At 41.2% G+C, this 143,435-nt stretch overlaps 9 protein-coding genes and 2 long non-coding RNA genes across 23 annotated transcripts in view; 4 read left to right on the top strand and 7 right to left on the bottom strand.

The window, feature by feature from the left end:
* The window catches only part of tead3b (TEA domain family member 3 b), a 33,381-nt gene extending 974 nt beyond the window's left edge, over positions 1-32,407 (bottom strand). The window contains exons 1-17 of one of the 12 annotated variants that reach the window (XM_030091806.1): positions 32,216-32,407; positions 31,684-31,884; positions 30,950-31,001; positions 17,204-17,458; positions 8,869-8,933; positions 7,860-7,922; positions 7,655-7,717; positions 5,255-5,266; positions 4,311-4,436; positions 4,145-4,188; positions 3,903-3,959; positions 3,432-3,496; positions 3,216-3,358; positions 2,946-3,119; positions 2,682-2,825; positions 2,432-2,584; positions 1-1,248 (exon numbers count right to left, since the gene is read on the bottom strand). The exon at positions 1-1,248 is cut by the window's left edge and continues 974 nt beyond it. In XM_030091806.1, the coding sequence (XP_029947666.1) occupies positions 1,135-1,248; positions 2,432-2,584; positions 2,682-2,825; positions 2,946-3,119; positions 3,216-3,358; positions 3,432-3,496; positions 3,903-3,959; positions 4,145-4,188; positions 4,311-4,436; positions 5,255-5,266; positions 7,655-7,717; positions 7,860-7,922; positions 8,869-8,933; positions 17,204-17,327 (1,347 nt within the window). In that variant the 5' untranslated portion in view covers positions 17,328-17,458; positions 30,950-31,001; positions 31,684-31,884; positions 32,216-32,407 and the 3' untranslated portion in view covers positions 1-1,134. Of the gene's footprint in view, positions 1,249-2,431; positions 2,585-2,681; positions 2,826-2,945; positions 3,120-3,215; positions 3,359-3,431; positions 3,497-3,902; positions 3,960-4,144; positions 4,189-4,310; positions 4,437-5,254; positions 5,267-7,654; positions 7,718-7,859; positions 7,923-8,868; positions 8,934-17,203; positions 17,459-30,949; positions 31,002-31,683; positions 31,885-32,215 lie in introns of those variants that run through there. The other 11 variants (XM_030091805.1, XM_030091808.1, XM_030091810.1 and 8 more) reach the window with 11 other exon arrangements.
* Positions 32,408-35,537: 3,130 nt separating this feature from the next.
* Positions 35,538-45,611, bottom strand: LOC115388968 (tubby-related protein 1-like). Its single transcript, XM_030092304.1, has 13 exons — positions 45,417-45,611; positions 42,967-43,099; positions 42,747-42,857; positions 42,515-42,643; positions 39,768-39,893; positions 39,229-39,375; positions 39,072-39,154; positions 38,775-38,939; positions 38,528-38,640; positions 38,284-38,392; positions 38,082-38,180; positions 36,881-37,052; positions 35,538-36,399 (listed from the first exon to the last, which is right to left on the bottom strand). Exons 1-13 carry the CDS (start codon positions 45,429-45,431, stop codon positions 36,266-36,268), a joined length of 1,536 nt encoding a protein of 511 aa, XP_029948164.1. The 5' UTR covers positions 45,432-45,611; the 3' UTR covers positions 35,538-36,265.
* Positions 45,612-53,289: 7,678 nt separating this feature from the next.
* On the top strand, positions 53,290-60,190 carry LOC115388970 (uncharacterized). Its single transcript, XR_003931540.1, has 3 exons — positions 53,290-53,493; positions 53,990-54,013; positions 58,775-60,190. It is a non-coding gene; the product is annotated as an uncharacterized LOC115388970 (long non-coding RNA).
* A 434-nt stretch (positions 60,191-60,624) lies between these two features.
* On the bottom strand, positions 60,625-62,025 carry LOC115388967 (adenosine receptor A1-like). Its single transcript, XM_030092303.1, has 2 exons — positions 61,616-62,025; positions 60,625-61,440 (listed from the first exon to the last, which is right to left on the bottom strand). The coding sequence occupies exons 1-2, from the start codon at positions 61,963-61,965 to the stop codon at positions 60,789-60,791; spliced, it is 1,002 nt and encodes a 333-aa protein (XP_029948163.1). The 5' UTR covers positions 61,966-62,025; the 3' UTR covers positions 60,625-60,788.
* Positions 62,026-69,223: 7,198 nt separating this feature from the next.
* LOC115388688 (adenosine receptor A1) lies at positions 69,224-71,532 on the top strand. Its single transcript, XM_030091932.1, has 2 exons — positions 69,224-69,844; positions 70,854-71,532. The coding sequence occupies exons 1-2, from the start codon at positions 69,489-69,491 to the stop codon at positions 71,488-71,490; spliced, it is 993 nt and encodes a 330-aa protein (XP_029947792.1). The 5' UTR covers positions 69,224-69,488; the 3' UTR covers positions 71,491-71,532.
* Positions 71,533-75,066: 3,534 nt separating this feature from the next.
* rplp2 (ribosomal protein, large P2) lies at positions 75,067-77,504 on the top strand. The gene is made up of 5 exons (XM_030091724.1): positions 75,067-75,186; positions 76,645-76,768; positions 76,849-76,897; positions 77,031-77,129; positions 77,373-77,504. Exons 2-5 carry the CDS (start codon positions 76,646-76,648, stop codon positions 77,447-77,449), a joined length of 348 nt encoding a protein of 115 aa, XP_029947584.1. The 5' UTR covers positions 75,067-75,186; position 76,645; the 3' UTR covers positions 77,450-77,504.
* Positions 77,505-79,913: 2,409 nt separating this feature from the next.
* Positions 79,914-85,468, bottom strand: LOC115387870 (uncharacterized). Its single transcript, XM_030090742.1, has 6 exons — positions 85,178-85,468; positions 83,622-84,215; positions 83,368-83,478; positions 83,073-83,134; positions 81,521-81,781; positions 79,914-81,187 (listed from the first exon to the last, which is right to left on the bottom strand). Exons 2-6 carry the CDS (start codon positions 84,205-84,207, stop codon positions 81,149-81,151), a joined length of 1,059 nt encoding a protein of 352 aa, XP_029946602.1. The 5' UTR covers positions 84,208-84,215; positions 85,178-85,468; the 3' UTR covers positions 79,914-81,148.
* Positions 85,469-95,318: 9,850 nt separating this feature from the next.
* LOC115387867 (potassium voltage-gated channel subfamily A member 10-like) lies at positions 95,319-97,083 on the bottom strand. Its single transcript, XM_030090736.1, has one exon. It carries the CDS (start codon positions 97,009-97,011, stop codon positions 95,320-95,322), a length of 1,692 nt encoding a protein of 563 aa, XP_029946596.1. The 5' UTR covers positions 97,012-97,083; the 3' UTR covers position 95,319.
* Positions 97,084-112,119: 15,036 nt separating this feature from the next.
* LOC115387871 (uncharacterized) lies at positions 112,120-122,260 on the top strand. Its single transcript, XR_003931436.1, has 3 exons — positions 112,120-112,606; positions 120,867-120,873; positions 122,249-122,260. It is a non-coding gene; the product is annotated as an uncharacterized LOC115387871 (long non-coding RNA).
* Positions 115,479-118,844, bottom strand: LOC115387869 (potassium voltage-gated channel subfamily A member 2). Of its 2 annotated transcripts, XM_030090738.1 has the most exons (3): positions 118,633-118,844; positions 118,479-118,572; positions 115,479-117,507 (listed from the first exon to the last, which is right to left on the bottom strand). In XM_030090738.1, the coding sequence occupies exon 3, from the start codon at positions 117,368-117,370 to the stop codon at positions 115,874-115,876; it is 1,497 nt and encodes a 498-aa protein (XP_029946598.1). In that variant the 5' UTR covers positions 117,371-117,507; positions 118,479-118,572; positions 118,633-118,844; the 3' UTR covers positions 115,479-115,873. The 2 variants fall into 2 exon arrangements, with proteins under 2 accessions (XP_029946598.1, XP_029946601.1); XM_030090741.1 differs by lacking the exon at positions 118,633-118,844 and having other exon boundaries at positions 118,479-118,592.
* Positions 122,261-130,527: 8,267 nt separating the features above from the next.
* On the bottom strand, positions 130,528-132,355 carry LOC115387868 (potassium voltage-gated channel subfamily A member 3-like). Its single transcript, XM_030090737.1, has one exon. The coding sequence runs from the start codon at positions 132,209-132,211 to the stop codon at positions 130,658-130,660; it is 1,554 nt and encodes a 517-aa protein (XP_029946597.1). The 5' UTR covers positions 132,212-132,355; the 3' UTR covers positions 130,528-130,657.
* Between the last annotated feature and the right edge of the window lie 11,080 nt (positions 132,356-143,435).

Below are 143,435 nucleotides of genomic sequence, written 5' to 3'. Positions count from 1 at the left end.
TAACACATATTCCTTTAGCATCTGCTGACTCACAGTACAGAAACATTTTTTTTTTTTATTTCAATTACGCTACATACCTCAAGGCAGAAAAGAAGCATTGCTGTCGCTGCACGCCACTTCTTGATCTTTTAAGTGCAACAGAGCACACGTCTTCAAACAGAAGTATTGGGATCTCAAAAGTAAGGCAAAGCCCCGGATTCATGTCAGGATAGCAACGGTACAAGGCATCCTTAGTGTCAAGTTATTTATAGATAGATGCTTGTAAGACCTGATTTCTTTATTTTTTTTTTTAAAAAAAGAAGTGTTATAAAAAATATATATATAAAAACAAGAACCGTAATAACACGGTGACATGTCTAACCTTCTCCCTCTAAACTTGGGACGATTTTATGTAAAACAGGCTACATTAAAATTAGTCGTCACATCCCATTTCTCTGTGTGACCCTCCCCCCCAAAAAAACGCCTCAAAAGATGATAATCTGAGATGTTTTTTTCAATTTTTCTTAAAAACAAAGTACACCTGTATGACTATTGACTATTTTATGTTCAGTTAAAAACAAGAGGTAGTAAAAAAAAAAAAAAAAAAAGGCAATCCAAAGTGGCAGGCAATGATAAAATCTTTGGAGAGAAGGCACTTGCTTTCCAAACAAATCCTAATGCAACAACACCACTTGGCTCTGGTTTTCCCCTTCCATGGTCCTATTCTCTCTACAGTTTCAATCTTATGTACAGCTCAGAGTGTTCCCTCCTCGGATACTAGAGAAGTCTGTCCAACAAACTCAAACACATTCTCATTCCCTCAGTAAAACATTTCACGCGCCATCGATTACCCACTTCATCTAAAGCATGTTTCAACACATGGAAACGGCTAGTCATCCGCAATTCTTCAAAACGCTGTGGCACGATGGCACATTGAGATTCACTTGCATACTTTTATTTAAAGCATTAAATGTGTCCATGTTAGCTCAGTCGGACTAGCGTTGTTTTGATCCTTGTTATTTTTTTGTCTTTTTTAGTAGGTGTTTGTTTTTTTTGTTGTTGTTTTTGTTTTTTTCCTGGATGGTTGAGCTGGTCGGAGAGCGATTGTGTGACGCTTTTTTGTCTGGCTTTTCCAAAACCTCCCTGAAGAGCCGTTTAGTCCTTTACAAGTTTGTAGACGTGATACTGAGCTCCGTGTTCACTCGTGGAAACCTCAAAAACGAAAGCTATACAGAGCAGGGTCTCCTGGGTGTCACGGTTTGTCACCACCTGCGGAGCAAAGCAGAAAAATGACAGTGAGTGACGAGAAGAGCAGCTGACGTTACATCAGGTAGCTGAATTATTTTTCCACGCATATTTTATTGAAATTGTTTATGCTCTCCCGAACAGACCTCAACCTGTTCCCCCAAACAAAACGAATTTATGAAGTAACAACGAGAAGAAGCAGGAACAAATCTATCAATGCAGACTTCAGCACAGAGCTCTTAAAAAGATAAGCTGATGTTATAGGAACACAGGCTCACCACATCTTTCATATTGCTGTCAGGACTGAGTTAGTTCAAGATTAGGGGTTTCGCCTAACAGTCCATAAAAAAACATTTTTTGATATTTGAAGAAGAAAAAGTTTAATTTTTATGGAAAAACTTTTTTCTGGCATGGAGCTGGATGTGCAGATTAATATAATAGCTTGTATACGGAATGTAAAGCTGAACCCATTCGTGAGTTTGCTCATAACCACACAGACCATGCACACAGATCCAGCCTGTGAGTTTGTTAAAATTCCTCACTGAAGCACATTTCAAGCTCATAATGAACACAAAATGCATGGTTTTCGAAAATGAGTTTTCCTGTGGTTGATACCAGGACTGCTGTCTTGGAAGGATCGTGGTCGTGTATGATTAAGACAACCAAGAGCAGGAAAGTACGATGCAAGTTTCCTCTGGTCAGGAAGTGGGTTGAATAGTCATAAACGCAGAGCTTAGTTCAGATCTCACTGAGGTGGTCTTCAGTAATGCAGGAGATCAATGCTTTAGCAGGGGCATAAATACACCCTTTAATAGTTTGGGAAGATGGGATCCACTGTGAGGGAAGGCAACTTTGTTTGCAGCACATATTTTGGCAACAAAAAAAAAACTCAACAGGCAAACGTGAACGTTGCTACAAAAGCAGACTAACGGGAAAAAGAATGTGTGCTGAAAACAGCTCGTCTCTGCACTCTGGGGAAATACTTCTGCTTCAGACATCTCTTGAAACTTCTTGAAACTGAAATATTTGTTCCTTTTTTCTTTTGTAAAAGAACATGAACTGCATACATATGAAATGTGTTCTATAAATAGACATATTATTATAACTTAAAGGAGCCATCATCACATATGACTTCTACATACTGCTACAGTAGTACTGACAGCTACACAAAAAAGTATTTTCTCAGCAGACTGTGACGGTGTTTTACCTGTAGGATAGTGAAATTTTCGAGAACACTGTTCATCATGTATTTTTCAGGCAAGTGTTTGAGTTTGTGGATGAAATTGATCATGTATTCACACATTGGAGAGCGGTGGATCCTGTAAACACACTTTCCTCCCTCCATACGTGCGTACTCCGTCTGTAACACGCACACACACACACAACCCAACAGTCAGAACAACCTGAGTCAATTGCAATTAAAAAAAATTGTGGATTGACTGAATCGCTGCTCTTGCCTCGACTTTCTCGACCACTTGCTTGCCAAACGAGCAGACTTTGGTGGAGACGGTGATGGTCATGTTCTCGATGCTGCTGTACTGGCTGCTGACGCCGTAGAATGAACCCGGGCCGTCCGGCATGCCGCTGCTGTTCAGGTCAGCCTGCACAGTCCATAGACGCACACCAATGGTTAAAGCATGAACTTAAAGGCATTAAAAACAGCATAATTCCACAGGAAAGTAAAAAATCATACACTGCATTACTAATAGAAGACAACCCACCCAGAACTTCACGAGGAAGAAGGCATTCTGGGGTCCTTTCTCGTAAAGCTCTTTGAGGCCGCCCTTCTTCTCAGGGAACTTGTCGTATATCTGCCGGATGTCCACAGCTTCCAGGAGCGGATCACTATAGGAGGGGTTGGTCTGTCCAATGTGGACAAACAAGTGTTTGCTGTACTGCAGTGGAGAAAATCAGAAGAGAGAGAATTATTTTCGAGAAGAGGAGAGCTGGAGGTTTCTCTGATGTGTCAAATCCCACTCGCTTCGGCTCACATTGTCTGGATCTCTCTGGACCTCCATGAAGGCCGAGTACTCCAGCATCCGCAGCTTCGAGGAGGCGATGGTGCGATCCTGCCACACCGGCACTGCGGTGGCAGTGGGCGGCGCAGGAGGGGGTCCCAGCGTCTCATAACCTGCTGCAGTAAGCAAACAAACAATAAGGCAAATAAACCACGGCATTGTTTCGCTTCTCGGTGTACGTCCACCTACTTGGTATGGATGGCTGTACGGGCCCTGGTAGGCCTGGGTATGGGGGATGTGCAAAAGGTTTGATACTGAAAGACAACAAATAAATAAGATGAAGACATCTGTGTCAGACGTTTGTGGCACAAGGTTTCTACTATGCTCATCTTTTTTTCTTTTCTTGTGCACAGGTGTTAGTGTCAAAGTTTCAGCATGTGTTGCTGCACCAGCTAGGCGTAAGTCCACCTGCGTTGTTGCTTCATAATGAAGCAAAGCAGCAACAGTATATTTCATATTCAAATGGATTGTTTTGGTGAATCCTCCAACGTTGAGAGAAATCCTCATGTTCTCAACCGGATGCGAGGCACTTTTGTTTTGTTTTTTTGTTTTGGCCTGGTGGTGGTTTACATCAGTGCATGAAACACAGTTGAGTACAGCGTGAAAACGAGTTAGTGCTGCTTCGTGCTCACAGCTGGACTCCAGCTAGGGAGAACTTACGCATGGCTGGTGCGGCCAAGCCCAGGAGTCCTTCCTGGGTTGAGATCTAGAACCAGCCTGGTGTGCAAAAATGTGATTTGTTAAACATTCCCTGGAGTATTCATACAGAGACCGCACCTCTACACTAATTCACTCTGTATCGCTCACTCCTTCACATCAATATATAAATGTACAACCGCTCATCTGAGCTTCTGAGGCTACGCCACAGAGATCTGGCGGGTTCACTCGAAGGTTTTACTCACTCCTGAGAAGGTCCAGGCTGTCCTGTGACTGAACCGTGCCAGAACTAGAGAGTCAGAAAAAAGAAAAAGATTCAAGACATTTTCTAGACTGTAAACAAAACAGAAAAAAAAAAAACCAAAAACATGAATGTGTTTAAAATTCCAATAAAACTATCGAGGGCCTCACTCTGACTGGCTGGTATGGGGCAGGAGGCAATGGAGGAAGAGGATTCTTCATCATACTCGGGGAGACGATCTGTGCTGACGACAGTGCTGCCATGTTCTGCAGGGCTTTGTCTTTAGATGCCTGATCCTAGTTTGACAGAGGAGAAATGAGCCGAGTCAACCACAAGGTGGCAATATAGCCTAAAAGAAAATCTGCTTCTGTATGTGATCCGAAACTTCTGTGGAATTAATGATGTGATTTACATTTGATCATGAGCATACCTCAATACATGTAAAGCAAAAATCAAACTATGTGGTAAGAGTGGGACGTTGGTGTCATGATGTTTGCATGGAAGAGCAGTTTTATAAAGAACAAAGCAGAAATGAGGACAGACAAGAGGCAGTGCTACAGCTTTGATAAACTAAGGCTCAGTGAGTTATCGGGAGCACCACAGGAAGAACAAATTAAAGTTGTGCAAACTCCGAGCAAAAATAAATAAATACATAAAATAAAAAGTTTAAATTTGATCAACCTTAAAATGTGCCGAACTTCTATGTGTGGAGATTTCATTTTGAGTTTTATTGCACTATTTATTTGTTTTTCATAAACAGAGGCAATTCTAATCCATTAATGTGTGACTTTTCAATCAAAGAAGAGATGCCTCAGAAGTGACAGCCCGAATCAAAGAACGACACCTGATGCAAAGCAAGCAAGACTTGGACTTTTGGCAAAGGCTGAGGGGAGATTAACTCAGGCAGGGTGTGCAGCAGCAGCAGCAGCGGCGGCAGCAGCATTGTCTTCACAGCGCGTCTGTTTCCTAAAGCATTGCTACATTGCAGGACAGCAACATGGGGGAGGTGGGATATGCCATGCCAGCAGAGGGCCATAGCAAAGGGACAGTGCACTGACGCTGCCAAACAAAAGGGGGAGGAGGGAAGCATATTGCACAAGTCAGATTCACTTACCAAATTCATCGCCTGAATCAAAAAAGAGAAAAACCATTAGTATTGTGCAGCTCTAAATCATGTGGTGAGACTCTAAATTTTTGTGGGCACAAAAATATGAAGGGCATTTTAAAACCCAGGCTGACAATCCATTTCTATATAATACCCTGGGTGACAGTTTGCTCTGGTAGAAGAGTTATGAAGTTCAGTGAGGACTGAAGGGAAACACAAGACAGCTTCTTTATTTTATTGGACAGCAGTAAAATGCTGTAAAAAGACTCCAATAAAGCAAAAAATATTAGATGAACGTCTGCTTTCTCGATTCAGCCCATCCACTCAGCAGAATGAGAATCTGAAGGAAGTCAGATCCTCGGAGGTTCGCTGCTGCACAAGCCCTCAGCGTATTACGTCAGATGTGCAGCTGGTCCTCCTTCGCATGCGGCGTCCATCTCAGCTGCTACACTTTTTAACTTGATGTTTGTTCAGCTGATGTCGTAAAATAGCTTCAGCTCAGGAAGTACACCATCTGCACATCAGACTGCGGCTCTTTCCACCGACAACAAGTAAGATACGTGCATTTCATAACAGCCAGAGACGATAAAAAAAAGGGCTGCAGGTAAAACTACATTCAGTATTAGAAACAATAGATTTTTTGGATCAGGTCCCGTTTGTCCTCTAATTGCAAAGTCACTGGTTTGATTCCTGTCTGTCCACGTGTTCCACATGCCCTTGGGCAACGTGAGTTGCTTCCAGTAGTGGATCAGTACTTTGCACTGCACCTTGAATACAACTATGGAAACCTGTTATGGTTGAAACCATTTATAATTTGCGAGACAGGTTTATGAAGAACAATACTGATGACAGGGTTGCCAGCAGCAAAGTCACCAAATAATCAAACTATGTGAACTCATGACGTCCGGAATGTTGACAGGACATTACGAGAACTTTACTAAAACTAAAGTGCAACACGTAGGTTTGAAAATATGAACATAACCAAATAAAAAAGACAAGTGAATCAAGGATTATATAATCATGTCTGCATAAAAGGTGATGTGTTTGGATTCATAATAAAAGTCCCTATGCCACATCAGGCAAAAAAGAAATGAGCATATGTGCACTAAAGGAATCCATGTCAGTGCAGTGATGTTGATGGAGTCATTTGTAGAGTTTCCTTTTAAATTTTCTATATTAGGCATAATGTGCAGCTGAGTCCACAAGATGTCAAAAGGAAAGAGTCTACATGTTTTGAAATCTCAGCATTAATGTCACACTGGTGAACTAAAAAAACAGTCTCACTTTAAACACTCTTAAAAACATATTCAATCAGGTTATGCTTTGTGTTGGAAACAAACTTGTACAAAGATTTTTTAAAAAAAAGTGTTTTGATACTGATGCATTTATGTCAAATTTAGGGTGTTACAGTAGTCATCATTGGCCAAACTGCACAACATACCCTACTGGATCATGTCACCTTTAATAGATTTTTTAAATATCCTTAGTGAATAAAATGACTGCAGTGGATTTTGCGTCCCAAAGAGCAATGGTTCCCAACCTTCTTTCCCTGGAAAGCTGTGGACTCCTTCTCCGAATTGGTTTTAAAGACCTCTACCAAGGCCAAAAGGGCTGCAGCCTTCTTAATAAAGGAATAAAAAAATCCCAGATATTATAGAAATGGTCTTTTCTTAAGGTTTTCTTTGACATGTGTAACATCTAAGAACTGAAATGTGGTCCTGCATCCAAGGTTGGGAACCACTGCCTGAGGCGATTAATCTGCATTATGGGGTTAAACTGAGTTGAAGTTAGCACTACAGGATGTGTCGGTATCTTTAGTATTCAGCGGGATCTGCATGACTAACACATAGATGTGAACAATAAAAAAGCATGACAACATCAGAGGGAACTACAAGACAGGTCAGCATGAGTCTCATGATGACGACAGTCAAAGACGGAGTGGAGGAGCTCAAGATATCAGAGTCAGAGGAGTTTTAGGGGAAGAAATAGTCACAGAGGGGGACAGTGTGCTGCAGAGGCATGGCGAGCAAAAGATTAATACAAAGCTGGCACCAAGCAGCTAAACAATCGCTCACTGGGCTTAACGATTCCGTTTGTGTAACACTCATACCATGGAGAGGGTAGAGAGCTCCAAACTGCACCTCAATTTTAGAAATTAGATTACACCTGAACTTGAAGCACCTGTAACCTGCAGCGTGGGTTAAAAAGCCGTGGTGGTGGTCTGCATGCACAGCAAGGAAGCAAGAACTGACTACTGTTTCAGCAGAACTAACTCCTCTTTTCTAAATCACATACGTTGCAACAACTTACTGCAGAAGCAAGGACCCGATGTTCACGTTCACAAATTAGCCGGTTAGTGCAAAAGCCAAGCATTTACCAGCCCAGCCGAGGCCGCGGTGAAGCGCATACCTTTAGCTTTGACTGGATCTCGCGAGATTTTCTCCGGGCGAGAACCTGCAAGTGGCTAGAAACCTGCACAGAAGAATAGCCAAGAGGAGGGAAGAGGAAAAGGAGACAGGGAGAGAAAAGACAGGGGAAGAAAGGGAGAAGCCGTAACCAAAGAGGAAAGAGACGCCCAGTCCGTGGTGCCGGGAGGCCGGGTGGCGGCACCTACCTTTATACCGGCCTGGTATTCACGAACTTTCTTCCGTGCTAACACCTGTATGTGACTAGACACCTAAAGGGGTGTGAAACAGTTTTTCAGCATAAAAGACAAACCATGCACTCAACCTCTCGCATGCTCCACACACACACACGCACACACACACACACACCCACACCCACCCACACATCCATACCGGTCCAGAGGTCTGCTGTCTTTACAGCAAAACATATTAATAGATCTCCACAGCTAACACAAACACTAAAGTTGCTTTAAAGGACAAGGATGATTTATTGTCGGAGTTAGGCATTAAAAAAAAAAAAGATTACCAATATAACTAAATTTACTAATACAAAGTTGATATTTAATACTCTGAAGTTCTCTCAACTTGCACATGAATTCACCAAAACCCAAAGAGGCCTAAAAGCAGCCAATAATTGTTACTTGTTGGCATGAATACACTCATTTATTTGGCATGTTCCCTTCTAGAGAGCTGCTTTACTCAGGAAAAGACCAAAACATGATTCTTTGTGAAAAGGAAACGGGCCAAATTTCAGGATGTTAAATTGTATGTTAAAATCAATTTGAGGTGATGTTGTTCAAATCATTTACTTTATTATTATTTTTCCTCAATAACAACAAATTCCAATAACAGACCAAAACTAACAAGCCGTACGTTTACAGCTGAGATAAATAATGAAATTAAATTATAAAAGCAATACAGATTTAGCTGTGTTCAAATTTCTTAAAGAACTGAAAACTAATTACTACTTAAATCTTTTGCACACAGTTGTGAAGATTAAAACTCTACATGAAGCTGAGAGCTTTTTTTTGTTGTTGTTGACGATGAAACCAAACTTATCCTTCAAACTAACTTGCTTGAAATTACACATTTTGCAAGGAACTACACAACCCATGACAACACTGTAGTTTTGGCCTGAATAGTTCATTACAGATAGAATTGTCAGTAACTTCATGCATATTTGAGGGGATGCAGATATTGCTGTTCACAGACGTTTACCTGTTTTCGTGTGCGGGTTTTGCCTGTCCTCAGCTTGATGTACCGTGCTATCAATTCATTGCGACCTGTAACAAGAAGCAGATTATACAGGAAAAAGTCAGGAAAGTTGTAGATTTCTATGGTAATGCTGGGAACTGGACAGGAGGTGGCACTCTTGTTATTTCTCTAAATCAGACGTCAAGTCGAAAGAAAAAGTGTGGCCTTCACCAAAGCTCATTTAAAGTCTCTCATCAGGAGTCAGAGGTCGCTCGATAACCTCTAGGTCCTTCTCAAACCAGGTATTGATTTTTTTTTTTTTTTAACCCCACAGTTTCTATTAGCTCATTTCACACCTGTGTGAAGTCTGCTCACATCGTCTTGTATCCTAATTACAGAGCGCTTAGAAAACAAGCATGTTTTTCAAGACATAACATCTACACTCGACATTCTGCACAAACAGGTTGTGCAGAGAACAAGACCGCTCGCCTGGGTTCCTGCTCAGCGCTCCACATTTAACCCACGCTTCATTTTTGCCATCGTGCAAAAAATCCGCCTCTCAGTGTATAAGAAGTGCAAAAAGCATCATTATGCGGTCTCCGGGGAGAGATTGGTCCATCGGTCTTTTTCAGCTCCGGTTCCTGCCAAGTCACGCTTACTGCTGGTCGCTGTGGCGAAACGCTGGGCCAAAGGGAGAGGTTGAACCGCGGTATCATTATGAATAATGACCCCAAACTCTTCGAAAACTTGCTGACAGAAAGTTTTAACAGCAAAACTGGTCAAGATGTGTCTCCTTAAACACATGCAGTGCAGACACACACACACACACACACACACACACACACACACACACACACACACACACACACACACACACACACACACACACACACACACACACACACACACACACACACACACACACACACACACACACACACACACACACACACACACACACACACACATATATAGTGAGTTGAAGAGGTTCAACATCTTCTCAGACACATAATGACAGGAGAAACAAGTTGCGTTTTTTTTTTTTTTCAGATGCTCTTTAGCACTTGGCCTCCAGAAGGCCCCTGGTTAGTGCAATTACCATAAAAGTACTGCAGGCCATCTCCAGCCGGCCCGAAGCACTCGCCGTACCCGCCAACCAGTCAGTTCAGGCAATCGGCCAGCAGAGAGGGGCTGAACTGTCTGCCGATACTGCAGTGGCCCCTCCTCCTCCGCCCCGGGCCAAGGATGGACACACCCGCTCCAGCGCCTCCGCATTCCTCGCATTCCTCGAAGCCTGTCACATCTGTGCTAGCCAGTCTGATTGGCCTGAGCCAGCGAACACAGCCGGAGCTCCAGCGAACACATACATGCTCACATGCACTTCCAGCTCCGGGAGAAGCAGGGGTGATCGGGCCGGGGGTGGGGGGTTGTCGTTCGGAGGGGCAAAAGGGGCAGCTGAAAAGGCCAGTAACTCTTGGAGGAAACACAAAGCCATAACTGTCTCTGCCAACAACTGCCACCTGGCAGCAAAGCGGCCCTTTTCCCAAAACAACACCACAGTGTGACCCCGCAGTCAACGGACGGCAGCACCTGCTGCCGGCCGTCCCAGCAGAGGATGGCAGAAAGAGAACAATGCCAGTTCGACCCCCACCCAACTGTCACTCTCAATCTCTTCAGCTCCAGACGAGGGGGGAGGGAGGGAGGGGGCACGCGGCACTGCCCCAACCGCATACTTCTGGAGTGATTTTCCCAGATATTTCATTGAAAATTACAGCGCTGGTGTGAACAGGGCGCAACAGGTTTGACATCAGAAAATAGAGATCTGGAGCCAGAGCGATTTTCAGGACTTTCAGCCTGACTAAATCAGAAAATGTTTTCAATTTAAATTATTGAGAATATGAAGTTTAAAAAAAACGAACAGCAATTTTTTTTTTTAAATTCACCGTGGTGTGGAGCAAAATGATATAGCGTGGTGTAATTGAATTAAATTGTGGTGGAATTTATTCAAAGACAGTGAAGTTATTTGGGAAAACTTTGATTTTTTTTTTTAAAGAAAATATCTGGTTCTTATTGAGATTTTTTTTTTCATTTAAGAAATTCAATTTGATCTTGAGCACATCAAAAGATTATTTAAAAAAACCAACAGTGAACAGAAGAAATCCAGTAGCAGTGCATCCTGATTGTTATTAGAGAAGCCGATTTAAGTATCAGTGAGAATCTTCATGATGAGATGTGAATGTAGACTCTGAGATAAAACCATCCAGTGTCACAGAATTTTTATTTTAAGATTATTTCAGTATGTGGATGCAGCAGATCAGAGTATGTTTGGGTAATTGAGAAATTCAGATAAGCAGAGCAGCTGTTACACGCAGCAAAACTACACAACTGACTTTTTTTTCCCCTTTAGATTGATTTCAAGCACTGTGAATTGCCTTGTTGCTGAAATGTGCAACACAAATGAAGTTGCTTTGGTTAAGGGGGTATCAAGTGGGATTTTGGAGAGGATATGAACCATCTCACAACAGATGTGTCAACACCGACAGTTCACACAGGAATACAGTGTTAATTCACCGTGAACAGAAAAAAGAGAAGTAAAACAGATGCGGTCCACACACATGTACCAGCATACACACACATAACACTGCAAATCAAATCATTTGCTAAAGGGAACTGAGAAACGGCTCATGTCAGTTTAAGGTTTAGTTAGGCTGTTAAGCAGAGATCAGAGAAATTCATCAGTACATGGCAAAGAGGTGCATATGCAGAAAAATGTAAAGGGCTGTTTATACATCGAGAAAACTTGCAACTTTATGTATGGAGCACAGTTTGAGAAGAGCACAATTCAAAATTTTGATCTTCTGCTCATAAGATTTTTTTTTGTCTTTTCTGAATTTTTATTTGCAGGATTCTGAATTATCTTGCAAAATGGCCACAAAAGATATTCAACCTGATTTATTTGTAGTAGGAGAGGCTGATGAGGGGATGATGTTAAATACCAGCATCACAACACATTTATGTTGAGGATTTAAATCCAACAATCTTGACTAAACATCGTCCTCTAATTTAAAACGGTAACATGCTTACTGACATGTAACTAGACCATAATATGAAAATGTTTCAACCTGAATCAGGACAGGATTCATTCACTTTAAAGAAAGTTTTTTAAGATACAGGAAACTGGCAAAAGAACTGAGTCAGTAAGTCCCAAATCCTTCATCCAACATTTCACATCAGCATTTATAAATCACAGTTTTCGATGCATTTTCCATTTTAATTTAATCCCAAAACCAAACAAAGTGGTTAACTGAACAGGGTCCTCAATTACAGTGATAAAGAGTGTAATTTTTCTGTAGAAAATATTCTGATCTAGCAGCAAACATCAGGTAATTGTTAAACTATGACAGAAAAATGCCAGTGATTTTAAAGCTGCGTGGTATGCAGACACACGCTTTCCAGCTAATTGGTACAGCTGCCTGCTCTTTCATTACTAAACAACCCAGTAGGACTGGTTATATCGGCTGATAACCTTGTTGATTCAAACTGCAGCAGAGCAAAAAGAAACAAAAAAAAAAACAAAAAAAAACTGACAATCAGTCTGTTGTCGGTCTGCAGCCAACATCTGCTCAGACTCAACATGTCCGAGCGGCTCAAAGAGACAGTGGGTCCGCACAGCAGGAGGCCATGACAGGTGCATCCAAACAGACGTTTTTTTTTTTAAACAATTGCAAGCGGCCTCATTGTCCTCCGTGTCTAATTCCCCCTCACACTCGCTCGTTCCATCTCTTTAGCCTGTCTCCAACTGCTCACGACTCCCTCGCTGATTGCTCAACACCCACTCAGATCGCTGCAGGCTGCCATTCTTAACCTCTTCCCCGACAGGACACGCCTATCTTTTTTCTTTTACTACATGACCACTGGAATTTTCCACTTCTACGCTAAGATAGTGAGCAAAAAGGTAATCTCCCGTCGCCGCGCTTAACTCCCTCTCCCTCACGCTTCCCTCGCTCCATCTCTCAGCTGAACACTTTCTACACCCTTTTTCCCTCTTCCCTCCTCCCTTCTCATAACATTGAGGTAATCCTAAATTGCTAACATACTGCTCGGCCATGACTGAAAACATTCCTAACATCTCAGCGAGGGGGCTGACAGGGAAGCACCGGGCCTGCTCAGTCATCATCGCCGGCTGCTCGGCCCACACTTCCTATACCTTCACACACACACACACACTTTCCCTCCGCGCACAGGAATCGAACCTGCTTCTTATTCAATGCAGTCTGTAAAGGTCAGAGCACTCACAAAACGCCTTCTAGCATCTAAATCTGACTCTTTTTTTTTTTTTTGTGCATACCCAGAGTGCTTTGCAATAGTGACAGCTGCAGGGCTGAGAGGGGAAAAAAGGTGTGTGTTCAGGGTTTGACACACCTGCGGAGGCCAGAAAACGCAGGCGAGCAACATGTCAGCACAACCCCGAAGGAAAAACAAGACAGGCAACATTTTTTTCGTCAATCTTTTTCAGATACTTCCTCTGAACGTAGAGTACAAAAAGTTCCAACTATTAAACTATTATTTCGGGTATTTTTTTGTTGTTGTTTTTTTGTTTTTGTTTTTTTTTCAATTGATTTGTTTTCCTGCTTATCCAGAAATTTCAAATATCTTTTCAGCTGAAATTTTGTAGGCTATTCCAGAGATTCATGGCGGGAAATCAGAAAAATTCTTTTACTAATATACCAACTGACAGATGCCATTATCCTGTCAAGAATCACATGTCCCATTGTTTTTAGCATAGTTTAGCCACTATAAATTAAATCCAAAGACACAAAAGAAGGAATGCTCAATTATTAACACAATTTATTTACTCTTATTTAATTCATACATAATAAAAAAGTAGACACAATTACTGAAGGTGTTTTTTCAGATAATCTGTGCCTGTTTGATCATCAAGCCCAGCAAATGATCACTCTCTAGCATAATTAAAGAAATGCTTAACTTCAAATAATGACACATTTTACTGGGTTTCTGAGTGTATTTTGCGACGCTGGACCGATCCATCCTCAACTGTTTGATTTCACGCATTCCTGCAGTCTTGAGCTGCTGTAGCCTTATAAAACTGATCACATCACTGTGAAATGACTACATATTATTGCTTATTTCCTTCCATGAAAGCTTAAATTTGTTTAATCAAACTATCGGGAGAAAACTACATTAAAGACACATCTTTCACAAAGTTCAGTCATGTACTGTTACTAGACGACGGTCCCATTTCAGGGCTCTGACGGTGAAAACAGACTTTCAGCAGCTGCTTTTATTTTCACATAGCAGTTTTTTTAAACATCACAAGTTTTACACAGATAAATCTTGAACCAAGGTATAAACAACTGAATAAATGCTTTTGGTTGCAGATTTAGTAAATTGCATGTGGCAAAAGTTTAAACAGTTGTGCGTACACACTTTAAATCCTGGAGTGTTGTTTAATTTTAAGTGATGCTCCAAAAGATTAAATCAGCTTTACGCTACAGCTAAAGCACTTATTGCACAGATATCAGAGCAGCACATGAACACGTCAGAGACTGACCTATAATGATATGACGCACTATTTATGTAAAATGTTTCTGATACACAGCAACACGGAGACATAGCCTCACTGTAACCACGGCCATTACAAGATACAGTTGTGCTTGTTGGACTGTTCACATTCTGCGGTAATTATTACCATATGTGACTTATTAAAGTTGAGTGTTACACTTCTTTGAACTTTTTGTCACCCCTGAGCAATGCGTATGACTGGAAATGCTACTGGGAAGTCTAGACAGACTTGTGAAGCAGAGAACACACATGTATAAAGCCAGCCGTCCACTCGCCAATGGAAATTTGCAAAGGTTTCCCACCAGCTGAAAAAAAAAAAAAAAAAAAAAAAAAAAAGAAAAAGAAAAAAGAGAGAGATCCTGGCAGAAAAAGTGGAAATCCCATTGGTTGGGATGACTTGCCTGTTTTTGGAGGCCACTGGGAGTCTGAGACTGCAAGGTAGACAGTATTACATACAGTGCAATCGTTAACATTCCCCCAAGCCCACGTCAGGGCAGCTTTTGGATGTCTGAGGTAATCACCTTGTGAGAAGGCTTCTTCTGGGGCATGCCTCGGCTCTGCCAGCGGGGCCTCAAATGACTTATTGTAAATGGAGAGGGTGTTTAGTGCCCTCGAAAAAAGCCGGCCTCTAAAAGGGGTCCTGACAGTTTGTTGCTAAGGGGGCAGGTTTGTGCTCGGTCTGCCTCTTTTGTTGACGTTCTCATGACAAACGCGAGGAGTCCGGGACGCAACACTGCCCCGCTAAAGAGGACTCAGATGTTATTTAGGCAAATTTGAGTCTGGTTTTAAAACACCTATTGTTAAAGCGTGTAATCCAGAGTCAAATTAAAAGCCTGTTGTAAACCACATGCAGTCAGTTTTCCAAGTTTAGAATATCAGATGACAAATAAAAACTATGTTTTATGTTTAAAATAACTTTGTCCTTGCAGCAGAGCACCATTAGTTGAAAATAAATCAATGTTTCTGTTAATATAAAGCATATCAAATATATCAGTATGTGATTCTGAAAAACAAAAGAAAGAAACTGAGATCAGTATCAAAACCTTTAAATGGTCCAAGCAGGAATCCACACAGCCATGATATTCAATGTACAAAGACATAAAATGCCAGGAATGTTTGCAAAATGAAATAAATAAATAAATAAATAAGTAACTTTACTGACTTTACTTTGGCTCTATTTAAACAAAAGCCAATTCTAGAGTAATTGTTCGTTCAATAACTTGTTCAGTTACTTTGCTTATTAAATCAGGTTTGGAGTCACGACAGAAGCTGCAGCAGCAGCTGAGCCATCTCAGGTATGCGCTCGTCCTCCAAAATTCAAAAGTGAGGCCGAGATTCCTTTTTGAGTGAATCACGATGAAAGAATCCCGCCTGACGTCATAAGTCGAAAAGCCGCCCCCCCCAAAAAAAGATTGAAGCATTTCAAAAACAAACACACAGGAGTCAGTCTGAGACGCCGGTGGCCGCGACTGATGGTTTTATGTTCACACTGAAGCAGGGACATGATGGACACCGACTGAAGGGCAGGAAGAGAGAGAGCTGAGTTACAATGTCGGACCGGGCACAATTTCAGAAAACGAGAGAGGTTTGCTGAGGGCAAAACCAAAAAAGGTCAACATTTACTGGTGGACAAGAGGGGCAGAGGAGCCCAGACCACACTCTTCTCCGGAGGAATTGTCAGGAATTGTTTCACTCTGGTTAAAGCACTTTTGTTGCAGAAAATAAGATAATTTACAGAAAGAAATTCTTGATTCTTGCACAACAAATGAGTAGGAAGTAACTTAATATTTCTTTAACTGATATTTCTCTTGATTAATGTGGTTTAAATGCTGGGACAACTCAACCAGACTCTTTGTGCTTCCATTTATACATTTGTTGTGGAATTTCCTTCCCTGTTGGTAAACCACAAAAACGTAAATACCAGGCCTAATTAAAATAGGACTGTCTCAACACTTGGACCGGGAAAGTGAGATCAATACAATAAAAGTCAAGTGTGTTCAATTTCCTCCACCTGGACGTCAATGATTCTGCCGGACGGACTGCCAACACATCCATCTGGACTTTTCCAGGACGTTTGAGGATTCAACACCTGCACTTTAATGAACGCACCGCAGGATACAGCGTAACTGTTCTCAAACCATATGGACGTCTAAAACCTTACACAGAACGGCGTGCCGATGTGATGTTTTCCTTCCCGAGCCTCGCTTCCCGCTGTGCTAATTATCGTTCATTTAACCGAGAGATCCAGCATCAAACGCAACACTTCTCAAGGAACCGGCTCCGACCAGCCGCCTGCAGGTAGAACTCTCGCAGCGATACCGGTGTGGGGAGGAAGAGGCGAATGACGCTCGGAGATGCTTTAAAAAAAAAAAAAAAAAAAAAAAATGCACAGAGAGCAGGTTTTGCAACTGCGAGCCTCACGAGGGAAGAGAGGAGGTCGTAAAACAGTGGGTATAAAAATCTGACTGTGAAGAAAAACACTGAAGGGAGAAAAAAAAAAAAGTCAGGTGTAAATCAAGGGGAGAGGAGCCGAGCTGCTCTCAGGGCAGCAATAACCAGCTCCGAGAGGAGCGCTGGTGCGACTGGAAGAACCTGCCCCTGGGTCACAGCGCGGCAGGTACAGACTTGTTAAAGAGAGCTCTGTGCGGAAAGAAAACATTCACCTCTGTGTCGAAGAGGTGACAAGAGGGAGAGGAGCATTTTTGTTTTTCTCTCGGTCTGAGGAACGGACGGTTTTTCCTCGTTTTTTCCCGCCGACGTTCACCCTGCTACTCACCGTACATCTTGCCCTCGTCCGACAGAATGATCTTCCTCCTGCCGCAGGGGGGGTAGATGGCGAGGGCCTCCTGGAAGCTCTGCTCGATATCCGGGCTCCACACGCCCTCGGCGTCGCCGTCCATGGTCTTGTCCTCGTTGTCCCCGTCCAGCCCATCCTCTGGGCTACCGTTGGCGCTCCACTCGTTGGACGCAATGGTGGCGGCTCCCCCTGGGCCCGACCCCGAGCCCCAATGTCAAAGGATCCGGAGGAGATCTGTGGGATCAAGTCACAAAAAAGGGTTTTAGTTTCATTTTTAGTACTTGGAAAATGTTATTAATCATCATCGCTGTTGCTATACACACAAGCCTGGTATCATTAGCAACATTGTATTTTCTTATCATCCTGAAATGCTGTTACAACAATGAGACCAACAGATTTCTGCTCACGTTGATCCAAAGACTGGCTTTCTGAGTCGTAAACTTTGTATTTCTGACTCGCTTAATTGACGGCCTTCAGCCAGAATAAACCAGTTGGGTAAGTCAGGAAGTTCATAGCTGAGCAAGCATAGGTGTCTCTTTGCAAAGTTTGCCTTTATTGAAACTACACATGATGCTAACAGAATTTAAACAGCTCAAAGGGGCTGTAAAACCATCACACAATCAGAACTATGTATTTGATTTGCTCCAACATATAATTACGAGCTATAAATTGTCTTGATAACATATCATTTTTGGGATATTCGTGTGTGAAGGCAATCAGCCAAGAAAAAAAAAAAATCTTCTATATATGTGTGTGTGTGTGAGTTTGTGTGCTATGTGTCTGTGTGTGTTAGAGGAGTGTGTGTCTGGTATCCATTGTGTTGCACAGACAGGAAACAACTTTTCTTGCATTCGTTGGTCTACACTAATACATTTGGACTTGTGGTCTGAGAGACATGAGCGAACTTAGAGGAGAGTTCTGATGAAACTTCATGCGAGTTCACTGCATTAGTAGAATTATCCTCTTTCAAGTTATTTTCCTTTCTTAGAGATTTAGATCTGTAATCATATGCATTGCTGCAGGCGTTGAGGCGAGTGAGTTCATGCACCACAAATGAAGAGATTCATCGTTCGTCTATACGGCGCTGCTTTCTGTGACATTTTCTTTATTGCCACCATTAAATTAGCATGAATAAACAACGCAAACTGTAATTATTACTATAATTTCCTTGATTTTATGTCTCCAAAATGGCCAAATGAATTCAAGATATTCCATAAAATGAAGTTTAAAGAGCTCACTAATCAGCGCCGGCCTCAAAGAATTCTTGTGGTCTGGGAACTGTGTCCCGATGTGGTCGGCTCATGGCTGACTGCAGGCACACATCTTAAGTATTTTTCAAGCTGCCTCTTCAGCATTGTATTGTTTCTCGAAATGGAAGTGCATGAGGTAACCACGATCCTCCCAGGATGCTTGTGTTTCTGCTCTAGCATTTCTGCAGATACTGACCAAAAAAAGTAAAAACGCACAAACGAAATTAAAAAAAAAAAAAAAAAAAAAAAAAAAAAAAACCCTCACCAAAATTGAAAGTTCTTGTGGCAAATTAGAATGATCAAATTATATTGACATTAACAGTTTATATGACAAAATGTAAAAAGCATGGATCCTTTTCTCTTTTTGGTTTTTTATTATCGTCATAAGCCAAGATTTGTTCTTTTGTGAGGTTTAGTCGGGTCACAAAGTCAGAACAATAAGAGTCGAACTTCAATGACATAAAAATCAAAGTTTGTGTTTGTTACAGAAGTGAAAAGCTAAATAACACAAGTCTTATGTGGAATTTTTTTCATTTGGCCAATGCACTAATGCTGAGCTGTGAGCTACTTATATTAATTTAAATATACTGATATTCATAATTGCTTCTCACATAGGTTTTAATTGTGCAACACAGTTCTTTGCTATGAAATGATACTCAGTTTCAAACTCTAAAAACAAGAAGTTATCAGTGTGTAACATTTATTTAAATAATATTTTAAAGATAAAGTTGAGAGTTGGATTGAAATCCTGACCCATGAACTTTGAAAGATTGAGCCTTCAGAAGAAAAAGGAGAAAATTACTAAAACTCATGTTTTCGACACCTCCTCAGGCTCATAATGATGATTCATTATCGTATCATTACACCAAGTCTAAACATTTGATGTAGTCATTAAGAGAGTATTCAATTCTGTATCCCAAAGACAATAGAGTGAAAAGAGAAGAACCAGACAAAGAAAACATTCAGTGTTCTTCAGTCTTTCATGTGTTGCTTGGTCCTCAAACAAAATAAGCACCATCAGCTTCAATTGATTTTCCAGTGTCACTCAGGAGGGACACGTGGTCGAATTGATTAAAGGCTGACTAAGTTATAAGTACATGTCAAAGAAAAAAAAAAAAAAAAAAAGACACTTCGTTCGTCAGTTTCCAGCTTTTAAAAGTGATAGCATACAATGTGTCGAACTGACTGCATCTGAATATTTAGTCAGCGGTGGTGAACTCCTAAAACTTAACACTTCTGTCTCATCCTGAGGATTCCTAAAAATATCATTTTACCAAATCTGAGCCATCAACATATAGAATAGAATAGATAATAATTCATTAACCCCAGGGGAAAATTCCTGTAACCGAGTATCTTCATCAAAGAAAAACAGTAAAGTGAAATGAAAAGCAATTTCTTTTCATGAAAACTAAACTAGAGAAACAACAGATACCCTTCAGAACTAAACTGTCCTCTGGCAATATATAAAATGAGGATGTCCCTCAATCCTAAATGACACCAAATTTATTTCCACTGCCAACATGAAAACTTACAGGTTTAGTTTTTTTTTTTTAACCATAAAACTTCAAATTGAATTTCTACATTTTGAGTCAGGACTGCAAAAAACCCTTCAGAAAAAAGAAAACAACAAATAGATCTTGTTCTTGATTCCCCATGAATCTTATCCTGATGATTTCCATTGTGTTTTTACAATAAATCTTAACACTTTTATCCAGTCAGAAAAACATTTTTGACCTTAAAGTAACACAGTACACTAAAAACACTCATTTCAAAAGAAACTGTTTTATCAGTTCCATGATTTGCATTTGGATAAGTATTGCCTTTTAAAATTGAATTTTTATTTAAAAAATACAAAAGAGATTACATAATTCAGACTTGCATTAAAAAAATTCAGATAAAAAGAAAATATGAAGACAGTAAGTCTGTCAGATTGATGTGAAAAACAAGTATTTTCAGAGTGAATTGAGAAGCAATTTCTGTAAGAAAAGTACATTTCTGAAATAAACTGAAAAGCTGTTTAGTCTTTTGAAGATCTCTAAACCTATGGATATCTTATTTGATGTATTTTTCTCCAGTTTAACACAGCCCAAAACTGACCCACCTCGATAAGTTTTCATTTGTACCGTTAGATTCAAACCAGCTTGGAGCTTTGATGAAAACTGAAGTTCTGAACCCAGAAAGTTTCACTCCTTCAGAAAACATAGAAATAAACTCGTCACCACTGAACTGTCATCTTCAGTTGATTCTTCATCGTATCATCAACACTAATCTGATCAGTCAACAAGTTGTTTTCACCAAGACACCAAGTACATTCACAAACGTTTACTCCTCTTCCTTCTGATGAGTTTTTAGCATTTAGTGTCACGCAGTCGTTTTTACCGCTGCAGTTACACGACACCCACAAACTGGTAAAACGCAGAGCCGGAGGATTAGTGACGCTTCCCTCCCCGTCATCGTTTAACAGGAATTCTAAAAGATCAAAGGCGAGCAGTGCAGCGCCGCCGCACTATTCCCGCAGTGATATCTCACAACACGCAACGTGCAGCATTAAATCTCCGGACGTCACTGAACCCAAACGAGAGTTTGACAAATATCCACGAGTCGGGGGGCCGCTAATTTTAGCCCGGAGGGCACCGGTTATGGCGGACCCTTTGCTGCAGGGTCACGGTGTTAAAACTCAACACTGAAATGGAGCGCTCATCAGCAGCTCAAATGATCCAGCCCAGCCTCCGCAGATCATACGGCTGGATTGCTCCCAATGAGTGCAACTACAAACGACTGCAGTTAAATCACAGTCTGCGCTGCCGGCTCGAGTCCGCATCCAGATCGGCATCTCAGAGATGATCACACAAGGAGAAGTAACCCGAAACTCGAACTGATGAAGTCCGGACATGAGTAGTGAAATCTGGATTTTAAAACTGTTTTTTACGGTCGTTTATCATAAAAGGGGTTATACTGACAAAACTTTGTTTTCACATGTGTTTTGAACCATTAGAAAGCAAGTTCAGATCGGAGTCGTAAACGTGTTAAAAGAAAAAAAAACACTATTATAACATCTGCAGAGTCTGGATTTCATTCAGTGAAAGGCTCACAGTTCAACAATCGGTTGTTTATCATCCTGCACGACGAACAAGTGGCAAACCTTCACATTAGGAAGAGTCACACAAACAAAAGTGAGCTTTCATTTTGAAAAATAAAATTTAAATTAACGCAAAAGTAAACTGAATTGAAAGCTGTTATAGATTTACTGTGACACGAGATCTGTTCAGTATAGTTTTGCAACAGTTGTTTTCTTTTTCTAAAAAGAAGCAGAGACATCAACACTGAACCACGTCGGTCTCTGCATCTTGTACAACAGCGGACCGTTATGTGATCGGCTGTAAAAACGTCTTTCAAGCGTCAGAGAGTTTATGGTCAATGACTCGCGCAGGTGCTGTGGGGTAACAGCTCCAGCGAAGCCGGGGCAGTAATCAAAGGCTGATGGCACAGCGAGGGAGTCAGAGGAGGGAGGGAGGGAGGGAGGGAGAGGAGGGAGAGGAGGGAGAGGAGGCCCTATTGTTTATCTCCAATTATAGCAGAGAAAACACCGCAAACCTCCCCTGCACTGCGAGCTGCGAAGAGCAGCAAACAGCGCGCGGCGTCACAACAGATGGGACGACCTCGGCGGAGCTCCGAGTGCCCACAGGAGCGTGTTGGAGCGAGGTGCTGCAAAAAGAGAGGCTCTTCACCCGGAGAGGGGCCTGAATTCCAGACATGTCCTTATTAAGAAAGGGCTGCGAGTGCTCACTGTTTCTCCTCCTGCCTCCCTTGTGTCAACCCAACGCCCTCCTCCCTCCCTCCTCGACCTCCCCCCCCCTCAACCTCCACTGAGCGCTCTGAACGTCTCTACCCAAATAAGGACAGGAGACCAGGGGATGCGTGTATGGGAGGAGTGGGTGCTGGGCTGGTTGGTCGGAGAGCAAAGGGGAGGGTGTGTGTGTGTGTGTGTGTGTGTGTGCGTGTGTTGGAAGGGGTGTGCGTGGGGGAGGAGAGGGGCAGCGGGGGTGGGGGCGGCGGGGGTGTTGTCCAATTTAGGCGTCCACTTTGGAGTCTGGAAAACAGTGGGATTGTTCCAGCTGGAATGCAACATCAGCAGTGAACAGGCTCCCGCTTCGTGACGCTCGGGGCTCAGACTAGAGGGACGGCATTGTCAGCGCAGCGGCGTTTCGCTGCATCCTCGAGTGGAGTCACAGGATTCAAGTCAGGACAATAATCACCAAGCTCGGCGCAACAGTTTTGCGAACTAGTTTCAAAAAACTCGCAGGCAAATTCATTTGGGGGGGGGATTCAGCCGTGATTCATCGGCAGCAAGTCGCTCAGGGGAAAAGAAGCTGTAATTAACAGGCCGGTCGTATCAGAGGAGACGATACGGACTCATCACGGTGTCCCTCTGAGCCCATCCGGCTGAGAAACTTCCACGACGCAGCAATGAGTCAAAGAGCAAAATAATAGACAGATCGAGACACACGCACATGAACCGTGAGAGAAAAGTCACAAACAGCAAAACAAAACAAGAAACGAAACCCTGAGAGACGGACTGAAGGAGTGTCAAGTGAAGAGGTTTCATCTCCAGCCCAACAAGACTCCAGATGCGGCTTTCTGATCATGACAGTTTGCTGCTTTTGGATCGTAAAGTCATATTAAAAGAGGAGATTTAGGGTGGGTTTGTTTGAGTAACAATTAACTTAAAAATTAAGTTGCCATCCAAACTATTGAAGCGAGTTCATGCGCTGCAATGCTTCCCCCCCCCCCCGACCATCTGCTGCACGCGATGCTGAACGGGCCTAAGTGGCATCTTCACTGACAGCCGTGGTGTTTTTGGCCAGAATATCTGAGCAGACATGAGGCTGACAGCTTGACAGTTGTGTATGAGGCTGGCGAGTCTCGGTCGACCTCCAAACACACTGAGGCGGTTTGATGGTTTGACTCGAGTGGAAAAGCAGCGGAGATGAAAGACGTTTGAAAAGGACCAAACAGGATGTGACGGGAGTCAAAAGTGCAGTTTTACTGCAAGGTGATATCAATGCGTGCAATTGGGAGATTTCTGGACTCTTTAATAGGATCTCTGCAGGTTGCTGTATGATAAAACAACCGCTGCTTTATTCAGATACAGGCAATCAGACAAGTCCGTGACTGTGGACTTCATGAAATTCAGTCATCAGAAGCAAACAGAACTTTTCATCTCTGTGTCAGAAATAAGAAAAATGTTTAGTAGCTTCACTTGCAGGGCAAAATAAAGATGAATGCTAATGCACAGACAAGAAGAAAGTTGAAAAGAGCTTTAGGGGCATCACCTTGTCCTTCAGTAACCTGTGATTCTTTTCCAAATTAATCATTCTTTCTTTTTTCAAATAATGAAGAAATGCTGATGATCTATTGAGGGCATCAGGCTTTGTTTTCTCTCATGTTAACTGACAGGGTTATACATTTATTTCCTTATTTTACTACCCATCATTCATTTATTTTTTTAATAACAGTTATATTCATAGTGGTATCAGAACTGAAACATAAAAAAATAGAATGTATCGCAGTTTAAATGTCATTTTATTAAAATTTATAGTCCAAAAATTACTTTGTGATAATGAAAGTTTCACATTTCCTTGAGAAACTATCAGAACATTATATTTTATTGCATTTATCAAACTCTCTGATGCCTACAACAAGCACAACATGAATATTTATTTCAATAGCAATATGAAAAGTTTGTCTTCACAAAGTGACGCTTGTCTGCTTTATTTCTGTGCTGCAGCAACTGATTTCGCAATTCTTAATTCAAAAAATATTTTACTTCCTTTCTTGATTTCATTATGCTCAAACACAACACTGCAGAGATTTGCCTTCGGTAATCAAATCAGTCAACATGAAAGACAACCCTCTCATTTTCCCGTCATTGTTTGAAATATAAATAGATCAGTGACGGAAAAAAAAAAAATTAGTTGACTCAAAATCTGCTTGAAGCTCCCAACAAGCTTCATCCGAGGTCTTTTAGGCTGTTGCCAAATGAGCTGGTTTAATGACTATCTTGACTGAATTACACACTGCGCTCTCATTTAGCAGAAAAATCGAGGACACACCTCCTCTCCCGCTTTCTGGGAGTCAGGCCATGGGTCTCTGGGACCAACATGCTACAGAATTCCAATGTGCAACAGGAATGTAAATAACGCTGCGGAGCTATGCGCCTTGCACATTCATTGAAACAGCACCATTCATGCACCAGAATCTGTCTTCCCATGTTCTCCCGAACAGGAGCCATCACATTGCAGCCTGTTTTGTTCCCCAGCAATCAGCTTATCTCTACCCCGGCTTCATCCTACCAACCCACCGAGGTTTTTCCCCGTCTTCTCCCTTGACGGGACCGTGTGCGGTGAAATTCCTGTAATTCTACTGAGTCACTCTCAGGCTGCTGGGTCACATGGAGGAAAGCTGTCAATACACAGCCTGAACCAGGACACAGATCTCTTCACAAGCATTTGTTTAATGTGACACCGAGTGAAGGAAATCCCTTTTAAACACCGACAGGCAGAAGCATAAACCGACTCTCGCTGCTTCAGTAACTAACCGGCTAAAACACTAATTAGACAAAGGAAAAGTTGAGCAATTTTCATATCTAACCTTTGAACCCTCAGTTCATCTTCCACTGAGCATGAGGTCGTCTTGGTACCCTCAGATGGACCAAAGCAGATGGGTTTCCACTTAAAATTCAAAGACCGCAGAGAAGCGAGACCCTGACGGAAGATTACTCCGTCATGTCCGATTTTTATGGTCTAACAGCAACAACTCCTCTCCAGTTTAGCGGTGGGAAAAGAACATCCGGCTTACCAGCAGACGCTTAAGACCAAACAGGATGGATCATAGAAATACATTTTAGCAGAGACTAAACATCCCCCCCCATGAGAACCATGAGAGCCCACGGAGCAGCATTACCGCCACAAAGGCTCAGTATGTGTCCAGTAGGTTACTTTTAAGTTTTTATGCATCTGCGGTGCAACACTCGGAGAAACTTCCACTTTAATGGCGTCATTATGGTCTCGAACCGATGCATAAACAACCTTTTTGATGTAAGTCGTAAAAGAGGCCGAACCAGAAGGCGGCACAACAGTCGCGTCCGTGCGCTTTCCCGGGTCAGATCGGGCTGGATGTCGGAGCACAAATCATCCGTCTGCCGTTTAGCACAGCGGGAGTGCAAGCAGGAGCACCTGGTGCACAGGAGTGAAGCGCAAGAAGATACAAACACACACACATACACACACACGTCTGGTTTATAATGGTACTTAGTAGAAGCCTGTCTTTTTCCCGCACCTTGAACCAAACCAGCGCACCATAAAATAAGTGCTAATCCTCTCAGTTTAACTCTTTGTAGGAAACTTTGAATGCTACTTAAGTGAAAACATAAAAAGTAGAAGTTTAAAAATCTCACTGGACTTCGGTTACAGGGGTCTTTAATCCAGGGTATACAGTGTATGTGTTCACTGTAAACACTCAGCTATGTCTCAATTCTTCGTATATTTCACATATTCTCAAATCAGGTGAGCTGATTTAGGAGGAAAACCTGCATTCCTGAAACAAAAAGGCAAACAATGGTTGGGCGATTATGATAAGTGTAAAGCAGAAGCGTTTTCACTAATTCTAGAAATCTTACACAGAGAACACCGACAGCACAACTGTTTAATCCTGTATTATGTGCTTGTCTTCAAACTACTACTGCTAGTTTTGAAAGAATGTAAAGATTGGGATGGATTAAACTTTCCTCTTCAAGTAGAAACTTTCAACATCCTCAAGGTATGAAAGTGAAAAGAAGCTGTTTAAGGGATTTCTTTAATCTGTCAACTCTGTTCAACATTATCTCTTCAAACAGATTTCTGTTGCTTCTTCAATTTCCCTTTCACTCACAGCTGGTGGTTCCTGTTCAAGACTTTACAGCAACAGATATTTTTCTTTTGGTCTCAATCTCTCTTCTCTTTTCTGTCCGGCTCCATTGTTTCTGACAAAAATCTTATTTTGTACATCCAGTAAATCCGTAATGTCTGTAAATACAAACTGAAATGAAATTCAGCTTAAAGGGCCGGTCCACTGCACAATAAAAATGATCTGAATCAAGAAAAGGCACAGATGCATGTGCATTTTTTCAATTCATCTAAAATTTTTGAATTTTGTAAAAAAAAAAAAAAACCAACAAAAGATAAAAGATGTTGGTTTGAATTGTGTCTGCAGCACGACCCCAACATCACTGGAGAGATGATTCAAGGCGTCCCAAAAGAGAGGTCGCATCTCAGTGAAATTAAAATTCCTCACTTACATTCACTCATCTCAAATTACTGAAGTTACAGTTCAGGTTTAACAGAGAACGTGAATTTTCAGAAGGTAAACTAGCAATGAAGCAAAAAATGAACATTTCCCAAAATACTGTGCAGGACTACTTAGTTGATGAACTCTTCTCTTCAGTATATGAGCAAAGAATAGAGTTGTCTCTCCAAGTAAAAAGAATTTATACTGAATAATTTTCGTCACTTGGGGAAATTCAGTGATAAATTACACAACGATAAAGAATGAAATCCTCCACGGCTCGATGCTCCTCATCACAGTGACTCGGTTGTATTTGACGCAGATTGTTAACAGACACTGTTTAAATCTATCTCCTTCAAGCCCTGTGGGGTTTGCTTGTTTCTATACGGCACCAAACAGTCCAAATGTATGGCCCTCCATCTGTTCACAACCCAGCACACTACAAGATCTGTTCCTGTTTGTAAAAAATACTGCCTTTGTTTAGGTGCTGTAAGCCCTGGGACACTTGTTGGCAGAGAACGGGCCCCCGCTGGCAGCCGAAAGCCCCCCTGCTCAGCCGGGAGTTAAACACGCCTCGGCCAGACTCGGAGTTCGTACACAGTGACAAATCGCAGCCCCAAAACTCCTCCACGTGAGAACTGCGCTTCTTGCTGAAGGTTGAAGGGCGCGCACAGATGTCGAGTCAGAGCTGGCTGTCTCAGTGAGACCCCTCCACACACACACACACACACAGACGCGCACACACGCACACACTTGACAGGGGAAACAACAGGTCTTGGCGGCAGAAGGAGCAGCTGCTCTCTAAGGTCAGATTACAGATAAAGAAAACATTTTAGGTTCAGGGCCAGGAAAGCTGCTCTGTGACGAGAGCGAGGAGCACTGCCTCATTGCTGCGGACGCAGACACACATTTACAGCAAATGTCAGGCTGCGACGCCGCCGCTGCTTCGTTCAGGGGATAAATCTAAGGTGATGAGCTGGCAGGAAAGCCGGACCGTCTGCAGGGTATTTACTGCCGACACCGCCGATTTCCTCAGACTCATGACAGCACGAGCCCCATCTCCCAAAAAATAAAAAAAAAATGTCAGCGTTGCCACCCTCTCCTTCTTCTTCTTCTTCCTTCTGTGTCTGTGTTTGGCCCTAATAAATTCTCTCCAGCTCCTCCAATAACTTCCTCCTACTTCCTATCTGGCACGGCGCTCAGGAAACAATCAGAGCTGAGAGTGAGAGGAGGGCCGGACAGCCAGCAGCTCACACGGCAAGAGAGAAAGAGAGAGAGAGAACGCCAGGCCAACACATGAACACACTCACGCCATATGCACCCCAAGTCAAACATTTACAGTTTGATACCAGCTGCATGCCCAAGAAAAACAATAGCGCTCGGAATAATGTCTCACAGGCAAGAATCAACATCCAGCTTCCTCGTGAAAATGGACCGAAGAAGGTCAAACGTGCGTTCCTCAAATATTTACACCCAAAAAAAAATCAAGACAAGCGACTCTTATTTATTGCATTCTTCTAAATAAATGGTTACATTGTGGAAACGGGCGATCCCGCCGTGAGGTTAGAGAGGAAGAGTGTCTTTCAGAAAGAGTCGACCAGGGATTGGAGCAGATGAGTATCGCACACGGGGACGGAGGCACAGCATGAACACAACATAAGGCCCGATTCATTCATTCATTGCTCTATTTTCAACAGTGGACGCTGCTGGCTACGTGATCTACTTTGAAATGTCACACTTTCACGGAATTAAGCCTTAATCCAGCCGAGGAAGGAAAGACTGACACAAAGTGGGATAAGAGTGCCAGAGCACTTTTTTTTTTTTTTTTTTACAGCCTGAATCAGCATTTTAATCGGAAATTTTCCAGGGAACGTAGCGGAGAAGCCATTCTAGCCTGAATTGGTCATTTTGTGGTGGGGAGAGCGGTTTGAAGCCATAATCTGCGAAACCTTTAAGACATGCATAACTTTGCAGCAGAATGCGCCAGCCAATAAATCATCTAACCGTACAAATCGCAGCGCGAGACATTGAAAGCAGAAATGGCTTTGATCGGGTTCGTACACAAGATACTTTCAACCAGGAAAAAAACTGCAATAAGTCAGAAAATGCAGACTCGGAGATTAAACTGGTTCCACTGGTGCATTTTCGATGTACACGCAAAAACCCCGAAGATCCTCAAAATGAGTTGGACACCTGTGTTGTTTTATATTACCGGCAACCAAATTGAATAACTGAGGAAGGAGATCATCTCCCCCCCCCCCCCCCCCCCCCAACCCCAAAACTCTGAGAGCAGCGGGATTAAAGGAGTTTCACATGAGTGCCCTTGGGTCACTGGAGCTCCAATGCGGCACACAGGCCACACACACACACACACACACACACGCACATGCATGTATGAAGCTGCAGACAGGCCCAGAGAAGGGGGACAAGCTGCCCGTTATCTGTCCCAGAGTCTGCAGAAACCCTCACAGAAGCTCCCATTCTGAGCTCCTCGTCTTTGGAGGACATTTATGTGGAACATCACTCCCAACAGTTGGTCGCCAGAGAAAGAACAACTAAAACGTTTAGCGACTTGGGGACAGCTGACACAAAGAGAACACTGTTCTGAGGCCACTCCCAGACTCCTCCTCTGAGTGGTCCGAACAGGAGGCCAGCGAGCTTATCTGCTCAAACCTCACGGTTTGGAGGGTATGTAAACATGCGCAGTGCATTAAAGTGAATACAATGTTGATAAGTTGAGGAGAGAGCTGTGTTTCAAATGCGTAATTTGTCACTTCATGGTTGTATACTGCACTTCTACATTTACATTTCCACCACCTAATGTGATGTCCGTCAACAACACGACTCCAGGCAGCAGGCTTTTCTCCAGCGCCGACTGCACCGTTCCTGAGCGCATCTGGCTTGACAGCGGTGTAGGTGCGCACCATTTGGACCAGCACTTCTGGAGACGGTGTTAAGAAGCCACCTATGTCTGCACAAATGGGCAAATGAGCTCATGAGCTCATTAGCTGGTCTTCTGTGGGTTTAGCACAAACGAGTGAAGCCGCCGCTGACAAACGGTCAACAGACCTGCATCCAAAGTAAACACCCGACTGGACGGCGCACGCAGACGATGCACTTCAGTGCTGGAATGAGCTGAAAACCAGAGATCGTTTGAAATACCTTAAAAGTGTGTCTACAGAAAACAAAAAGAAAACAGACACTTTATGGGGATAAAACTAATCCAAGCGTTCCAAGTTGCTATGCTTTATCTTAGCATCATCTCTGCAGAGCACTGACTGCGAAACTTTAAACAACAAAATGCATTTTACATTGAGCGGTCTGACGCACTCATGCTGCATAAAAACAATGAAGGGGAATCTTGTCGAAGCAGCAGAAAGCTTAATCCTTTCCAGATTTACCCATCAGCATTGAAATCTATTATTAGGCATCTTGGCGTGTCTCGTTTACCAAGGGCACATTGTTTGGTTGCTCTGGTGGGTTGTTTCATTTCAGAACATCATTTCCACATGTTAATAGAAAGTGCTTTACCAAGAGGCCCGAGCGGTACATTCTGCCTCTCAACTGTGACCCCAAATGACCAAAAGGGACTTCATAAAAACAAAGATGCGAGGCCAACGTTATGTGATCGTCCTCTTTATCAGAGTTACGCAAAAAACATGGTGGCCCAAAGAGAAGGAGCGGTGAAGCCAATATGTTTGGAAATTCACGGCTAAAGTGTAAAAACTGTGTTGCTTGCAGAGGTAGATTTCCTCACAGGCTTAAAGAAAAAGTTTAAGAAATACAATAAGGATTTGAAGTCATTGCATTAAAAAAAGCATCCAGTAAAAGACGGGTTAGTCTGCTTCCTCTGACCAACTTGACAGACTGCATTCTGCTGTTCAGTCAAACCTGTTGACTGTCAGTGATTTAGCTCCGCAGCTCATATGACTGCACAGATTTACGGTGAAGGAGGTGCTAACATGCACTTTTTTCCCCCCCCTCTTACTTTTTTATAATTGGCTGCAACATGTGGGCCCTCTTTTGTCCCCTCTTTTCCACCAGGCTCTGGGCTGTATAGCCAGACACAGGCTGAGAGCAGGTGGAGGCTGAAGTGGCACTTTTATAATTAAACAATTAGCCCTCAGCATATCCATGCATCTCAGATCCTCACCTATGAATTATGCACTTAGTGGGACTTTGCAAAGTATCATCACGTGTCCTGTCTGCTGGCATGGAAGGAAGAAAAACACAGGCAGAATATAAAAAGCATACAGAATATGTAAATAACAGGATAACACTGAGTGAGGTTGAAAGTATCCTGATACTGGTGTGCAAAGACAGATTTGTTGATGTAGTTAGTGCAGCATCCCCATCAGCAATCATTTCTTTCAAACCAACCAGAGCAGCTTGTTTTTATTGTAAAAAAGCACTTTATGCTTGCATAAAAAAGTGCAGCATAACTTAGAATCGACTGCTTGTCCTAATCAGTCCAAACTATGGCGAGCTGTAAATAAACAGCAGCTGTGTTCTTGTTAGTTTTCAGAAATGCAGCATCAAGGTGGAAAAAACATTTGCATTTTGTCGGAAAACTTTTTAGCCTGAGGTAATTCTGTTGAGATGAATTTAAATCGAAAACCTGTTTTGTGTATTTTGTCAAATTCTGTATTTCCTGTTGTGTGAAAGGACTGAAAATGTAATAAAAAAATAAAAATATGTCAAATATTATTTTAGTATTCTTGGTTTATTTGTTTTAAATTAAAAGAAAACAAAAAACGTCCTTGAATGTGAAAGTAAAAAGTGTGATAAATAATGTTCATCAATTTTAAAACTACATGGAGGCAGTTCATTCGGTTTTTTTTAATTCTTTACTGAAGAGGAGGTTCACTAAAAGAGAATGTATCCTACCTTTGAGGATGCAGAGGTCCAAACCAGACTGAAGTTGTGTATTCCTCCAAATCCTTTTTTTTTTTTTTCCTTTCTTTCTTTCTTTCTCTCCGTGTGTGTGTGTGCGTGTGTGCGTGTGAGCGTGTGTGCGTGCAGCTTTTTGCTGTTTGCTCTCTTCTTGGAGGCGCAGAACTGGAAAGAAGCGTCGGATCCAGGTACGAACTGTGCGAGACACAAAGACACAAACATGACTGCCCGACACCGGCCGCCGTCCCGTCCTCTCCTGTCACAAAGAGCGGCTTTTCCCTCGTTCTCAACCCCGCTGCCGGTGGAAACCGAGCCTGTCAGAGAAAATCCCTGCACGCTGGCAAAGTGGCGCACAATAGAGGATCAATCTGCAAATGTTTTCCTCCCTCCCGGCGCGGGGAGCTCCGCGGAAAAATGTAAAAAATGACAATGATCTGAAAACTTCACCGAGACGAGCGGCATGAGAAAACTCCCCAAGAAAAGCGGCTCCTAAAGCAGAAAGAGGGAACATTTGTGGAGCGCTTACCTTTTTTTTTTCTTTTTTTTTTTTTAATTCTGCCAATTCACCCCTTTTCCGTCCCGGTGAGAGCCACCCGGGCAATTTGGTAACTTTGTTATAATTTGGCGCCTCGTTGTTTTCCGTAATATTTCTCAGAGGTTTGACAGTATAAGTGGAATGTTAAGTATGACTTTGGTATGAAATCAACGCACTACACTGGAAAATGAAGGGGGAGGGAAAAAAAAAAGGAGTTTCAAGGAGGAGCCACAGGCGCGCGTCAATCAACAGGCTTTGGGGGGGCAGTGACTTCAGGGCAGGCCCCGCCCCCAAATCTGTGAAAACACACACACACGTATACACACACCACACACACAACCAGTCAGACCGACTTTACGCACTTGAATCCTTGACAAAGTCTACAAATATGCACAAGGAACGCACAACGTTTAGCCTCCAAATATAATATTTAAGACATGAATAAAACGTCTTTATTTTAATTTATTTTATATTTAAATAAGGGGTGGTCTACTTTAATCACGATGAGGTCCACAGTAATCTCATCCTCTCTGCCAGGGGGCCAAAGAGGGATGTTGAGCAAAGAAAATCAAGTTTATTGAATCAAATAGCAGGAATATGATCATTTCTATGTTAGAATACTTGTGGTTGTATGCAGAATGCATAACGACTGCTTTCCTTGCTTTGTAATTATTAGAAATTCTCTCAAGGGCAGCAAAAAATCCATTTTGGTCCCATGCTCTACTTTACATGCTTTCCCATTTTCACTCTTTGTGTGCTCCCCTGTAAAAACCAAGAGAGAAAGTTTGATAATCTCAATGAAAAACGTACTCGTACTTTATTTTAAGTACTGTAGCAATGAATGTTTAGCATGCAAAAGTAAGGTTTGACTGCCAGATTTTATAAAGAAATTTATTTAAACATCTATAAAATATGAAGACTATTATTCAGAATTAGCACATCATGCGTGATCAAATGAGGTAACTATTTAATTAAATAATGGTGGTGTCCACATACACGCGGACTAATGTAAAGTTAACTCTCCTGATGCAGAGAGAAATATCAACAAAAATGTTCTCTGAAACTCAGAAAAACCTAAAAATGATCAACCAAGCTGTCAAAACTGGAGATTCAGCCAATAATGTTGTATATGGATAAGCAAATTAAAAACATTTATGAACATTTATGGAGCTGCAATCAGCTTTCAAGAACATAAATGGATCAGGTGGTGAATTCAGGTAGCTCATTAAAAGAGAAACTGCATATTTTCGAGTCCAAACTTGATTTGATTTTAATCCAACCCACAATGATCATAAACATGTGACAGGAAGGCTAAAGTTTTTTGTTTTTTTTTAACTAAATCATGTTTTCATAAACATCTCATCATCTGACATTGTGAACACTGAGCATTGAACCTGTCACGAAGTACAAACAGAGAAAACACTGAAAATCAGCCTTGGATGAAGAAAAACGAATTCTAGTCATCCAGAAAAAAAAAAAAAAACCTTTTTCACAACCGAACAGAGAACAAGTAAATCTTAAAATCCTCCATTGTCATGAAGATAAATGACTCTCTGAAGTTTGCATGCATTTGCGCTGTGGTTTTAAACCAGTAAACAGCTGCTACACAGTATACGTTTAAATATTTCAGGGTCATTATTTTCCCTCTCATTGTCTTCCCATGCACAGAAACTGGAGCCACATGTTGATGTTTCTCCTTCCCACATTTTTTCTCCCTGAAATTAGATCATGTATTACAAAATATCTTTTTGTTATTATGAATCTGCTCTCACTCCAAATTGGTTTATGTGAATTTTGTAACCAGCGATTCTCCCGCAATGTTTTTCATGTCTTTTCCATCCAACACATCTGAACTTTATGAGTGTTTTCTGTTCTGAAAACTTCATTACCACCGGGTCATTGTAATCAGGTGTGCAGGAGCAGGATTGTGCAGCACTGCCGTAGGAGAGCAAAGTCAACTGACATTATGCTGTTGCATATTCAGACTAGAGTTATGCGGCCTAGATTATTTAGCCTCTTTGTATGCACAGCCATAAATTATTTTCGTAGTTATAAACACTGCACTGGTATTCATCTTACAATTGAATGCCATATATTGATCGTAAACAGATATACTCTCCAAATTCCCATTCATTTCTTGCTGTTTTATTTGCTTTAATGGCTTTGAGTGAGATTGGGAAAAAATCCTCTTTGACAGTTTCTTTTTATGTTTTACTTTTGTATTTTAATTCTCCATTATCTAGTCTATTTTCTAACATCACTTTTTTGTTATTATTATGGTTTGTTTTCTGTACTTTTCACTTGAGCTTCATTAAAATTTATCTTATCCAGTTTTCACTTTCAGAATCACTTTTAGTTGACTTTAGTTGTTTTCTTCTTGTTGACGTGCTGAGACTTATAAATCTGTCACCGATCCGTCAAACATTTTAAAGGGTAGTAACCTGTTTGAAAGGCGCAACACAGTAAATATTCTTTGACTGGAATCATTCAAGAGGAAATCTTGAGACAAACACTCTCGTTTTTCTTTCATTGTGGAGAATTTATTGAATTAAAAGCTTCTGATTGTGTTTGATGAACACTTTTCATCCAGCAACAGCTCCTTCTATTGGTCAACAATATGTTTGCAACATCACAAGATACAGCAAGGTCTTTATTCACCATTCACACACACACACACGCACACACACATTCGAGACAATTTTGAGCACATAGTTGTAAGATGAGGAAGTGCATTCATATTCTGGAATGACAACAGTGATCTTGGCGGTTGTTTGAAGTCACATAACACACAGAGAGACAATGAGGAGGAGAGAGGAGGAGGAGGGGCTCACCTCGCAGCATCTGTCCTGAGGAGCCGCCACCTTCAGGCTCCATTTAACCTGCGAGTTTGGACAACTGCCTGAGCAGGTTCAGGCAGAATACACACCTCTCACTTACTCTTCCAGGCCTTGGGTTCAAACAGGTTTTTCACCCTGAGAGAAGCTCTTCTTGACATGTCAGGCAACAAGTGAAGAAAAGCGTGGGTGTCTCAGAAACCTGCCACTGGAATCTGACTGATTATCTGCCAGCCGCCTCCTCACAGCAGATGATAGAGTCATAAAACATATTTATAACTATCCGGGCACATAGCAGAGACCTTAGGTTAAAGTGTGAAAAGAGGAATCTGTGTGAATATTTCCATATATTACCACTGCAGATTAAGCAACAACTTAAATTGGGTTGTTTTCTGTAGAGCCGTCCCTTAAAAACAAGACGAGGTTGAAAAAAACGTGTGTACACAATGAAAGGTGATCTTAGGGAATTTTAATTTTAATTTTACGTGGAATTTTATCACAACAGGTCTAGAAATGCAGCAAAGGCGTTTAGGAAAATAAAGGACTTTTTTGTTTGTTTTTTTTTACAAAATCAAAAACATGGAGATAGAAAAAACCTAAAAGAGCAGAAATCAGATATATTTATGTGACAGAGGCAGAGAACGTAACATAAAGTGTACACCGAGTCAATACATGATCACTATACAAACACTTCTAAACACTGAACAAGACCTGAAACAGACAGTTCATGGAGTGAGACGTCTGCTGCAAAAAGATGCCACCTTTTCATGTCACTGAGCAGACTTCTTTCATTCTTTTGAATAAAAATGTTATACGTGCCTAATAGAAAAGAGTTTTTATTGTTTAAACTGAGTATTTTGTTTGTATTTCACAGTCACCTTTGACACAACGGACTACTGACAGTTTACACAAAGCTCTACACATCGAGACAACACTGTTTAGCAAAGTCAAAAACAGAGATTAACATCTTTTAATGATGTTAATCATCTTTAAACACCTTCATCACTGAGGTGTGTCACGAAAAGTAATGTGAGTCCTTGGAGAGGGAGGACAGGACTCTCCATCAGAGCGGACCAGAGATATTTTGTAGCTGGGTGGCGGGGGACTCGCACGCCAGCGGTAACAGGTATTCCTTATCGGCACATGTAACAGGACGTACCGGCAAGGCCGAAGACTGATTTGGGACAGCCGGCCGAGGGAAGCTTTGTTATTCACAAGCGATTTTGCCATCGAAGCTGGAGAGCGCGATGGCGAAGGCCTGCACGGCACACATCGGGTAGTTGTAGTCCAGAGTGAAGATGTCGTCAGCTATTCGGCCAAACTGCATCACGATGTAGTCCACTGGGGGGGGGGGGGACACAGGATGGACGTGAATTTAAATGGAAAGGTATTCAGATGTCAACATGTAGTTTCAATACTCCCAACAAGAAACCGCTTGGAAAAGAGTAAACTGACAAAAGAAATCAGAAAGCAATCCCAAATAAAAGTAATTAGGTAAGTCACCCTTGATGTGCTCTGTAATCTGGAGGTCAAGTGTGTTTAAAACACATTAAGCTGTTTATCTGTCTGCAGTTAAGTCGGTCATGTAACACTTCATGTGATCCACAATAAAAATACTCTGGGAGATCAGCGTTTCTGCATCAAGCCCATCAGGATTAAACATTTGATGTAACATAAGCTTTTCATTCAAACTGTCTAAAAATAAAGTTTCGCTTGATATTCATCTGCATGTTCAATTTAATGCATTTATCACTTTAAATCTCATACATGTTAATTTAATGTACAGTTTCCCTCTATAAGAAGACATTCAAAGCGGACTCACAGTCTTGGCTGTGGACGATCTGGAAGTTCTTGATGGAGGCTTGGGTGACCCTGCCGTTGAAGTTCAGCACGTGAGACGCGGTGTCTTCGTTCCACACCGGCGTCTTGTTGCGAAGCTCGATCAGATTTTCCATCCTTCTATTCTGGTGTCTTATCAGCAAGCCGTCACAATCCTGGGAAGAAATGAGTAAACAAAAGTCAAAGGGCGTCAGTAAAGAATAGCGTGGTTTCACAAGCAGAGCGTCAGTCAAGCTGCTGGACGAGCGGAGTTTAACTGTTGGTATTGAGCAACTGCTGTGAAAGAGGTTTATCTTTGTGAGTGATTGAAGAGATAAATTTTAGTGTCTAAAAACTGTTGGAACATCTTGGAAGACAGAAAACGTCTTTTAAATGCACAGTTATGAAGAAATTTACAGGAGGCAACCTTTTGCTCTAACATTTGTAAAATAATTAATGAATCCCCCAAACTAAAATACAAGAAAGTGAATTCCCACTTTTTAATTTTATTTTCTTAACTGAACAATACTGTTGAACTGTGAAGTCATGAAGTTTATACTTTCAGTGCTTTCAAATGTTTTATTTGCAACCAGCTGAGAATCCTTCGGCTCCTTTATGGGAAAGTTGTCTCAGGGTCACTCCAGTTACTTCAGCTTATATTTCTTCCAGGGTTTCATGGTGAATTTTGAGGTCTGCTTTGGATCCTTGTCTTTTTATGAAGTCCAGCTTTATTTCAGTGTCAGTTTCTTACCTGGCAAACAGAATTTAGTTGAAATTCCGTGCAGACTGAAGGTTTTCTTTTTTTTTTTTACTGTCTTGCTCAGCATATGTGGATTTTCTTTTCTTCTTTTGATTGACCAGATGTCAGCTCAACTCCCACAGTTCCACAGTGCCATCATGTCTTAATGACATATCAGACAGTGGGCTGCACACTTTTTTAAAGCTATTAATAACCTTTTCCTGCTCTGAAGGCATCTGTTATCTTCACTTTCAGATCATCTGCGAGTTACTGAGACAATCCAGTTGCTGGCGAGTGTTATCAGAAAATGCTGATGGCAAACATTTAAAGAGTCCCAGCAAGTGAATGAAGTCCTCACACTCTGCTGAGTAGGTGCAGTTTCCCTACATCAGTCACACAAATACAATTCTACTCAAAGCTTCTGAGATGCTGGGTTGAGATGCTGGTGTTGAGTGTATACGCTCACGTTTCTTGGTCGGAGCGGTACTCGCTCGTTGTCTTTGTCCATTCCCGGGATGACGACCGTCATCCTTCTGGGTCCTTTCATGCCCAAAACATTTGTTTCCTGAGGGCAGAAATACAGAAAATAAACATCATCACTCCACGACTGACCTTTGTCTTGGTAAAATACACCTGATAACAGTTTTCACAGCAGTAAAATGACTCACATAGATGATGCCTGCTAACTCTTGTCGAGCGTTGGACAGGTCCGGGAGAGCTCTCTCTGGATTCAGAGCGTTGTCGAACACAGTGAATTTAGTGCCCATTAAATTTGACCTATGCAACGTGGAAACAAGGCAATCCTTTAATTGAGGATATTTACAAAAAGAAACACCAAATAAACCTGAAGCACAGTGATGTCAGCCTGGTATTCGTGTTATTGCGCCCGATTTTTAATAAAGTGCAATATACCTCAGCTTCCCCACAAAGTTTTCTCCGCCTCTCGATAAATCCGTGGCGTCGATGGAGATGAGGTAATTTGAAGTTGCACTTTTCTTTCTTTTCCTTCCAGCTAACAGGAACGTCTGGAGATTAAAAAAAAAAATCCCTGTGTATAAATCCCTAAAACTGTGCACGATATTCAGGTAATATTGAAAGCGTGAAGGAAATCCAGTAGCCAGCGGATGTTATTCAAATGACCAGCCGTGAAACCACAAACCTTCTTCTCATTGTCCAGGTGGAGGTAATACAGCGGGTAGAGGCTCTTGTCCATCCCTCGCTGGTCTCGGGTCACCCGGCACTTGACAGTGACCCCCTGTGGAGCCGGCTCCATCACGAACTTCTCCAAGTTGTCAAACTCGATCTCTGGTGATGGAGCTCGCTCCTGGAGAGGAATAACAAACATCCTGCTGTGCGGTTCACTCTTAATCAAAAGTAATGTTTGCCTTCCGCGTAACACGATCCGGTTAACATGAAACGTATCATTTTGTGGGTGAAATGTTGGAATTTCAGATACCTTCTTTTTCTTCCCTTTTCCCTTCTTCTTCTTGGACTTTTCTTCTTTTTCTGACTCAGAATCATCACTCTCTTCTGCTTTTGCTGAATCAGACAACAGATTTATTATTTATTTGTCAGTAACTGCAAGAAAGAACAAAGTTTTCAGTGAAACGTACCTTTTTTCTTGGTCTTCTTGTCTTTCTCCTTATTTTTCTCCTTGTCGGCGGTCGTTTGAAACATGGACGCAGAGGAAGAGCTGGCTTTCTTCTTGGACTTGGTTGACTTTGTCTCCTCTTCGCTGTCGTCACTCTCAGATTTGGCAGCTGGCCAATGAAGAAACATTAACACTTTTCAGAGTTCAAACACGAGATTTAAAGGTGAGGCTCGTTCAGCGGAATCTACAAACACTGGGCCTCAGCTGAAGCTAAAAGAGACAGAGTTTACTGAAGAGCCGTGATACCGCTCTCTTCTCTGTAGAGACGAATCTTTTGCTTCTTTTAGGATGAATGAGAAGCAACTGGACATTTAGGTTCTCCAGTTTTCTTCCGCCAATCCAAAAGCATTCATTAATGTGGGTTAATTTGTGATTGTAAGTTACCAGTATGTGTGAATGTGAATGTTTGTCTCTGTGTTCACCCTGTAATGGACCAGCGATCCGTCCATAATCCACCCTGCCCAAACATGAGTACAATAGATGGATTAAAGATGTAATCACCTTTCTTTTTGGTTTTGGTGTTTTTGTCTCCATTTATCTGGAACATTGAAGCTGGTTCTTTCTTCTTCTCTTTCTCTTTCTCCTTGGACTTGGACTTTTTTTCTTTCCCATCTGATTCTTTCTCCTCTGAAAAAAGGAGAAACATGCACGGTTGAAAAACAAATCTTATCTGTCCCTGAATGTGGTGTGTGATGTGTGGAGAATGATGTGAGCGCACAAAGGGGAATGCAATGTCAGATAACATTAATCTATTAAAATTTATTGACTAATCTCATGAAATAAACAGAGTAAACTTGAAGAGTGACTGACTTCCAAACTCAGAGAGATTTGGAGCATGAAATGTTGATTTTGCGTGGATCTTAAATCTTGTCAGTGGTCATCGCTATAGAGCCATGCCATTGACTAGTGGCCCTAGACTATCTTTTACAGATTTCCACGATCAGGGAAATGTTAATAATACACAATAGAGAGAAGATCCATATTACAGGCAGGAGTTCATGCTCTTTGTTTAGCCAGGAACCCAAGTTTCACTCCTCAAAGTGCACAGCCTCAACAAAATCGAGGTGGAAGATGTCAAATTCCACTGGAAGTGGTGGCACAAGTCTGTGATTCCTCAGAACCTCGATTACACACACACACACACACACACACACACACACACACACAGCTGTCAACTCTCGCTCTTCAAACCTGCTCAAATCCGTCCCAGCATGCACTCGCAGCCAAACTTGCTGACTAATGACTTTTCAAGTGGGTTGTTCTGTCAGGAGGTTTGTTGCATTGCTGAACTTTAGAGACTGAAAACACTTCATTTAAGATCTCGCATTGACAACGGAGAATTTCACCTGGTCTGAGAATGTGGTCATTTAAACTCTACTTGACAATTCAAAAAAAATCACTGCAAATGCAAAATAAGATCCTGAACTGAAAGAAATGCTCGAGGCAGTGAAGACAAGCGGTGAACACAACATAACCTTTAACGCTCTGCAAGACCAAAAATCGAGTAAAATAAGCTGAAGCAAAATATTCGAGCACTGCACAAGAAAGTTGATTTGATGGCATCACAACATTTAAAACAAAAGCCGTGGCGGGATCATGTGTTCATTTGTGCAGCGTCCGTTGTTGTGCTGGATATTTAAGTTGTGTAGCTGCTCAGCGGTCTTGCGTCTTCCTCATCAAGAGTTTTCATGTAATTAAATTTGTGAATTGATGAGGAGCGTCAACTGCTTTCAGATCAAATTAACAACGACTGAAACAAAATGCTGTTCTCTCATGCTCCATACAGACCTAGGCCTTGTCTTTCTACAGCAGAGATTTCTCAACACTGTGACTTAATGATATTATGAACTGAAGATTTGGGTTATTTTGCGAAGATTTGAGCAAAACAGTTGCATTTTTTTTAAAAGATTATAAATCTATACCCAGCTTTATTCCTGAGATATTCTGCTTCGGTAAAATAACCTTTCACTTCTATTCATGTTCGTAACGATCGATATACCCTGTCATGAACGTCAGATTTCTACTACACGATTATGTACATCTGTATTAAGTGTTTCAGTGAGTTTCTGTTAAACTGTTAGTCAAGGAAATATTTCACAAGTGGGCATTGCTGACTGATAATAAAGTAAAACATGAAAATCAAGTATATAGAAAATCAGAGACCATGACAATATCTATTGTATAAAATAATTCACTATATGCTGCTACCACTGAAATGGACTAGAATAAAGCAAACTAGTGAATAAATAAAATAAAGGCCAATGTTGTTCCCAGAAACAGAGCAATAGTGTTTTTTTGCCTTAAAACAGGAAGCATGGAGCCAAACACACAAGCCAGCACAGGCTTGACTGAAATGACTGACAGCTCTGAAGACTAAATTGCTTTGAGTCAAGAATATTGGGAATCATCCAAGCAAAACAATAACACCAAGACCAGCTCATCTTATGCAGTAATTCCATATTTAAGTGACAATTAAGTCGTTCCGGCTCAACTGAACAGAAGAATAACTTACACAGAAAAATGTGCAACTCTGAGCAGTGAGTGTCTGGATGAAGTATAAATCAAACAGAAGGGCCATCATAAGAGGAGAGAGGCAGTACGTGGAAGTAAAAGACTTACTAAGAGAAAGGTAAACTGTATTATCCAGTGACTGTCTGAGTGTGTGTTACTGTCTGTCCCCCTGTGTTTGCTGTGTGACACACAGTGACCTCTCCTTGGTGCACCCTGCCTTCACCCACCGTCAGCTGGGACTGGTTTCAGCTCCACGTGACCCTAATTTCCTGGAAATAAACCAATTAGCTATTGTCCTTTTAAGCCTCACTCAAGTTGTGGTCACTTGACAAAAGAAAAAAAAAAACCTCAAAGCACGCCATCACGTCTGGTTTTCATTTCAGAAAAGAAATGGTGAAATTCATTGTTTGTTTTTGTTTCTGCAGAGTCCAAACCTTGCTAAATGATGAGTTAGTCAACACAGTCCGAACTGCTTCCATTATGGCCAGTTGTGGCATTATGTAGGATTTGCCTATTCTGATTTTTCATTTACAGTTTCCACAATGAATTACTTAAAGGTGAACTGCTGACTTAACTGCAGCGTCTATGCGAGCTCAACTGCCAAGTCAGTGTTTCCACTCTGTCACTTATACAATGACCTCCTGTAATCCTCTTTACTAGAGTCTGGTCATATAAAATGTTTGTTTTCGGCACAGCTGATGTGTGAAAACAGCTCGTTTTCCTCCTCTTTGTCATACCTTTAGATTTGGATTTCTTCTCTCTGGCAGAGCTCGCAGACGGAGAGCTGTCCTTTGTTGTCTTTTTCTTGGTTTTCTTCTTGGGGGTGTCTTCATCCTCGTCATCATCATCGTCGTCCGTCTCTGAACCTGTAGGAGTGGACAGCATATATTCATTAAATCTTAAAGAGTCCAGTCTCGCTTTACAGCAGGAGTGTTGAAGCTGATATATCGTTTCCCATTATTGACTCACTCTTTTTCTTTTTTGGAGCACTTTTGGCTTTTTTCTTTGGCTCTTTGTCTTTTTCCTTTTCTGGCTCTTCTTTATCTTTATCCGGCTTCTTTTTCTTCACTTTTTTTCCATCTAAAATGTTAAAAGGGAAACAGAGCAGTGATAATTATGCTTGGATCGCGTCAAAAGGAGAACTGTTCGGTCTGTTTTGAAATATTATAGTTTCTTTGGACTTGCTGACTTTGAACAGCAGAGCTGTCGTCTCCGGCTGCGTCTTCATTCTTCTTGGTTTTCACTTTTTTGGGTTTGGCCTCTGTCCCATTCAGCTTGGCCTCGGTTGCACTGTTGGCCTCCTCTTTCTTCTTTTTTGGCTTCTATAGATTTTCTTTTAGGAAGACAAATTAGGTTAAATATTAAAAGTCTTGTTTGGGGGGGAAAAAAAAGGAGTTGAAAGAAAGGACACAAAATGAAAGCACATAAACAAAAAGGAAATCAACTCACCATCACAAATTCAGACGTGAAAGGCAGCAGGGAATGAAAAGGTGAAACAGGAGTAAGATTGTTTAATCACTACATTCGTCTAGTCAATATTATTGAATTTTTCATATAAGAAAATCCAATTTTAATAGCAAATAGAAATATGTCAAAGCTGTCTGTTTCTGTTATCCCAGAGAACATTTAGTCAACTTAAAAACAAAAAATCTAATCAATGATTTATGTTGACAAATTGAAATGTCCTTTTTTATTGACTCCACTTCCTACTTTTTTTTGTGTTATGAATGATTCATAACATGTCATAGTTTGATATGTCACTATGATCAGTGGAGGTAAATGAAAGAGACAGGTTATATTAAAAGAAATCAGTTTTATAACTTTTCAGAGTGCACCGTGTAAATCTGTTCTCTAAAGTTGTAAATAATCCATTTCTATTTTTGATAGCAGTTTTGTAACAGATTTACTCTTACACATAAAAAAAAACAAACATGTTCTGTAACCACTTTATATAAGGTGTCCGATCAGCTCCTGAATGCTGGGAAATTCAGAATAAAAGATCCAAATCAGCAAGTTACCTCAAGTTTACTTTTTATAAATCAGGGTTTAGTTATGTCAATACATCAAGTGTGACAGTCTGTTGCTTTTTACAACAATTAGTTCTGAATTGATGCAATAAGAACCAAAAAGTATCCAAAAAAATGTTTTTTTTTCCACATTTACCCATTATTTTATCTTTTTTTAATTTATTTTCTTTAAAACTAGAAGTATTAAGTATTTGAACACACTTCATCTTCAGTAAATTGGCAATATTCCTCATTTATCATCTTTGAGCGAAGCTACTTTCAGGCTCGTCTAGACACGAGCTAAAAGTGAGTAACTCTATGACCTTCAGTCGTCCTTGATAATGATAACAATCGTGCTCTGACAAAAATGACTGATTTCCACGTCAAATTTTTCACACAAAAAAAGTCTCTTCAAATACTTCTATATTTCCACAACTAACTAAAAGTTAATCCAGTTGTGATTTAGTGAAGGTTTCAGTTATATTTGAATCTGAGCACTCAAATGTTTGCATCGGATGACACGGACCGGCATGTGTCTGAGTCCAAAGTCACAGAGAAGCAGGTCAGTATGATCGCAGCGAGCGGAGACAGTAAATGTAATCCTATTACATGTAGATCCTGCATCGATGAAGTCCTATTTGTGTCTGCAGACAATCCACAACTGAGAGTGATGGCAGCAGCAACACCGGTCAAACTAGATAGTGATTAGACAACAATTCATCCTGTTTGCTGTTATATTGACGCCTAAATCCTAAAACAATATCAGATCTGTCCTCTTTAGTTGAAATTTTTTATACTTCTATCTAGTAACCAATCTTTACTGTGTTCATATTTTATTCTGTCTTTCATGAGTGTGTGAATTGTCAATAAAATCATCATAATATTAGGAATTTACTGAGAGCACATGAATACAATTTCAAAGATCAAAAACCTCAAATTTCTAAGAAACCAGTCCTATTTTTTATGTGTCTGTTGATGGGAGTTTTTCTACACTATTGAGCATAAAAAGTTTTACTGCTGATGTATACTAAAGAAAAGAAACAATAAATTCAATCATCGGGTGCTCAAGACTTTAACTATATTCTGTCTGAATTTGATCTGGAGCACTATCAATCTCTTCTACATATGAAAAACCTGACAGAGGAGATTTCTAAAGCTATAAATTCTTTATCAAGTGTCAGAAATATAAGTAGCTCAATGTTTTGCGGTCTAAAGAGATAATTCCTACACTTGAAGTCACGTTTAAATATTACTATAAATGAATTAAGCTCTAACGTTGGTTGCGTTTTGGCTTTGCAAAATAATTAGCTCATATTTGGGTCGAAGATATGTTTAAATGTTGTCACAAATGAGTAATATTTATTCTCAAATAACATATCAAATACATGTAAAAAAAAAGTGATAGAAAAGTCTCTTAAAACTGAATTGCAACATTGACATGGTAAGTCTAATAATAAATACTACCAAGACTAAAATGTTAAATAAATCTTGCATTAGTATTTTGTGTGATTCTCTAGATCACTTCCTACAAGCCTACATGCCGTCACTAAGCTGATAAATCAACAGAAAAACAGATTTATTTGAACAGATAAGAAAAAAAGCAACTGAAAGTCACACTCCCATCCGTTTTTACCTTCTCTGCCGACATGACGTGGCCTCTGGATTCAGTTCTTCCTTTTTAAAGGTTAGAAAATAAAAAGAGCAGGATTCTCAGGGGAGGTCATGAAAGAGTGCGGAAGCCCTGTACCCACTGTGTCTCCATCAGCAGAAAGTTGTTAATAGGATTTATGTGTAAAGCCATCTGCTGTGCAGGAACACGTCAACGGGAGAAACCAAAGGAAAGCCTCGGGAGGAGGGAGCAGCTCACTTGTTTGTCAATTCTGACCACAACTCAGACCACGAAAGCTAGTTTTTGTTTCTTGGGTAGTGAGGCCCGTTTCAGTTTCAGCACAGCTCAGACAAAATCGTGTTTCCTTCTTTGCTTTCTTAAATCTTTTGTACTGTAAAGACTGTACAGCCACACCTGAGGTTTACCTGGGCCTTCAGCTGAGAGGCAGAACCAGAGACAGATTCCTCATCTGCTTGTGTTCTTGTAAAAAAAAAAAAAAAAAAAAGGGGGGCAAATAATTCGTTGAAACAGTGAGTGTGAATAATAAACCAGTAACTTATTTCAAACGAGGAGCTACAAACAGCCCACTTTTATCTTTAAAGCAAAATGAAAACACCTACATCTACTTAAACTCTTCACATGATACTAAACAAGGCAAAGCATCATTTTTCTGTTTTTACTGAAGAACCTTGGAAAAATAATATAGTGCAATGTTCAAAAAGTATGTCTTTGTTGCTCCTACAATATATTGTTTCGGAATTTGTCTGAAACAAAAACAATAATTTTTCTTAACTCTGCGATGCCTTGGACAAATCTACTGAAAGATGTGATCTTTGACATTAATGTTAATGCCTTCACCAGTTAATGATGAGTGAACAAACTAGAAAAAAAAACCGGAAACCTAATGTTGCCTTTTAATCTCTCTCTTTTCAGAGTCGTCCTGCGGGCCGGACTGAACCATCTGGCCGGTCAGTTTTGTATGTTTGACACATCAATATATAAAAAAAAAAACGTGCTGTTGTGACAAAATAATCTCTGCCTGTGTCACTTGTGTCAAACAGTTGAAGTTTAAAAAAAAGTCTATGGTATTTCAGTATATAGAAAACAGTGCGTACAGTAAATATTTGCTTGAAGAAGTAACTGACCCCAGAAACCCGCCTTTTAAGAATGTGCTCTAACAAGAGCCAACTAGCTTTGTGGAGCAAGGTGTCATTTGTAAATTAACAGGTCACACAGGGTATTGTAATTGGGCCTAAGTAGGTCTGCCTGACAGAAACAAATAAAGCTTCCCCCTCTACTTATTGGTTTAGCACCACTTGGCTGGCAGCGCTGGAAAGAGGGAGCGGTAGAACGGCGATAACCATTCAGAAAACCACAGAGTCTCACGAAGGACTAGCGGAAAGCACGTGCTGGATCACTAATGCTTATTGAGATTTGCAGTGACTGATATTATTGTGCGGCCATGCTGACATGCCGTACCTCTCGTCCGTCCAGGCCTCTTTCGCTGAGCGGCTGTGGAGAGGCATGAATGATGTGGTGAGAGAAGTCACATCCACATTTGAGTCTCTTAAAAATGCGACAAATGAACATCCATCACAAATTTCCAAAATCCACAGTGATGCATGAATGAATTCTGAATAATATTTAAAAATAGTTTTTTAAAATTAGTTAATTTTCCAGAAAATATAATTTCTCATGTCTATATATTGTCGTTTCCCAGTAAGCGTGAGTGCTTCCATCCACTGGCACATGTCCCTAAAGATCCTGAAGACCACTAAGTGGTCACATGGCCCAACTTCTAAGAGGATTTGGAACAATGCATCAGGTCCCCCCACTGACCACCATACAGCCAGGATGCCCTGACCCCTTAACTGGGATTAGTCGAATTAAGAATTCACCATCTATAGTCATTTCTGCAAGAAAAGACAAACGTAGGTTTTGTGTAAGTTCATCGTAAGACGGGAAACTGAAACTGATGCAGGTGGAACAGGTTGTGTGTAATCGCACCTGGACAATATTTCACAAATGTGGATTTTGACAGACAAAAACACCACCATACCAAGAAGGCAAAAATAACATCAGTCTTTTCATTATCAGCTTTCGGAAGAATTCCACTGGTAATCTAATCCACATTTTCAGTGATGGACTCGCTCATTGGACTGCGTTTGACCAGCATGTCGGCGTGAGCACCGAATGGAAAGATGAAGAGTAAAACAGCAAATGGCATTACTCCTCTCCCTCAGCCACTATTAATCAAAAGTTCAAATGAAATGTGTGAACTTTAAAAACACATTGTGATGCCTGCAGTCAGCCACCAGATGCTGCTATACCCCAGGAGACAGAGGCAGCGACGCAGGAAGCAGCTGGGAGGCAGCAGGAAGCAAATGGAGACATTAGAATGCATTTTTGAATGCATAATGAAAAAAAAAAAAATGCAGAAAGTAAATTTGACGTTACAGATTCAGTCAGTTAAAAGCATCTTTGCTGTTCTTGGTTGGACATCGGAAAAGAGGAATCAAACATTATATGAACAATAACAAGAAGCAGCATATAAAGAAGAAGAAGGAAAAAAGGCTTTCTCTGCTTTTAAAGGACCAAACCCTCAGCTGTCCCCATCACACGCTGTCCAGCCTGTTGACTGCTGAAAAGGCCCGGGACTAATGGCTTTGCTGGCATTTCTGCAAATGCTTGACAGAAACATGGCAGTTGGCAGGCGGCCTGAGGAAGGCCAGTGACCTCGAGGGAGCAGCAGAGAAGCCATCGAGATCTTAAAGAGACAGAAACCAGTGTTTTGTTTCTCCTCGACGTGCAGTATCGCCCATCCATTTTCGTGTCAGTTTTGTTTTATTACCGCGAGCAGGAGGGTAAACACTGGCGAAGCGATGAGAAGCAGCGCTGCAGTGTATAGCAGAGCGGCTGTAAAACCAGCTCTTACTATACCAACAACTGTAACAACAAGCCTGAATGAAATGAAAACACATTCATCAAAGTTATGGCAAAATGGGGACCATTCAGAACAGTTGTGCAAACACTCCTCCAGGAAGAATTATGGCAAAAGCATGAAGGTACAGCTTCTATTGGCATTGACCTGTGCTTGAGGAGCGGGTGAGACGGAGATGATATTTTAGTTCGGTCGTGGGTTTACAGCTGGAGCAGCACGCTGCTGAGGACATGAACCTGGTGGAACTGTTTGGCCGAGTGAATCATCAACCCAGAGAGGGCCGATATCTCAGGATGCACAAACAATGAAGACAAAACAGGAAATCCACGGTAAATGTATCCCCGAAGGATCGATTTTCAAAGAAAGGTGGAATGTTAAAAAGAAGACAATGGCAGGAGGTCTCCTCGATTCTTTTGAAGTGGAACTACACCATTTCAGGAGCGAAAATAGTAAACTTGGACTTTTTATTGGGAAAAACTCAGTCATTCACCCTGCAAGCTTCAACACAGTCACAGTTTGCTTTATTTAAATGTTTAAAGATGTACAAGTGCTGTTTGAGTTTGCATATTGGTACAAAAATAAGTTTAAATTAATGTAAAAGCAACAGGTTTCACAAGAAATAAATTATTGCAAGATGCAAATATTACAAAAAAATTTCTCTGTGAAACAAAGAACGTGCTGTTTCACACTTTCAGAATTGATTTCTTAATAACAGCACTGATGTCCTTTCCTTATTTTCTTCAAACCGTAAGACGGACATCAGACTCGAGGCAGGTTACATTAGGAACATCCCTGTAGTCTAACATAAACCCAACAGAGAGAAATAGATAATAACTCACAGAAGCTCTGATACCGACTAACCTGAAAACCGTGTCTTTGAATTGTGGGAGAACATATAAACTGTACATATCTGTCAAGTTCTAGAATCTGTGAGGTGACAGTGCTAGCCACTCCAGCTCCATGCCACTTCCGACAGTAACACAATAACTTTTTTCTGATATCCTGTCACTGACAGAGTCCCTGCTGGAAACAGGAGACAGAAAGCTTGAAACACTTGTAATATTTCTAAGTCTGTCTGTTCATCGCACAGTTTCACACAATCAACCACATTTTACTTTGTAGGACTTCATCTGCTGCCGCAACCGAGTCGAAAATAAAGAGAGTATTTAAAGGCTTCAAAATTTAACTTGACTCTGTTGCCAGTGTAATGAACGATCAAACAACATCAGTGTCTGGAGTCAGATTCACAAACTTATCAAAACGATAGGAGAACTTGGATGTGCCTTTCACTTCCCAACACACGGACTACTGAGTGTGTTTAATGTCTCTTATCAGAATTCTCTGCACACACATAAGTAAAGTACACATTTAGCTTAAGTAGATTATTGAATTTGTATTGGCTCAGAGAAAAAGCCATTTAGCTGCAACTTTGTGCTTCAGTACGTTTCAATCATAATGAAACCATTTAACCCATGTCCATTAAGGTAGACATCTGAGGAATCAAATAACAAATAACTATATTAGTCAGAAAAACATTTGGGGTTTTCAAATGAAAATGCATTTCAAGTGATTACATTTAATAAATGTGTCTCCAAACATCACAGTGGCAACAAACAGTGAGAGACTCACAGGTCAACAAAGGCTGCTGATGATTGCACAATTTGTGGTGAGGCTCAGTTGTGCCTCTGCCTCCAATGACGAAGCGCCATGCTATCTGAAGAGGAAATATGATTTTGGTTTCTTTTGATTATGAAAAATGATCTGAATCATACATAAACAGCATTTGCAGTTCATGCCAGATTTCTTGCATCAACTCTTTGAACCTATATATGGCTTTTTTGTGCTGTTGTTGCAAAAGTTAAGGTCGTAAGTGTCTCTTCACCCGGTCACAAAGTGACATTTTTTTATTTCTGTCTATTAGTATGTCTCATATTCACAAACAAATTACATACCAACACATACATAAGATCTGAGAAATCACCGCATGACAACAGAATGCTTTTACAGTAACTATGAAAAACCTCCATTTCTACTGTGTTTGACCGACAGGGAAAGCAAAATGTTGTCAAAATTAAATTGCTACACATCGGAGTTAAAACAAAAAAGTTTTACAATACATACAGCCAAAACAGTTTAAAGTGTCTAAGAAGTTTGAGAGGGATGAGTGAAAACCAGAGAAACTGTTACTGTCGTGACGTAAACAAAGAAGGTGTATCAAATACCTGAGGATAAGCAGCTTCTAACTCAACTGTGTAGTTACGTCTGGCCATCATAAAATCAATGTGACTTATACACCAGTGTGACTCATATGTTTTTGCCTTCTTCATGTTGCTTTTTTTAAAAATATTTGATCCATCCTGAGGTTTACACAATACTTTTGAAAGTACTGTAAATGCAAAGAAAAAAACCCAATAGGCTTCATAATCTATAAATCCAACATAGTTGTGACAGGGTTTTTTTTTTTAATAAGTGGGGGAAATATCATGCAGCCTCTTGTTTCTTCCCCAATTCTTTACAGCTCATAAATCAGTGTTTAAAAAATTAATATATTATCGGCTTCACAGTGGTTAATAGCCTTGTGGTTGTCGTGATAATGCTGCAGGTTCAAGTCTCTCCCTCTCTGTGTTTTCTCAGAATACTGTGGTAGGAAGCAGTATTCTGAGAAAGCATGCACACACACACACACACACACACACACACACACACACACACACACACACACACACACACACACACACACACACACACACACACACACACACACACAAGGACTGGACTTGGAAGACTCTCTCTCTCTCTCTCTCTCTCTCTCTCTCTCTCTCTCTCTCTCTCTCTCTCTGTGCATGTTTGTGTTTGTTTTCTCAGAATACTGTTTCCTACCACAGTATTAAATCATGCATTTGAGATTAATTGGAGACTCTAAGTTGCCTGAAAGTCGAAAGTGTGAACATGAGCGGCCTGTTTCTGTGCTTCATTGCTGATAAACCAGCGACCTGGTGAGAGTTTACCTTGGCTTCGACTGTCAGATCCAGCCCCCCGGGACCCCAAGATAGATAAAGTAATATAACAGAAAAAAATGGATGATAGTTTTCAAAAATGTTTTTTGATTACAGTGTAAGTTTAAAATATCTAAATTCACATTTTAATGAAATCACCCACGTCTGATATAGAATATATTGACCACTGTAAGTGAAAAGTAACAAGCAAATGCTTTTCTCACATGCATATGTGTGTGTGTGTGTGTGTGTGTGTGTGTGTGTGTGTGTGTGTGCGTGCACTCATACACATTTTACGGCTTGGTTGTATCATCATTACATCTTTATAGTGCATTGATGTAAACAGTTAGTGGTGTGTATCTAGAGGACTGGTGAAGAAGTGCACAATGAGTTCACTGTTCACTTACTTCTTAAGAGGAACGCTTTGGCACGAGATAGTATTTGTGATGTCAATAAATGTGTCACGTGAGTTTATGTTTGCCCATTGTAAAATGGCATTACCCATTGATGTCTCTCTCTGCTCCGGATGACACCTGTACACAGAAGCAAGCAACGCAGCAACCTTTGGCAGATTACCCTTCAAATATGACACTGCTCAAGATAAATAATCCGCATACGTTTTATCTTCTCAGATGTGACCATAATACTCATTTGCATGTGTCCTATAGCTGCCTGCAGTATTCTTCTTTTTAAAATTTGCTTGAACAATGGACGGTTGGAAGAATGGAAAGTATTTAGGAGGAAGCAACAATGATAAGACTATGTTGAGCCACACAGCCAGAAAAAAAAAAAAAAAGGAATAAGGTTTGCGTGAACTGTAACAAAGGCAGAGCTGAGACTCACGACCGCTCGACACACATCTGAAATGGAGGACAGAGAATCCAGGAAATAGTGCTGGAGTTTGCATTTCCTATTTCATGAGTGTGTGTGACAGAGACCAGGCTATCTGGAGCGATCCAAACTATTGTGGATCCCTAACAAATGAACTGATGCCTAAAGGACTGTGCCTGCATGAGCTGAAATTCACCATGGGAGCAGAATAAGAGTCCCGAAAGCAGTGACTGCTCCGAGTCCAAAAGAGTGAGAGAAAGCGAGGGAGAGAGAGAGAGAGAGAGAGAGCAAAAGAGAGAGAGGGTGGCGGGAGAGTGCAAAAAGCTAACACTCCCCTCACAGAGTTGTCCTCGTCGTTTTTCTCAAACAGGCAGTGCTCTTTTGAATCAGTGCCAATGGAGGGTGGTCCAAATCCTTGCAGCTGAAACTTTTACAGGCTTGGAGCTGACGAGCGGAAAGGGAAAGACACAGAGTGAGATTTGTACCAGGAGTTTGCAGCTCCATTGGTCGTCGCTCCCCTCCTTCGGATTGCCTGATTTGCCAACAAAACACTCTGTTTTTGTGTTTTTGTTTTTTTTTTTTCCTATTGCAGAAATTATTCAGGAATACCAGCTAAAAAGTACAGGAAAGAAGACTGCATGAGGAGAAAACGGATTTAAAGAACAAGTATGGAAATAATTGCTTAGAAAACAAAGTTAGTGACGTCACACAGGAAGCTGTCTTGGATATTGCCTGAGGAAAGATACTAATGAGTGTCTTAGGCACTCTGTAGCATTTGAACATTAAAGCCCTTCATTCTATGCAGGACCAAAACATGGGATTACTTGTGTAATTTCAATTTCTCGAGAAAGAACCACACGAACCACCACTTTGGATTTGCCTGCTTATCAACACAGACTGTCACTGTTGGCCTTAATGTTGCTCCAGAGCTCCGTGACACAGTTTGTCACTTGAGGATCCACTGTGGTAAACATCCCAGACCACTCATTCGGTGCGCTGTGTTTACACAGCAAACAGTGATTTCCACTCACGGATAAAATCAAATAAAATCACGTCCTCGTGGGTGCCGGCCGTTGTCTCCGCCGTGCACCGAGTCTGAATAAAAACACAGGCAGGTGCAGAACGACTAAAGACGCTGGGAGTGACTGACGGAAATGGGAACTGTGAGGCATGTACTACCTGGGAATGATGCCAACTGCTGACAAAAGGCTTGACTGCACGGCTCCTATTAGCAGACTTTAACTCGTGTACAATGAAATGTTTCAGGATAATCTGGCGCGCCATTGTTTGGCCAACTGTTGAAATAGCTGTCACACCAATGCCAACACAGCATGTAAGTACTTCTGATTACTTTAAGCAAGTCTTTCTCTTTCTGCTGTTTTTATCCCTGTCAATTGAGACGTCTGTTTGACACATGATCTACAGTTCACACCACTGCATCTCCTCATGTTGGCAGTTTATTCGGTTGATCCAGACTTCACCTCGGGTTTACGCTGATGGATGTTGGGGTTTGGGATTGGGTGCGCGCAATCAAAATTCCATGACTTCATGATTTCTTTTCCTGCCTCCCGTTCTCCGTGCTGTCTTTCCCTTTTGGCAGAGGGGCAAAAGTGGGCAGGGAGAGAGGAGGGCATGGCCCAAAAACTGCTCTCAAGCCCCAGCCCCTGTTCGAGTGGGGTTGCTTGCTGGTACACCACTCAGCCTTTCCCTCATCTTGCAGGCGAAAGAGAGAGATGTGGAAATGTATTGTTGTCTCCTTTCTAACCCGCCTTTTTTTTTTTTTTTTCCCTCCTCTCTCGCCACCACCATGGCCTGCGGGTGAACACTAGCCCGATCTTGACATAAAAACTCAGGTATTTCTTGTTTACGATTCTGCTTTTGGTCTTAATATTCCTATTTCCAGCGTGGTTTCCCTTTATCTGAATCTGCTGCACTTTATTTTTCTCACTTCTTTCAGTGTCTCCCCTCACTTTGTACACGTGTCTGCTTTGCTTGCATACGGTGCTTCGATGTCCAACATTTCTGTTTGACATGAATCCGCTGTTGTTTGAAAAAATGTTTGTTTAATAGGGTGTAATGATAATGACGAAATCGCTCGTACAGAAACACTGCTATGAGAAGTGTGTTTATGTGGCGCTCTGAACTAGAAATAACTCATTGGGCTAAATAAAATGTTTTTTTTCTACGATGGGGTTCGGAGTGACGAAAACAAAATTTTGCTAGAGTCATAGTACGCATACACCGAAACACAAGTCACTTAAACAGATCTGACAAGAAGTGTTTATAGCATCCTGTTACAAACAGGAAATTCTTTGTCATAAAAGGCTATTAGCCCTTTTTATTAAGCTTCTGGGTCTCTGTGTTGCACACATGCCACATAGGTGCATAAAAGCTGCAACTTAAAGCTACAAGAAGCATTTCCCAGCTGTACTGCGGCTACTGTTCGCCTTTTTTTTTTTTCTTTTACCACAAAAATGAAAACCCAGCTTGCATCAGTGTAATAAGGATCTTATTGACCGCATCATTCCTAAAGCTGCTCTTTGATAGACCTGTACAAAAACCAGTATGAACCAGATCCCTCTGCTGTAGGCACTCCTCTGTACATCATATGACTTTACAGGCTCTTGAGTTCAGATGCAGAAGGTTTTGGGTCCATTTTGACTGTATGAGTTACAAAAATCAACAACAGTGTTCAAATCTAACAAACAAACAAATAAAAAAAAGTTGCTAAATTGTAAATTTTTTAACTTTGGCAGTTACATTCCTGTGTGAGTCCAACTTATGATAAGCGTGTTATCATATATACACACGAACATTGGTGTTTTGCGGTTTGCTGGTACAGTCAGATTATCAGTTTTCATTAGCGGGGGTGATAACGGAGATTACCTACTGTACTGTACAGAAAGGGTAAATGAAGAAAAAAGTGGGAGGGAGCAGGGAGGATGGGCATAGAGGAACAAAATGAACTTACTTTCTCCTCCCCCCAAAGTTCTCCTCAGATGAACTTGCTGTGCTGCTCGATGACATGTTGTTTGGAAAGCCATATCCTCCGCTATTTGTGTTTCTCTCCTCCCCACGGTTGGAGTGACTCTGTGCTTACCAGGATCAAAGTCTCCTGGCGATTGTTGCTTTTATCAGGTCACACAGCATACACACATTTGGCTCTTCCTGTTAAACTAAAATGTTTGCTAACCATAAACACCACATAATCCGGCAGCCGACTACTTTTTACAACACTTTCGTTTTTGGCAAAAACTTCAAGAAACCTTAGACTCAGGTAGCACATTTTGCATTGGCTCTAATCTTTGTGGATTTTTAAAAGTGGCAAGAATAAATATCAGCATATACAGTAAGACAGAAGTTTAACTATAACAAAACGTAAAAGGCTGAATGCCGGCATGTTGTATTTCCAGAATTGCTGGTGTCTCGTCAATTCAGTTTTGTTTGTTTGAGGTAACATATGTTTTCCTTTTGGAAGGCATTCAGGGTATTAGAAATTAACTTTGTAGAAAATTAGTAACAATGCACTCTCTAAGATGCCAGTTTGAAACAACTGTATGCTCCTGTTAAAAACTAGCAAATAACTCACAGTCACAGTGATTAACAAGTGTTATTAGAAGCAATGTTGGTAACTTTTTTGCAAAATGTATTAACATTTAAGCAGAAAACTATGCAAAAAAAAAAAGACTTGCAGCCAAGTAGTATTTAATAAAGACTTATGATTGCTCTTTTTGCAGTAAGCAACTCAGATTAAAAGTAAGGTCATATCTAACGCACTAGTTTGTTATGATTATCTCCTTCAGAAGTATTTTCTGTATATAGACTCAATCGACTTCCTTCGATAAAACATGTGAATGAGTGACAAGCGTTCATGTGATTTCAAACGTCACGCGGAAAATGTAAATAACTCTCGACAGATGTTGAGGCAAGTCATTTTTATGGACTGTTCTTCTCGTCTCCTAAAGGTTTCACTGGTCACCTCACAACAGGAGAGGCAGGAGAGCAGCCGTTTCTCTCCAGCAGTGATGAATGATGTCTGGCGGTTCACGGTGTCCAGTACAGATTCCAACAAGTTCAAGATTCCACTTGAAATTTAACTTGAAAAATGGCACTTCTTTAGATCTGGGCAAAAAATAAACTGAAAATAAACTAATCATTTACAGTAATTCCTGGAGGTTAATTAACCAGGACCAGCATGCTTTGCAAATGATAACAGAGAGACCGTACGGACACAGTCTGCTTCAGGAAGACCTTTCTCTGAATGTGCGTACACCTTGTTCACAGAGCGGACACACCGCACTGAGCCTCTGACAGTAAACTACGTCAGCAAACCTTCGTTTCTGATCTCATACCCCCTCCCTGACATGGCATCCTCTCATTGCTTGACTGGCAACGCTCTCCTCCCCCCACCTTCGGCGATGGGTTCTGCCATGCTGCATCCACGACATCACCCACTTTTGTCTCATTGAGAAGCAGCTTGGCAGGCAGACAATGCCCATTTCTTGGCACCAAATATTGGGGAGAGCCGCATAAGAGAACCAGCCTCAGTCCCTCTTTCCCTCACAGTCGTCCCCCGTATTCTGCCGATCACCGTGGACCAGCGCCAGTTTATGATGGGTATTTTTTTCACGCCTTCATTCATTAATTAATCGTTTTCCTCCAGAGCATTTTATTGCAGTTATCTTTAATAAGTTGGGTATTTTCTTTTGAAATGAGCTGCGTTGGACATAATGGATAGCCTTTCATTTGCTGTGTTGACGACCAGAAATCTTTATCGATGAAGCGTTCAGTGAAAGTTATTAATCAAGAGCAAGGTTGCCATTTTCTCACCATCACAGCTTGTGGGTTGATTAGTCATATTACCTCTTCCAGCAGTAGAAAAGAAGAGAGGAAGAAAGAACTGATATCTGTACTTCTTACTGAATATTTGACACATGCGCTTGGCTAAAAAACAGATGTGCATCAGATTGTGCTATTGAAAGGACCTTAAATTAAAATAGTGTCAACAATGCTAATAACATTTTTTTTTTTAATTGAGTGATACCTCCTCTTTTGTAAGTCACCTTACATTAGATTTCTTTAGTCTGCATCCAGCAAGGTTTCAATCTCACTAATTCATTTTTCTAGAAGTAGAAACTCAGCCCCAGATCCACATCAGAGCAAATATTGTTTGTAGTTTGCCACTTTTCTTGTAAGGAAAATGGAACTGATTCATGTTTTCACTCCAGGGTTTGATGGAAGGGTTTGATACCGTTTACTGTCAAATTAATTCAACATCTCAGTTAAGGCCTCTCACTCTCTGATGCCCTTGTGCCTTTTTCGTTCTGCCCCCCGTGAGCATGCCCTGCCACCACAGCCGCAAAGCCTGCCAAAACATTTCAATCACTGTCGACATTAATTGGGCCAAAGAGGAATTCAGAATGTTAATGAACAGACCAGCCGCTTTTCAGCCACCATGGTTCACATGCTAATTTATGCAAAGCGTCCTCGCCTTTGCATGGGTGGACAGTGGTTGTCTACCACAACAGTCTGGGCTCAGACATGTCCGCCAAAGCACGGTTCTGTCTGGACTTGGACGGCTTTGCTCCGCCTGTGTCCCAGACCGGAGCTGGCACGGTAAACAGACTTTGTTTTCAATGGACTTGAAGTGGCTTTCACACTGAGCAAAGAGGGCAATTTCACAAAGTCAGACCCTCTATTTCTCGATTAAAACACCTCAGTCAAGAAGATAACTAACAGCAGATGTACATGTGATAATCGAACATCAGAAATTTTTCAAAATAAGTCACGACTGATCAGATTCTTCTTATTACTCTCAATATAGATTGAAAGAATACCTGTTAAAAGAGCTGCACATGTTTGTAGGGAAAGAGCTAAACATAACCGAGGTGCTGCCCATATTCTGTTCTTCCTGCTTTGGTTTGATTTACCTTCTGGCTGTAGAGATGGATACGTCCAAACTGGGAAAAGACATGATTCAACTTCATCATTTTTAATCTGCTTGTCTGGATTTCTGCACAGAAAGAATCAAGTCAACCTTTACAGTGAAAAAGGAACTAATTTGTGGCACTCTTTCCCTTCATCACGAGCCAGTCTTTCCTGAGATGAAGTGCTTTTTACTTTGCAAGGCCGTACAATCCACTCCTGCTCCTGAAGGGCATTTTCTGTTAACTATTGAGGTCAAAACTGGCATTTCTTTCACTCATTTCCAGCTTATCTGGAACATAGCTGTAGCCTGTCTGTCTTTATTGCCCCTGATCTGGCAAATAAACTGCAAAAATATTTTAAAACTGTTGTGAACCAAGACTGAGTTGAATTGGGATGAATAACTGTGTTTGAGGCGGTTTCTGATCAAAGTGCAGCCAACATTTAGAATAATGTGGTTTCATGATGTGATGAGTGCAGGTTTTAAAAGATGGCTTTGGTTACAGCTAAGAAGATAAAGCATCCCACAAGAAGTAAAATCAGTTGAGATGACGTCAGTAGATGTGGTAACAGCTTATCTTGTACTAAATGCAAATCAAAGTTGTTGTTTTTTTCCTGTATAACTATTTGTACTAAATAAATGAATTCTGAGAAATTAAGTCATTATCTTCTTTGTCTGTGTCCAACAGTTCAGCCAACAGGTTTCCACGACCGCACTGCTGTCACCACTATCTGTCCTTAAGGCTGAGGTAGTAGATTGAATAGTTGTGGGGTTTAAGTCCTCCTTTTGAGATAACTATACAATCTACTGTCTTTCCCGAGGAAACAGGCTAATCTGCTGTGATGCTGAAGCCTTCAAGCACAAAGGGAGCCACGCACCTTCAGACCAGAGATGATCGACCTGTGGAGACACAACAAGGACGCATCTGTTCTACTTGCTCAATTTTGAAGTTAAAAGATGAAGACCACTGTATCTTCTTTTTCTCTCGAAGGATCTGTGCATGAGATTGAGCCTAGCAAGGTGAGGTAGTAGGTTGTATAGTTTGTGGGATGGAGTGAATCCTACTCAGGTGTTAACTATACAGTCTATTACCTTTCTTGAGAGGTACAATGAGTGCTTGGATGATTCTCGCTGATGAAGAAGCCACACTGACGCCACCTTGTGGTTGAAGAATGAAATTAGTTTTGGGATTATCCAGATTTTGAGACCTCTGTACTATAGTTTTTTTGATGCAGATTTTTTTTTTTTTTTAACGAAGAGCAAACACATTTTTGCACTGTATGGTTAAAAAAATAGTTTATAAATGAATGCTAAATTACTTTTTTGGTATAATAAATTTGTAAATACCATCTTTTAACTTCCCCTGTTCCCAAAAATAGCTTCAATTTCTGCCTAAAGACACATGAGGGAACTTGAACTAATTCAATTTGTGAGTTGAGTAAAGCAGACCATCGTTTAGACTTGCAGAAAGTTAGCTGTGGATGGAAAGAACTGGTTTTGAGACACTTCAGTAGAATATGGTGGTTTGTATTCTTGCAAAAACTGCATCCATCAGTGCTGGGTGTAATTTTAGAGGAACACATAGTGCCTACAAATAAGGAACACAGAATCGTAAACTGACCTAAAAAAGAGAAGAGAAAAATCAAATCAGTGGTGAAATGGCACAGTCCATCAAAGTCAACCAAATTATATCTAATCCAATACCTGGCTGGATTTCCTCCAGCTACACTCCAGCATCCTCTCGCTATTTTAAATGCATGTTTTTTAGTCAGATTGATGACTTCATGTTGGCAGCAGTGAAACAGACAGAGAATGTTCTGTTCAACTATCAACAGTAGATGTAACAGAAAGAATGCCAGTTTTTATTCACATCATTGTGGTCTTTAATAGCAAATTAAAGAAAGCATCTTTGAAACAAACATGACAGTATGAGAGAGGTTTGTGTAGAATGGCTTTAAGTTACATCAAAGACAAATGCAACATATCCCGAGTGTGTCTCACAGTGATCAGTAAATGTAAATAAATATGTAACTTAAAAGGTTTTCTCTTGAGTTCCTTGTAACTAAGCCCTTACTTTGTGTCGCTGTAATAATAAATCTCACAATTTCCAATGGTGTGCTTTCTCTCCTTTCAATATAACCAAACAGAAGTTTCGTAAAGACACGTAATCGTATCTCTGCTGCAGTCGGATACAAGATAAAGTTTCAAATAATTATTCCTGCTATTTTCTGGACTGTATCACTAGATGTCCAAATCAATCGTCATTTATTGTACTTATTTTTACTGTACATATTTCCAGTGTTGGAAATTTCACTGAGATTGTAGTTTAGTCAAAACGAACACAGAGAACAGGAACATGACCAGAAACTGGAAAAAGAAACAATGATGTGAAACTTGGTGGAAAAACTAAAGCTTGACAGATAAGTGGAAGTTGTCATTTCCCCTGAGACAGAGTTTCTGCCGTACAGACAGAAATGCAAGCGCCCACGTGTTCAGGACAAGAAACACACTCACACACCATGACAAACCTCTCAGCGCTCGTGGTTTGACGTGTTTACTGTAAGCACATTCATATCATCTTCAAATAAAAAAGTATCTTTCATCATATTTACATGTGATATAATTTACAAACAAATTAATGAACATTAATCCAAACTTGGTCTTTGGGAATAATGCAGCACAGAAATGGAAAAAGTCCTTTCTCAGTCGTCACTCACACTGTTCTCGTTACTGCTCAAATTGTTTTCTGTCGACTGGCTCGTCTGAGAGTTTTGATTATCTGTGGTACAAGAAGCGAAACGTCTCCAGATCTTCATGTAGGCTTCCCTAATTTTTTCTATTTTGAATGCATACACAACCGGGTTAACGGCAGAGTTAGCGTGAGAAAACACGATGCCAGCATAAATAGCTTCTTTTGGTAAGTCTGTCTCCTCATCAAAGTAAGTCATACAGTTCATTATGTGGAGAGGGATCCAGCACACAGCGAACAAAGCCAAGACCAGAGACAGAGACCTGGCCAAATGTTTCTCCTTCTTTAAGTAGGTCTCCGACTGATTTCGAGCACTGTTGCCTGGTTTGCCTCGAAGGTTTCCTCGAATAGTGTAGAAGACACAGATGTACAGGACAGTCATTACCAGCAGTGGTGTTAAGGTACAGAAGAAGAAGTTGAAGTAAACCAGGTACGACATGGGGATAACAGTAATAAACCGGCAGACAATTGTAGAATTGACAGATTGAGATAATGTCTTTTGGTTGTGCCATCCGAACATTGGAGTAAAACTCAGAGGTAGTGCAACAAGCCAACATCCCGCAACCACAAGACGAGAATGTTTCAATGTTATGGTCCTTTTGTACCTATAAAGAAAAGAAGTAATGACAGATGACAGATATTCTAACATAGGTAAAAATACAATATGGGATCTTATTAATATGTGCAGTCTATCAAGAGTTTCACAAGTTGACATAATAATGCAAAAAAAAAATATACATTTGGGCTGTTTGCATGTTAAAAAACTGTAAAAATTCTTACCTCAGAGGGATGTACACCCGCAGGTAGCGGTCAACAGCAATCGCTGTCAGACACAAAACTGAAACCAAGGTCAATAGAATAACCAGGCAGCTGATGAAGAGACAAGAGTGGAATGAAGTCTCGACCCGTCCGTCCACCAACACAGCCATCGGGACGGCCACACAGCCGACGAGAAAGTCTGCCACAGCCAGAGAGACGATCAGACGGAAGGTGGGTTGCCGGATGCTTTTACTGGTCCAAAGAGCCAGAATCACCAGCATGTTCCCCAGACAGCAGCTGACAGCGATGAGCACCTCCACCACCGTGTAAATCACCTCTCCTGCTCCCATCGCGTCTCCTCTCAGAGTCATGTTTGAAGGTGAATGCTGGAGCGGAACAGCACTAGAGTTTCAGTCTCAGAGTGCTCTGCCGTCTATCATTGATTTCAATCTCATGAAACGTTTGAGGAAGTGTACAACACCTTCTTTTTTTTTTCCCCTAAGCTGTTTTGACACCCAATGAACATTTCTTCAAACCTATTTACTGTCATTTTTATTTGCTTTTAGTGAGAAGACAGGAAAGGAAAAGATTTTGACAGGTTCCACTGGGTTATACAGGTCAGCAAACTATAATGACAAATGATAGATGACCACCTTGTAAAAGCTCAAAAGAAACCTCATCAATTTCATTTTCTTTGTCAGGATGACACTTACAGTATGAGCTTATTAGCTGGCAAAACAGTGGAAAATGTTGTTGAAGCAGGGAAAATAGTGATTTAGCAATAATAATCAAGACTACATAAATGAGGCAGCTACTGTGGAATGACCGCAGCAAACAGCTCCAGCAAATGTTTTAATCATTCAGTTTTAAACGTGTTCGTTTAACCCAAATGGCATCAACTTGTACTGTAATTAACAAACTGTTTTTTTTATTATTTGAATTATTACATATAAATAAATCTGCCCATCAACACTGTAAGGCAGAATGATTTTGTGTTTGAGTGATAGACACTTTTGTGTGTGAATGTCTGGTAAATGTTACGGACATGCTAGCATATTATTTACTTTAGTTTAAAAAGAAGAAAAAAAGATAACCTTTTTGTCAAACAACTCTTTTGTCCCCATTTCTTTATATTTTCATTTATTAAATACAATCAATAAAACAATGTTAATTCTCCAGCTGACAACAGAAAATGTCTTTAAATAACCTTTTGTCCCTTAATGGCTAATGTTAGCAACCAGCTAAGGCATACCTCTTTTTATATTTTTTATTTATTTTACTACCTATTGTGGATGTATATTGCCTAAACTCTGTGTTGTGGTGTGGCTAATCTTTAGTGTGTCCGTTTCCTGGAAAAAGAGAAGTTAAACATGAAACCGAACGCTGTGAGAGTGCTTTCAAAACCAAACAATAGCCATTCAGGGACAAAATGCTAAAACATGTTGAAAAGTGTAGAAAAACAAAACCAACTGCAAGCAACAAAATGCAGAGGTTACAGCTTATTAAATCAAAATGTACTCACCTCTTTGAGACCCTTTTGATGAACATTGAGGCACTTGTGGTTTCAAACATATGGCATGTGGGCCAAAACAGGCCTGCCTGAAAATTTATTTCAGCACTAATGATGATATTGGAAAGTGTAAAAGCAAACAGAACATCTGCGATGTGTTTATAGGCAGAGTTGGACAAGTTTATTTTAAAAAACTAATTAATTACAGTTGCTCACTACTTCTTCAAAAAAAGTACCTGAGTTTTTAACCAAGTTACAATATTTTATTTTAATGCTGTTACTCCCATTACTGATCTTGACAATAAAGCTCAATTTGACCTATATATGCAAATGAGCAGCTATGCAAATTAGAAGATGACATCATTTAGAACTTTCCTGACTGAGGAGTTGGTAACAATGTATCAGGTTTTTTTTTTTTTTTTTTGGAACAAAAGCACAATGTATCAGTTTTAAAGCATTTTTTTAAACAAAACACAATGAATTTAATACTCTTTCATTTAATTATCAAGCATTCAATGTAAATATTATCATTATTTCACATTATGCACTTTCATTGAAATCGTTCTGAATATGCAATATGTGTAACACAACTCACTGTTCAATTCTATTCAGTATTATTTATAAAGCTCCAAATATACTACAGTCATTTACAGATATTTTTTCAGATAAAAACCCAACAGTTCCACATGAGCAAGCATAAGTGACTGTGGAACAGGAAAACTCCCTTTATGAGGGTTTGTGTAAATTAATTTCTTTTGACGATGAGCTGGTGTGACCTGTGTTATTTTTGAAATTGTAGAGAGGAAATATTTGTTTTTGTAACTACTCGAATATATTTAAATGTGACCTCTGTGTCTGGTTTCAGGCTTCTTGATTCTCTTCTTGTCTGATTGCAGTCTCTTGCCCTGATGTGCTTCACCTGTGCCTGAATGTTGATTGTCTTCACCTGGTGGCTGTGGTGTATATTAAAGTGGCTCCGAGGTGCTGTGGTTGTTGATTCGCCTTTGTTGGTAGCTCAGTCTCTGTTCTGTGTGTTTGAACTTTCCAGTGCCTCTTTGATTTTTTTTCTTTGTTCTTGAAGCCTTTGTTGTTTCTATCAAGGAATTTCTGTCAAGAATTTTTTTTTTTTGGACATGAAACAAAAAATGAGCACCTGTTAAGTCTGGTATCTTGAATCCTTCTTAACTGAACACAACAGATAATTTGATGATACCTTAAAGAAACCATTTGCCTAAGTGAGAGAATCCATCAATCCTTCAGTTTGACACGTGGCATTTCAATTTGGTGGAAAGGGTTTCTTTTATTTGTATAAATTAGTAGCACACACTTAATGACAATTCATATTGATTGTACATTTGACAAACCGAGTTGTCATATTACAGTAACTTGAGAATACACCACACCTGTTTAATTTTTTTCCAATAAAATCCAGTGTTCTATAGAAATTACATCATTGTCAAAATAGTACTCTCAGTAACTAAAGTATTGTGATGGAAAGGGAGCTAAATATCTTTGTAAAAACACACATTTTAAATGCACATCAGACATTAATTTACTTCTTTTTGTACTTTGTTTATATTCCTTCTTTGATGTCAGTGAATTAGTTTGCATCATTACCCGCATGAAAATACAGAAATTGCTGAAATTCTGAGTTTCTTGTTCTCAAAGATTTTGTACCAAAAATCCTTGTGAAAGAAACACTCGCACAGACAGAAAAACCTGTTTGCAGACTGAAATACACACGAAGAAGAAGTGAAAAGTGATGACTTTCAGACAGTTCTACGTCATTACTATAAGACTGAAAAGGAGGCAAGGAAGGACCTCTTGTCCCTGTGTGTGAGTCACAAGATCAAGAACAGAGGTCATGCCAGAGGCCACACTTAAGTTAAAGTAAACAAAACCACAGACAAGCTGGTGTGCATCATAGGCGGAAGGAGAAAGTTTAACAGGTAGAAAAATGTTCAGTGTTCGTGAATCCCAGACATGACAAATCCAGCAGGGACATTATCTCTTTCCTGGTTGTGTAAAATGCCTTCTGTTACAGGATGCCTCATTCAAATGAATGTTTTGTAAAAGCCTGATATCCATCTAATCATTTAAATATGATGCTCTGAAATGCAGAGATATCCAAATTACTGACGGTACTGGAAAGCTATAGTGTTGAGATTAAGAGATATTGGTCCAGTTAGGTGGCGTGACGGTGATATAACTCTCTCACCTTGGGTTTTCCACAATGACACAGAGTTACCTCAGAAATATGGAATAAAATCATGTGTATTTCAAAGCCTACATGGGGTTGTGAATGTTTAAAATGCCAAATATTAAAAATACAAACGTTTCCTATGAAGTGGGTTAGAGGATGGATGATTCATCCATCTCAATGCCCTCCTTCATGCATCCATTAATTCTTCCTCCCTGTTTGTCTAATATCACGACTATACCACATCACCACCTCTTCTGCTGTATCACAAAACTGACCAAACTTAACTGTCCCGGTTTGATCATTTTTTTTTCTTTTTTTTTTAATCCTGGTCACTTCAAATCAAAATCTTGGCTTCTGCACTTCAACCTCCCATCTCAGTTCATACAAATATCAAAGAATTGTTTTGAGTCCCTCAACACATTTTCATCATGGGGCATCAATGATAGCAGTTTGATTTTACTTGGCATGGAATTAATGAAAAACTGTGATATCAACCATCACTTTGTTGGACTTATGGTCATGATGAATGGAAAAGACTGCTTATTTAATTATTTGTTTGTTTGTATTATTTGTGGGTTTTTAAGTGATCTGTAAAGTTGAATGATCCTCTCTTTTTCAAGAAGACTATAAGTTGTGGCTGTTTGGCATCATTTGTCTGGATTCCTTGCATTTCTGTTCTTTTGACCTTTGTCCTCATTTTTATATATAGCTATATATATATATATATATATATATATATATATATATATATATATATATGTGTATAATGTATGTTAGATAAACTGCATCTCTAATTTGCCAACCAGAGTTACATATAAACTACTCTAAATGTGATGGAATAGTGATGTATGCATTATGGTTATTTAGGTTCCCCCCCCCCCCCCCCCCATTTCTGTAATTCCTGTCCATTTATGATAGAACTAGAAGAAAATAGGAGCTGCTGTGACAATGTGAGCGATCAACAACAAACAAAAACGCATAAAAGAGCAAACAACCCGGATTGATCTCCTGAACATTTCTCACAGTGACTCTGTACATTGCAAAGGTAGAGCTTCCTCCCATGTATTGTCTAACTGCCATCCATTCATCTGTTAATTTAAACTCTCGTCCTTTTGAAATAGTTAGCAAATTTGACGAATTAATACGGACACAATCAGAGACGACGGAGCAGCTGAGTTGGTATGTCAGGGTGAAATTAATTCTGCTTTAATATGGCATGCTCGGTGAAGACGTTGGGAATAATTCCATTAATTGCAACCGGTAATGGAGGCTTCATTGTCATGTAATTATTCTGGCACGTGCACAAGCGGATCTCTGCAGAGCCAAATCAAGTTACATTTTTTAATCAAATTCATTGCTCCTGTTCATAGAAAATGTTTTGCAGTGCAACTGCAGAAAGGGTTATTTATGGCAGTGATTATGATATAGAAAGTATATTGCCAAAAACAGTGTAATAATTGAGTTTGTCAGTTCCCTAAAATTTAGCTAAATGTATTTGTGTCTGTTGAAACAGGTTAGAACAAAGGCTTTTGTCGAAGTAATGCGATGTTTCTCTGGGTGTGCTCCTCAAGTTTCAGAAATGTTTCACCTTTGTGACTGCTGGTGTTGGTCTGCAACAGGAGCTGAGCACTTACACGTCCCTGACGCAATAACTGACCGGCTAATTAACTTATCATCACCTTAGCAAGACATGATTATTATGTGTGTGTGTGTGTGTGTGTGTGTGTGTGTGTGTGTGTGTGTGTGTGTGTGTGTGTGTGTTTTCTGTTCAAAACAAACCCACTGTGGATAAAATCACCAAGAGAAAAGATGGATGGATGGTAAAAGAAAAAAAAAATACAGGTCAGTAGAAACAAACATGAAAACAGCAATGAGCAAAGTACCGGCTCTCTCTGTCAAAGTAATAATAAATGATAGGACCCAATGTGATAGAGGTCTAATAAAGCTGATTTACTGTCTGCTCATAAGCATCTATAGATGCTCTAATGCAAACACTGAAGCCAAATATTAGAGGCAATATCCCACCGGCACGTCCTGAATTATTGCTTTGTTAAGGATCCAGCTGAATACATTTACAAGCTGACATTGAATGTGCTTCCTTAAGCAAATAAAAACCATCTCATTGATTGCTTGCTCAGTAGAACTTGCTACCAAATTCCTTTCATTTTTGATGACATAATTTAATTCAGTTTTTTTTTTTTTTTTAAATAAAGCTTGTATCTTCTGTAGTCAAGCCATATTTCTTTGGGAGAACATTTTGAAAAGACATTACATGGGAAAAATATCCAACTGGCATTAACTTAAAAGTCCTAAGAGTAAAATATTGGGCATTATAAATAAGCTCTCTACTCCGACATTGTTAGATGCTTCACATAACATCCCTGAAGGAGGAACCTTCGGACTCTTGGTTGATTTAAACATGTGGTGTCTCAGTCATAATGCAGAATAGCCAAAATGGCTCCACTGAGGCTAAAAAGAGGCATTATGAAAGTGTTGCAAAAGTTTCTGGAGACCTGAGTCATGCTGACTATGAAAAATTTGAAAACTACTGAGGTGAGATAGAATGAGCAATAAAACAGTGCATGAGGAGGAACGGTCCATGAACAAACAAAGATTACGAAGATACACGCATCATGCTTCAGGCTATTTGACCATTTTGTAACCAAACAAAGACTGATTGAAGCTGCCAGTGCCATCAGAGACATTTGTTCTGTTTTTTGGTTCATATAATCATTCTGTTAAAAAGGACATGAAAACACAAATAATCATCACAGTAAATTTATATATTTATTTCATGTGTTTTATGTAAGGTTTTCTTATTTTCATCTGCTAATGTAATTTTTTACAATTTTTTCTCAGTTTCTTGCCTGTTCATCTACTGAACCCAACCTCAACGGCGGCTCCCAAACAGCTATCACTAAGAAATGCTCAAATTAAGCAGAAGAAGATATTACTGAGATCTTGAGGAAATCATCTTGTAAGAAAAATGTATCAGTTTCAAGAAGCTGTGCTGTAGTGAAGTAATAAATGCTGTGCTGTTGGGCAAAGTGAGAAAGTTCCTGGTTTCAACCTACAGGCCAACGAGATCTTTGTCGACCTTCATGTGGAGTTTGCATGTTATCCACACATCTGTGCGGGTTTTCTCCTGTTGATTTTTCCTATTCCCTTCATACAAATACATGCATTTTAGACTACAGAAACAAGTGGCCAAATGTTTATGTTTGCATACGTGTGTTGAATTGGCCTTGAAGTTTCATGATGTGCAGACTGATTCCAAAATATCAGTACTTCTGATACCATGCATGCCTTTCTCATGCAATATAAATGCCCCACATGTGCCTGAGCTCATATGGTGTTCTAATAATGATTGAAAATTAGTGTCGCAACAACAACATATCCTGAGGAGGGTAAAAGAAACCTCTCATGACAGTCTGAGCGCACCTCACAATCTAACACTGCCTTCTTTGGAGCTGAGAATGAAAGCATGCTGTCTGCCCTGGTGTCCTTTTTAATAGCTGAAGTTCCCATGAAAACAGCAGTAAGTCCTCTTTGTTTAATCCATAGAAAGTAGTCTTCATACTGCTTCCTTCTCTGTTACATATAGTCAATTGTTAGTGAGTGAAATAGGATTTGAAGTAACTTGACATCCCACCAGTTCTCATTTTCTGATTTATATCACATCATAGAAACATTGAATTGATTTGATCGGTAACACTTTAAGTGACGATCGCATCTCAGTGAAAGCTGCCACTTATGACAGACCACACAGCCTCTCAAAAACCACAGACACGTGCACACACACTAAACGTGAGACAACAGTTTCACTGCAGACTGCTGCAGAAATGAAAGTCCCTCCCCCCGGTTTTATGACTCGGTTCTACAGAAGAGAGGGAGTGAGAGAGTAAGGATGCAGGAGAGTGACGATGCTCTGGTACCCAGTCCCTGTGCAGAGCTTCACTAACATGCACAGGACTGATCGTTCAGAGAGCCTTCATGAACACAAGGGGAACTCACTGTGTAAATGTGGCAAAGAGAGGAAATGCTCCTCTCCCAGTCAGATAATGTACAAATCAGAGGATGGTTTTGCTGAAGAAGACCCCAAAGTGGAGAGAAGAAGTTCCAAGTAGTTTATTTTTTTCAGAGCATCCATAAAAAGTAGACTGGACCTGAAGAGAAAAAAGATGTCTTCCTCTCCTGGTATCAAGCCACGGGAGCATGTGGACTTGTTGTACATCTCCATAGAGACAGCCATCGCTCTGGCTTCGGTGATGGGAAACGTTCTGGTGGTGGTGGTGGTGTGTGTGAACCGGGCGCTCCGTGACACCACCTTCTCCTTCATCGTGTCTCTGGCCGTGGCCGACATCGCCGTGGGAGTTCTGGTCATTCCTCTAGCTATTATCATCAGTCTGGGATTCAGCACTCAATTCTACACCTGCCTCTTCCTCTCCTGCCTGCTGCTCATCATCACTCAGAGCTCCATCCTGTCCCTGCTGGCTATAGCCATCGACAGATACCTGCGGGTCAAGATTCCCACCAGGTGAGGAACTATTGTTCAATCACATATTATCACATGAGGTGAGATTAGATTAGTTCATTTAACATTGTAGAAAACTATTTTTTTCATCCTAAGGAGGGAAATTTCCCCCTCAAACTGTCTGCTTACGAAATCAATGCTCAAACTTATGAATAAACATTTAATTTTTAATAGATGAAAGCTGTGTCATTGAAAATGTGTTGTGATTATGTTCCATCAGTGTCATTTTAATCAACGCTTTTGTGTTTACAGCAAAAACAATAAAATATTCATGACACAGAGCATTAGGAAATGGATGTGAGCATCGACTGTGTGTCGTAATTTTAGACTGATCCGGTCGTTTTGAGAAATATACTGATCCAAACCTACCCTGATCCGTGCTTGAGACACAGTAGCTTTTTATTACCTAAGTATTTATAGCTACATCTGTTATACAATTAATTATATTGTTATGGAATAAGTATATCTTCTCACATAATTTTAATTAAGAGGAGTACCTTTTATTTTCACTGATCCTAAATTCAGCACGTTGTTGACTGCCACTCAAGGAAACTCAAACAGAAAAACATCATCTCATCTCATCTCATCACAGCACAAACAACATTAAATTCGTACAGTTGTACCAACTGTGTTTCTCTTTTGCACTTTTTTTACCGTCAGATAGGAGGTTTCAGTGCTGGTATATATATATATATATATATATATATATATATATAGGAGCACCGTATATTGCAGCACAGTTTAATGCAGATCGATGGGCTGGACATCAAAAGCTTTTAAGTAAATTAAAGTGTCACTGTCTGTCTAAATAACTGACATACGCACAGTGTGTTAAAGGATTTGGCCGTCACCCAGACAGGTTTTTGTTCATCAGTTGGACCTGGATGTCAGACGCCAGCACTTGAGAGATACAAAATAATACAAGTTGGCAGAAGTTGCGCTATCATTATTATTATTTGTGTGTGCATTTAGATGGTGAGAAAACCCGTCATTTGTTTTCCCCTGTCCTCAGGTACAGCATCATAGTGACCCAGGGGAGGGCTTATGTGGCTGTGTGTCTGTGCTGGATCCTCTCCTTCCTCACTGGACTGGTCCCGATGATCGGCTGGAATAACCGCGACGCCCAGGGAAACTTCAGTATCTCCAGCGAGATCATCTGCGAGTTCACCACGGTCATGAGGATGGATTACATGGTGTACTTCAACTTCTTCGGCTGGGTGGTGGTGCCGCTGACGATAATGATCGTCCTGTACGGCGAAATCTTCCGGGTTATCCGGCGGCAGCTGAACCGCCGAGCTGAGGCCACGTGCGACGCAGACAGGTATTATCAGAAGGAGCTGAAGCTGGCCAAATCACTGGCCTTGGTGGTCTTCCTCTTTGCCGTGTGCTGGCTGCCGATACACATCATGAACTGCATTAACTTCTTTTGCCCAAAGTGTTACGTTCCCAAGTTCGCCTTGTACACTGGGATCTTCATGTCCCACGTGAACTCGGCCCTCAATCCCATGGTTTATGCGTTCAGGATAAAGCGGTTCCGTGTCACGCTGATCCAAATCACTCGCCGTTGCATGTTATGTAAAGCAGCAGAGCCCACCCCATGTCCCAGCAGCACACCGGCCCTGACTGAAAAAGTGGATGTAAACCTATAAAAAGAGCTGCAGTACCTGTTTGTTCATGGCTTCCTGTAGGAATACATCAACAGCAAACACAGGCTGACACCAAATGTGGAACATCGATCCTCTGAAAGACACAGAAAAACACTGCACTGACTCGTTCCAATGTCTGACCCATCCACGATCTTTTGAGCCATGTCTTAATAAAATGGTGCAACAATAAACAATATGAGTGGAAAATGGAACCCAATAAACTTGAATTGTGTTGCTTTAACACTTGCAGATTCAATAACAGGTCGCACATGAAACGTGATGATCTTCTGCAGGTGGAAACTTGTTGAATAAACTTCAAGTGTTTGGGTTTGTTGAAAGACACTTGAAAAAAAAAGAATAACTCCGTTTAACATAGAAATTGCTATGTTCTTCACTCATCGTTGACAGATTAAAAAGAAAGAAAGACATCATGCCATGAGATGGAGGAACTGATGCCAGTTTACTATGGGTAAAAGCAGGATGCAGGTTTCAGTTCAACACACAGAGACAGTCACACACACTCACACTTACACTCACGAGTCACTCAATCAGCCTCAATTGTTTATTTTGGACTGTGGGGAATAAAAGATGGCACACACAGCGAGAACATGCAAACTCCACATTAAAATGCTCCCTAGCACTGTGGGGCAAGAGTAGATCACTGTGACCCCATGCATGATTATGTGAAAATGTAATTCATTGATCCGAATGGATCATTTCATCTGAATTTAAGAGATGAATTTACTGAACATGAGATCACAGCACAACAGGTTGATTTAAAAATGCTAAGCCAAAGCAGTTGAGTCGGCACAGGAAGATTAATTGCAGTGAGATCGATGGAGAGTACAGTATGTTCTGTGTGTGTTTCAGAAAAACCATCCAATATACCGCGAAGTGAGAGGCTTTGCTAGGAATGCAAATTAATAACAAAGCCACTTCACCAAATGAAGCAAAACTCTGGCACCATCAAAGCAATTCGGCTGTAAGTCTTTATTGGGGGATGCAGGAACTCCAGCAGCTAATTCAGCTGGTTTAAGTCATAATTCAAAAGCTCTGACAGAATGGTGAAAAGGCTGGGGAGCATTTCAGTAAATTACCCATAGAGCATTATGCTGAAGTGATTTATTCCATCTCTAATGCTAAAGCTTTGGCTAAAGCTGCATCAGTTCTGCTTTGTCATCACTTTGACTCCTGCCTGATTTCAGTCCTATAGTGACCACTGCTCGTGGTTGATCAGGCTTGCAATATGCACCTTTTACTACATTGTCACTCAGTATGATTTAAGCATCAGGTTTAGTGTAAAACTGTACGGTGAACTTCCAGACAACCTTTATCTAACCCAGATTTATGAACATGGGAAGCCTTCGTCGTGTATCTGTCTGTCTCCGTGTGCTTCTTAATCATGAAGACATCAATACGTATATTACCATCTGTCACCTTCATCCTCACTGAGGGATTTGAAACTGCTGAGTGTGGCCTAATCCCCGGCTCTTGTCCTAGTGCGCCAAGTGCTGCATAACCAACTTGGCATTTAGAAACCATACGCTGCTGTGGCCAGTGGCCCAAACAAATGCTGCAGGAACATAAAGTATGGCATAGCTGTGGGCAGACAAGCCAAAAGCTTCAATTTTGCACCCGATATCTCATCTTCAGCTCACTTGAAAGACTAATCTTCTGCAAGGTAAGGCTCTTTATATTGATCCAGATACATTTATTGAGTAGAGGTTTTAATTTAAATAAAAACTACTATCTTTGTTGGCAAAGACATCCTCAGGCAAAGGAGAAGATTGAACATTGCAGCATTAAACAACTGCACAATGGCTGAGAGCGACGGAGCCGAAAGCAGCCAAGACCCAGAAGCCCCGCAGGAGGAGCTGGATGATGAACATCAAATCTTACTGCACTTCAGCAAACATGGCGAAGCTCGGCGTGCGATACCGTGGGAGCAGTGGACCTTCAGAGAAAAGGCAAACTACTACATGGACCGCATCTTCCTGGGGTTTCTGGTCACTTTCTTACTCCTGCTGATGGGTGAATGTGGCTATAAAATGTGGTATGTGTCAAACGTGAATAAGATCGGAGAGTTGGTTTGGGCCTCTTTGGTGTCTTTCTTTGACTGGCTCTTCACACAGGAGAGACGTGAAGAGTTGGCTGAGTTGTAACTGGTTAATACAGTCAATCCCTCAACTGGATTATTTCTGTGTTCCATGGTTTTACAAACACGTAGTCAGAAATTCAGAAACCAGTAGTATGTTCAGGATGATATTTCTAATTTTGGAAAAAAAGCAAATAAATATAACCTGAAACAAGTGTCTCAATGGACTGTCAGTCGCACACGACACACAGGAGACGTTGCTCTGTCTGGTTGTCGCCTTTCATTACGTTAATTGAGTGATCAATTAATGGATGATTCACCATTCACTTGAATGCTAGTTGCGCCACATGATGTAATAATCATAACAGAGACAGTTGATACATTTGGCTCTTTTATTATTGAAGAATTGTAACTGTGCATGCCTGAGGTAATTACCCTTGGATTTTCATTCTAGATAGTACCCTTTTCATGGATTTCTTTTTCAGTTCACTTTACATTCACAAGTATAACAAATTGGTATAACTAAGTAGATCTACTCAAAACTCTGTAAAGAGTTGTTATTCTGCTCAACATGTACTGTGAAAATTAGACTTGTTGACTAATTTATTAGTTGATAAAAGAGACGATACAAAATGTAAACTTTCAACCAGCTTATTTCAGCTGATTTGAATCATCAGTCACTCTGTAGGTCAATGCCAGCCACATGAAGCCAGACATTACAGTAAAGCAATAACACTCACAACATTGTGAAATAATAACAAAAGTTAAGCTGTAAAATATTGTTGATTTAAGTGCAGAGATAGTACGCTACATCAACTGAATATGAAATGTTAAAGTACAATATGCTGAAAGGTATTTTATGATTAAATGAAGTTCATTCATGAAACTGCACAAGTCTCAGTCTCGTTTTTTTTATTGCAGCATGTCATCTTGTTTTGCAGTATTTTGCTTTATTTGGCACTTGAACGTGCATGAGCCTGTTTGTGTGTATGTATGTAGAAGTTATGACTGAATCATTTTTTTTCCAAATAAATATATTTTCTGACTTTAGAAACACCAATTCTGACTGACTGTATGCGCCCTTTTTCAAGAATCAACTATTGACATTTAACACATCCCCAGTTGTAGAACCAGTTTTACGATCTACAAGCTACCTGGCTATACTTTGTTGATCAAAGCTTTGACTGTAAAATGTTGAGGAAGGCTACATATAAAAGAAAAGCCCTTTTCAAAAAAAAAAAATCATCTTTTTTTTAAGACATAGATGTCAGTATTTGAATAAGACAGTGTCTGATATTTTATTTTGTGGTCACATTTCCCATGAAGACAAATAAATCCCCAACACGCCCTGTATAACACCCCCACTACCTATATGAAGAAATAAAATCTAATGTGTATGATCTGTCGATGTTTGAAAGGCGTTCGTGTGTGTTTCATTGACAGTAGATTAATAATAGAGTTGGTTTGCTATGACGTCACATGACTGCCATCTAAATGGACCAATGAAATCCACGCGATCAGATTTCTGCAGCTTCCGGTCTCACCCTTCTTCCTCTTCCTGAATACTTAGCGTGACCGACGTTTCGTGTCTCTTTAGACTTAAAGTAAGTCAAAAATAATTTATTTGACTCAATCTTTACTTAGTTATCGTTGATTTTATCGTATTATTTGGGTGACAAACACTTGGTAGTCGTTTTTAAATGGAAACAGATGCGTAGTTTTGGTATTTTAGCTGGGAGGGCAGACGGAGCCGCATGCTCATGTTAGCTGTTAATCACATCCACCCAAATAAGTTAATAATGCCAGAAAGGTCATCCCGAAGGTTTGCAATAGCTTGATGTTAAAACTGTTCAGGTGTTTTTGTCCTTGCGTAATGTGTATCTGACATCGTTTAGTGGAATTGATAAAACGCCTAGCGTTAGCCTAGCTTACAAGCGTGAGCTCACGTTGTTTGTTGCTCACAGTAGTATGGCAGCAATATTTCGTACTCATCGTTTTTGAGTAAATTGCATTTTGTATACAGCATCTCTGTTTTGTCGTTTTGTAAGAGAGGCGCGCGTCTTTGTAGTGAGAAACAAATAAACCGTCTGTATGTCCTAAGGCTGCCACCTAGTGGTGGTTTCTCAGTACTGATGGAAAAATAAACCATGTTTACCCTTTTGAGTTATTAATAGAAAAATAAATAACGATGTCAGAATACAGATTAAATAAGATTCTGTGCAGTAATATCGACAGATGTATTGAACTTGTATAGTTTTAGATGGTAGCTTATTTAATTACTAAACGTCAGACAGCTCTGTGATTTCACATTAAATGATAAGACTGTTTACTCTAATGCTAACCCACCTGCCAGACCAAAATGTAATAAAACTGGACTTCCTGTAAGTAGTTATTACCACTTGTGTATTTTTATCTGGAGAGAACCTTTACAGGGCAAAACCAGTAGCATATATAGCAGAAGTGACTTGGCAGTATTTTCATCAGCTATCCATATTTTCTCTAATTATTAATTTAAGAATATTATATTGAATAATGTCAACAAATGTCATACCAAAATCATTTTCAGATTTTTTTCATCATGACCTATTCAGTATTCATTTAATTGTCTTTATGGAATAAGTTTGATATCTTAGTAGGCACAGATGATTATCGGGCATGCATTGAAAATTACTCAGAAATTAAATAAATTTTACAAGTTACTGGTTCTCTGAATGAGATGCATATACTATTGGATTTCTATGAAAGGTTATAGAGCTTTTGGAATAGGCTTTGGCAGTTTAATGCAGAGACCTTTATTCAAACTTTAGTATATCAGTTTAGTCTGATTGCAAATAAACTTGTTAGTATTGAAGGTACCGGACAAAGTGGAAGTAACCATAACGTGGCCACTTGCCTAATAAAATGAGATGCACTTTAAGAAGAAAAAAAACGGTAAAGTCAGTTCTGTTTGTCACCTGACAGCTTTCATATTGAGATGTCTTCACTCGATAGCTTCACTCTGGCAGACAGCATGACCTTTCACACAGATTGTTCACCTTTTATTTTCTGCTTCCTCTCTGCAGAATGCGTTACGTGGCCGCTTACCTCCTCGCTGCTCTCGGTGGAAACACCAGCCCCACAGCTAAAGACATCAAGGCTATCTTGGACAGCGTAGGAATAGAGGCCGATGACGAACGCTTAAATAAGGTAAACCATTCAGCAAAGTTTAGTTTGAGAAACTAGACCCCCAACCGCCGCACTGACAATACTTTGGCTGCTCTCTACAGGTCATAAGCGAGCTCAGTGGGAAAGACATCAATGAAGTCATGAACTCAGGTATGGCCTTTTCATCTATAATTCCCCTCCTTCTCCGGGGCAGTCAGCTGGATCTAGTTCTACAGTGTTGAGTTCAGCGTAGTAGCGTACATGAAAGTTTGCTGAAAAATGTTTTTCCTTCCTCTTTCTGCAGGCCTCTCCAAGTTAGCCTCTGTACCAGCAGGTGGTGCTGTAGCGGCACCTGCCGCTGCTGGTGGTGGGGCCGCTGGAGCTGGGGCTGCCCCTGCTGCTGGTACGTGGACATTCATACCATTTATAGCATTCTGAGCTCATTTCTTTTTAAAAAAAAGAATAATATAAGAAAGAAAAAAAAAAGATGCCCTCTCTAAACACCGGCTTCCATAAAGCATTGATCATATGTTGCGGTATTTCGGTAGCAATTTAATAATAATTTAATAAATCTGTAAAAGCTTTTAGATTTACAATTATTCAGACTCGAGGCCTCTAAATCTTGATTTGTTTTGTTTTTTTCCAGCGGAAGAGAAAAAGGAGGAGAAGAAAGAGGAATCCGAAGAGTCGGATGAAGACATGGGCTTCGGACTCTTTGATTAATCTTCCTTCTCTGTGTATAAAAAGCAATAAAAATGTAAAAGGTTTACAGAAATCATGTTGTATTTCCTTTATTTGATAGGTTTCAAATATTTTATCTGATTGTAGTTTAGTAAAGGGAAGTAAGAGACGAGGATTCAACTGTTGTGTCGCCTTGTCAGAACAGAAGAGACCAGCAGTGTGCCATCATGAGGCCATCCAGAGTCTGGTGGTCAGCTCACTGAAACCCAGTCCGAGTGAGTCAAACACCCTGTTTGCCACATCATTAGATAGAAAACAGGATTAGAAACTATTGTCCTCAAAGTGACTTTGGGTCATCCTATGTATCTGAAGCCTGAGCTCAGGGCTTGGTGTCTTTTTTTCCAACAGTAGTGAAGCAAACATTTTAAAAAGTTCTTCTTATTGTGCTATGACTAATCACCAGTTGGTTTTGAATTTCTTTTTTCCCCCCTCAACCTGTGGTGAATACCCAGTCCCAGAGCCCATTTTGAGCTCGAAACCGTTGACAGTCTCAGTGAGGTGAGAGCTAACCACTGCAGCTCTGCTCTAGCTGTACAGGTTAAAGGCTTGTGGTAAATATATTGACCCAGAAATGAGGTGTGGCGATAATGTTCCTCAAACAAGAATCTGTTTGACTTTCAGTCTCCTGATCAGCTGTTATTCGCAGTGAAAATGCAGGTTAAGGTGAAAGCAAACACCCCCGTGCTGTTTTTAGTGTTATTGATCACTTGCGCTTTCGTCAATTTGAGCAAAGATGAAGCGATTTAATACACGAATGATGCCTGAGTCACCAGTCAGTCACAACTCGCGTTATGTAACTGAAATTCATTTGTATTTAGTGTTAATTGTGTCACATCTCTTCACTGTCTGGTAATCCCAGTGAGAAATGGGACATTAAACTTTCCATTGCCTTACCTGTTCTACATCCTGTTCGTCAAATTAATTCTCAGCATTGACTTTGGAGTAATGAGGATTAAACTGTTACCTCTGGGTGGATTTTAAAATTGCTTGTATTTCTCAGCTTTATAACAGGCTAACTGAGCTCTGCTGTTTTCTCTGGGGTGTATGTGTCGCATAGCACTGCACTGGATGAACAGACACACACAGAGACACAGGTCTCCTGTGAGTTCATTACCTGTGGTAGGTCCTGTTCCACAGGTGAGCGTCGTCACTGCACGCGATGTGCATGAAACTGACGGGCTGTTGAATCTCTTTTCATCACATACATGGCACCTCATGTGCTGATTAAAAAAAAAAAAAAAGAGAGAGATTTCAGACATCTGTTAACTGAGTACAAGTATTTTAACGTGTACATGGTTCACTACAGAGTATTGTGAGGAACAAACCGCACACTGTTCGCAGCAGTTGCTGCCATGACGTGTTGATTTCACTCTCAGGAATGTGCTCAGGCCCACGCTGCAGGCTGTTGTTTCAGCGCTGCTCAGGGAAGATTAGAGCTGTGGCCTGGTAAAGAACTTGTGAATGCCTTGACTTTTCTTGGTGCCTCACACAACTTTGCAACAGAAAACCAAGCTGAATTTAAATTCTAGGCTGAGAGTGTTAATGCGCCTGTGCGGCACAGCAGTTTGAGCTGGTTTTAAGGCACTCGGTTTCACAAAATGGCGTCACTATCAGGGCGTCAGGCACAAGGTTAGGATGTTGTAAACCAACAGAATGTCACGAGCAACATTGCATTTGAAAAAAACAAATCCTGATCCGAATCTTACCTAAAGATAGAATAAACTTTCCTAAATAAATGAAAGTTGCTGTCAATTTCCTATTTAATCTCCTGTGGATGAATGGCTTACCAGTAGCTTGAGGTTTTAACCACTTGACCTATTACAGGTTATTACCTGCAGTTCAGTTCAGAAAACTTTTTTCATCATGCAAGGAGCAATTCATTCACAGCCAATAAATGAATCAATCAATCTGTCATGGAAACAATTTACACTTGGTACAGGGGACAGAGGGAGATAGATAAACCAGATATGATATAACATTCAGCATAAAAAGAAGGCAGGATCAAACAACTAACAAAAAAGTTGTAATAAAAAATAAGACGTGTCCTGTAGATAGAATCGTTTAATAAAGTCATTTAAAATGGGTGTGGTCTGATAGCAGAGGAAATGAAGGACTTTGAGTTTTCTTTCAGGCGCATTATGACATCTAATCTCATTTTTTTTTCATCAGTATGCTAGTTAGCTGCCCAACCAACAGGAGATTTTCTTTTTTCAAATAACATCTATGGGGAAAAAAATCTCTCTTCCTTTTAGAACAAGTGTGAGCAGCTCCAGATCTGCCTCTGCCCGTCTGACAGTTCTCTTCTGGATTTCTTAAGAATGAATGAATCACATGGAGTGTTCACAGTGATTACCTTCCTGGTTTTGATTCGCATTGCTTTCTGTCACTGCGTGTTTAAGAGTGACGAGTTCATTCAACATAAAATTAAAACCCGGCAGCAGTGTAATTGAAAGAGTCTTTTATTTGAATGTCATGAGAATGCCAGCATTCATAACAACAAACATTTACAGTCACATTTTAGATCTGCTAAACAAAAGAAATGTCTAAAAAATATTGCACATTTCAGCTTCTGTATAAAAATATAGAGAAGTTTTTCCATTTCAAATCAATGTAAACACACTGACTTGGCAAGCATATATTTAGTGTTGTTGGTAGAAACTACTTTGTGCCTTGAATATTTGACTTTTCAGTGGAAAACAAGTAAAGCTGCTCAGTGAGCTCTTGACGGCTCAGCTGTATTCTGACTTTATTAGTTTATTGCCTGCTTTCATGTAAACTTTGGTACGACAGTAAATTTGGCTATGCTGTAGCTTCCCATTGAATCGCAGGTGACGGCTGCTACAACAGACTTCAGTGTGCAAGAATACCAACAGTACCATGTACGTCATCTACATACGCTGCCTTCAGGAAATTAACAAACCAAGATTCAAGCTGTTGGATCTCGTACCACAGCAGTATTGAGGGGTTTTTTTTTGTTTTGTTTTTTTTAAACATTTTTTTGTACATAAGTGTTATGAAGTTTAACCTCAGTAACTTAACAGCAACTTCATTTCGTGGCTGATTCAAGTTTGTTTGTACTGATGGGTAAAAATCTAAAAAAAATCTATTACAGGGGCAGGTAAAATCTGAGGGAGAATGTCTCCATGTTCCAGCATGTTGACACAACAGGAATCTGCAAATAGTTTAGGTGCCGCAATTCGATCGTTACATAATTCTCTGCTGCACTTGGACTGGTTGTAAGCAGCTGCAGGCGTAATGACGTGTCAGTCGTCAAATCTGTGACACTGTCCACAAGATCACCTCATGATTTCTTTGGTCGCATTATGCTGACAAAACAAAAAAACAAAAAAAACAAACCTTTCTCACTGTATGACCTAAAACCACAGGCTCAATTAAAAATATCAACACTTTTCTCCAGATTTCATCCGAGAAAACTGAAAGCAAAATGGTCGTCTTGGGCTAATCCTCAAAGTAAAACTCAAATTGTCACTTTTTATAAGCAGATACGTCCTGTTGGAGCACCGTTTCAGTGACAACAGAATAGAAAAAGCAAACAGGAACAGTTTAATTTATGTTTTGACACGCTTCGAAATCTAAAATGAGGAACTTGTGGTTGTGACACGACCTTTTAAACGCGTGAGAAAAGTGAAGATTTCACTTGCAGTTTTGGGTTTATGTGTCTCAGTCATCGCTGTCGGACCATGGATGATCTGTACAGGCCTGGAACACACAAGGCAACAACAGCTTCAATACACAACCTTTTACTTCTTTTGTGAATCTACTTTACAATAAGTGGAGCTTACCCAAGTTTTGACAATGTGGGGATTGTGATATTTTCTTATCTATATTTTACATGAATATGAAGTGTTCTGAAGTGGAAATAGGCAACTGACTCTACATAATAAACTAACTTGAATTGGTTTAAACTTGTATAAAATTACACTTTACTATAACACAACTCCCACATTACACAAAACAAGACTAATAACGCAGTTTTAAGTGTTTGACTGAGTCTATTATGTTAATGTGTGTGTTGTACCATCAGATTCTCACCTGTGTGTACTCGAATCGGTCCTGCAAATAGCGCTTGCCCAGCCCTTTGATGTGGCCCACGTTCTGCTTGGACAGACCGGCGATCTGAGCCGTGAACTCCAGCGTGAACGCCAGCTTGACCAGCTCGGGGGCTGTCGGGGGCACGGTGGGGGGGCCGATGGTGGGCGTCGCTTCTTCCTCCAGGTAGGCGTCGGCCAGCTTCTGAAAGGACGAGTAGGTCATCCCCTGGAAGAAAGTGTTCAGGGTGGGGTTGTCTTTCAGCTGGAAGAGACGAGGAGACGAGAGCCGTTAAGCGATGGATCGTGTTCTCTGAAATACTTCTAACAAGTCCATCAAATCAAATCAATGTCGTCATGGTTGTCGTTTTGGCTGCTTCTTTCCAGTGTTGTCATATTGCATCATATTATAAATTTAATCTTTATTTATATAGCGCCTTTAATATATAGAATAATAACGGTGAAGTACTGTAAGGGCGAGACATTAAAAAGTGATGATAAAACAAGAAATGAATCAATTTGAGATCCGCATGTTTTAAATAGGAACAACAAAATTCCCCCTCTGAGTTGATGACTGAGCGCCTTGCTCAGGGACTCGCAGCACTGCGCTGTTGGCAGTGTTGGAGATTTAATTAATGTGGTTAAGTAATTGTCAGTCGGAGACGCAGAAAGCTGTAAAGTCCAAGGCAGCTTTATTAAAGCTGCAGCTAATGATCGATGCCGTTATTGATTAATGCATCATTTAGTCTTTCATTGTATTGGCTGTTTAGTCCATAAAACATTAAGACATATTTTTAAAAAAGCCAATCAGTGTTCTCTTAAGTCACACTGGGACATTTACAGCAACTTGTCCAACCAACAGTGCCAAAAAACAGCAAATTTATGGTCGCACTGGAAAAATCAACACTTTGAATATTCACATTTAAGAGGTTCGGCGTCCTCCTAAAGTTCAGTGACTGCTTGGTGATTCTGAACCATTAGCTTCCATTAAATATAAACGGTTTCCTAAAATACAATGTAATACTCATTGTAAAAACCGATACTGGCTTCAACACAACATCATGCAAATCGCATGAGAGGACTGTTTGTTTATGGCCAGTTTCATGGCCACGTCTTCTGCTGCCTGCAGTTTCACTTTCTGTTGATGTGACAACGTTGAAAACAGTGACATCAGGCAGGCCGAGGGGAAAACAACCTTTACAGAAAGACCTTCTCAAAACAAATTCAGCCAGAGGAATTGGACTTGTGTTGGCAGACGTTTTGCTCCTCGTCCAAGAAGCTTCAATGACCAAGTTTAATTACCTCAATAGTTTAGCACGTTTTTAAATCTTGTAATTAAATGATGCAGTTTGTACTCATATTCTTCATAGTGCTTTTATGATTTGTTGGTGAGTGTTGAGCTGAAGCGCAATTTGATTTCATAATCATGAATGAATATCACTATCAGATCAAACTGTATCAAGAGCAAGTGAAGCACTTATCCTGGGGCGATTCCCCGGTTAATTACATGTATTACTTCAAAGTAAGTCCTACATTAAAGAGCAACAAACTCCAACCTTGGCATCAATGGCGTCTCCTTGCTCCTTTGTCAAAGCAATGATCCTGTTGATTAGTTCCTCTGTAGGCAGCAAACAAAGACAATCAATAAAATAAGTACAAAAAAGTGAAGACTGCACAGAACACTGGACACATATAGCAGCATCTTAGTCATATTTAGAAATGCAGAAAGTGTCAGCAATACTTAGAATTGTTTAGCTGCTGCTCCAATTGATTGAGTTTGTGCTTTAAATGTGTGGTTTTTGCTTCAGGAGAGACATTTCACCGTTGAAAAAGAGAAGCATTTTTTCTCACCTTTAGATAGAGGCTTATCTTCCTCTTTTTCTTTCACCTCTCGCACAATTTTTTCTAGCTCTGTCGTCACGTTCTCATAGTAGGAGTAAGTCGGTTCCACACTCACGACGGCTGCAAAGCAACAGATTGGTTATTTTTAAGTCAACTTCTGTAAAAACGGCATGAGAAACAACTCTGAAGACACTGGCGTGACCACGAGTTCAACTGAATCTGGCTACACTCAGCCTCTGAAGTTAATTCATCTTTAAACTCACCTTCAACACCAGTGATATCAGCAGCGTTGAGCTCTTTACCAGTCGTATTTTGTCTGACAAGAGATAGTCTCTTTTTGGAGAATCTCCTAATTATGGACTTTTTCCTTGAACTCTTATTCCGTGGGGTGATCGGGGCGGTCGGCAGGCAGGTGATGGCAGCGTCGGAGGCCTCGGACGTCTCAGCGGGACTTTCCTGCTCTTCGTCTTTGTCCTCGCTACTCTTCCGAGAGAAGAACTCAAACAGATTCTTCCAAAACGAAGGTTTCTTGTTCTTCTTGCCAGAATTGTCTGCTCCTTCAACAACACACGGCTCAGGCTGATTGTCTGATGGTTCGAACAAACTACGCTCTTCGATTTCCTCCTCATCTGAGGGGACAGCCAAGTGGAGGGAGGGGTCGCTGGAGTGGCGCCTTTTTCGGACGGTCACCCATTTCTCTTTTTTCTGAGATTTCTTGTGAGAGACCGCGCCGTCGTTCAGGCTGAGGCTGCGCCTGACGTACACCTCCAGGAGACGCGCCGTGTCCTTGTGAGGCACAAAAATCAGCTGGCTGTTCGCCGGCTTGTGCCTTTCTGCGTGTGTTTCCATGTCCGGCTCTGAAGGTTAAAAGAAGACACACACCGAGTTATTCCCTTTCTGTTTCTGAAACCTTGTACCGCTTCATTCATCGTTTAGCCAACTCAGGGTGATGGACAGCTGGAGAAGAGTCCAGCTGTGTGTATGGTGAAGGTAGGAAACACCCTGGACAGATCGGCCCACCACTCACACTCATTCACACCTCCAGTCAGTTTACAATCACTATAAAAAATTGGCCCTATATGCATGTTTTTGGACTGTGGAAGACGACCTGGAGAAAACCTACACGAGGCAGAGGGCGACATGAAGCCTCCACACAGAAGGAACTACCCAGATTTAAACAGAGTACCGTCTAAATGTGAGGCAAAAGCACCATTCAATTTAGGTAAAGTAGCTTTAAAAGGAACCTACAGAAAACCGGTGGGAGTCATTTTTCTGGGAAATTGTTCACACAGCCACATTCTTGGTAGTAAAAACCCATTGATCAAGAATATAATTGTTCACTTTTTTTGGCTCAAAAGAATACATGTGCAACGATACCCTTAAAACTATAATTTTCAAAATAACTGTCAAAGACTGTTCATCAATTCCAGCAAACAAGACAGAAGAGGTTAAAAACTGAGTATTTTCTTTGCAATCTGTTGGTACATTGTGTGCCTTCCCATCTTTATGCATGTTGCAGCAACACAACGACTAAAACAAACTGTTACCATCCTGTTACACACAGGCTGATTTACTGTTAATAAAAACAAATAATAAAGTAATCACAATCGGGGCAACTTTTAGGATGAGTTTAAAGTCTTTCAGAAATATTTCTGTGCACCATAGACACTCCTGTCTTACATGACACTGTTTATCAGAGAGATGATAAATGATCCCACAGCTGTGGACGCTAAACTCTGCTGAAGTCCAAAGAAGAGGAAGTACAACAAAAACAAACAAACAAACCAAAACCAGAGAGGGCCGTCAAGAGATTACTCACCTTTTGAGGCTCTTTAGCTCCCGGTAAAGGTCTGTCTTCATGTAGTTATAGGAGCGCGTCTAAAGTGCATATACCTGCCCACACCTCCTCCTGTTTCTCCTCCTCCTCCTTCCATGTATGGACACGTCGCTATCCAGCTCCTTCACCTGCTGCCGCCATGTGGGAGGAGAGAAGAAATCTGCAGCACTTCCTGCTTTGTGTGAGTCACCAGACGTCAAACTGAACTGTTGCTACGAGGCTGAAGTTAGCTTCCGTTTCAAATGTAAGGGGAAATTTAAGGGGGAATGTTTTCACATTTGAAGAGGCCATTCGTTCTCTGTCCGTTTTCTATATTTCCCCCTTAACTTTCCCCTTAAATGAAGAAACGGAAGCCAACTTCAGCCTCGGACTGTTGTTTATGGTTTCACTGTCAGTGCTGCTGCTGGAAACGACCACATGTAAAAAGTCTGAAAACCCCCACACATCACTTCCTGTCACGAAAAAGAAAGAAAAACAGTTTGCGTCGTCTGTGTGGACGCGACTTATGAAAATGTGAAATGCTAGAATGCCATGTTTTTCAAAATCAGAAAGCCTTTATTTCTATTGTATATCGAAAACAAGGAAATTAAAGTGCATTTGTAAAAATGCAAAATTAATAGAACATAAATAACGCTCAACATGTAAACGAATGAAAGCCATCGGCACTACAGTTCCTTAATGAAATCCAGTTTATTCCACAAATTCAGATAGATTTCTCAGAAATGTTCAAGTCCAATGCAGAAAAAAAAAACCTTATATGATGTAATGTCAATAACTTTTGCTTTTTAAAAACTATTGTTAAACAATCTCAACTTTAAAAAGCAATGCAAACAATGATTGGACTTAAACAGAGTGGAAAAAACAACTTTATGTGTTTCTGTTAGCTCTGAAGTCTCCTACACTTTCATGAGACGCTCAACAATTAAGTTCCAGCTCTGTAAAAGATGCACTTCACCTCAAATCTCCCATGTTCATTACAATGGAGAAGTCTGTCTTAATGTTATTTGAAAGCCAGGTCTTTGTCACTTTGTGAGCAGATTCCACTGTTCCGATGTCTGAGTGGAGTCAATTCAAACACAAGCTTCTTAGTTCTCTGAAATAATTCTCCTGGAAGGATGTGAAAAGTGGACTTTTGGTTACCCAAAGTTAGATGCAACATTGCCATCTCTTTGCTGTTTACATTCAAAACAGATGTAAATGTATGTAAGCTGTGAGACAGAAGAGAAAAAAATCTCTACAGCCAAAACTCCCACAGTAAAGGGTTAAACAGATTATTAGAATGGATGTAAACTGAACATTTTGGCAGGATGCACACAAATCAAAGAATGTCTGGCTGCAAATGTAGTTTTGTTTCCTTTCCAATTTTAGTCATTGTTAAGGCCTCAAGGGGTGGAAAAAAAAAATCCCCAAAACCTTTTACATTCAGAAACAGATTATTAAATGTGATGAATTTGTTGTGACAGATAATTTGTTCAGAAGATATACCATTTTAAATCCACCTCCCCTTTTGTCTAACTCTGTACTGTAATGAAAAGTAATGCAGTTTACTTTGCCACACTATATTTAAGGATGCCACAGTACAGTTTTGACTACTATAATATAATATAATATAATATAATATAATATAATATAATATAATATAATATAATATAATATAATATAATATAATGACTGAATTGTTGCTTAATGCATCAATTAAAAGAGGCATCGATTGGTGTCAGCATCAGAAAAAGAAAAATATTAAATCATGTAACTGTTTCTGAGGACACTTTTAGATGAGTTTGTTTGTTGTCCAGCCTGCAGCTGAAAACCCATAGAAAGACATTTGATTACATCGCTGTTTAATTATTTGAAAAGCAGCAAAAATCTCCAGACTCTAATTCATCATGATGGGGATAAAAAATTCTGTTGGTTGTTTATGTTTTCAGGCTCTATAATATTAATAGCATGAGCTAATTCCTCTTTTGTTTGCTGATTTCTGTCATTAGATTTCACTTCCATTGTTGCCTTTGCTGGCAACTGGTTCGACAACTCAGATTGATTACTCATGTTTATGCACAGCAGTCAAAGATTTTCCACTTGCAGCAAACATTTTTCCCCTGCTTTTGCAATCCTTACTTTTCCCCTTCTGATATTCCTGTAAATGCCAAAGCTCCACGTTGGGCTGTCCGAGATTATCAGCGTTAGTGATCAAAGTACAGTTTCATTCATTCATGAATTGGTCGTTTAATCTGTCATATCTTCTCCACTTGACCTGTCGACCAGCTGTGTTTCTATCAATGACCATATGACTCACCTGCCTTCAGTGGTGTTTCTGGGAATATATTAAAACTGAAAGCATTTTTACTGAAAGGTGTTTCATCATTCATTCATATGATGTCCTCCGAGCCTACAAATCCACTTTTAAGTGAACTATTTCCGATAAAACAAAAATGAAAGCATTTTACACTTTGGGGTGATATTTACAACTGTTTTGCACAATTTTTTTCAGAACTTATGAATAATAAAAGACAAGGAGAGACTGTATATACTAGGGATGGGCAACTCTGATCATTGTGGGATCGCATGAATTTCATCAAATTACTACAGAGCTTCTCTGTAATAATTTGAATTACAGAGAAGCTCTAAATTGCACGTCTGTAAGTTTGAAATAAGCACATTAATACAGTAATTTGGAACAATTTAAAATTGTAGTTCACTCCAGTGTGCTAAAATCACTTGTGAAGCTAATGATATTCGTTTTTGGTATCTGGGTCACAGGGACGGGCTCGCATGTGACCATGGTGCTGCAAGAGGCACATGCCAATCATAGGCTATTAAAATGACTTGTTGGATGCCTCTTACATTACCCAATGTGGATATTAGTATTGTTTAATTCATTACAAGCTAATTGATTATACATTCATTCAGGAAATAGTGTAAAATCTATTACACTAAATCTATTACACTACTCTTAAAATCTATTTGATTTCAAGTCATACCATCCAATACATCAACCAGGTAATAAGTACTACTGTAACACAATGCACTACTTGTTTACCTGATGCCTCCAAATTTTCAGCATTTCTCTTGACTTAAATTTACCTTTTCATGGCAAGAACATGATCAAAGAATCTCACTAAAGGTTAATTACAACTCCCCTTTACACTACCTGTAGTAGCAATAATAAGCCGCAAGGTGTCGCTGTTTGTAGTGTGAAACACTTTGATAACATGCCACTAAATTCATGTCACATTTATTCCCCGCAGAAAACATTGGAAGGGAAAACAAAAGACTGCTCTATACATTATTTCAAGGATGAGCTACTAAGAACATGATGACTGCTACACGTGTCTTCCTGTTTACCAGATGGACACATTTCGATGGCCAGTCTCAGTGTTTGGGAATTCATGCAATTTAGGGGGAATTAAATGTCTCTAAATTGTTGGGTTTTTTTTTAATCACAATTCAAGCATCACACATCTCCCACTTTAAAATGGATAAAGATTTACCCCTTCTCTTCACAGCTTGCTATAAAATGACCTTCTTTCTTGAATCATCATTTCTATTTCACGAGCCACAAAGAATGGGAACAGTGGTCGCATGAGGCCTGCGGGCCACCAGTTGTCCGTGTGTGCCGTGGTATGATGGAGGTACGACCCATAAGGTTCCTCTTCACATTCATCTTCAGTCCTGCATTTTTAAAGAGAAAAATCATATTTTCATTAGCAAAAATCTTCTGGTAAAACAATGGAGTTAAAGGGCATTTGAGACAACTTTATTATGTTGGAGTTTCACCAGCTGTGACAGGAAACAATGGGCCATAAACCATTCCATTGCTGTTGTAATGTGTTTTTGTAGTGTGTAGTAATTGTGGTTGTTTTAATGTATTATCAATACAACCTAGTTACTTTAATCCAAACCTTTCATATAGGCTCGTGTTGCTCTTGCTTTCTTGAAATATTTTCCAAAAACTCATCAATACTTAATCATTTCTAGTAATTATTTAAATTTTTTAGAAATTAATATTAACACAGAAATAAATTACAAAGTTTTTCAATTTTAAGATGTAAATCAATTAATCCTTCTCTTACTTTCTTTTTGTTGAATGATCATCAGGTTTTCCCGTAGCGGTGTGATTACAGTTTTTATGCCATCACCGACATTTACTATTTTATCACCCTACAGTTTTATGATCATTTTGTGCATAGTTGCGCCGTCTGAGCAGATGAAGTCATGTGGTTTTTCTGGCTGTTCCAGATGGGGAAACACCCTGCGGTCATTTACAGACTGTCTACTGTCTGATCCCGGGTGATACTTCAGGTCACCTTCTTCATTTTTCATGGGTGTTAACCTGGACAAATGCGAGACTCACATTTCGTCCCACAAGGTCTGGTCATTGACCTCCAGGGCTGACGCACTGCAGCGGAGGCGTCGGCGTGCATTTACCTGTCGTAAATCTTTATCTCCCTGAATCATTACCCGCTCTCTCCCCAGCCTCAAAATGACAAATGGCCAGAGGTGCATCCCAGCAGGGCTGAGCGGAGCTAACAAACAAATTCTAACTGATACTGGAGATTACAATGACTCCATTAATGTCCACATTCACAATCATAAATCACCCGGGCAAACAATAGACTGTACGTGTTGTTATTATTGATTGTAATGTCGCGTTTGATGAATCGAGAGCTCGTCAACTCCAACTTTCCTGTGAAACTCTGAATAATTCAAGTGGATAAAAATGTGTTTGAATAATTGAAGACATTTGGGGAACAAAGTCCCTCAGCAATGAACTCTCAGTCAGGATCTTGTTGTATCATCTTGTTGTATAAGAGAGGAAAATGTCAAGAGAGAATCCGTTAATGTACAATGATGTATTTGTATTTCCTCGCCATATCACCAACTGCCTTGGATGGCTGGAGGTTGGAGACAGCAGCAGCACTTGAAGTTGATTCTCTTTTGGTATTTCCTATTGGAGGTTTTCACAGCAGATTATCTTCGACCAATCCGATCCTCCGTCCTCCGCATCATTCTCCCTTTAAAACCTCAACATCCTCAGCTCTCCCACTTCCAGTTCAGCCTCCTGTCTCTCTGCCCTCCTGCGCTTCTTCCTCTTCCTCCTCGCCTGGACCCTTCCTTCACAGATCACTCCCGAAATTCATCTCCATCCAGTCCACCATGCTTGTACTCTCACTGCTTCAAGAGATTGATCACATGTTCTTAACCTCTAAGCTCTTTGCTGCCTCCACTCCCTGCATCCTCACTGTCCTTCTAGTTCACATCCGTTGTTTGATTCCTGCTCTTATCCATGCGTATCTTCTCTAATGCTCCCTGCTCTCTCTACAGGTCACTCTGCCATTTGCAAACAGCTTACTTCATAGAGACTCCTGTAGACTGCATGTGTTAGCACATAAACGCATATTTGGCAAGAAAGGATATAAAGAAATGGCTGCATTTAAAAATATAACTGACATATTATTTGTTATTGTCATCAGATCCCATATCAATCTTCCAGCACTTTCTATTTAGTTATATTCAATGTGTTCCCCTCTCCACTGCAACTACACTCAGAAAATTGCAAAATCATAGTCCTTTGAAATAACTGTACCTTCACTGAGATCTCTTTCCCTCTGGGGTCCTCAGTTTTTTGTTTATTAAAAAAAAAAGAAAAAAAAAAGCATTAATGGTTTATTTTTAGGTGTGAATTGATTTACATCTGCTGTTCTAATGAGTATTTAATGCAGTGCCAACAGTGTGTGTGAGACTGCATCAAGACAAATGACAGAGGCCTCATCCATAATGAAGCGAGTGTCTGTGTATCTTTCTGGCTGATTGATGTTTGTTTTGGGGGTTTTGTTGGCTGCAAAGAAAGGAGGCAGAGTTACCGCTTCAGCAGATTCTGTATTAGTTTTAGTGTTTCCCAGGGTATTTTTGGGCACCAGAGAGCATAAATATACCACAAGACTTATTCTTAAGCAAATATTTCCCCTCTGGAACCAAATGCAAATGAAATGTGACTAAAATTCAACCTTTTTTTAACACCGAATGTTTGCTGAAATGCATAGAAGATGACATGAGATCACAGCGAAAGACAGAAAAAAAACACACATATGCTAAAAATAACCAGAGAAACACACGGGAACGATTCCATAAAGGCACAAATTTTCAGTTTAATTATAAACTTATTTCATTCATGTGCTTATCCTCCTATATACCGCAGTGAATGGGGGCATGTGTGGGATTCTTTAGTAGCACAAGGGGATTTCCAGCAGGAGGAAGCAAACAAAAATAGAAAAAAAGGGTAAACACAACAAGTTCACAAGCAAGCTCCTTCTGTGGAGGAGCTTGCTTGTTATCGCACTGTGCCAGACTGCCTGATCCTCACCCCAGAAGCAGGGAGTGTCCACCTGTCTGTCCCCCCTTTCTCTCTGGGGATCAGAGAGCAGATGAAGTGCTCTGCAAAGTGTGACTCACACCATGCGAAAAATACTCATTTTATTTGTTATAATGCTTGCTGTTTTGTATTGTATTGTTTGTCTGGCGTTTTCATTTAATCATATCAGCCCTGTAGTCTATAAAGGTAATGCAAAAGGCATGTCTGAACCTTGTTGGTCAGCAAAGTCAACGCACAGAATCAATGACTCAAGTAAAAATGTGGGTGAGCTCAGCTCAACTTTAATCAATATTAATCCCAGAGGGCTTTCCTTGCCAATCAGTATCACGCCTACTGTACTCCAAAAGCAGCGCCGTGTTCAAAATTTGACTTAAAAAAAACAAACAACAAGGTCACCCATCGCGGTGCCATTGTGCGGCCCGTCCTGCTCCTGCAGGAGTTACTGACACTGGAAGAAACTGGAGACTGTTGAGGGATTTGATAGAAATGCATGCTGCCGAGCTCCAGATGACTTTGCCCTGTGGAGGGCGCGAACTACAGTACACTGGCTGCTGTCGGTGCAGCTCTGAAATTGGCTTAACGTGTCTGCTGACAAAACAGTAACCCAATCTACTGATATGAGACTCACTGTCTGAGCTTTCGCGTGAGACCCGTCCATTGTTTCGCTCCAAGCAACGGGACACAGCTTGTCACCAACTTGGAGAGTAAAGGGAAGAAGACAGTCATGCAACCATGATATTTTTAGATCCATTAAGGCTTGCAGTATAGAGTTTGCTGTGTCACAGTGACTGGACCATCTGCTGGTCCTCGAATGGATTTCTTGGGGTGAAAATCTTTATCAAAGGCCGGATTGATGTGATCTCCTCATGGAACAGCCTATGAATAATAAATGATTGCCTCACATTGGCGTTGACCTTGCAGGAGCCACCTGTCTTTTAAATGCTAAAATGCCTTGTCTTCGGGATATCACGGCGGATCAGTGATCAGCGGGGCAGAAGGGCAGCCCGCTGACCTGAGCGTTAACTAGTGGCAACACGGAGAGGCCGCCAGACGGCGAAGCCGACAGCCAGCATTTCTGAGCAGGAAAAAAAAAGAAAAAGAAAACAACAGCTTCGTCTCCCAAGAGCAGAAATCAGCTCTAAAAGAAATGCCAAATCATGAGCATTGCATTCACAAACAGTACACAGCTTCGGCATTGGTATTGTTGTCACACCCCGACTGAGAAAGAGGGCTTCATGTGGATGTATTCAGCAAGCGTCAAGTGAAACAGCCAGCTCCTATCCCAGGCCAAGATAGATAATCTTATAAATGATTCATTTGGTCTGCATATTTAATTCGGTGCTTTTGCTTTTGAAGCGATCCCAGTCAAAGGCATTGTCAAGCACACAGCACCAGAATTTCTTTGTCTACGGAGGCGTTTTGCAAACAGAAGAAAACTGCTGATTTAATACTTTTGATAAATACCCCAGACAGTAACAAAATACAAAAAAAAAAACTCAGTTTGTCTGCTTTACGTCTTTTTTTATTGCTGCACGATTTCATATTCCAGTCTGATCTTTGTGACTATTTTTAGCTTTGTGCTCCCCATTTCTTTATCAGCTAATGAGCTTCTATATATGTATATCAGCTACACAACAGCAAATATAAGAAAATATCAATTAATAGCAATTTAAAAAAAACAAACAAACCACAAAACAGCCTGTCAACCTCTTCATGTCTCGTGACGTGACACGTTTTCAGGGCAGGTGTGACTGGAGATAATTGTTTGTGTGGAAAAAGCAACGCGGGGAGAGAGGCCCACATGATATCAGTGCCGAGAACCAGCAGCGAGGAGGCGTTAATAACAGCTAACACGAGGTGATAATGAATATTCAGCCCTGGAGCCATACACTGACACTTACACCTCCATTCATCACGATTATTATTAAACACAGCAAAAGGAAGCAAATAAAAACCCCCACATAAAAACCCTAATTTTTGCCGGATCACGAGTAGATTTCATCCCCGAAATGAAATCACCTGAGGGAAGCGTATTTAGGATACACGTTTAATGAAAGGCACTCTCTGCAGAATGAACAGAACAAAGCGAATGGTGACACTGTTTACTGCGCAGTGTTGACACATCCAGGAACAGTCCTCAAATATTAAGTGCTTCGTAACATAGTAAAGTGCTGAGTACTAAAGTGACCAAATGATGTCACCTTATTACATTTCAATTCAACAGCAGATATTGCTCTTTCCAGTGGGTGGGAAGTACGCATTTCTTCTTCCACGCCCACGTGTTCTCATCATTATTATTGCATATCGTAGGATTATTAGAAAGGCATTGACTTACTGAGCTACAGCTACATCCAGAGACATTTCAACACAAGCTGAATTTATACATACAATAGTCTCACATACATTAACATCGTCAACATTGAAACGTGGCATGCATAAATAGGACCCATTCATAAATTTTCTGACGCACTGTGCATTTTCATCAGTTACCTTCGTCTTACCTGAAATCCAGTTCATGTCGTGGCTTCTCCTATCTCTTTGACTATAAGATTAAGATAATGTTATACATTCGGCCACAATATATATGTCAAACTTTCACTGAAAGATAATAAGAATTAGACCTCATTCAGGCACGGTATGCCATGCAATCAAAAACAAAGAAACATGTGAAAAAGGAGAGCGTGTGTGTGTGTGTACAAACACACAGACACGCTCCCCTTCTCACACTACAAAATGTATTTTCCCTATCAAAAGTGGATGGTATAAAGCTCTAAAAGTGCTCAAGAGATATGTGGAAAGAAGCTTTCAGTGCAATACCTTGATATGGTCTTTAAAGGGTAAATTCACATTATATTAACATATGCAGGAAGAGCTGCATAATCTGGAGCATGGTTCCATATCATAACGATAAAAAAAACACATTTAAAGATAAAAATAAGGTGTATTTTTGAATGTTGATGATGATGCTGCATGCAACTGCTGCGTTCTCTATAATATGAAGATTTATACTTTGCAGCCTATCTACAAGATTAACAGTGGACGTGTTAATGTGCCAACTATTTATCACGCAGATATTGTTACGCTGTGTCACACGGAGAAGTGCGGCTGGCTGAGCATTCACAGCTATAGATTTGCTGATAAGACAATGTGTGCGCGCCGCTGTCCTCTAGCCTTACACTGGACACGTTCGCTTGACCTTGAGAATCATGCCAAGTCTAGAATTTGCTGAATACGATGAAGTGTAGACTAACATGGAGCAGTGAAGTAACACGAGCACAGATTATAGTTTCCTTTAAATGCTACAGTTTACGATTCTGATTCATTTTACCTACTCTGCTAATACAGATTGACATGATCTGTCCTGCACATTCATTCCTTTAACAAGTAGCATTTTGAAGGTAAGCCGTTTGTCTGAAGTACAAATGAATTGTCTCGCTTTTCTGTAAATTGCACTGCACGAGATAACAAGGGTATTTTTCACATGTTCTCTTCAAAGTTTAGGAAAACTGTTGCTGCTGAGTTGTGTTAATTGCACTTTGACACATCCACATACAGAAAGACAACTCGTGTAAAGTCTGTCTTACCACACAGTGCCTATTAATACTGTCATTATCCACACAAATGCTGTCATACTAGAAGTACAAAATAATGAGAACAAAGTGGTATCACCCAGCGCATCTCACTTGAGGATATGTTTGATCTCTCCATAGTATTAACATCCCTTACATCAATGAATACTTCAGTGTCTAAATCAGTGCATGCCATTTTTCTCATTCTGCCAGTTGCCGTTGCTTTTGCTGAGAGAAAGCGTGCTCCCGTACTTGTTAGCAGCAGACATTTTCTGAGCGGCTTCCGCCGCCGCGTCCATCACCTGTTTCTCTTCCTGCTCAGTCTCACGGTGGTAAAAATAGTTGAAGTTGGAGACGATGACGGGGACGGGCAAGGCAATGGTCAGGACACCAGCAATGGCACAGAGAGTGCCGACCATTTTGCCCCCCATGGTGATGGGGCACATGTCTCCGTAACCTACGGTGGTCATCGTCACCACAGCCCACCAGAAGCCGTCGGGGATGCTGACAAACTGTGTCTGTGGCTCATCCACTTCTGCAAAGTAGATGGCACTTGAGAAGAGGATGACTCCTATAAAAAGGAAAAAGATCAGCAGCCCGAGCTCCCTCATGCTGGCTTTCAAGGTCTGTCCCAGAATCTGAAGGCCTTTGGAGTGTCGGGAAAGCTTGAAAATTCGAAAGACTCTGACCAGTCGGATGATTCGTAGGATTGCTAAGGACATGTTCTGACTGGAGTTCACGTCATCATCGGGCGTTGTGGCTAGCTCTGTTCCCAGGGTTACAAAATAGGGAATTATAGAGACTATGTCAATGATATTCATGATATTATTGAAGAAATCACTTTTGCTGGGGCAAACCACAAATCGGACGCCGACTTCGAAGCAGAACCAGATGATGCATATAGTCTCAACTATGAAAAAGGGGTCTGTGACATACGCCATCAGGTCTTTGGCGGCCGGATGAGGGGCTGACCCATCTTGTGTGCCGTTGATGATTTGGGTTAAACCTGGAAGAAAGTCAGTGTCCTCCCTGAACTCTGGCAGAGTCTCTAGGCAGAAGATGAAGATGGAAATGACGATGACGAACACAGAAACCAGAGCGACAGATCGGGCTGCACTGGAGCTCTCGGGGTATTCAAACAGGAGCCAGAACTGCCTCTGGAGTTCATTGGTAGGCAAAAGGACCTCTGGCTCTTTGATGAAACCTTCATCCTCACGAAATTGCTCCATTGCTTCATGACCCAACTCATAGAAAACGATTTCATTCGCAAAAACGTCTAAAGGAACATTGGCCGGTCTGCGGATTCGGCCCCCGGACTGATAATAATAGAGAATCCCATCAAAGGAAGGGCGGTTTCTGTCAAAGAAGTACTCGTTTCTCATTGGGTCAAAGTAGCTTATTCTCTTCATGGGGTCACCGAGCAGCGTCTCTGGAAACTTGTTCAGGGTGCTGAGCTGGGTCTCGAACACCAGGCCTGATATGTTGATGATGACTTTCTCATCTTTTTCCTCTATGCAGATCTTTTCAAACAGATCTTCATTTTCATAATATTCCCGGGGCATCCTACTAAAGACGCTGTCAGTGGGCGACTCGCTGTTGATCAGGAGCTTCAGATTAGAGATTAAGCTGCCGCTGCTGGAGTTGGCCTTGGTGGTCAGAGTTGGAGGAGTGGAGGGTGACAGCCCGTCCTGAGCAGACTGATGGCTGCGCCGTCCTCGTCGCGGCGATTGCTGGGGAGAAGCCAGTCGATGGGTTAACAAGTTCTGATCTGGAGCCTCTGAGGGGGGCGAGGTCGGATATCCGGAGTCGCTGGGGTCGCCCAGGTTGATGCCGACGTCATCCATGTTTTCAAAGTTAACAAGCGGCACCTCCATCGCCTGAGTGATCTTTAGTCGCAGCTCAGACTGTCAGTCTGGTTCAGGAGACAGAGGAGACGCCACAACCAGTGCCACACTGAAGATCCTGGCAGCGCCTCCCTCCTCCTGGTTACCATTCAGGCAGCTGCATGCTACTTTTCGTCTCAGCACTTTAGGTAATCTGTAAAGAAAAACAGGAGAATAAAAGCAATGTCATGCTTTTTTTTTCCCCTCAATCCTGCACCGTAGGTTTGTTTGTAAAGAAATTTCTTGTCAGCTACTGTTTGCATCAGCAGGGAAACCGCCATCTGATACTCTGCTCGTACAGTCACCCCCCCCCCCCACCCCCCTCAACCCCTTCAATTTTCTCCCATAACCTAACTGAAAACATAAACTCTGCAAATTTGTCTCTAAAAATGCTTATCCAAAGTATGTATAGTATTATTGCTGATCTTGTGCAGCAAAACGGTTTTATTTCCTGATGGAAATAAAATCCTGCTCATCAGAACTGAAGCACTTTTAACCTTCTCTGTGTCTAAATGTTTAATTGTTTGCGTTTCTAACCACACGCTTGGTTAGTAGATCCCAAACATTGCTCAGGTGCAGGATAGTCTATCAGCGTCACATTTACTTTATCTCTAAGAAGCTGTTTATCAATCCATTTGTCAGGTTCGGACAGGTAACCAAATCCTGACACAAGCTTTTAGACTGCAACCTCTGTGTCCACTTGACACTGGGGGCCCCGCGAGACTCTGAGACTCACTTGGCTTCTTTTCCACTCCCAGATAACGTAACAGTTCAGGATACAGCTTTGAGTCTTCTTACATAAGGATATCACATTGAGCTTATGCAAAAATACACGTATTGATTGTGCCGTGTCAGCACGAAAAGATCTCTGAGTCGAGGATGAAGGGCAGACAGAGACACAGAGGAGGGAAAAACAATGCAATTTGAAAAATATCTCTGTATCTTACAAGCCTTAATTTCATTCAAATTGCAACTTTTTCCTGCAGAAAAGTTGTAACTATGATTTTAACTTCATGTGACACTGAACTGACATTGAAGGACAAAGCTGATAAACTGACATTACTTCAGGTTGCAGCAGCAAAATGCTCCAAGATGCATGCAATTTTACTCTAAAATGAAAAGTAAAAAGTTTAAATCCAGCTGTGTGCAAATGCCTGCTCAACTCACCTCTGTCCGGGACTCTGCAGAAGTTGTTGTGCCCTCTCTATCCTGCCCAGCGGCTCCGCTCTGCTTCTCCTGACTCCCTTCACTCTCCCTCATCCAGACTCACAATCAAGAGTGTCCCCAGTGCTATTAAAGCTCCAACTGAGTAATTTTACACCATATAGGAAACCTGAGATGCCACTGTTACCCACACCTACTCGCAAACATGCACAGGTGCGTGCCCGCACAAACGCCGCCAAACCCAAAAACACACGTGCGGGCAGCTCGCTGTGTTTTGAACGTGGGGGTCACCTGGCTTTGTTCTCCCTGCTCCCTCCTCCGCCGGTGGGGAAGCTATAGGTAGGCTCTGTGATAGGAGATTTACCCTGCAGGAGCCAATCACTGTTTGATGAGGCGGAGGGACTGTGGGACCCACTCTTTTTCCCCCCCTTTCCTGCAGAGTAAGCATCCACATGCGGGATCATCCAATCCCCCCTCACCTTGGGGATTAAACTGTATTCTTCCCTTGCTACAGCACTTGTCATCGCTCTCAGTACCTGCAGCAGCTCACAGGGACTTCAGGGTTCTTATGTTTACATCTTTAGTAATTCACACTGATGTGGACTGGTATTCCCCTCTGACAAGAGAATTCCATGAAAATATATCGACTGAACTGTCACTGTTATTTTATTATTAGTCCTGCAGCCTGATGCCTATCTGACAACACACACCACTTCCCGTTTGTAGCAACAAGGATTTAAAAGCACACCTAAATCAATTTCTTTGATAAACTCCTTGATCCAGATTTAGGGTTTTCTCTGTGCTCAGAGGAAGAAGGACAGATGAGGTTGATGTATAAAAATAGAGTTTTTGCCACGAAAATCCAGCAAATGTGTCATAGATTGTTCACGTCTAAATTCACTTTGCACCTTCCAGCAGACGAGATTAATTGAAAGGTTGAATTACAGTTATGGAGACACTCCTGTCTTAACATCCTTCTCAATTGTCTCAAGGAGCAAAAACTTTAATCAAAGTTAATCTTGCACTTTTCAGAAGGGCGGCCAATTTGGCATCATGGTTTGAATATCGAGTTACCTGATAGACAACCAGATGCCTGAAGCCTGAAATCATTCTTTCATCTCACTGCTGCAGCCCGGAGCAGGCTGTCTGCCGGTCCCCTGTAACATTGCGGAGTGAGCAGGACCCACTGCAGGCAAGGGCGCACGGCTTCAAGGTCACAGAAAAGTGCTTTAAGACTTTACAGCCTGTGCGTTCTCATATATCACACTTCACCTGCTTCAGGAATCTCATCAGGCGTTCTCATGTGTGCATTATGCACATGTGCGTCCATGAATAAAAATGTTTTCACCTCAGATATGCATGCAAGAGATGTCGATGCAGAGGGGGGACGGTAACGCAAGAACGTGCATGCGTGGAGGGAGACACCCCTGAGCTGACACAGTGTCCTTGGTGTTTAAGGACTGTTTTATTTTCCTGTAATCTCCTGGACATGATATTGAAAATACGGCCGGTTGAGCCATGACCTGTCACTCGAACACGTCACGTGAGAATTTTCTCCAAGCAAAACAGACAGGAAGATGGACAGCGAGGCGGTCGATCATAGACTGCAAGAGTCAGACCGAGAGGGCAAATAATCGATCCTTTCCCCTACAAAACGATTTGTGTCAGTAAAAGTGAGGAAGGGGAGGTAAACGAGTGAGATATGAGCTCGGGGATGAGGTGGACCGCATCTACTGCAGTGTCACTCGTCTCAGGAGTCCTGACAGGGTACCAGAGGGATAACGTCCCTCCCTCTGTCCTTCCACGCAGCCCTCCATCCATCATCCGCCCCTCCACCCTCCCTGCATCCAGCCCTCTCCCCGATGACACTGTCACCTTAACTGTAAACAGAGTGTGTTGACAAAGCAATTCCTCCATCAGCAGCTTGTATGTGAACTATACTGACGCTGCATAGGTATAAACACCTCCTGCACACCTCTATGCGGCTTGACTTTGAGTCACTGACACTTGACCGAAATAGAAACATCTGAAAAATAAAACCGTTAATACATGTCGCTGGAGCAGCAGCAGCATTTTTCCACTGTGAAAATCCTGAGGTAAGGGTCCTCCGCTCAAGGTCCAGAGGACCTTCAAATCCACATGGAAGTCTGTTTTACTGAAGCTTTAACACAGTGCTCAGTGTGAATGTCTCTGTTTTACTCATCTGTTTAAAATGAGAATGTTAGCGAGAATTACACAAAAACACTGAGTTGCATGAACAGAACATCTGAGATGCTGTACTCAGAATATGGATAAAATATCATTTAAACATTAGTCTTTTGTTAACTTACCAAATTTTCCAAATTCTCCAAGTGTTGGAGAAGTGGGATAAAATTCCAGTTACTACTAAAACTGTATTTTTTTTTTTTTTGTTATAAAGGGTTATGCAGAAGGGGCATTTCTAGGTGATATTTAAAAAAAATGTCTTGTATATTTTCAAACAGGTCTGAGTTGCTGTTTCTCTCAGGATTTTCTGCAGTCTGAAACATTCAAATAATTGGTAACATCTCAAATAGAAATGGTTATATAGCAGCTTACTGTGTCTGATTTTTATGTTTTGTCCTTCAAGATGTTATTCTGAATTGCTGTGTGGATTTTTGGGAGAATTACTCAGGATGTGTTGCTTCTATTCAACTGAATCACTTTAATAAGAAATTCTGTCATACTATCAGAAAATACTCAAAAATAATGTGTTCACTTTTTTTTAAAGACAAGATTGTATAACAAACTACAGATATTCAGTAGGGAGAATTGTATCCAATTCTGAAACGTATTAATGTGAAATAATTTCTTTTCCATAAATTTTACATTTATCAGTGCTTAATTTTAGAAACTTGGCACAGTCACAAAATAAAAAGGAAAATGATTAAAAGCTTTAAACTTGCTGGATGCTGCGATGTCGCATTGATCTAACCTTTAGAATATAATTAAACAATGCCTTAGATTCTAAGACAGTTTATTTTTATTTGTCTGGTTTTGCCTCTTTAGCTATCAAAAGCCTTACTGTTTTAAATGTTAACGCACATGTAGAAATGCGAATCTGAAAGGTTCTTGGGTAAAAGTTCTCAGTTACATTCTATCATTTATTTATTTACATGTTTGACTTAAAGAGCGAACTGAAGGGAACACAGTCACATCACCACATTAAAAGAAGCTTCTCCACACATATTGCAGACATTCCAACAGAGATGAACTCGGATGAAACTTCATCTTAACCCAGTTCTCTCCTGATGGCTGCCCAGTGGAAAATAACAATGGAAATAATGAAAGCTCTGAACTACCCACCTCGTACACATGATCTTGGTAATTCTATCTCAAAAGCCCATATGCTCATCCATTAAGGGTGACAGGATTTCAAAGTGCATGTCAGGTAGCACGGATTAGATATTCCAGCCTCGTAATCTTATAGCAGTTGTAAATGCAGCTGGTTATTCTAGTCTAGTAATCCTATATATTGCGGCAGAGGTTCTCTCTTCATTGCAAATACCATACAAGGTTGGGTCAGAATCGTGCAAGGGCGTGATAGCCAGCGTATATAAACCTTCACACAGCTCAAAATATAGTGTTAGATAAGAGGCGCGTTCATCGGAAGCCTCACAGAGGGCCAAAAGGCATTGTGGATTTAGAGCCATACTGTCTGTGATTATAGCAGAGAAACAAAACCCCCAGAGTCCTCATTGTTACTGAATTCAGTTAGAATTTCTCTTTTGTTCAGTTGTATTCATGCAACATAGTTAACTTGCGGCATCTATGATCTCACCTTTTGTTGGGCAAGTTGACACATATGATCAGATAACAGATAATATCTATGACTGTAAAGCTTACAGAACACATCAGGTTTAGGGGGAAAAAAAGTCAGGATACTAGGAAACAAAGATCTAACTAAAGGAAACAGGAGAAGCTATTTTCTCATTTCACAAAGAGAAACTAAATTTGGCAGATCACACTCAAAAGCGTTCCCCCGGTATGGTGTGGATGTTCGCTGCGTATCATCTGTCCTCATTTCCTGTCTCCTTATTACTACATCCATGAAAAGAGAAATGCAACACTCAGACTCATGTGACAGCCCCAACGCTGCAGCACGATAAAAACCCGACCTCCAGAGTTTTACAGGCTTATTAGGGGTGTGTTACCTCACTTGAAGTACGCTATAAATGATTTAACACACTAACCTCAGTGTAAATAATGCTACGGGCAGCTTACTGTCTCGCTGATGGTCTCTTTACACAAATCATCAAAGACCACATCAAAACGTGCGACAAATTTTATAGAAGTATAATATCTTGTTCTTTCTCTGAGTTGCCTCTTTAGAAAATTTGTCTTGAGTTTATTCTGCATGTTGGTGAAGGGGAAGCGTCACACTTCACATGTACTTCACATCAATCATCACCTGTGTGGAAAATGAAGTGCATCCAACGGGATTAGCATATTTGACAAATTTGTTCCTTTCTGAAAGTGTCTGTTCATAAAAGTTAAAGCAAATCAGTTGAGTCATTTTTCATGGAAGGAATGAACAAATATTAAAACAAAACAAACTTTCACATGAAAAACAGTCTCTTCTTGTAGCCGTCCATCAGTTTTCCTACTCATATGATCCACATGGAGTCACAGTGGCGAGAAGACTTCCAGACAACCCAAACTCCAAAACAACATTGTCCAATACTCCTTTGAGGACCTCGAAGCCCTCATCAGGCCCTCAAAGGCACTGTCTCTGGGCCTCAAACGCCTGATAAATATCTGCTGAAAATGAGACTTCAGTTGACCACATGGAATTGTTTTTTCTTCAGAGAGACGACATAAAAACTTTTCTCATGTAAAACTTACCGCATGCATTATTCTGCGCTGAAAACACCGAATATCCCTCAGAAAAATTAAGAAACGCCATTTTTCAGTGCTTCAAGATTGAAATGGGACAGCGGCTCCTGAGACAGTGTGTTCCGTGCTTTATATGCACGTTTCCCTTCATTGTTTGGGTTGAGGATTTGGTCTGATAGAGACGCATGTGCTCATTCAGAGGACTGCGACTCCACTAAGGAGATTATGTAACACAGGAGATCAGCCCGGAGAATCACCCTCGCAGATGAATAGTGTGGACTAAATACTACAGATTTAATTGAAATGTCTGGATTGTGCAGCATCACTAATCAAAAAGACAAGTGCTAATCTTGGCTGACTCCTTGGACCCGTCGTGCCACCAAGAGGTGAACGCTCACCACAATCGCAGCGAAACCACAACATTTAACACCGCAATCCACGGCGCTTTAACCTCCGCTGATTAAATTACACTTTCTTCAGCACGCAAACTTTCCTTGGGCGCTTTTGTTTCTTCTCCTCTAAATTCACAACTCTGTGCAGATTTCGTCAAAGTGCACAAATCGCACGCTGTGGGAAGAGTGACTTCTCAGCCAGCAGCCATGCAGGGAGGATGAATGCCACACACCACCCACTGTTTTGACATCAACATTGCTCACCGTTGGACGGGGAGGATCCCGAGCTTCACGCTCGTCCAAAGCCTCCTGAGCGTCACTGAGCCTCCTCCTCATGTTCCCATATGGCCCGTGGTTGTGTAGAAAACATAATGATTACAAATGATGAGTGATATTCACGAGAGTGAGGCTCAGCTGGTATTTTTTTTTCATACCAAATGCTGTGATGCTCTCACAAAATCATCGTTTATAAGTGAAACATGAAACACAATTACAGATTTTAGAAATGTAACCCTAAAACTCTTGACAGTAATTACTTATAACGATGAAAATAATAATTATTTTTGCTGATATCACATTAACAGATCCAACAATCAAAACAGCCTTTAAATTTCCCTATTTTTTTTTTATCTAAAACCAGTAAGAAGCTGAAGGTGTATAATCCTCTTAAACTCTGATTTAATTGCTTAAATCAACTCTGGATCATTAACGTACTGTATTACTCTTCGAATTAAATTTAACTCATTAATCAGCAGAGAAAGAAGCTTGTCGGAACTCGCTCATGGGTCCCGCTGGATTAAAAGTCTGACAGGGACTTAAGGAACAGCGATAAATCTCTTTAAAGCGTGAGGTTTTGACAGACAGAAGGCAGCCACGGTTTGATATGCCACAGATGTTTTGACCGTCTTGAAAGGTTTCAGCGGATTTGGTCAGTGTGGGCTGCCACGGAGAAATAAATCCTCCCTGTGCAGTCTGTCCTTATTGTGATTTTTTTTTCAGCTCTTCTGTGGTAAGAAAAAAAAAAAAGATGCTCTTGAGGATATATATTGATTCCTTATACAGTTTTGACGCAAAGCAGCAAAAATTACAAGACCAAGCACAATGGACATGACCGAGAAGTATATTTATGATCGCAGGGAAAACCTGCTCTGTTTTCTCTCATCTTTCTGTCTCGTCTGCGCGTCCTCATCAGCATGGAGCCCAGGACAGAAGCAAACCGGTGTTTGTGCAGCATGAAGCTCATTTTTCCCACAGCTAGTAAAGTCCTGAACCATCCGTCTGCCTGCCAGGTGCTCCTGCTCGGCTCTCGATCATATTTCACACCCGTGCGTAGGATTCACTGGTCACGCGCCAATTTTTCTTCTGTGGGTTCACCTCTCTGCCCTCTCGCTTGTCCACTCACATTTTGTTGAAAGTCAGTGGGGGTTGATGAATTGAAGAAAGAAAACAGCGACTGAAATGAGAAATACATGCCTTCTTTTAAGCAGCTGGGTCAACAAAGACAACACAGAGTTTTAAGCCATGCTACCAAAGCAAATTAGTCATATTGCTGCTTTGGATCATGCATTCATTTTTAGTATGCTCACCTTATTTCCTGGTTAACTTGTTTTTTTTTTTTCATGTGCGGCATTGCCATTTATGAAAAAAACAAAAAACAACTAAACTGTGAATGCGATGTGATTCGGGATAGTCTGTGCGGTGTTCGGGAATACCAGACAAGATGACACTGTCACGCCTGCTTCTTGCTTTAATATCCAGTACAGATTCTGTCAGTGTTGTGTCTCCTTGTATGACCGAGGTTATTATCTTTATCAGCTGTTTGACAGTTGTTTGCAGCGAGTTCTTTGCTTGCTGGAGTATTGCGATGTTTCAATCTGCAAACTCCAGATTGGATCGTAGCTCATTTATTTCACCGCGTGAAGTGACCGGCTTGTGGTTGATGGACTCTTGCACACGAACTTACTGAAGAAGCACAGTCAGTTGCTTAAGCAGTTTTACCAAAAGGTTCTTTTTTCTTCCTGTGAATTTTAAAAAAGCATACAAAAGACTGCATTAAAACAGTTGGCGAGAGAGCAAAACTATGACGATGCTATAGTCCGCTATCTTTATGTAATGACAGTGTCTCTTCAGCCTGAGAAGAAGTCTCCCCTTCAGTAGGTTTCAAAAGATAAGGATGGCATATTTTACAAGATAATATGTTGTAGAATAGAATTTCAAAATGGATCAAGTTTATCTTGAATGCAGGCTTCATTTCAGGTATCTGGTCAAAAATTCCATTTAGAAGATAATTTGCATGCAGTTAAGGAGACTAAATGCAAAAACTTACCTGCACAACTGTCGCATGACTGTATCTGTATCATCCACATTTCTTTTTCATCTAGCTCAGGGTCATGGGGTTCTGGAGTGGATCCTGACGATGGGTGACGATGGTTTAGGCTCTGCCACACCCAATGCGGGCCCTGGCAGTGCTGTACTCATTTTGAAATAAAAGAGATGAGTTTAATCTCTGAAATCCTTGTTGTCAATTTGTCAACAGAAGCCATTCAGAATAATGGATCACGATATGAAATCAGCTTTTCAAAGCGTTTCTGCAGAAAACCCTGGAGTTGCACCCTAGCAGGGTTTCTGGTTGCTCGGTGCAGGCTCCACGGTATGTGCAGGAATTAGATAGCTCAGCGTGACTCCCTCGGAGGCGCTGACAGGCCCCCGGGTGCGGCCGTGTTGCTGGGGACAGACAGACAGGTATTCAACTCTGAAGCCCGGGGATCTTTTTATCCGCTGGTGGAACATTGTTGGCCATTGTTGTGGAGATGTGACTGCATGGGTTGCTGCTTCAGGAGAATGGGGCAGCTATAAATCTTTAAGATTGCAGTCGTGATAGCACTGGTTTTCACACACCGGGCCAGCTTGAATGATGAAATAAATCAGCTGCTGCTATCTTATATATAAGCAGAGGCATCCTCCGTGTGTTTGCAGTCTCCTCTGTTCCTGTAGAACTGGTTGAACAACACTTTTGTTCAAAGGAATATTTTAACGGTGGGTGACAGGGTTGCTGAGAAACATGCTGGTTAAACATAATTTCTTCCATTGTATTAGGACTTTGTTTACCTCAGTGTGGTTTCTGGTGGATCACTCACTTTGATCAAACATGAATAATGAATGCAGGCAAGCTGCTAAACCTCTTGGTTTCTTGCACCTGACGCAGGAGCTCCACCCAAGAACCTCATTATGTCAGCAGGCATGCAGCTCCAGTTTCTGATGGGATAATTCAAACATTTAGGGTCAGGCATCACAAGAAAAGATGACCCCTGTCAAAATTACAGTGTTTGATCGTTTGGATTTCTCCAACAAGGAGGCAATATGACATATGAGTGAATTCAGCCGTGATGGTAAAACATGAAAACGTGAATTTCATCCATGGATTTTTATTCATTTATTTACAAATATCTATTCTTTAAATTCTTGTAATGACTTTTTTTATACTAGTGTACTATGTTATTAAAAAAGACAATAGTAACCTTTGTCTTCTTGAATGTCATATTATCTCGAGCTTTCAGTAGATGTCATTTTGTAAAGCTGAAATAGTATTTTCCTCTCAAAATAAAACAAGATTGCATAAAGCCTCTGGCTCCGTCAGAGAAAAAGGATTCAATGACTCCTCTAGAGCAATGCACGTCCATATTCAGTTCATGAATTTGAATTTCAACCTGTGCGACCAGCAGTGTTTAATTTGACCACGGTGCTTGCCACTCTCAGGTCAGTTTGATATATTTTACCCAGAACAATATAATCCTACATCTGGAGTGATAAGTCAGCTCATGGTGACAGTTGCTTCACAAGATCTGCTTCAACTTTGGGACGTTGATGCTATCGCTTCAAAAATGATTGAATATATACTGCATGGTGAAAAGTGAACTTCCCTAAAACAGCATTTTCACATCCGATATGGCTCTTAAAGACTGTATTTAAAGACCCCAAAAGGGTGTTCTCAGTGAGAAAGTTTCAAATAAATTGTGCTGCGTTTTGTCTGTTCACCTTATGTTTTTTTTTTTTTAGTGGACTAAGAAATCAACTATTATTGGTATTGATGAATAAGCTGCTCAACTACAGCTGCAAAACTAGGAGTATTACATGGAAAACAGCAGCTGAAATGAAAGTGTACTATGATGAGTGGTACTGTCGTTGATATTTTAGCCATATTACCGCTTGATCTTAAAGTCAACCTTAATATTTGAAAGTGTTGGTGGGAAAGAGTTAGTATCAGCCACCATGGTGTGGCATTGCTTTTTTTTAAACTTATCTTAGGTACTATATATATATATATATATATATATATATATATATATATATATATATATATATATAAGAAATTAAATAAGAAATCAGCTCTGAATTTTCACTTTATAAATGAAAGTATCAGGAACATGCTGGAATCTACACTATAATCAAACACACATACACAAGTGGACTCCCATCTTCAGGAAGGAGGAGCGTCATCCATCCAGAGATGACAACACGTTGTCTGAGGCACGAGGCCGACGCTCATCATGAGATCTCCGTGTACATAATGAATGAGCTCTGTGAATGCAAAGGGACGCGACGCGTTCATCCACACAGAGCGGTTTCCGTCATGCTTTTTCAACTGTCGTTCAGAACTGCTTACTAAGCACATTTAAAGGTTATCGCTTTTAATCACGATTTCATTTTCTCTCTTAATGATTCCCCTCAGTTCTTATCAGTAAGATTCAGATCAACAATTAGCCACATCTACTGGGATAAAAGCCCCAACGTTCTCTGTAGCTCTGAATGAGTGTCCCGTGACTTATAAGCACCCTAAAGGTTTTTTAATTTAAAAAGAAAAAAAAAGAATAAGAAAAAATGCAATTAGGCTGGTTGGTTAAGGGGCAAAAACCCCAAAATAAACTGGTGTGTTCAAACAAAACGCACGGCACATCACACACTCCTTCCCCGTGCACAATCTCAGAGCTGGGAGTGGGATGTGGAAAAGGGGGAAGAGGCCCTGGGACTGAAACGTTGATGAAATATTAACTCATGCAGGATATTTAAAGCCACTGACATTCTTTTTTTCTAGTCAGCATGATGGAAATGGTTTCCACAAAGATGTTGATGCAGCCGGCGGTAGAGATGCACGCTTCCTCCTGAGCTGAGTGATGACGTCCATCAGACATTCACCGAACTGATTTTGACTTTAGGTGAACTGTTGGTTCAACGATTATGAAGTACAACACTGATGACCATTAACTGCTCCTTTTTACATGTCCAGCAGCTGTCACTTCCTTTTCTCGTCCTTCAAACATCGACTGATGCTGTTCTCTGTTTAGGAAATTAGGTTTAAGAATTTTTTTGTTTGCATTTTTTAATATCAACCGAGTTAGCTGGTTAGTTCAACAGAGGGAAGTATCTAGATCTGTTTCAATAATAATAATAAAAACAAAACATTTGGAGTTAATGCATTTAGATTTTTCAAAAAGGAAAAAAAAAGAGGTTCAGCAGCGGCTCTTCCTAAAGGAGTGTTGGGTTGCTAATTAACCGCTAATGGTTCAAGTGGGTTGTGGTTAGCACTTTCGCCTCGCAGTAAGAAAATACCCCATTCAAATACAGGTTTCAAGTGAAATTTGCTCATTTTTCTCACACATCTGTTTTAATCAGGTCCATTGATTTTCTCCCTCAGTTCAAAAACATTTATTTAAGGCTAATTAACATAGTTCATCTGTGATGCATTGGTAACCTGACCAGTGTGTTCTCTGCCTTTTTACACAATCAAGCTGTGATTGCCTGCAGAGTGAAGAACGGACGAATGCCAAAAACATCAAATCTCATGATATTAACATATTATTTCTTTCCTCAAACAATAACTCAACGAGTAGTCCTATATTATCATTTCAAATGTATTAGTTAAACAAAGCCCACATCCGTCAGACAGACGAGAGGCACTTCTTCCTCTGCGATGGCTCGCTGCGTTCAGCGCTCCCTCCATCGTTCGGGTCAGAGGGCTGCTGTGTCCTGTATCAGCACCACATTAACACCTGCTACTGCGGCTTACTGAGTGGTGCGGCCTGATAATCGCCAGTTTCCATGTGACCTTTCATCTCGTTGTTTATTCAGGCAGCCTTGTTATTATGCGAAGGAAGATTCCCCTCGCTGCGCTCTGCGGTTCGCATTACTTCATGTCTCCTAGTTTTGTGCGCGTTCGCCGAGCATCTGTCCGCTGCTCGTGCCGTGTGCTCTGACAGGTCGGCTGTCTCCTGTGAGATGGGATTCATGGTTGGCTGACTTTAACCTGGGCCATTTGTCACCCCCAGAGGCGAAAGGGAGTGTGTGTGAGTGTGTGTGTCTGTGTGTGTGTGTGTGTGTGTGTGTGTGAGACTGTAGGAGAGTATTGATTCTTCATATGACTGAGGAAGGAGCAAAGGTGCAGAGTCAGTTCGATGTAATTAGACTACAAAATACGATTAAGGGGTTAAAGACACCTGCACTGTTATAAATGTAAAGAAATAACAGGTTTTTAAAAAAATCTATTCCTAAACATGATCATAACAATGGTTTCCTAAGAATATATTTTTTGACCAGTCCAGCTAATTACATTTTCTGCTTTGTTCCTTTTAAGATTTTGTGTGTTTTGTATTTTTTTCAATCCAGAGCCTTGACAATATAATTATCTCTTGAAATATGCTTTTAAAAATAAGTGCTCTTTAACAATTATTGCAAAACAATGGATACAGACATGTTGCAGTTGCAGGACTAACACCTCTAGAGGGCAGTGATCCCTTTACCTTGCTCTCCCCCTCATGACTTAACTCTTTTCTTTCTAAAAACCCAAACATCTTAGTGTACCACTTTAATTCTCACCTGGACATCTAAAAACAACAACAACAAAAAAACACCTGATGTTTACATCAGCTGTAAAGAGCCCAGATCGGCCCTTGCCATCATAACAGCAGTGCTTCTCAGGTAACTGGAGGAAACACCTCTTGGAGTGATTTCAGGACAGGAGGTGGTGAACTCCTAATGATGGGGTGTGGTCCGGAGCCAGAGAAGCCCTGCTGGATTACCTCCAAGTCCCCCAGCGCTCCTCTCCTAATTACAAGCTGGTAAGCACAGTGCAAGCCTGTATGACTACTCAACCACGCTCCTGTGGGCATGCTACCATCCCTGAAAAACAACGCACACACACATACACACACAAAAACAACCACACAAGCAGTGGCAGCCACCTGCAGCAGGACCGTGTTCCCGCTGTCTGTCCTTGGCTGGGCTGCTCAGGCCCATCTGCCTCCGCCTGCTTGCCCTGGTTTCTGCAGAGTGCTGCACTGCATCGACGGATCAAAGCAAGACTAATGACTACCACAGCGGAGCTGTAGCCACAGCGGCGAGGCCCCGAGTGCTCCGGCTCGCAGTGATGTAGTTAAGCCACAAGCAGACTAAAGATAGCGGTGGACGAGGTGGCGGCAGACTGTAACGGCTGCGCTTGGAGATGTAGATGTGTCAGGTGAGAAAAAAGGCTGAAAATACATCTCAAAAACCAGGAGAGTCGCATCGTCTTAGAAGCAGAACTAAGACATGCTTGCATCTGCTTGTGTTTAAACTGTGGCAGCAGAAACAACCAGCACACCTATGCAAAAAAAAAAAAAAGGTGTATTTTTTCGTCTTTCCTCTGTTGTGCATTATGACAGAACTGCAGAGCCACGGAAAAGTTCAGCGTGAAGAATTCCTTCCAAAATTTTGCCTCCTTTGCCATCATCTTTTCACCTTTTCTCTCCGTCTCCTCCTCTGCTCACATTCCTCCTCCTCCTCCTCCTCCACCACCTCCTCCTATCTGTTTCTCCAACAAAAAGACTATTAATAGCGCACCCTGCTCTCTCTTTTTAACTGTGCGGGGAGCATATACCATGCACTTAAAGAGAATCAGAAGCAGTAGATACCGGGAGGCGTTTGAAAATGTCCTCTACGCTGCCCGTGGCCACAAAGACGCTCGGCTGTCCTAAGAATAACAACAAAGCGGCTTTTGATCGATTCATGGCATTTTGTATCGGCTCAGATGCACTTCAGCTAAAATTAGCTCCTCAAATCATTCGCAGACTAAATGCTTTGAAAAACAAAAGGTTGGAGGAACATTTGAAAAATACCTCGGCTTGTGCTGATTTCATTTTGCGTACAAGGAAAAAAAACACACACACAAAAAAACACACTCAAGACGGTTTCAGATGAGTTATAATTGGCTTCATTATTGATATTACTTTTTCAGGGTTATGATCATTTGGAAGGATAATATGCATTTTAAGATTCACATGTTTTTCTTCTCCATAGATTGTCCTTTTTCTTGTAAAGTGCAGATAATACTATGTTTTAAATCCATACTTCACATACAGTATATAGTACATGGTTTTCGCTCCATCATCCATCGGCCAGTATTTACATTATTATTTCACTCATTTCATTTCATAGAAAGAAAATCCGTTATCCACTGTACCAACATTGATGGAAGTTTTCAGGCCTCTATGATATGGGGGAGGACGGCTTGGTGAGGTGAACTGTACATGTAGTGTCAGTGGATGCCACACTGTCAGGCTCTGGGGTCAAATGAATAGAAAAAAAAAAAGAGTTCAAACACACACACATGCATACTGATTGCATATTGATCATGTTGTTGTCTGTATGTATGATTTTTTTTTCTTTTTTTTTTTTTAATATTCAGGGAGCAGATCTTGCAGTTCAGCTGAACCCACAGTTCAGAGAAGCTCAATATCAACATTCAACTAACGTGTGAGTGTTTGACGTACAGCAGCAGAATATTGCAAAGTGTTTCACATTTGCTTCACGGCTCCTTTCAAATGCTTTGCCAGCTCTGTGAATCAACATGGAATCGGTACCCAATAAAACACTAAAAGCCTGTGCTTAGACATCCGTCACCCCATAAACTACCGGCCGGTAATCGATCTCTGCATAGACGTCTCAGTGAATTCACTGCTGGGTACCTTTTATTGTGAAGTGGATTTGCTGGTGGGTCCCTCGGAAGGTGAGAGATGATATATCCTTAGAGGCTGCGGTGCTCCCGGTAAAGCAATGCAACATAATTTTCATTTGACTTTGTCTCCACTGTGTCAAATATTGTGCAGCTCAAACCTGCAGGTGCAAACAGGACGATGAGTCTATTTGTCTTCGTGCTTTAAGCAGAAGGAACTGTGGGTATTCAAAGTACAAAATGGTGAACTTCAGCATATGGGTTGCTACAGTGAATTTGGCTGAGGTACACTAACATGTCCAATGTCAAAACGGAACAGATAAACGTTAGCATGTCACATTTACTGTCAATTTCTACCCAAAGAAATAGAATCGAAACAATAAGATGTGGTGCATTTGCATGCATAGACAAATATTTTTGGTCAGATTGTGAGTGTTAAGTCCCACATACACAGATATGCAAATGGATGTTGCATAAATGCAGCTGTACAACCAGGCAAAGACACTGACATTCAGTTGTTTTTTTTTCCTCACGCACGCTCGCACACACACACTCGACTCCTCTCTGTGCACATCCAAGCCAAATACTAAAATCAACATCAGTAAGATCTTAGTTGAACTTCAGAAGTCCATAAAGGTTAATCATTCAAAAACAAACAGAAAGACACCAACAATGTTCTTCACACTGACCCCTCCTCCAACAGATCATGGAAATATTGCTAGACATCTATTACGTTTGGTCTTACCATGAGTTACAGACCATTTTAACATCTCGATCCACCTTTGAGCTACTCTTGGAAAAACAATGCTTATATCTGCTGCAGTCTTGTGTACTAAAAATCTCTGAAGATCTTTTCAAGATCCGTGAAAGCGAACAGATTCAGAGAGACAGAAAGACGTCAGAAGCCTCATGTCAGGCAGTTGTGCGAGGCGTCCTGAGCACATATTGGCAGCAATGACGACAAAAAACATTTTGCTACTGCAGGTTAAAACTGTAGTGAGCAGAATGAAACCCTAAGAATAAAGATGTGCATCCTGGTTTGACAGACTTCATCAAGACAGTTCTTGCTACAGACTTTTCACTCCTATCCATCACCTTTCTAATTACATAAGACATCTGTGAAAAGATGCCGAAAGGCAAGAGATTCAGGAGTGAAATCAGAGGATCCCTAGGTTGGACAATATCTGCTACACTGCTGCTTATTATCACTTTCCATATTGATGTTACTGCCTTTGACTGTTACCTTGGCAGTGTTGAGCAAACAGTGGAAAATCTTCGCTGGACAAGTTCCTAGAATTAGAACCTAATTCACATTTGATGCCAACTTTTAAAGACAGATTGAGCTTCTGGCATCAGAGACTTCTCAGAGGACAGCCAGACTCCATTTCCATTCTGGCCAATAAAAGGCTGTCAATATAAAATCCTAGTTAAGGATAACAGCATCGAGCGGCGCTCTACCTTCCAACAACTCCATCACAGAATGCAGGTTTCGATTTAGTGAAGCAAGCTTCAACTCTTTTTTTTTTTTTTTTTTTTTTGAAATCCAGGACGTGTCAGGTTTCGTGAAGAGTCGTCAGTCAGGGCGATGCTTTAGAAATGGCTAGTGAGAGTGTGTCTTTGGCACTCCGAGCAGGCTCTGAAACGGTGCTCAGAAGAGTTATTTTTATCATCAAAAATAAAAACATGGCAATGATCTGCACATGGTGGAAAGGCTCTTGCTTTCTCTTAAACATTGTTATTATTGGTTTCAATTATCCGATAAAAGTATATACTGTATGTACTGTATATATGTTCTGTCTGTATACATATGTTGTTTTTTTTAATATATAAGAAATAAATATTCCTATTGCAATAATTATACTTTTTTTTTGTTTCAGAGGCTTCTTATTCTTTGAGATTCAATGCATGCTAGGAATGTTTTAGGACATGCAACACTAGGAGAGTAGCGTAAACCCAGATAAAAGGCAGTTCAGGGAAAGCGTTTTTTCTATACACACACGAGTCCTTAAGAGTTACTATTTTGATCATGAGGACGTGATCATGTGACAATCCTGTGAAAAAGACAGCACTGCAAGTCTATCACATCTGGGACTGGATGTTTAAGTCCAAAATGACAGTGTGAGTTGATGCCCCAAAAAATCACAGCTCACAGCTCAGTTTACAGCGACCTGGCAAAAAGTCAATCGGCAATGACGTCTACGTGGAATGTAAATATCTGACGAGGATACCGCATCCTGTCCGGTGCAGGATTTGGCCCTGTGGTTACTCGTTAGGAAACCCTCTAACATACAGCTTCAGATTCTTGTAACTACGACCTGCAGGCATCCTTTTAAAAATGTGGATTTGTACAGAAGGCAGTGTACAGACAAATATACAGTGTTGCGATGAAGCAAGTGGCAGTTCGAGAAACAAGTGGAAATTTTCATTCCGGTAAAAATGTCATGCAATAATCTACTGACTATGTTTACTACTAACAGCACCTATCTACTTATTGGCTATCAGTTAAGTCACAGTTAACCTATCTATATGAATAAGCACGGTAAGTGTGAATCTGTGAAAAACAAAACAAGAAGAAACATTCAAGTTGTCCTCAAAGCTCTGCAGTAAGACCAGCTTGGGTGAATGGAGGGGGCAAGCTTGCATTGCAATACATACAGTACATGTAAGACCAAAGCAGTGAAAATTCAAGGCCATTCTCAGTCGTTCATCAGATACTGATGTCTACCGGGAAAAAAAAGGTGTCAAACCATAAGCTTAGCGCTGATGGCTGTCATTCATCCTTGAAATAACGTGGTGTACTTAACCACCAACCTCGTCACAAGTCACCCTCAGGCCATAGTATCAACGCCGTAGTAGGCTTGCTTTATGCTCACACATCCTTTAATTTCTAAATGGTGTAGCATAACAGTTTAGTTTCATTGGCTCCAGGAAGCAGCATATGTAGCGCGCAAGTAGGGCTCTTCAGATAGCGCATGGCAGAGCAGTGTGCCTTGGGAAATGAGGGACCAAGAGATGAGGAGGCGAGGACTAAAGCAGGGTTTGTGTTATCTTTTTTTTCTTAAAAAAAAGCTAGTTTTTCTCATTGTGTTTCCTTTTTTTTCTTTCCTCTTAGTGCACTACTGTTGGCTACTGTTGTGAGCAAGAAATCTGAAGGGTTTTTTTTTTTTCTTTGTTTTGAACAGCCACAAAGACAAAGCCAACTCCATGCAGAAATGCAAGATTTGAGATTGAACTGACATTTTTCAGGAGTTTTAAGGGCAAGTTGTGAAGAGTGAGGACAGGATGAGAGCGGGGGGAAGTGGGTGGTATTTGCAATATTTTTCAGTCGGTCATCATCAACATCATGAATTCTATTGCCTTGATTTATCCAGCACACATGAAGCGGGGAGGTGTGCACCTGTCCCACTCAGTCGCTTAGCTCCACATTACCAGCTGTGACGGGCAGGAAAATACCAGATGACTACACGTCTGTGAGCATTTTGGTGATGTTTACATAGTTTGTGTTGGCCAGCGTGCAGTTGGCCGTCTTTAGGTTCTCCTCCTGAAAGTCCTCGTTGCTGTTGTTCACAGCCTCCTGGATCTCCATGTAGTCCGATTTGCTGATGGTGGAGCCACTGCGGCTCTTCTTCAGCTCCTCGGCCGAGTCGGCTTTGGGCACGTTGACCTGCAGATACTGCGCCTGCTCCTCGCCTTCAGTCTCACGGTGATAGAAGTAGTTAAAGTTGGACACAATGACAGGCACAGGCAAGGCAATGGTCAGCACACCGGCGATGGCACAGAGGGACCCCACAATCTTGCCGCCAATCGTAGTTGGGACCATGTCACCATAGCCAACTGTGGTCATGGACACCACAGCCCACCAGAACGCATCCGGGATACTTTCAAACTGCGATTCAGGCTCATCTGCTTCAGCAAAGTAGACGGCACTGGAGAACAGGATGACTCCTATAAAGAGGAAGAAGATGAGAAGGCCGAGCTCCCTCATACTGGCTTTTAGGGTCTGACCCAAAATCTGGAGCCCCTTTGAGTGACGAGAGAGCTTGAATATTCTGAAGACTCGCACTAAACGGATGACCCTGAGAATGGCTAAAGACATGGCTTGCTGACCCGCCTGACCATCCTCTGGCCTGTCTGCTAACTCCGTGCCGAGAGTGATGAAATAAGGGATGATGGCGACAATATCAATAATGTTCATTATGTTACCAAAAAAGCCTGCTTTGCTGGGGCAGGCAAAGAAGCGAACTAGAAACTCAAAAGAGAACCATATAATGCAAAGAGTCTCCAGGACGAAGAAGGGGTCGGTGAAGTAGGTGGAGGTGTAGCTGATGATTGTGGTGTTGGTCTCAGGTGAGAAAACCTGCGCCTGAGACTTGTGCATATCATCCTCATCGTTGCGGAAAATGGGGAGGGTCTCCAAGCAGAAGCTGACAATAGATATCAGGATGACCATGACGGAGATTATGGCGATAATCCTAGCGGGACCTGAGCTCTCTGGGTACTCAAACAGTAGCCATACTTGTCTCTGAAATTCATTGTCAGGAAGAGGTCGCTCTTCCTCCTTAATGAAACCTTCATCTTCTCTGAATATCTCGATGGCCTCCTCGCCCAGCTCATAAAAACGAATCTCCTCTGAGAAAATATCTAGTGTAACGTTGACCGGCCTTCGTAGCCGGCCTCCTGATTGATAATAATACAATATGGCATCAAAGCTGGGTCTGTTCCTGTCAAAAAAATACTCGTTCCTTAGCGGGTCAAAGTACCGCATCCTCTTTTTGGGGTCCCCGAGCAGAGTCTCTGGGAACTGGGAGAGGGTTTTGAGTTGAGTCTCAAAGCGCAGCCCTGAGATGTTGATGACCACCCTCTCGCAGCACTCATGGTCGGCCTCTGGGTCGTAGTCCTGCGGGTGCCCCGGGTGTGCAGCCGCCTCGTCGGAGGGGTCGCCTGTGGCAACAGTCATTCTGCAGGGGGAGGAGGCCTGCACCTTTCAGTGAGTCTGGGTCCTGCAGCCTGGAGAACTGCAGGCAGGGGCCAGGAGAGGGAGGGGGCTCAACACTGTAAAGACCTGACGGCCACAGGATGTCACCTAGGATCTGACTGCATGTAGGACAGACAAAGCAAAGACAAAGACAAAAACAGCAAGGTCAGGCAAACTAAAGACATCATCGACCGTTTCATACTTTCACTGTTTAGTTCAGACGTGCCAGAAATTGTCTGCCAATCTTACAGTGTGATTTTACAATGAAAGCAAAGCATCCGATGTAAAATGTCATGAGAGTCGCCATTAGAATTATATTAGGTTACTCTGTCATGAGAAAGCAGTTGGTGGTAAAATGAATCATCTCACGGAAAGTTGATGCAGACACTCCTGCTCCTGACTTCAGAAAAAATAATATGCAAATAAGCCGTCTGCCTTGCATATAAATTGCTTCTATGCAGGTAAACTCTGGCGCGAAGAGGCAAATAAAACCGGCAGAAGCTCATAAATTAGGACACTGATCTGCTGCAATGGGTAATATCTGCTGAAATGAATGAGACTACCTTTTTTCAGTGAAGCCATGCATGAATATGGCAATGCAGCAAGACGCCAAACTCATACAGACAAGCATCCTGTCTAGAATATCACAGAAATCCACTGCAGTCTGAACACAAATGTATGACTCTCTTTCAAGATTTACTGCAATCAAAAACACAAGCGGCTCATATAATCTGGCTTCTGTTTAGTTCTGATGGGGCATTTTAGTCTTGAAATGGTGCCTGTCACTGAAATATTCAGAAACATCTATAAATAATTTATCTATAGAAGGAAATAGGTTCCAGGAGAGAGAGAAAAAAAATGTATCTCTTGTCTGCATCGTCTCTATACTCACAAGTGAGGGCACAGCTTCACCAAATAAAGCGCTTATAAAACAAATGACTGAACAGTAACACTGCAGATGAAGACTGTCCTGCTATGCGTCCGTTACTGAAGTGAAAATCAATAAATGAACCGCAAAATGCCGCGATCGAAAGTCATATTCAGTCAAAACCGAGATGATAGGAGAAGATGTTTCATCTCGCATACATACCTGCAGACATCTTCTCCATGTGTGGATGTGACTGACGCTCCCGCTGGACTCGGGTACCAGGGAGGTAAATAACTGCGACAATCAGGTCCTCTGCCTTCACGGGAGGTTGAAAAAAAAAATGATTCTCCAATATGGGACAGTCGATGATGATCACCTCATGTTGGCTGCAGCATCCTCGCCGCGCACACCGGGTACAGTATGTGCGGGTGTGTCCTCGCTTTCCCCTCCCCGACTCCTTTTCCTCCGGGTAGGCTGTCGTGGGATGGCGATTTGGCAGGAAAAAAAAAAGAAAAAAAGAAAAAGGAGGAGGGAGGGAGCCGATCAAGAAGGTGTGGGAGCTTCCCTTAAAAAACTAAAAGGTGCAGGGTTCAGCATCTGCCTCCGCCGTCCGGCTGCGCAGCGCGGAGACGACGCGCAAAGGTAAACAGTCCTGACGATGAAGGTGCTCACAGATGCAACATCTGCAAAGGGGGGCAAAAGGCGTGGAGTGGGGGGGAGGAGGAGGAGGAGGGACACAGCATTAAAACATAATCTCATTACCAAGATTTGATAATCCGACGCGTTCTGGGATCATCAATAATAAGTCCTCCTTTCATTTCAGTGTGGGAAGAAAATCTGCTGCTCACAGTTTAATCTATTCATGCGTCACGAGCATATTTGCAAATATATATATATATATATATATATATATATATATATATATATATATATATATATATATATATATATATATATATATATATAAGACGCAACAGAAATCAGCAAGACAACAAGACTCAGCGCACCCTGACGTTTCAATGGTCACAGATTTCAATGGTCAGCAGAGGCGCGTCTGCAGACACTGAAGATTATTGTTTCATTCTCGGTGGGAGGTGATACATTTATTTATTTTTTTAAATAGAATAATTCGGATCAGTGTGAAGCATCTGTGGAGTGAGCCGCGGCTGCAGCGCTGGGATACATACAGCTTATAGTCAAACCTGCAGTCGGGCATTACTATGCATACCAAGAGACGCGCTGGTGATGGAGAAGGCAGGAGCGGGGGGGAAAGGCGCACCCCATCCGCACTGTGGCTTAACACTACTTACCTTCTCTGCAGTGTGGGCAGTTAAAGGGGCACACAGCCTGAGCATTGTCCAGCAACAGCCCCGATGATCATCTCCTTACATACATGTTCACTGTGCAATGTGAGAGGGCATAATTATTCTGTCCTTTATCATTTATTTTTCCTTTTGCCAGGCCTGACATTGGTATTCAGACATCCAGCCTGTTCCTTGAGAGGTATTTCCCCCAGATTTATACTAAATGGATGCTTAAAGGAGATGTCTTTGTCATTGTGGTGATCAGCACATCTGGGATGTTATTTTTGTTTAGTTTTTTGCTTTAAACAACAAAAACATGCATTTATATTCTTGTAATTCTTGTCATTGTTAGTTCACAGCAGTCATACTTGTATTCTTTCCTGGCAACAAGCGTCATGAATAATAGATCGGAAGGGGACAAAAATAGAGCAAAACCTCCATCCTTGTGCCCTGCTATATTCAGAATGAGGAGCAAACTGATCAATATTGAATCCTTTCACCAGTATCGACACACACTGAAGCTGGGAGCGAAGGCGGCGTGGCCAGGAGTGACTGACACAGAAGCCAAAGGTCAGCGGGATTCCCTCAGTTGTAAATGGGTGGGTGGGGGTGGGGGTGGGGGGACTGGAGGGATGGGGACGACGGCGGGATGATTTGTGTGAGACTCGGCTCTGCCAAGGTTACTCCTGGCAGACCTGAGACCATCACCGCTCCCCACCTCGTCCCTTCTGTCTGTCTGCCTGCAGGCGGGCCTGCTGCCACACAAGCGGATACCTCTCACTATCTCTTAATGGCTTTCCCAGGTTCCTCATGACAGCGCAGCCATTATTTATGAGCCCGGGACCCGTTACAAAGACCGTTAATGCAGGCTCTAAAGCTCAGTTCACTTTGCATTAGGAGGCTTGCTTTAATTAAAAGCGAAGGGTCCCAGCACTGTAAACGCTGCGGTGCTGTGTTGTAATCATATCGGGAGGTGAAAATGGCTGACTGCTTTAGTTGGCAGATGAAGGTGTCAACAATGAATTCCTTTCCAACAGGTATTGATTTCAGCACTTTGTACTTGTCTCTGTCAGATGGTTTTTTTGGTGCAGAGACAGAGAAAATTAACTTGAGAACCGTGAAACCGAATTGTTATTGATGCAGGTCTATCAGATATTTGACAGAGCTTTTGTTAACTTGAAACAGAAACTTGCCTGAATACACATCATTGTTAATCCCAGTTTTGTGAGATTTGGTTTCATAATTAAATCATATGTTGAATGACATTAATTGTGTCTGCATTTCCTGTATTGCCATGAACGTACAGATCAGTTGTGACACTTCAGTTTTGACTTTCAGCATTCCCAGGTGACTCACAGTGAACGGATTTTAAATGTGGACACTACCTCGCTCTCCACGTCTCTGGAGCGCAGGAGTGCAGTGGTCTGTTCTCGTGCACCGGAGGTCCTGTGTGCCTATTTGCTCTTTATTACTGCATTGCAGCAGCCACAGGTTTTCAGCATTGACTGACACACACACATGCACACACACACACACACACACACACACACACACACACACACACAGGGAAAAATTATACTACGATTCACCTTTTCGACCCTCTATCAAATTGCCAACACAAGTGCGAAGATGTACTGTAAGTATATTATTTTTGGGGAAGAGGGGTTGTTTTTTTTTCCCTTTCATTCCCCTGCTCCTCAGGTACACGATAATCCCGGGAACCTTGCTGCTAAACACTTTTACCAGTGCATTTTCTCTGAGACTCCATTTATTTAACCCTCTGGGAGATGAGTCATTCCAGTACTGCCGCTCCAGAGACAGAAATTGAGGTGCCCTGCAGAAGAGGTCAGGTTACACACACACAACCATGTGGCCAGGAAAGAGGACAAAATAAATAAGTGGCTTATGCACACAAATATAATGCATTATAAAGCTTTTGTCAGAGGTGCTCCCTGGAGCGAGCTGTACGTCTGAGGTGCGGACGGTGGGAGGTGCAGATAAAGAAGGTGAGGACGGGGAAGGGAGAGAAGAAGGAGGAGAAGAAAAAAGGGAGGAAAGGAGAGAGTGGTGTTCTTCAGGCTGAGGCCCGGCAGGATGAGGGCAGATACTGGACGAGAGCCAGACGCCAGGAGAGGCACAAGGACACCAGTCCACTGCAGTATGCCGCCAGGCTGCATCTCACTCAGCCAGTCTTAGAGAAATCAGCACGTACACCCACCGCATGAGCTCATTCTGCTGCCATGCTCGTTTACAGACGACCAGCGGCACCTTGGAGATGCTTCCAGCGTGACGACAGCTTTTGTGAGACACGCTGTTGTCACACAGCGCAAAGTTGCAATATCTGGCTGAAACAAACAGGTTCACACTTTGCGGGGCTTCATTCGTCATCAGCTCCTCCATTCAGCAGCTGCAACAACGTGGAATTAAATGAAAAACCGAATCCCGTCTACATTTGATTCAGTATGCTATAGTGATGCTGAGGGGAAGGAGTATGAGTCAGTGAGTGAGTCAGTGTCACTGTTGCAGGGATACCCTTATGCTGCATTATACACTGTGTCTGGATGGGAAAGTGAAAATCAAGTGGAGGCAAGTGCTTGCTTCAGCAATGCCCGGTTGTATTACACCAAGGTCATTCCAGAAATTAGATATCGTTTGTTCCAAGACAAAGAGGAGACAATATAAATCAAGCAGTATATCAGTGACAAAAAGCTTTTTACATTCAGTGCAGGGATCTGTAAAATGAAGCGGTTCACTTTGGGCTTTGCGCACAGGGGTGACTTTTGTGCCTCGCTCATAAATATTTTAGCAAGGCCAGGACTAGCTCTTTAAAAAAAAAAAAAGTCAAATGGTGCATGAAATAATTGGGCATTAAAGAGGTACAGTACATTTTCTCTGCATTCAACCAAATCCTGTGGCATTAGAAAAGTAAAGCATACATAGATAATAACACCACAGTTACATGTTTTGACTCTTAATAGGATAGAAATGGCTCAAAACACTTCTTCCTGTTGTTATACTGAATGAACCTTGAAAGTTCAACACTTTCATAGTGCAAAGTATTTATCAAGAAGATGAAATATGAAAATATGATGCACAGTACAACTTGTTTGTATGTTGAGGGTTGTGCTGGAAGCATTAGTACATGATGGCCAGCGAGGACGTTCATGAATGCAGTGAAAGAGGACGATATAGGAAACATTAGGTATTCAAAGTAAACAATCTTCTACGAGATCCCTCAATAAAAAGCTGAAAATATCCTTCTAGAATCCTGGAATTCACCTCAACACCCACCCATCTCTCAAACTTGCCCTTCTTTGATAATGAACTTGGATATAGACTTAGAAGATATAGACTTCATCTTTATTTTGGTCCGCTCCATATTGTTATGGGAAGGACGGGCTGTGGTTTGCTTGCTGCAGTCGCGCCACAGATGCACACTGTGGGACTTGTGGGATTTACAGTGACAGCTCCTGTGTCACTCTGATGATGCAATGCTCTGGGGTTTTTTTTTTTCTTCTTCTTGTGACTCAAGGAACAATAATATGTGCTTCAGCCTTGAGCAGAGGTCCGTGGTGCAGCCATCCAGCCATCCGGGGTCACAGGGCCCTCATAAGCCTCACACACACACACACACGCGCGCGCGCACACACACGTGCGTAAGTGCACGCACGCATGCTTTTGTTTCAAAACTGTTTATGATGAATGCTCCTGAAAAGCAGTGACAGAAATCGTCTCCAGTCAGCACCTTCGCTGTCGGGCGACTCTCCTGCTGTTGCTACAGAGACCATTCCTGGGAGCAGCAGTGGGAGGAGTCCAGCTCGTCACGTCACGTCTACAGCCTTTCTGGTTCTCACGAGATATTTCAGGTAAAGTTAAAGCACCATGACGAAGCATTTCTTTACTCCTCCGCAGTCAGCTGCATTAGTTACAAGATGAATGCCTAGAATAATTGTAAAATGTGGATTTTTTTTATTTTATTATTTTTCTTAGTACACAGTTCCACACCTGAGACATGCCTTCCTGCATATGGTGCGGTTGCCTATATAAAACGCTACAGTAGCTTCACTCTCAGCTTCCTGTCTGCCCTGTGGGGGGAGCAACGTATGTTTCCTCTGACATGCTTTCTGGGCCTTACTTTATCTGACTGAAAGCCATACGAACACCGTGTCTTGTTGCAGAAGAGTGAACTTTATGAATAGCCTCAAGAGTGCCATTACATGTTCTCCAAAGAGCAGATGGATGAATGGCACCCAGAGAAATAATGGCAATATGTCTCATGGCTGCTATTTTTGGCATCACTGAGTTACAGTTTTAGGGCAAATTCTGTACCACATAAAAATATCTTTATTCCACGGAGAAAAAGCTCCACTGCTATGAATTATGGCAGCAGATGCGGACGCTATATTTTCCTTTGTCCCATCTGAATTTGAAAGGAACATGTGAAATTCACAATATGACACGAAGCACCTTTCCTGGCAGACTCTCTCCATGTTGGCACGCTGGGTATCATCATCCCGCTGCAAGGCATGGATCCTCTCATGTGATGAACGCTGGCAGGATAAGGACAGTGGAGAGATGAGAGGAGAGAGGAAAACCCAGGGTCTGTCCTCCTCCACTCCCCCCCCCCCCCCCCCCCCCCCCCCCCCCCCCGCTACATTGACTGAGCAGGATCCTTTACATGCTCACATCAGCCTGAAGCAGGTTTGACACTGAGGACCAGCTGCAAAGCAAACTGGCCACTCTCTCTCTCTCTTTCTCTCTCTCTCTCTCCCTCTGTTACATACAGACATGCATGCAAGAGCATACATGTCTGCCTTCATTCCCCAACACTTTATCTGTCCTAATGACCAGGATCCTGCTGCAAAGTGCAGTGAGGCGCACCAGCTGTGACCAACTTACAGCTGTGCGATGCTCCAGCGTGCTCATATGCATACAGACAGAAGCACACACACACACACACAAACCGAACTCTCCCAGAAGAATAACACAATCAGACATGTCACATCTTAAGACTGGGATTAGACACAAATTAAAGACCCGGGTGGGCATCCGGCTTTAAAATCTCTTTGTGTCAACACTGCTTTGAATATGTTGAACATTTATATGGTGTATGATTTCAAGCAAGTCTTATTATTATACGACTGGAACTGAAGAAATCCTCAGACACCACAGCACCTTACCTTGAGGCATTTAAACTGTTTTATTTAACACCACTTTGTTTTATCCAGCCAATTATTTTTCAAATGCTAAATAAATACATATAAACACATGCAGCTGTGCAAGAATACAGCTTCAGTTGAAACGAGTCAAAATATTGAAATGAGACTAACCGTAGGGCTCAGTGAAGCTTTTAACTGTATCACAGTAAATATTCGGCCTAATGAGAAAAGTTGGAAATCCTTACATTCATCCTTCTCTCTTATCGTCTTCATCCACTTCAGGGCCGTGAGGCGCTGCAGCTAACAGTCGATCACAAGCCAGACAAAAGGAAACAGACAGTGACGATGGAAGGATATGCATGTACTGTACAGGAAGAGCATGCAATAGAATACAATATTTCCCATTTTTCTCGTGAATCTAAGATATTTAACACATGTTTCTTATCAAGGTGATTTTTTTCAGTCTGATGAACAATATACTGATCAAAATAAACAGGCTTACAGCTCCGAGCAGACATTGAAACAGAACTAAGTGTTTTTTTTTCTGTCCACTTGGTGGCGGTGGAACAAGCAGCAAACACAATACTCACCAGATGTTATGGCAAACAAATAACAAAGCAACAGGAGCGTGAAATTGAATTCATGTTTCCGGGCAACTGGGGACAACTGCAGAGTTAAGTGACACTTAGCTGCGGGTTCATCTCTGATTGAAGTTTATTTCACATTGCAGGTAGTAATTATATCCCTTATTAATACAGAAATACAGATTGATGTATTTATTAAGGCAGCTATTGGCATTTAGTTGAATGTTTTCCTTCTTCTCTGCTGTACAAACAGTATAAACATCCATGAAAATCCTTTATTAGTCCCACAGGGGGAAATTTACATCCAGCCTCTGCATAATATGGAAAATACGCTATTCTAGGGTAATGCAGGCATTTGTTTCCGACTATACAGTCTTGATAATTGAATAAAAGTGGGGGGAAAAGCCTTCTTCTTTTCTGATTAGATTCTTTCATTATTAAAAAGATGGGTGCACATCAATGTAGAACTGACTGAACAAAGATATTTTATTAATTCAAACAAACGCATGACGTACTGTATCTCCCCATGAGGCCGTCATATCTGTCTATTAGGCCTAATAAACTGATTTCTACTCCCACCACATGCCACAGAAGAACAAAAAACCCTGAACTGGAGGTGTCCCTCGCCAGCGCTTCCGTCAAGCTGCAACAAGAGATTAACAGCCTGTGTAATTTGAGGGCACATTTTCATTTTCCCGTGGTTAAAAATACATTGACAAAAGAGCTTTAACTTTAACAAGGGAGACAGAAAGTACAGGGCCACTCAGCAGTTCTGAGGCAGAGCACCTGGAGCTGCAGCACACGTGGCGTCTTATCTGCAGGACTGTGGTCCTTTTGGCCCGTAGAACAGAAGACTCAGCAAAGAAGGAGAGACTCGATCAAATCTGTGAGAATTTACATCCTTAATATGAAATGATTCATGAAGACATGTTATAGTCCGACCTTTGGAAAACTTCTACAGCACGTTATATGACGGCAGGTGTGGGGGTTATGAGGACTCCAGGGAAGTCCGGCACACCCTGGTCAGGTTTCTCGTCCATAACAGAACGACAGAAAGTCAGAAACACTCACATTAATGCCTACGGATATGTCCGAGTCATAGATAGATCATGTTTTAGGGCTGATGGAAGAAACTAGCTGCAGTTTCATATCAGGGATATTCTCACTGTGAGGCAAGAGCGAAAACCAGGACAACACAAGACCCAGCCGAGAACTCAGCTTCTGTAGTAGAAAAAAAACATCAGATTCTCATTAAAAAGAAATCATCAATCACTTTAAAACACACTGACGTGTGTACAGCATACTCCGACATGAAAGCACCACAGAATGACATATGTAGCACACTCTGACCTATTTATAACACACACACTGACATATGCACTGAAGACTCGTACTCAACACACTCTAACATACAGGATGCTCTGAACAGATGGATCCACACAGTCTGACTCACACCGGAAAAGTTAAATGACCTAAATGTAAATATTCAGTTTAGTGCGATCACATGTCAAAATCGAGGTTTGTCATAATATTATAAACAGCCACACATAAGTTTTTAATTTAATGTACTCAATGGACTCAAAGGTTTCTGGTTGCTTAGGAGTGTGTGAGGTTTATACTTCCCCACATCAGACATCATGTACATGTCTCAAGGGAAACGACAAATTCCCTTTTCTTAATAACAGCCAAGCTTACAGCAAAGGAAAGTCAAGACATTTCAGTTCTGCATGTGTTTCATTCCCCAAACTGTCGCTGTTTCTGAAAAAGGAACTGTGACCCGGACACCTGGTCGAACCTGCTGGTTTTATGATGACGCTGTTTTTATACACGGTTTTATATATTCGGTTCATATGTGAGGAGCACATTAACATCATCAAGCAGTCATTTTCTTTACCAACACAGCGTTCGTGAATTCTTCTGGTCGTCATAAAAACACTGTCTCACTTGAGACTGTTTTCTTCTCACACAGTAAATTAGTTTTTTTTAGGGATGGCTGGTGGTGTAGTGTTTCACCCTTACTTTTACAATATCTTACTTTCATCGTCATAAGGCATGATTACAAAACAGCAAATAAAAACACAGTGATACATGTTGTATAAAGATCAGTGACCAAATCTTTCATACCTGACTTCGAGACAAAATATGTCTATTACATACAAATTTCTCTTAACTTAAATTGTTGGAAAAACAAAACAAAACAAAAAACTCCACTTGGGATTGAACTGATAATATGACTAGAGTGCAAACTACATGTGATTATTCTGAGCCCTTGTGAGCATTGACCACATTTGAATTCCCTGGTGAAACACTGCTGCGGGGTCAAAAAAGTATCTGCTTCTGAAAGGCATGACGGCATCAGCACGAGGGTGATGGGATTCTAACATAATCACTCAAATGAACTGCAAACCCAAACCTTGTTTTCTGTTTGCAATGACTCAGAGAGCCCACTAGAGGACAGTATTAAGCTATTTTCAAAGTGATGCTCTCTCTGTGTTGATCAGACCTGAAACAGCTGAAGAAACATGTTAGAGGTGATCGAGGAGTGTTTATAAAAACTGACCTGTCATGACTTGACCGTTTCCTACTGGCTCCTGTAATGATTAATCACTCGTACTAAAAAGGTCTTGTGCAACAATCGACTTGCATAAATTTCACAATACTAAATGATAACAGCTGAAGTTTTCAGCTATGTGATAAACACAGACGACAGTGTTTTCCAACCCTGATCCTGAGAGACAGATTGCCCTCCATGATTTCAGTGTTTCCTTTCCCCCAGCACAGCTGAATTTAATACAGAGCACATTTTCAATCTGAGCGCAGAGCTCATTGATAAAGTAATCATTTGTATGTGTGGTGGAGCAGGTAAGCCGATCGAGGGCCTCCAGGGGACCAAATGCTGGAAAACAAGCATCTACACAGCTGTTTCATAAATCTAGAGATTACGTCTCTGAAATGAGAAGTGAAACACTGCTTAAACTTCAAGCAAGTCAGGTTGTCTTTGTGAAACAGCTATAACAAGAGTTTCATGGCATTAACACACATGTTTTGCACAAGTCATAATCACTCACTTTGTTTAATAAGAATAACTGGCTTAAGTGCATTGAATGTAAATCATCCTTCTTTTCTGGTTTCAAAAACATATTTGAAGGAGCCATATTTAACTGCTGTACTTCAACTCTATGAATCAATAATGAAACCTTTCCTCTTGGAGATAAGCAGCATACGGATCTATAAAAGAGACTACACTTCAGATGCAGTTCTCACACCACATTACTTCGCTATTAGTTTTCAGACTTGTTCTAATCTTGCTGCTTTGTTTGCATTGCTTTAGCTCTGCGACACTTCGAATTAATTCTGACGTGTGAGGGTCTGCTGGAGGGGATGAAAAGTATTGATGACGTCAGACGGAGTTGGCATGCCAACTCAAAGAAAGGCGCTCGTCTACAAAACAGCAGCTGAGGGTGCTCGAGTGAAAAGGAACAGGAGCATTCATTCTGCGGCTTTTCATCATCCATAATGACAGCACAGTGAATGAGGCCACAGCTCAACTTTCCCTGGATGTTAGCAATATGTCAGAGTTACAGCAACAGCAGTCAGTGGTGACAGATACATCTGATTGGACATGAGACATTCTGGGAGTGTTGACATACATGATGCCTTCATGAGTGCACAGCGAGGCAGAAATGTCCCGTTTCGAAATGGAAAATCCATTTCAGAACCTCTCAGACTTGAAAACTTAACATTGGGAAGAATGAATGACATCCCTCAACACAACAAAATGAGAAATGCTGAAAATTAAGCACTTAGTATTAAAAAAAACTTTGCACATTGCAGATGGATATTTGTTCAGTTTTCACTGGCCTCGTCTGTTTTGTATAAAACAACAACAAACATATTTGCATGGATAAAAGTCATCAGTGTTATTGACTGTAAATGCACATGCCTGTGTGACAGCTCACGTGGGTGATGAAGACATTGTTAGTGATGTGCAGGTTTCTTTGGAGCTGGTTCCTTGGTTGTTGTTATGTTAACTCCCAGCAGGGAAATAGGACTTTCCGATCGCTAAATTATAAAGTGTCCAGTTTCCTGAAAGCACCATTAGCAGGCCAGCCCTGAGAGACTTCACAACATGTAGCACATCACTCAAAAAGCTGTTCACAAACAGCTAAGAGAAGTTGCACCCGATTCAAAGTAGTGGATTCTACATTATTTTTTTTTTAAAAAAAATCAATACATTGATATATCTAAAAGCAGCAGTATTTGTTTTAGCACAGACTACATCAGTCAAGCAGTTTTGAGACGCTTGTCAGTGTCAACCAAGTGACAACCAAACACGGAGCTCCATCTTCAGCAGTCACTTCCTTTTCTCCTTCTGCAGACGGGAAGGTGATAATCAACCGCAGTTGGGGAGTCTTTTTGTGAAAATGCAACACAATGCCATGGTAACCTCGGAAGGGGGTTGCCCAGGAAACCACCGTCGTCATGGAGACTGCATCACTAGGCGGGTTCAACAAGAGGAGGGCGGGGACGCGCGGCACGTGCTGCCTCCTTTCATCAAGGCTGTTTTCATGCGCACATGACCTCAAACACAATGAAGCATCCTCCGCCCGCTTTGCTTGCCGCTGCTGCAAGTTTGCGAAGACTCTGAATACTTCTCTAAGCATGAGATTGACAGTTTGAGCAGAGATGACGCATTGTTCAGTTTTTATTGAATATAGGCTATAGAGGCAGTTCTCAATAAAAATACATTTTTACGAAAAAAAAAAAAGAAGAAGCTCAATGTATATCTTATGATACGTGTCTGCATCTACACCACTGTGCACTGTATTACCTGGATAATGTCATCAAAGACACCAACATGTCCACAGGTTATGATATTAAATATAACCTAAACAGGCATACTTGGTTATTTAAATTACCATAGTCTACGTTACTGGACGATGAAGCTTTTCTCTCCACGAAGCACAAGACGTCGGTTTTTGACGGACGGGTAGATTCAATATAGTGGACTACAGCTACAACGTGTATCCCAACCATGAACACCAACAACTTTCGCATTATTACATCAAGATATGTAGGCATCATGTGGCACTGTACACCGAGGAAATGCCTGTTTTAACAAGTCATTTACTCATTGTTTACATGCGTAATTATTACTTTTCCAGTGCACGTGTTTGTTTTTTTGGTACGCTTAGAATTGAAACGCACATAATTAGTATAAAAAAAAGCTATAAATGTCTTGTTAAAACTGACATTTGCTGCGTTCATCCACAGATATGGACTGACACGTTACGATCGGCTAAATAGAAAAATATCATAGCTACTGTTGGTTCATGCTCAGCGTCGGGGCGCATTTACACGTCCGTGAAGATCTTTTTGATGTTCACGCAGTTCTGGTTGTTCTCCGTGGTGAAGTTGGGCTGTTTGAACGCGCTGTGGATGCCCTCCTCTATCACCATGTACTCGGACTTGCTGAGGGACGAGGAGCTGCACGACCTCCGCAGCTCCTCCGCGGGGAGGTGCTCGCAGCTGCCCGCGTTCAGGTAGTGCGGGTGCTCCTCGCCGTCCGTCTCCCGGTGGTAAAAGTAGTTGAAGTTGGACACAATCACTGGCACGGGTAAGGCAATGGTCAGCACGCCCGCGATCGCGCACAGCGACCCCACTATTTTCCCACCGATGGTCACGGGGTGCATGTCTCCGTATCCCACCGTGGTCATAGTGACGACCGCCCACCAGAACGCGTCGGGGATGCTGGTGAAGCTGGACGAGGGGTCGTCCGCTTCCGCGAAGTAAACCGCGCTGGAGAAGAGGATGACTCCGATGAAGAGGAAAAAGATGAGCAAGCCCAGCTCCCGCATGCTCGCCTTGAGGGTCTGTCCCAGAATCTGAAGTCCCTTCGAGTGTCGTGAGAGCTTAAAAATACGAAAGACTCTCACCAGTCTGATCACTCTCAGGATGGCCAGGGACATCGCCTGCTGGCCGCCGTTGGTCTGCCTCTCCGCCAGCTCCGTCCCCAGAGTGATAAAGTAAGGGATGATGGCCACGATGTCAATGATATTCATGATGTTTTTGGAGAAGGTAGTTTTGCTGGGGCAGGCAAAGAACCTGACCAGCAGCTCGAACGAGAACCATATAATACACAGCGTCTCGATAACAAAGAAGGGGTCAGTGAACGGGCTTGGCACGGAGGGCGCAGTGCCATTAACTGCTGGCGCCACCGTGGCTTGGTCTTTCTCATCCCGAAATTCCGGTAGAGTCTCCATGCAGAAAATAACTATAGAAATCAAAATAACAAGCACTGAAACGATAGCTATTCCTCGCGCTGGCCCCGAGCTCTCAGGATACTCAAACAAAAGCCAAACCTGCTTTTGGAAATCGTTTTTGGGGAGTACTCGCTCCTCTTCCTTTATAAAACCTTCATCCTCTCGGAATTTCTCCATGGCCTCCTCTCCGAGTTGGTAAAACCTGATCTCCTCCGAGAAGATATCAATGGGGACATTCACGGGTCTCCTTATGCGCCCACCTGACTGGTAGTAGTACAGGATGGCATCAAAGCTGGGTCTGTTCCTGTCGAAGAAGTACTCATTCCTCAGTGGGTCAAAGTAGCGCATCCTCTTCCTCGGGTCTCCCAGCAGCGTGTCGGGGAACTGGTTGAAAGTTTTCAGTTGCGTCTCGAAGCGGAGCCCCGAAATGTTGATGACCACCCGCTCGCAGCAGCCCTGCCGGCTGCGCTCGTACCGCTCCACGGACAGGTGAGGCGCCGACAGCACGGCGGAGTCCTCCAGCATGTTTTCCACCGTCATGCTGCCCCTCTCCACCCCGGCATAACCCAGACTGACTGTCACGTTGTTTCCGCGGTGCCTGGCAGACGAGGGCGACTTGATCCCGCCGGAGGTCTGCTCATCCATACAGGTGGTTTTCGGTCTGCTGGGGCAGAGTGCGCCACGCCACTCCCAGCCAAAGCCTACAGCTTTGGAGAGCTGAGGCCGACGCCACTCACATCTCCTCTAACCATCACCTATCTCTGCGTATCCACACGCCAAAGCGCTGCTCTTCCCTCTGCCTTTTTTTTTTTTTTTTTTTTTTTTTTTACAAACACGTCGACACCCGCCCACGGCGCGCATATGTCTGACATACGTCCACCACCCGCCCAATCGGAAATTAACTTGACACTTAACGTGGAGCACCCTTGTGCACCGAAACAAAAACACTTGATGGAATCTCATCCACACCTGTTTGATCCAAGTTAGATTGTTGCTTCGTGCGCCTAGTTATCAAATCATGTGCAGGCAAGCTTTTGTCGGGATTTATGATTTGGCAATACCATGAATAATACACTCAGTATGAAAAAGAAAAACACCACTTCAAGGTTTCTTTTTTCCCCCCCTTTCTCTTGTTTTGATTTTGAATGTTTGCGTCTAACTGCTCTGACAAAGACAAAGTAACAACATTAGTCATCGCATCGCTGTTCCCGCTGAAAATGAACTGATGTAATCTGGATTTTTACAACAAAGCGCTTCGCTGTGGATGTCAACACATCCTCTGTCCACAAGCGATGAGCAAAAAAAAAAAAAAAAAGCAATGAATTAACGAGCTTTTCCTTCTCCTGCGCGTCTTCTCTCTTGTTGTGGGGGTGTTGCTCTCCATGGTGCTGAAAACAAGCGCGCGCCAGCTTGGAAATCAATGTGCGCGCTCCTCGGCAGCGCTGAGTGGAGTTTATTATCTGCCCAGCTCGTCTTTTGTGTGCGTCTGAAGATTATTCTCTCCCTTTTTGCGAACATAAACAGAGAGGATCCGGGATCAGTCACCTCATTTCCACTCGGAAAGCGAAAACACTTTGCCGCCACGTGTTGATCGGATCGCCCCAAAGAGGAGTCTGGAGTGTCAGCCTTTGTAAATCCGTCATTAATGACGAAAATGCAAAACCGGTGTTTATAATTCACTGTGACAGGCTTCATCAAAGGGGTCCATCAGTGTTTGTGGATTAGGGTGACATAGGAGGGGTTAATGAGTTCAAATGGGATTCGAGGCTAATGCACAATGTCCTTTCATTTTTATTGTGCCACAATGGGTTTTAATTTCAGCATGTGCAGCCCAAAGGGAAAGCTCAGCCTCTCTCATCTCCAAATATGGCCACAACAAGCACTCAACTATGAACATACTCAGAAAATCCTCTTACAGCATGACACTGATCCAAAAAACCTACTGACCCCTTTTGGTCTGCATAAAAAAAAAAAAAAGAAAAAAAAATGGTTGTAGGGCATGGGAAAAAGTCTCCCTCTGAGGAATAGAGCATATAAAAAGATAAGCACATGAGAGGTGAAAGTGAGGCAGTAAATCATCTCATTAGACTGCATCATTACAGCTCAAGAACCAAATTACTGAGAGACCATTTGATTCATCCTCTTCAATTAGTCCAAGGGCCTGAAAATAGGTAAAATAATTTTTCTGAATAGGATCTTGACTTATCACCATAGAAATAGAAACATTAATTTTTATGTTACGTTATTTATCTTGTCTGTTTCTCTGAATACTCACTGCATCGTACAGCAATTCTTCAGGTCATTTGTGATGAATCTTAAAACTGAATCAGATCTGCTTCTGAGTAAGACATGAAACCATTTCACTGCCCTGATCTGCATGTGCAAATCTCTAATTAAGAATCTAATTGAAATACTTGATACGTTGATTAAAAATGTGCTGAAAGAAATGCTATTTTCAGTTTCTCCAGTCTATTTTCATAATTTCAAATGCTGCTCTCACTCTTACAAAAACAAAGAGATCCCCACACATTGATGTTAAATGGCACTTGTCTGATGTGTGTGACTATAGCTGCACGGCAGTGAACTCAGGATTTTTTTTTTCCTGTCTTGGCTCCGAAGCCCAGAAATGTGGTGACCTTTTCCCCCTCGGTCTGATCTCAGTCTTGTCCCGCTTCCCACAGCCTGATTCTCCACCTCATCCTAATCCACTCCACACAGTACTTCCGCACAGCGACATTCAGAACCATGTAAAGTGTGTTTTTTCTCGACTGAGTTATTGCTTGAGTAAACAAACAGTAATTTAACGGCAGCTTGCTGCTCAGCAATTTGATGACCCACCGGACTGTGAAGTCATACATGCCTGTAGCAGCGATGGTGGAGTCACTCATTGTGAAAACAATGCAACCAAAGCAAGCTGTAAATTTGTCTTTGCAAAGTAAGAGAACAGAGCACAATACCAAATAATTCAAATTAAAAACAAAAAAAAAAAGGTTAACAGCAGCCAAACAAAACCAAACAGTCCAGAGCAGAGTGTGTAGCTCCCATTTAATCCCACCCAAATGAACAGGACCAATGACCTGAATCAGCTTTCGCATCAGAGCTGAAACAGTCAGCTAATCTATGGCAAGACAACAAGCTAAATTAAAACTAATCAGTTATTGGATTTACTGGTTTGGTCATTTATCAAGTGCAGAGCGACTGACTCTCCAGCCTCTCGAATGGCAGAGATGAGCAGCTTTCCTCTGAAACAATGAAAAGCTTGCATTAGGTGTGTTTAATAGTTTTGTAATATGAATTCAATACAATCTCTTGTCTATTAGTTCCTGAATGATTGAAGTTTTAATCAGTGCAACTTTGAATATGCTACCCTTAAAGTGTGAACTGATTAGTATAAAAATATTCAAAGTGTATTTATATACATTTTTTTTTAAGTGAGAGATTTAATAAGTGGCTCCATGGTGGTTCAGTGGTTAAAACTCTCATATCGTAGAACGATGATCCTTGCTTCATGTGCAGAGGGGCTTTCTCTCTGTCCACACAGGGCTTTTTAATCAAGGTACTGTTTCCGCCATTTGTCAAAAAAATATGCAAAATGCACGACTCTAAAGGCGCTCGTGAATGTGTGACTGTCTGTCTCTCTGTGTTTTTCCTGTGATGGACAGCACATCCTCACACACAGTACAGGAAGTACAGACAATATAAAATGGATGCTCAACAGAAACTACGGCATGCATTTTCCAAATGTTCAACTTATTCAGTGCTTTTAAAAAGTCCTGTTGCCTGACCTCAGTAGCAGTAGGTGCTGTGAGCGTTAATCTAGGGGTTAAAGACAGACGTGTCAATACAGTCATCGATCAGCTTCTCTATTTGATTTCAAAAGACTGTCAGTGGAGCACTGCTGGAGTGAAATGGACATATATAGATTTATTTTGTTTGACTCCATTTATTTGCTCGAGGTCTGGCATGTTTTGGGAACATTGCTATAATTCACTTGCCTGCTAAAAAAAGACACACACAAATTTGGTAAATGTTAAAAATATACATACATATTTCCATCACAGTGACAAATCATCCTGCTTTTAATGACCTCCCAGTGGTTGCAAATCAGTAAGGATGGGAAGTTTTGTCTGGGTTTCGGTCTCCATGGCAACAAAACATCAAGTGTTTTGCAAAGAGGGAAAAATAGTTAAGTTGAAGACGTTACATAATTTCCGGTCCAACTCGTGCAGGAGCGAGTAGACCAGAGACTATTTTTCACATTCCCATCGGGGAATGAACACGTTACATACAGTATCAGTATTAAAAGGAGCCAACCTGTTCGTGTGTGAGGGCGAGTGTGCGTGCTGAGAGCAAGGCCACTTATCCAGCCCTGAAGAAGATAGATTTAAAGCTTCAACCCTGAACAGAAGAAACACTTTCAGTCCCTCACAACACTCATTATCAGCCACTATTTCACGTCTCTTTCAAATCTGGCACTCTATCCGATCTTCGGTTTCATAGAATAGCTTGAGAAATACTTTAAAATTCCATAAACCTTTCATTGAAATACTTTGCAGACTGAAGGTTTTTAGATTTATGCTTTTGTGACTTTTAAAACTCAGTAGTAACAGCACCACTCCTCAGTTTCATCAGAAAATCAGTTTGAAAGGGTTAAAGTGAGCATAAAACCCAAATGCTTCACAATTTATAGCTTAAAATTGGCTTTAACTTGAAATTATGTGAACACTTCTACATACTTTTGAACAGAATGTGGAATATTCCAACCATAGTCACTTGGCCAATAAAAAGTGAACCTATCTGTGTGCATTTTTGGTTATTCTTTTTTATAATTTATGAGACAGTTATAGCTCTTCGCCACATAACATTCAGATTTAGAGGAAACTGAAATGATACGTTTTTACATCTCAGAATGAAAGATCTGTTCACAGTTTAAATATTAGTAGATTTTACATTCACTGAGATGACGATCTCTTTATCTGCCTATATAATAAAAAAGCATTTCAACATGACAAGAACATCATAAATATGAAGGCTACGAAACCTTTTTGAAAGTTAAACAAAACAAGTTTCAGTGCAAGACCATACTGAGGAAAATAGTTGCAGTGTGTATATAAGACCTGCCAGATTTCAAATTTAAAGCAAGCTGTAATTACTTACAGAAGAAATATAATCTTATTTGCATGTAAAACTCAACAGCTGTTAACCATTTTGTCTTATGTGAAAAGAAACATTAAGAAATTAGGTGTTTCATCGTCGCTTCTTTTGAGACAAAACATGCTTGAATGAAGTTGCAGATATTACAACAAACAACAGCAAAACAGAGGAAATATAATATCAGCTGCTGTTGATCTGTTCCCAACAAAGAGGTTTTAATTATTTTGAAAATCCAGGAAATCCAGCACTCAATCAAAATCTACTTCTTGCTGTGAGATAAAGGAGAAGGATAAAGGATGACGGAGCTTTATTCACTGACGAGGGGAGATACATTTTATCCCTCCCTGTGGTGAAAGCAATCAATCAGAAAGTGGGATTAATCAGGATGCAGCAAATGGAAGCCAGCCTGGACATTCGTATCTTTTTGCATTAATAAGAGTGCAGACTATTGGAAGACCTCATAGAAATTGCCTCGTGTTGCCTCAGCAGCAAAAACAGCCAAATCTGTCAAGGAATGGAGTCTGCTGGGTCTCTGACAGCGTGGAGAACCCTGGGCGTCATGATCCTGCTGCTGGGTCACAATATCTGATGGACTCTGACCACTGCAGAGCTGCAGTTTCGGAAAAGTTCTGATCCAGTTTTCTAACCAGCACAATTTGTGTTGTTGTCAAAGTCACTGAAATTATGCTACTGGTCCAGTTTTCAGGTTCTGACATCAATTCAGAGGACAAAATCTTTGATTAGAGATCCTACCCTGATCAGAGTTATTCACTGACAGTGCAGTGCAGGCATTAAATGAGCTCACAAAACACAATTCAAAAAACCTTATTAGCCATCCTGAAAAAGTACGTCTTCCTGCAGATACGGGTTGAAATAACATCTTGTTTTTAAGCAGTTACACCAACACAGATGATCTATTGTCCCCAGGAACTAGTATGGATGCTGACCTTGAACTCCACATGGCTATATCTAATCTCACAAACATTCATAAATGTTTAACGGCATTTCCATTCCACAAGGTCGTCCAGTCCATTTCACCACCACTCTCTAAGTCTTTCTGTTGGCTGCCTGCTGAGGATAAAACAGACCTATTATGTATCCAAACCTCTAGAGCTGAAGGCGGCTAAAGATAGCCCATTTTTTATCAGTCTGGGAAGTTAAAAAATGACTTATTAACGCTGGCAGAAGCTGGAATTTTAAGTGACGTTACAAATGACATTGTGTGCCCGGTCTGGAGGGGGATGAGCTCATTTTATATAATAATCCCTTCCCATAGATTTTAACAGCATTTTTCATTCTTCAACAGTGTCGAGTCTCAGAGAAAGAAGGAATGGCTTCCATCAGAAGTGACAGTGCTTCTTTTTGAGTAACGAGGAGCAAGGCCTCCTTTATCTCGCTGTTTCTCTGGCTCACAGGCACAAGCTGGTGGATCAATAAAGGCAGAGGGAGGCTAGAAAGAGAGAGACCGGCATCTATCGATCAGCTGTGCATCGGCTGTGATGCCTGCCAACACAGGATCATTATCTATCCACGCTGCCTGATGCCACAGCTGGCAGGAGTCAAGGTGAAGGCCAAGGTCAAAAATATGGCAACAGACACTTTTTTTTTTTTGCCTGAATTTTCAAAAGCAAAGCAAGGTAATAAACGAATGCAGTGATAATAAAACCCACTTTAATAATAGCATCAAGATATACATGCAAGCCTCTGACACACTGAACCCAATTACCTGAGGGCAATTTTAAAATTACCTTTTCAGATTTATCAGCCCAGACTCTCAGTCCAAACCACAGAAAACTCTCCTTTAGTTTGTCAAATTCCTGATAAATTCGTGCGAGCCAAAAACATGAGCTATTCAGACTAACATGATTTGTTCCCCTCCAAAAAAAAAAAAAAAATGCCCCAACAAGACTTCTAAAGCTGCCCAGTGGCATCGGCACCAAGACATGAGCAGCAGATCCTTTAATTCATGTAAGCTGTGAGTCAGAGTTGCTGAGGATCAGACCTGTTTCTGCTTTGAAATAATCCCCAGTGAACACAGTGCAAGAATTTCTTCTGTTCAAATCCTGTGCAGTTACAGATGTGATTAGCAACAGGTAGCAAGACGTACTTTACGTCCAAACATGCAAAAACAGACGGCTATATCCAGCAGCACAGATTAGTCACATGTTAGAAGTGCTTCCTTGGTTTTTGATGATTACTAATGAGTAACTTTTTTTTTTTTTTCATTTGCTGAAATATCTGAATATCTAAAAATATCACACCATCAATACTGCTGTTTCTCAGCGTAGGTTGCAAGACAATGGAGCTGATCTCAACTGACCGTGAGCGAAAGGCAGGCTACGCTGTGAAAACACAGAGGGACAGACAATCACTACCCATTTAAACACACATTTAGAAAAAAAAAATCTCCAATTAACCATCTTCCAGACTGCTTTGTCCAACAAGGCTGGGTATGGATGAGAGCAGGGTGGATCACCCGTCTGTTACAGCAAAAACACAGAGGGACAAAGACACACTTACACTCAGCAATTGGATGTTTTCCCTGAACTGCTTCGCTTTTGTCAAATATTCAAAAACATGGAATTCAGATTAATTGGTTGATTCTAAATTAGGTTTCAATGTGAGTGTGTGTACCTGTGTGCGTGTGTGTGTGTGTGTGTGAGACAGACTGATGTCTGTGGAGGAAATACTTTATGAAACTGGTTTTAACATTGCCATAAACATTTACATTTTAACTAAGCTTGAGTACTATAATATTTGCAGTCCAACCAGCTCCATGGGCTTGATATTGATATAAAAGTAATATGAATTTAAAAAAAAAATAAAAAAAATTGAAAACATCAATCGTCTGCCTGTGGCAATGAAAACACACTGTTATGTAATCAGGTGTGTTTGATGATTTGGACCTTGTTCCAGCAGGTGTGAATGAAAAACTCTTTCATGAAATTTCCAGTTATAACACTCCAAAGAGGTAAATTCAGGAAAAGAAGACGCAAATGTAGTTTTGCTTTGGTCCCACTATTTGTGTGTTGATGCTAAGAAATTTGGATTTGACATGCCGTATGCTCCAGTAAGTTCATTCCTCCGCCAAGGAAACACGAGCAGCTGCTGCCACTGTGATGCACAAAGCAAGTGTGACACATATGGAGGATCACAAGGGAATTAATCTGAGCATCTCATCAACTCCTGTGCTTTAATGTTATATGGTTGCACTTCAAAAACAAACACACTAAACACAGACACACCAGAACACTCCTATATATAGCACACGGTAGTGTTTACAAGTGCATTATGCAGACAAAGGCACTCAGAGGAACCCAGGTACAACAACACAGTCGTTCCAAGACAAATTTCTGAATGCATAATTAAAAAAAAAGAAGAAGGAGAATGTTTGTGGTGAGACCCACATCCCAAAACTGAATTCATGAATGCTAAATACTTGTGAATAACATCGCCTGACCTTTCAAACTGACACAATCAAATATGAATTTTCATCAGGATACTGGTCCAAATTATCGCTGCGGGCTGAGTTGGACGTGAGAGCCTCAGCCCAGGGTCCACGGGGACGCAAGTATGAATTACTGCACCAGTCATGGGAAGTGACGCCACATCAGTGTCGTTGCTATTCCAAACGGCATCCCTGCAGTGAAATGTGAAGGTCGAGAGCATGGAGGAGGGAGTTGTGTTTCGGATGAGATCCAGCCTCCTGGATTAGAGATCCCCGGGGAGAACGAGCTCTCTGGCCCTGGCTTGACACGCTGTCACAGTAATGGATTGGTGGGGCTACAAGGAAATACCCCCTGGAGTATTGGACTGTTGCTTTATGCCTGACCTCAGAGGAAACCTTTTCAGTGGCAGTGAGACCACAGGCATGGCTCTGGCTGCTGATAAGAACTCCTTAATTGATTGTGGGTTGATAGTGGCCATATATATTTTGTCAAAAGGTTGGTAAGAAAGTGAGGACAGGGCTCGGAAAATATACAGCAGATTGTCTCAGGGGAGATTTACTTTGACAGATGCCCTTTTTTCATGTTTGACATACTCTGACGGTGTAGGTATTTTCGTGTGTGTGTTATCCTGTGATGTGTGTATCATGTCTTCACCCAGTTGTAAACTCAGATTGGTCCTGAGTCCTCTGAGATTTAGTTAAACTTGTGAATCAAAAAAGGAAGGATTATGAAAGAAACATAAAACAAACAAACAAACCATTGCAGTTCGAAGTCGAAAGTAAAAAGAATATTCTATTCAACAGGCAGCCTTTCAGTAATTTATCTGCAGGGCAATGGCTTTGGACAGAAAAGTAAAAAAAAAAAGAAAAAAAAGAGGATATTTCTTTCACTTCTATCTGAATGTTTCACAAAAACAGCATCATGCTTTATTTTTTGTGCAAATTATCAAGCTTGCACCTCCCTGCAGAACCCAGCGCGAGAGACATCTTTGAAGTGTGAACCACAGTTTGTACGGAGCAGATGGGCTGACTAATGTAACTCCTGACTGGTGCTGTGTGTGTGTGTGTGTGTCGCGCTGCCAAATCACAGTGAGACATGGCAGAACGGCTCATTTGGGAATGTGGCAGGCTGCAGCAGGAATCACCAGGATGGAGTGGAGCAAGAACTCAATTAAAATGGTTATCACAATAAACAACACCACACATATGCTTATTTAATTTTCTGTGTTCTCGGCTGCTGATTCACTTCTGCTTATCTGAGAGTTCCATGTTTACCACTTTGCTGAAGCCATCGAGATGTGGGAGCCTCTCAGAATCTCGGGGCAAGAATATAAATATTGATGCAGAAACATGATTCAGACTGTTGGAAGACATGTTATTAAAAAGCAAGGGAGGCTTTACACTTCGACTGAAAGGCGGTGTATTAGAGTCAGTCCTGGCACTGTGAGCACGTGCGTATTGACGATAACTGTCGGGACACTCTAACCTCCTGAAAAACTCATGTGCCATCTATGACTGCTATTAGTGCTAAACATGAAGCATCCACTGCCAACCCGGTGCCTTCAGGGTATTTTCCACAAAACTCTTCAACAAAGAGAAATTAGCTCACAGATTATTAAAGTTGATTGAAGTCAGATACACAATGAGCAAACATTCACCGTGGCAGTTTTTTGTGGAACTGGCATGCTCTCCCTGTGCATGCATGGATTTTCCAGTCCGGTTTGATAACGCAGTCCAAAAACATGTGTTTGAGGTTGATTGGTGACTGTAAAATTGCTCTTAGTTGTGAATGTGAGTGTGTGTGACTGACTGTCTCTCTGTCTGCCCTGTGATGGACTGGTGACCTGTTTAGAGTGAAACCTGCCTTCTCCCATGCTCAACTGGGACTGGCTCCAGCACACACTGACTCTGGTGTTTTAATGAAGTCGCAAAGAAGAAGTTGAGGTGCAATGAAGATAAACCTGTATGGGCATTTTTTTTTTCATTGTGACAGCAATATATTTGGTTGATATATGTACATATCTATATGTGTGTGTGTATATATATATATATATATATATATATATATATATATATATATATATATATATATATATATATATATATATATATATATATATATATATATATATATACATATATATATATATACATATATACATTACTGTTATCTGTTATGCTGGGTGACAAGTAAATAAACCTGCTTTCACCTCTGCACTCAGTAGAATGCTGGCTCTGAAATGAGGTGGAGAAACAATGAAGAACAGTTGTAGAAACATCACCCGGTTCCCGAACTGCAGTGGCAGACCTGAAAGCATGTCAGCAGCCCGGTTTATTTCAATCGGTCACCAGCCAAGAGATGGGGGCCGTAGCATCATTTGTTCCTACCCCCTTACAACATACAGCAATGGCGCCTTTTGATTTGTTTGTTTGCGTATGCTAAATAAGAATGGAGAGAGAGACGTATGATGTAGAATACAAGTGGGTATTTTATTATGTTGTGAATGAAAGAGGATTCAAAATGTGTGTTTTGTGCTGCAATGAGTTGGCACATGAAAAGAAGTCATAAAAACTGAACAGGCATGTGGAAATACATCCTAAAAGTACATCAGAATAGACCTCAATGTTACTTAATCATTTTGCTTTAAAACATGTTTCCATCTATTTCAAAGATCTTAGCTAAAGTGCAGCTAAATGACCATAAAGAATTTGCCTCTAAATCCCTGTTTTCTAGTCATTTTGTCAGTTATCATGAAATATATTTATTATTGTAGGTTGTCATACTGTACTTTTAAACTAACTTAGGTTTGAAAGGTTTGAATTAAATGACTGTGGAAATTTTAAATATGTATTTCTAAAGCAAGACAATGTGCAGTGGCGCGTGTGGTGGACAAGTGGCTACTTCGCTGTTTCTTTTTAAATAACATCATTTGTACTCAGCATTCAACAACATTCTGTGCATGAACATTTCCTTTGCAGAAAGCCTGTTATTTGTTGTCTGGTTCATCTGGTGGCCTAATAACCATGTGTTGAGGGGTAATCACACTTGGCTATCATAAGAAATGGGATTTTGATTGATGTAATTTATATTTGTTTATTACAACCGTTAAAAAAAAACAACAGAGAGCTTAAATTGTTTGCAGATAAAAAGCACCAAAACAAATTAGATTCACGAAGACGCACTCGGCTGCACCAGTAAATCAGGACCCATGAAGGTGCCACTGTGAAGCCATATTTAATGTCATGATGCCAACATAGTTCTGTCTT

Source organism: Salarias fasciatus, chromosome 5, assembly GCF_902148845.1.
Source record: "Salarias fasciatus chromosome 5, fSalaFa1.1, whole genome shotgun sequence".
Taxonomy (NCBI): Eukaryota; Metazoa; Chordata; class Actinopteri; order Blenniiformes; family Blenniidae; genus Salarias; species Salarias fasciatus.
This window is presented reverse-complemented; position numbering and strand designations above follow the sequence as displayed.

Coding starts and splice junctions, on each gene's coding strand:
- LOC115388968 (XM_030092304.1), bottom strand. Junction 39,376..39,767: donor CACCAAAACCAAAAAGAAAG/GTGATTACATCT, acceptor TTCATTGGCCAG/CTGCCAAATCTGAGAGTGAC. Junction 38,641..38,774: donor ACCTGGACAATGAGAAGAAG/GTTTGTGGTTTC, acceptor TTTAATCTCCAG/ACGTTCCTGTTAGCTGGAAG.
- LOC115388967 (XM_030092303.1), bottom strand. CDS start 61,965: ATGACTCTGAGAGGAGACGCGATGGGAGCAGGAGAGGTGATTTACACG. Junction 61,441..61,615: donor CGGGTGTACATCCCTCTGAG/GTAAGAATTTTT, acceptor TTTTCTTTATAG/GTACAAAAGGACCATAACAT.
- LOC115388688 (XM_030091932.1), top strand. CDS start 69,489: ATGTCTTCCTCTCCTGGTATCAAGCCACGGGAGCATGTGGACTTGTTG. Junction 69,845..70,853: donor CGGGTCAAGATTCCCACCAG/GTGAGGAACTAT, acceptor CCCTGTCCTCAG/GTACAGCATCATAGTGACCC.
- rplp2 (XM_030091724.1), top strand. CDS start 76,646: ATGCGTTACGTGGCCGCTTACCTCCTCGCTGCTCTCGGTGGAAACACC. Junction 76,898..77,030: donor CAATGAAGTCATGAACTCAG/GTATGGCCTTTT, acceptor CTCTTTCTGCAG/GCCTCTCCAAGTTAGCCTCT. Junction 77,130..77,372: donor TGGGGCTGCCCCTGCTGCTG/GTACGTGGACAT, acceptor GTTTTTTTCCAG/CGGAAGAGAAAAAGGAGGAG.
- LOC115387870 (XM_030090742.1), bottom strand. CDS start 84,207: ATGGAAACACACGCAGAAAGGCACAAGCCGGCGAACAGCCAGCTGATT. Junction 81,782..83,072: donor GAGACGCCATTGATGCCAAG/GTTGGAGTTTGT, acceptor CGTCTCTTCCAG/CTGAAAGACAACCCCACCCT. Junction 81,188..81,520: donor ACCGATTCGAGTACACACAG/GTGAGAATCTGA, acceptor TGTGTGTTCCAG/GCCTGTACAGATCATCCATG.
- LOC115387867 (XM_030090736.1), bottom strand. CDS start 97,011: ATGGAGGTGCCGCTTGTTAACTTTGAAAACATGGATGACGTCGGCATC.
- LOC115387869 (XM_030090738.1), bottom strand. CDS start 117,370: ATGACTGTTGCCACAGGCGACCCCTCCGACGAGGCGGCTGCACACCCG.
- LOC115387868 (XM_030090737.1), bottom strand. CDS start 132,211: ATGGATGAGCAGACCTCCGGCGGGATCAAGTCGCCCTCGTCTGCCAGG.